The sequence below is a fragment of the Vitis riparia genome, chromosome 7 (assembly GCF_004353265.1).
Source record: "Vitis riparia cultivar Riparia Gloire de Montpellier isolate 1030 chromosome 7, EGFV_Vit.rip_1.0, whole genome shotgun sequence".
Taxonomy (NCBI): Eukaryota; Viridiplantae; Streptophyta; class Magnoliopsida; order Vitales; family Vitaceae; genus Vitis; species Vitis riparia.
Genome location: NC_048437.1, coordinates 23,731,984 through 23,876,162, shown reverse-complemented (window position 1 = coordinate 23,876,162; position 144,179 = coordinate 23,731,984). Strand labels below are relative to the sequence as shown.

The 144,179-nt window shown below is 33.9% G+C and overlaps 6 protein-coding genes, 1 long non-coding RNA gene and 1 pseudogene across 17 annotated transcripts; 7 read left to right on the top strand and 1 right to left on the bottom strand.

Moving 5' to 3' along the window:
* The first annotated feature begins 683 nt into the window (after positions 1-683).
* On the top strand, positions 684-1,781 carry LOC117918940. The gene is made up of 2 exons (XR_004651974.1): positions 684-1,432; positions 1,717-1,781. It is a non-coding gene; the product is annotated as an uncharacterized LOC117918940 (long non-coding RNA).
* A 20,752-nt stretch (positions 1,782-22,533) lies between these two features.
* On the top strand, positions 22,534-30,288 carry LOC117917522 (annotated as a pseudogene).
* Positions 30,289-32,394: 2,106 nt separating this feature from the next.
* Positions 32,395-52,235, top strand: LOC117918822 (serine/threonine-protein kinase 38-like). Of its 3 annotated transcripts, none has more exons than XM_034835735.1 (14): positions 32,395-32,546; positions 33,090-33,458; positions 37,853-38,027; positions 41,236-41,319; positions 41,402-41,643; positions 41,761-41,971; positions 42,249-42,328; positions 42,691-42,775; positions 44,280-44,411; positions 44,506-44,619; positions 44,722-44,769; positions 45,785-45,869; positions 46,826-46,882; positions 51,586-52,235. In XM_034835735.1, exons 2-14 carry the CDS (start codon positions 33,235-33,237, stop codon positions 51,699-51,701), a joined length of 1,653 nt encoding a protein of 550 aa, XP_034691626.1. In that variant the 5' UTR covers positions 32,395-32,546; positions 33,090-33,234; the 3' UTR covers positions 51,702-52,235. The 3 variants fall into 3 exon arrangements, with proteins under 3 accessions (XP_034691626.1, XP_034691628.1, XP_034691627.1); XM_034835737.1 differs by having other exon boundaries at positions 46,826-46,918; positions 51,586-51,667; XM_034835736.1 differs by lacking the exon at positions 32,395-32,546 and adding an exon at positions 32,605-32,704.
* A 2,165-nt stretch (positions 52,236-54,400) lies between these two features.
* Positions 54,401-56,322, top strand: LOC117917943 (protein SCARECROW-like). The gene has a single exon (XM_034834424.1). The coding sequence runs from the start codon at positions 54,746-54,748 to the stop codon at positions 56,207-56,209; it is 1,464 nt and encodes a 487-aa protein (XP_034690315.1). The 5' UTR covers positions 54,401-54,745; the 3' UTR covers positions 56,210-56,322.
* Positions 56,323-68,592: 12,270 nt separating this feature from the next.
* On the top strand, positions 68,593-77,312 carry LOC117918781 (casein kinase 1-like protein 11). Of its 3 annotated transcripts, none has more exons than XM_034835673.1 (14): positions 68,593-69,271; positions 69,396-69,436; positions 69,842-69,911; positions 70,575-70,723; positions 70,801-70,896; positions 73,183-73,253; positions 73,911-73,972; positions 74,078-74,141; positions 74,276-74,360; positions 74,527-74,653; positions 74,790-74,863; positions 74,945-75,005; positions 75,313-75,443; positions 76,797-77,312. In XM_034835673.1, the coding sequence occupies exons 1-14, from the start codon at positions 69,196-69,198 to the stop codon at positions 77,061-77,063; spliced, it is 1,374 nt and encodes a 457-aa protein (XP_034691564.1). In that variant the 5' UTR covers positions 68,593-69,195; the 3' UTR covers positions 77,064-77,312. The 3 variants fall into 3 exon arrangements, with proteins under 3 accessions (XP_034691564.1, XP_034691563.1, XP_034691565.1); XM_034835672.1 differs by having other exon boundaries at positions 68,597-69,271; positions 74,942-75,005; XM_034835674.1 differs by having other exon boundaries at positions 69,180-69,271; positions 69,396-69,473; positions 74,942-75,005.
* Positions 77,313-78,288: 976 nt separating this feature from the next.
* On the bottom strand, positions 78,289-82,539 carry LOC117917496 (vacuolar protein sorting-associated protein 2 homolog 3). The gene is made up of 11 exons (XM_034833795.1): positions 82,360-82,539; positions 82,117-82,161; positions 80,956-80,990; positions 80,825-80,875; positions 80,567-80,671; positions 80,373-80,444; positions 80,039-80,110; positions 79,834-79,914; positions 79,449-79,484; positions 79,296-79,351; positions 78,289-78,582 (listed from the first exon to the last, which is right to left on the bottom strand). Exons 1-11 carry the CDS (start codon positions 82,391-82,393, stop codon positions 78,531-78,533), a joined length of 639 nt encoding a protein of 212 aa, XP_034689686.1. The 5' UTR covers positions 82,394-82,539; the 3' UTR covers positions 78,289-78,530.
* Positions 82,540-94,625: 12,086 nt separating this feature from the next.
* On the top strand, positions 94,626-113,931 carry LOC117918368 (serine/threonine protein phosphatase 2A regulatory subunit B''beta-like). Of its 3 annotated transcripts, none has more exons than XM_034834961.1 (13): positions 94,626-95,270; positions 104,462-104,704; positions 104,849-104,954; positions 105,071-105,221; positions 105,899-106,004; positions 106,089-106,179; positions 109,477-109,618; positions 110,337-110,484; positions 110,616-110,725; positions 111,632-111,788; positions 111,875-112,000; positions 112,107-112,257; positions 113,195-113,931. In XM_034834961.1, exons 1-12 carry the CDS (start codon positions 95,121-95,123, stop codon positions 112,245-112,247), a joined length of 1,671 nt encoding a protein of 556 aa, XP_034690852.1. In that variant the 5' UTR covers positions 94,626-95,120; the 3' UTR covers positions 112,248-112,257; positions 113,195-113,931. The 3 variants fall into 3 exon arrangements, with proteins under 3 accessions (XP_034690852.1, XP_034690851.1, XP_034690853.1); XM_034834960.1 differs by having other exon boundaries at positions 105,068-105,221; XM_034834962.1 differs by having other exon boundaries at positions 94,627-95,270; positions 105,122-105,221.
* Positions 113,932-120,489: 6,558 nt separating this feature from the next.
* On the top strand, positions 120,490-139,809 carry LOC117919019 (GTPase-activating protein GYP7). 5 transcript variants are annotated; one of them, XM_034836032.1, is made up of 13 exons: positions 120,490-120,620; positions 120,756-120,818; positions 121,095-121,256; positions 121,919-122,014; positions 123,456-123,559; positions 128,389-128,648; positions 129,293-129,415; positions 129,495-129,583; positions 131,995-132,100; positions 138,742-138,839; positions 139,008-139,262; positions 139,344-139,427; positions 139,532-139,809. In XM_034836032.1, the coding sequence occupies exons 3-13, from the start codon at positions 121,131-121,133 to the stop codon at positions 139,544-139,546; spliced, it is 1,356 nt and encodes a 451-aa protein (XP_034691923.1). In that variant the 5' UTR covers positions 120,490-120,620; positions 120,756-120,818; positions 121,095-121,130; the 3' UTR covers positions 139,547-139,809. The 5 variants fall into 5 exon arrangements, with proteins under 5 accessions (XP_034691923.1, XP_034691925.1, XP_034691926.1 ...); XM_034836034.1 differs by having other exon boundaries at positions 120,491-120,620; positions 121,156-121,256; XM_034836035.1 differs by lacking the exon at positions 120,756-120,818 and having other exon boundaries at positions 120,491-120,620; positions 121,156-121,256.
* The last annotated feature ends 4,370 nt before the right edge of the window (positions 139,810-144,179 follow it).

Here is a 144,179-nt window from a genome sequence, read left to right as displayed (position 1 = left end):
GGATATGGCATAAAGGGGGAAGAGGAATTGAACTCCAGTCTAGGGCAGGTAGGGTATGTGAATGTTCTACCATGGCCTGCCCCGGATACAATGTTATTTTAATATACTGCCTTAGATCTGCTGAGAACTACAAAAATACCTTTTTTTTTATAGGTAAAAAGTCTACATTAAACCTATGAAAATACCATTATAATATATATATACACACACACACATATACATATACCCATACGTGCACGCACACACATTATGAAACAGCCCTAACCCTCATTTCTTCATTTTCAAAAGCAACCCATTTCACACTTTCTCATTTTCCTAGCAGCCATGATGTTCATTTCCTTTTCCAGCCACTTCCATGTTCAACTCTTTCCAGTTGTTGTCTTCATTCCTTTCAACCACTACTCTTAGTTCTCACAAATTTGGCTTTTTGGTCTCTTCCATCTTACGCTTTATTATATATATATTTTTCATTTATTATGTTTTCTAAAGCTGTTAATTAAAAACCATTTTTTTTATTTGAATTTTTTTGTTTTAAGGTTGTATTTCTTTTATATATATATATATATTTGATAGGTAAGGTTGTATTTCTTATATTAGTTTGATTGGAATTTTTTTTTTGGATTACTTTTGTAAAAAAAAAATGATATTCAAGTTTGAGGTGCTTTTATTTGTGGGATCAGAATTTTTTGGTGGTTTTGGTTTACCAGGTTTAGCTTTTTACTTAAAAGTGAGATCTTTTTACATTTTAGATTTTTCTAAATAACCTAGTCATTTCTTTCATATTTTTCTTGATTTTTGATTTATTTTTCTTTCCAAACCAATAGGGTTGCATGTTCTCCCAAATAACTTGTTGCAGAAATTGTTTTCAACCTCAGTTTTGCCCTGCCTTGATCACAATTGTAGCCCTGGCACCACCCAAGTTTGTGCTAGGGTTTTATTGTTTTTCGTCAGGGGTGAGGGGGGCATGCCCTGTCTTGAACCCACCCCACAGACCTTCCTAGTTACCTCTAATTTGGGGAATATATGGCAATGGTGAGTAGTCCTAATAGAGTCATTAGTTATTAAATGCATTGACCACCGGTATCATGCTCTTTATCATAGCTTGATAGATAGCTAAATAAAGTTATCTTGTGCACAAATGTACAAGCCCAAAATACAACTAATTTATTCTAATATGGGTTTCAACTTAACAATTATCTTTGATGAAGTGCATACGATGAACTAGCCTCTCATTATCATCTCCTCTGCGGAACGATACTGTCATAAGCCTCTTGGCAGCTAGGAGTATAAAAGGAAATAAGCACATGGGTTGTAATCCATGATCACTGATAATTTTTAATTTTGTTCCCATTTTCATGCAGGGTTTTACAAATGCAGTTAAAAGGCCAGTTCAGATTCGTGAATTTTTGCTATAACTGGGATCAGAATTATTGTAAGCACTAAAATGGTGCCTTTTCTTTTCTTTTGTTTGTCACATATAAGATGTAGATCTGTGCTCTTTTGCTTAACCCCCAATTCCAAAGACATATAAGTTATCTCATGGGACGCTGCTTGACGACAATCTATGCGTTTGTTTTTTTTTTTTTTTTTTGGTTTTAAAAGAGAGGACAGCAATGATACGCCTTTTAATCCCTTTTGAGTAGTTGAATTTTCTGGATCTTTTCATTCTTTACCATACAAGAGTACAACATTTTTCCTTTTTTTCTGGTGTGTCAGGAAGACAAGATGCGGCAGGAACACTACGTAAACTGAGTTCTACATTTGGCTTATATTATATTGAATCTGCGTCAGTGTGTCTTTACCTTTTTCTGTTTTCATAATACCTGCTGCATATATTCTTCAGCCAGTGTAAATGCCGCTACCATCTGGTGGGTGGGTGGAGGTGAAGCCGATGGTGATTTCGATACCCGCTAAGACCCAAAACTGCCCATTTCGCCAACTTCCTCTCTAGGCCCATGCCAAAGCCTTTTGACTTTCTTAAGGGCTGGGAGATTGTGGCGGTTTTTTTGTTTTGTTTTGTTTTTTTTTTAATACACCTGAATTTGTTTTAAATTTGAATAGAGCAAAATGTGTGTTTAGGATAGTTGGTCTCTTAATTAGTGTCTCAAATATTAAGGTTTTTATTTTATTTGGTTGAGTGTTAAATTTTATATATTTTCATCGAGTAAAAGTATATATATATATATATATAAAATAGTAATTTAACACATTTCCAAATATTTCAAAATATCAAAATTTATTTGTGACACTAAGAACTCGGGGACCAAGAGCACCACGGTCATTTCATGTGTCAAACTTGGGAATCCAAAGCATGAATGATTTTAACTAACAAATCCAACATGTAGTTAGTTGATAATTAGAGCATAATTTAAAGGTTCTAAATTTTTAATAAAAACTAATTAAAAAGTATCTCAAGGATAATTTCAATGATTATACCACACATTTTAAAAAAGTTTTAGAAATAATAACCGAGGTTAGTCTTTAAGTAAGATTTAGAAATTATAACTAAAGTTAGTTTTAAGTCGTCGATCCTAAATAATCAATTTTAAAATTGTTTCTAATAGAAACATACTTCATATTCTAATCCCTCTCATCAATATTGCTTATACTTGAAAAGTGGAATATTAAAGAATGGTGAGATGGACGGTTCAATAAAGTAAAATCGTTTAAAAATGAGGGTTAAATATAGTATAAAGAAATATTACATTTTTATAAAAATGAATTAGTAATTGAACTTATTTAATTTAATAATTAAGTTCATTTTCTTCAAAAAAGAAAAAAAGAAAAAAATTAGATACTTTCAACTTAAAGATAAAATAACATAATACACATTGCATAATTAATTTATATTTAAAAGAATTTCATACACATATTTTATCTTAATTCATTAATAATAGCATTATACTCAAACAGTGGGACTTGCACTCAGTGGCTAGTCTTATTTTGTTCTTTTTACAGATGGATAAAATAATTTTCAATTAATGATATGCTTCCAATCAATGATATACCAAAGACTAATAACATCCTTGCGGGTTAAGTTTACACTACATTACTACCTTGTCAAGGCTAATGATATCACTTATTGAACCGAGGTCACTAATAACCAGAGTTCAAAATCATTATAATAAATTAAAAAGTTAAAATTTACTTGTATAACGATTGAACAAATCGTATGATATTCTCAATTTGTTATATAAGTTAAGAAAAAAATTAGAACATTTTTCAGAAAAAAAAAAAAAAAATTACTTGATCCACTTTAGGGATTTCAAACATTTTTTATACTTTAAAAAAATGAAAAAAAGATTAAAAAAAGGAGAAATTATAAAATAACTTATTGCTTTATTAACCAATGCGTTGAAGAAATCACTCAAATTCCATATGGACTTATTAAACATCTAGCCTAAACATAAATAAAAATAATAATGAGTATTAGCTAATTATCTAAAAGTAGAATGTTCCTAATTTTTTTGTAGAACTCCATTAGGTTCCAAACTCTCTTTGCAACTTTCAAAAATCTTTTTTCACCATAGCTTGTAGCCTTCTACACTAAATTTGCTATGCACCAAACTAATCCATTGACGAAGTTAACGACTTAGCTAGTTGTATTTTAAACCATCTTTAATCAATTTTTGTAATTAATTCAACATGTCATAAACTTAATTACCTTTGAAATTCATTAGAATTATCTATCTAATTCAATTTCAACCTTATTATTGACAATAAAATAATTAATTTTACATAACCACTGATATAAAGCTCAAATATTAAATCTATTTTAGAAGCTCTATTATCTCTCTTAAAGCAAAAAGGTGTCCCTATGAAAGAGTCACTAATATTTATTTGATACCTAGATTTTTTTCCCCATATATCTCATATTTAAAGAAAGAGAAAAGAACCCGAAAAAGAAATAACATGTGAGGGCCTTATCTTTGGATTTAAGAATGAAGGAAATACCATTTTTTTTTCTTTTCTAACTCTTCAAATTAAAGTTATTTACCAAAATGCCCTTATGCACAAAAGTGAACCTAGAGTCAATTTGACTCTCATAACCCGTGCTAACAAGGTATATGAGCTTAAAGCGGGGGCCACTGGGACCCATAGGAATACTGGCTCCCTCATAATCCAATTATGAAGTTGATTCAACATCCTACTATAGAGAATCAACTGAACTCCAATATCCTATGTAAATAACAACGAGACACTAAGTGCTCGGGTCCATGACATGCTATCCATTATGTTTAGTCTCCCTTTAAACTGGTGTCCATAGTCTAACAAGGTGAAGGCTATCAGCCTTTCAAGACTACCTCTACCATCCTTAAGTTATAGATCCTCCTCTAGTGTGTTTAATTGACATATCTTAGCTCTCAAAGAGCTTATATCCAGTTCCACTTAAGGAACTATTATGGCCATAGTTTCCATGAACACATATCCTTAGGATCACTCAAGGGGACACATTGTCTCAATCCTAAGAGATATCATGGTGCCTCTATTGAGAATACCTATTGCTACCAACTTCCATCAATAATTTCCCAATCCAAAGGGAATATATGATTAGCTTGTAATCTCACCCATAGGTTGAAGCCACTGCTAACTTCAACACAAGATCAATATTCTCTCAAGGTTGAGAGACAACACAATGAAGCAACTTGGTGAAGTTATGACTGCTTGATAGCCTTAAGTCATAACTCACCATAGGTCTTATCCAATGTGCAACCATACACACTAGTGCACTCATAATGGGAAACCTATCCTAATAGCTAAGACCAACCATCCCTACAATTAGGAGGTGGTGCACTACAACCTCTAATAGGTTGCTTAGACCCATGAACTAACTGTGAACAAGTCATCTATTTATAAGGAACCCATGACTTGGATTTTTTGTGCAATTTCTAATGCACCCAAGTCACGTACAATGCAAAAGATGAATGCTTACAAGGTATAATTCATGGAAAAATGATAGATAAAAGTGAGCTAAAACTTTATTAAATAAGTAATAAAAACCAAGAGTTTATTACATCATGTTATGCTTTTAAAAGCTCAATCCTAACAATCTCCCACTAGCCCTGAAAACATCATGCCTCTAAAACATATTAGGTACACATCTGACACCCATGCTATCCTTATGACCATAAAAGACTCTTCCTATAAATGTCTTGGTGAAAGGATCCACTAGGTTATTTGCAAAAGGTATCTTCTTTACCAGTACATCACCCTCCTGGACTATCTTATGAATCAGGTGATACTTTCTCTCAATGTGTTTAACTTTTTGGTGGTTTCTTGGTTCTTTAGACTATGCCACAGGCCCACTGTTATCACAAAATAATATCAAGGGTTGCACGGCCAAGGGTACGACCCTATGTTCCAAGAGGAACTTCCTATGCCAAATGGCTTCCTTTGCTACTTTAGAAGCTACAACATACTCGACTTCCATAGTGGAGTTAGTAATGCAAGATTGCTTCACACTTTTCCAACTAACAACCACACCACCAAAAGTAAAAGCAAAACTGGAGATAGATCGATGAGAATCCTTATAAGATTGGAAGTTTGAATCTGTGTACCCTTTAGGTACTAACTCGACACTTTGGAATACAAGCATATAATCCCTCGTTCTCCTAAGATACTTGAGTATTTGCTTGATAGTTGTCTAGTGCGTTGGACTTGGATTAGACTGATATCTACCCACCATACCCATTGTAAAGCAAATATCTGGCCTAGTACATAGCATCACATACATAAGGCTACCCATTATAGAGGCATAGGTACCAATTGCATGAGCTTTTTCTCCTCAAGTATTTTAGGACATTGATCCTGAGAAAGAGGAATTCCATGCCTGAAAGGTAACAAACATTTCTTCGAATCCTACATCACATACTTGACCAAAAGCTTATCTATGTAGGCAGCTTGAGATAACACTAGTTTTCTATTCTTGTGGTCTCTAAGGACCTTAATCCAAAGAATGTATTGTGCTTCTCCCAAATCCTTCATCTGAAATTGAGTAGAAAACCAGATCTTGACTAATGACAATAACCTTACATCATTACCAATTACTAGAATGTCATCAACATACAAGATCATAAAGACCGCCATGCTTTCCTGCACATTCTTGTACACATAAGGTTCATCCTCATTTTGATCAAAGTAAAAAGCTTTGATTGCCTGATCGAAACGTTTATTCCATGAGCAAGATGCTTGCTTTAATCCATAAATGGATTTATGTATTCTTGCATACCATATGCTCTTGAACCTTTGCTACAAAACCATCTGGTTTGCATCATAAAGATGCTCTCATCAAGATTCCCATTTAAGAATGCAGTCTTGACATCCATTTATTGTATCTCATAATCAAGATGTGTTGTAATGGATAGGAGTATTTTGATGGACTTGAGCATGGCTATCGGCGAGAAAGGTCTCCCCATAATTGACAATAGGTTTCTGACTATAACCCTTCTCAAAAAACCTAGCCTTAAAAGTCTCAACATTTCCATCTACGCCCCTCTTCCTTTTGTAGACCCACTTATACCCTGTGGGTTTTATCCCTTTAGGTGCTTCTACAAGCTTCCAAACATGGTTAGAATGCATAGATTCTAACTCTACTTCCATAGCCTTTTGCCAAAAATGTGCATCCACATTGCTCATTGCCTCATTATAATCTGTAGGATCGATCTCATGTACTATTGGGATGGCCTCAAAAGATTCTCCCAAATACATGAATATATCTAGTTATAGAATAACCCTTTCACTATGACGAGGTACTGGTGTACTAGAAATAAGAATGGTTGGTACTGGATCCATAGTATTATATGTTGTTATGAGAGTCTTATCTAGATCTCTCAAATTGACCTTACTCCTAACACTATTACTCATCATCTAGTCATTTTCTAGAAATCTGGGATTTATACTCACAAATACCTTCTGGTCGACCTGACTATAAAAGTAATAACCCATAGTTCCTTTTGGATACCCAACAAACTGACAAACTTCTAACCTTAGTTCAAGCTTATCTACGTTTGGTTTTAACACGTGTGCTGGACACCCCCATATGTGAACATGGTGTAAACCAGGTTTATGACTCGTCCACATCTCCATAATAGTCAAAGGTACCGATTTAGATGAAGCTAGATTAAGAAGATATCCTGCATTTTCTAGGGCATATCCCCAAAAGGATGTGGGAAGTGTTGAAAAACTCATCATAGATCTCATCATGTCTAATAGAGTTCGATTTCTTCTTTCTGCCACTTCATTTTGCTGTGGAGTACTAGGAGCAATCAACTGGGATATAATCCTATGCTTCTTAAGGAAAGAATCAAACTCATTAGACATGTACTCTCCACCTCGATTAGATCAAAGTGCCTTGAGATGTTTACCTAACTGGTTCTTTGATTTGCCTTAAATTCTTTGAATTTATCCAAGGCATCAAATTTTCTATGCATAAGGTAAACATAACCATACCTAGAGTAATCATCTGTGAAGATGATGAAATACTCATACCCTCCACATGCTTGGACATTAAAAAGTCCACACATATTAGTATGTACTAACTCCAAACATTCTTTGGCTCTAACCCCTTTAGTAGTAAAGGGCCTCTTGGTCATTTTACCTTTTGTATAGGATTCGTAGACTAGAAGATCTTCTAGAACTAACGAGTGCAGTGTTCCAAACTTGACTAGTCTTTGGATCCTATTTAGATTAATATGATCTAAGCATAGGTGCCATAGATAAGTCTGATTAGTGCTAAGTACTTTGTTCTTAAGTGAGATATGATTATTCTCAACAACATATAATAATGATATAAGAGTAATACAAAATAGATTGTCAACTAATATCCTTGAGCCAATAAATAAATCATTCTTTTTAATAATTTTTTTATTGAAATAAATTGAATAATCTAATTTATTTAAACTAGAAATTGAAATTCAATTCTTTCTAGATTTAGGTACATAAATCCAATCCTTGAGTTCTAGATATTTATTATTCTCTAATATCAGGGTAACATCTCCCACTTATTGCACAACTATCCTCGTAGTAAATGCTAGAGTCAGGTACGTCTCTCCTTCATTCAACCTTTTATTTAGTTGAAACCGCTATAATGAATTACAAATTTGGTTAGTGGCTTCGGAATCTATCCACTAGGAATTGGTGGAATCCACCACTAAACAAGATTCAACTAAAAGTGAATGGGACATTCCTTCATTTTTCTTCAGGAAATTAGGGCATTCTTTCTTCCAATGGCCCTTCTTGCCATAAATGAAACACTTGCCCTTACCTTTGCTATTTCCTTTTCCTGATTGGATTTCTTAAAAGAATTCTTCTTCTTATTATTACGAGAAGAACTTGAAGGCTCTTTTATTTCCATGTGAACACCATTAGGATCCTTGAGAATCCCCTCAACCATCTAAAGTTCCTTTATCAGTTTTGGAAAGCTCATCATTAACTTATTCATATTGTAATTGAGCTTAAATTGCTTGAAGGAGTTCGATAAGGTCTCTAGAATCATATCAACCTTGGTTTCCCCATCGATTTTAGCTCCAAGGATCTCCATCTTGTTAAAGAGTGTAATCATATGAATCATATGATCTCTAATGGGAGTTCCTTCTATCATCTTGGTGCTCATGATGGTCCTTAGAGTAGCTTGCCTAGATGGCCTGCCCTTATCATTAAACATCTCTTACAGATTCAAGAAAATCTCATAAGTAGTGGCAATGCCCATGTGTTGTTGTTGCAACACATTATTGAGAGACCCAAGTATGATATAATGAGTTTTCTCATATGCCCTTTGCCACTGGCAATGAGCATCTTTCTCTTCTTACGTGGAAAGCTCATTGGGAATGGGTGGAGCAACCTCTTGAGTTACCCATTTTAGCTATTCTGTTGTGAGCACTATATCTAGATTTATTTTCCAATCAACATAATCAGGTCAAGTTAACTTATTATCAGTGAGAATAAGGGTGATTATATTATAAGACGTGATTCCTGTAATAAACAAAATATTTCTAGGCATTAATAAAGGAACTAAGCACTAAAGGCAAATATGGTAATTAATTTTACAAAAGTAGTCCTCTTAAACTACATATATCCATGCAAGGTATCCTAGTATCATAAGAATCAAGCCTACTTTAGGCAGGTCATGACTCTTATTACTAGGTAAAGACCCTCTCTAATTAATCAACTTGCCTTAAACCTCCAAAGGTTATTCTAAGGCATTGATTTACATACCTTTACGTTCAGTCCTTAGCACATGCAAGTGGAACCACTTTAGGTGATTCTACCACTTCATGTCTAAGTTAAGTATATAACCAAGACCCTTGACATCAATGTCACTAAGTGAAGAGTTCCATCTTTAGGATCGGCCACTCCCACTACAATGTATAGTCTTGTCCTTTTAGGATAGTCCATATCCCTTGATTCCTTAAGTGATCCCATCTTTAAGATGGTGATAGGCTCAAAATCAAGATGGGCTTGATCTTAGAGGCTATGGGCTTGCCTATGTCCCGCTCCCACTTAATATTTTGGAAGATAGCCTTTAAGATAATTTTGGTAACCATCTTAAAATAAATTATCCATCATGAGAATTTCCAAAACTTTTATTATTACTTGAATTGGGTCTCCTACGCCAAATAGGGATATCTTTCATATTTCTTATCCTCGAACTTTCTTTTACAAACTAAACAGTTTCCTCATTCTCTCAAGGGTGGGGGGGACAGCCTGGAGAACCACTTAACCCAAATAAAGGAAAGTCCTAAAAAGAATTTGAAACTGCAAATGACAACAACCAATTCATTAAATAAATAATAATGAAAAAAGATCTCATGAAAATTTATTATTTTAAGAAAATCCAAAATTACCATTTTGAAAAAATTACAAAATATTTTCAATTATTTCCTTGACACATGCAATATATAAAATATAAGCATAAAATGAAAAAAAAAATATCGAATCCCATGGCCTTAGGGATCCTATTGCTTATTTGGTAACCTAAATATTTGGATTTTAAGGTTCCAAAAATACCAAAGGTACCTACAACTTAAGATAGGGTTAGTGAAAAAAAAAAGCCCAATGGGCCCCAAAAATTGAGCCCAAATAACCAAAAACAATTTGGTCTGTACTCCATCCTATAATTTCTTGCCCTTAATATAGTTTTGCTTCGATCTACCATATCTCCATCGTTTCAACTTCAAATTACAATCCGTTTGAAGCATTGGATTTATGACTTTTTTTGCTTCAAAATCATATGTAGTTTCTCCAAAAAGCTCTAGGGAGATAGCCCTGATTTTGAGTTAAAGTCAGCATTATTGTGCTGCCATGCTCTTTGCATAGCCTTGCTTCAATCAGCTATAACTCCCTTGTTTTAACTTCGAATTGTGATCTATATGAAGCCTTGGATTCCTAACTTCCTAAGCTTAAAAAAAAAATGTGGTTTTCCCTAAAAAGCTCATGAGAATGTACCCTGATTTTAAGTTCAAGATGACAAAACTAGGCTGCTAAAGATCTCAAATCAATAATTTCCAAGAATCTTTCTTTTCCCTTGAATCACCATAGGAACTTATGGAAGAAACTTCAAGAAGTCTTCTTTTCTCTTTTTCCTGTAAGGGAATGTGTGCAAACACTTTGTGATGCTTCGGATTGCATCCATACTCTTTATAGGTTACAAAGACTAATAAAAAAAATGGATTTTTACAACAAAATCCTATACTACAAAGATTTTGAGTTTACATATCATTCTAAGATAAAAACAGGATTTTTACAAAAGAAAAAAAAATCCTATGCCTCTTATGAGGTTTAAAACCCATCTAGAAAAAGTAAAACCAATCCAAGTAATTATTACATCCCCAATAAAAAGCAATCATAATTATAACCATCATATTATTACAAAATCATAATAAAGAACGCACATTAATTATCCTTAGGGCCATGGGATAAACAAAAACCTTGCAAAAATAAGTTAGTTAGCACACCCTAGAGTGGTTCTAGCATGATTACTAACCTATGGCTTTAATACCGATTGATGGGAAAAACCCGGATCTCTCCGTTTCCCAAGCCCGAATCAGGTTAGGGCACATGCATAACTATCCTAGGTCTTTTCTAAATCCTATTCATAGTGGAAAAATACAAATTTTAAATATTAAAGGGATTCACAAAGTGCTAACAAAAACCATACCTTAGATTCAGATGTTCCCGAATCAAATCCACATGGTAAAGATAAAGAACAAAATCACAATAGTCTTGTAAACCCAAGGTTTTCCGCCCAATGACTCGAACCTTGATCTTGACACACTTCCGGTGGGGATGGAAGAGAGGGTGGAGGCAAAGACTCTCTCTTTCTCTGTGGAGATGGAAGAAAACTCTCTAGAAAAACTATGGGAACTCTAACCCCTAAGGGGGTATTTATAAGGCTTCTTATTGGGCTTAAGTGACTTAAGCCCACTAAAGGCTTGGGTCACTTAATCTAGCCCAAAATGGTTCTTAATTAATTAATTAACCCAACAGGGCATATTAATTAATCAATTAGACCAATCTAGAGACCTTACTCACCCTTGTGCAAGATTGCATAATTACCAAAATACTCTTATGCACAAAAGTGAACCTAAAGTCAATTCGACCCTCATATCTCGTGCCAACAAGGTATATGAGCTTAGAGCGGGGATCACTAAGACCCATAGGAATATTGGCTCTCTTAAAATCCAATTATGAAGTTGATTTAATATCCCACTATATAGAATCAATTGAGCTCTAGTATCCTATGTAAATAACGACGAGACACCAAGTTCTCAGGTCCATGACATGCTATTCATTGTGTTCAGTCTCCTTATGAACTAGTATCCATAGTCTAACAAGGTGAAAGCTATCAGCCTTTCAAGACTACCTCTACCATCCTTGAGTTACAAATCCTCATATTGTGTGTTCAATTGACATATCTTAGCTCTCAAAGGGCTTATGTCAAGTTCCACTTAAGGAACTACTATGATCATAGTTTCCATGAACACATCTTCTTAGGATCACTCAATGGGACACATTGTCTCAATCCCAAGAGATATCATGGTGCCTTTATTAGGAATACCTATTGCTACCAATTTCCATCAATAGTGACCCAATTCAAAGGGAATATATGATCAGCTTACAATCTCACCCATAGGTCAAAGCCACTGCTAACTTCAGCACAAGCTCAATATTCTCTCAAGGATGAGAGATAACACAATGAAGCAAATTAGTGAAGTTATGACTACTTGATAGCCTTAAGTCATAACTCACCATAAGTCCTATCCAATGTGCAACCATACGCACTAGTGCACTCACCATGGGAAACCCATCCCAATAGCCAAGACCAGCCATCCCTCCAATTAGGAGCTAATGTATTATTGCCTTTAATAGGTTGCCGAGACCCATGAACCGATTGTGAACAAGTCATCTATTTGAAAGAAACTCATGACTTGGATTCTCTGTGCAACTCTTAATGCACCTAAGTCACGTACAATGCAAAAGATGTAGGCCAGAATGTTTATAAGATATAATGCATGGAAAAATGATAGATAAAAGTGAGTTGAAACTTTATTAAATAAATAATAAAAACCAATAGTTTATTACATCATGTCATGTTTTTTAAGGGCTCTATCCTAAAAATCCACATCCCTGAGCTATTCATAGCATTGAGAGCCTTGAGCACAGGACATCGTGTTGTTCATATAGTCAACAACTTGAGTTGTTCACAACATTTACAGCCTTAAGCTCACGACCCGAAGTCCTTCATCTCAACCACAACCCACAGTTGTCCATAACATCTAGAGCCTTGATCTCATGACCCAGAATTGTTCATATCATCCATAACCTTGAGCTGTTCATAGCATCTAGATCCCTATGCTCATGGTACCTCATGTCGTTCATATCATCCATAGCCCTGAGATGTTCCTAGCATATTGAGCCTTAAGCTCACAACCCATAGTCATTCATGTCATCCACAACCTTGAGTTGTTCATGGCATCTAGAGCCCGCAACTCATGACCTGGAGTCATTCACGTCATTTACAATCTTGAGCTTTTCATAGCATATAGAGTCCTGAGCATACGACCTCGAGTCCTTCGTATCATCCACAACCCTCAACTATTCATAGCATTTAGAGCCTTGAGCTCAAGACCCAAAATTATTCTTATAATCCACAACCCTGAGCTATTCATGATATCTAAAGCCTTGAGCTCATAACTCAGAATCATTCATATCATCATAGTAGTCGTGAGCTGTTCATAACATCTAGATCCCTGAGCTCACAGGACCCCAAGTTGCTCATATCATCCATAATCGTGATTTTTTCATAGCATCTACAATTCTCAGCTCATGACTTGGAGTTGTTCATATCATCCACATCCATGAGCTGTTCATAGCATATAGAGCCTTGAGAACATGTCCCTAAGTCTTTCATATCCTCCACAACCCTAGTTGTTCATAGCATTTAGAGCCCTTAGCTCACAACCCTGAGTTATTCATGTAATCCTTAGCCCTGAGCTAATCATAGCTTCTAGAGCCTTGAGCTCATAACCCAAAATCATTCATATCATCCACAAATTTGAGCTGTTCATAGCATCTAGCTTCCTCAGCTCATGGGACACTAAATCATTCATATCAACCATAACCTTGAGTTGCAAATAACATCTAAGGTCATGAGCTCACGATCCAAAGTCATTCATGTCATCCACAACCCTAAGCTGTTTGTAGAATCTAGAGCCTTCAGTACATGACCCTGAGTCGTTCATATCATCCATATTCCTAGCTATTCATTGCATTTAGATCCTTGATCTCATGGCTTAGATTCATTCATGTTATTTATAACCCTAAGTTGTTCCTAGAATCTAGAGCCTTCAGCACACGACCCCGAGTCGTTCATATCATCTATATTCCTAGCTATTCATTACATTTAGAGCCTTAAGCTCACGACTCGGAGTCATTCATGTTATCCATAATCCTGAGTTGTTCATAGTATCTAAAGCCTTGAGCTCATGACCTAAAATCGTTCATATCATCCATAACCCTCAATTGTTCATAGCATCTAAAGTTGTGAGCTCATGACCCAAAGTCATTCATGTCATCCACAACCTTGAGTTGTTCATAGCATATAGGGCCCTTAGCTCATGACCTGTAGTCATTCATGTCATCCACAACCCTGAGCTATTTAGAGCATTTAGAGCCCTAAGCACACGACCCCAAGTTGTTCATATCATCAACAACCTGAGCTGTTCATTGCATTTATAGCCTTAAACTCACAACCCGGAGTCTTTCATCTCATCTACAACTTTGAGTTGTTCATAACATTTAGAGCCTTGAGCTTAGGACCTAAAATCATTTATATAATCCATAACCCTTAGTTGTTCACTGCATCTTGAGCACTGAGCTCATGACCTGTAGTCGTTCACATTATCGAGAACCCTTATAGCATCTAGAGTTGTCAACTCACAACCCCCAACCATTCATGTCATCAAACAACCTTGAAATGTTCATGGCATATACAGCCTGAGCATACAACCTTGAGTCGTTCATATCATCTACATCCTTGAGTTGTTCATAGAATTTAGAGCCATGAGCTCATGACTAAGAGTTGTTCATCTCATTTACAACCATGAGTTGTTCATAACATCTAGAGCCTTGAGCTCCGGACCTAGAATCGTTCATATTAACCACAACCCTAAGTTGTTCATAACATCTAGATTCTTGAGCACACAACCCCAAGTAATTCATAACTTCTACTATCCTAGCTAGTCATAGCATTTAAAGCCCTGAGTTGACGATTTAGAGTCATTCATGTTATCCATAACCCTAAGTTCATAGTATCTAGAGCCTTAAGCTCACGACCAAGAATCCTTCATATCATCTATAACTTTGTGTTGTTCATAACATCTAGAGCCTTAAGCTCATGGGACCTTGAGTCGTTCATATCAACCATAAACTAGAGCTGCTCATAGCATCAAGAGTCGTGAGTTGTTCATATCATTTAGAGCTCTGAGATCACGGGACCCCGAGTAATTCATATCATCTTCAGTCCTCACCTGTTCACAACATCTAGAGCCCTAAGGTCATGACCCAAAGTCGTTCATGTCATCCACAAGCTTGAGATGCTCATAGAATGTAGAGCCCTTAGCTTATAACCTGTAGTCATTCATGTCATCCATAGCCATGTGCTATTCATAACATTTAGAGCCTTAAGCACATGACCCCAAGTTGTTCATATCATCAACAACCTGATCTGTTCATTGCATTTACAACTTTGAGCTCACAAAACAAAGTCATTCATTCCATCCACAACCCTGAGCTGTTCATAGCATCTAAAGCCTTGAGCTCACAGGACCATGAGCCATTCATATCACCCACTACTCTCAACTGTTCATAGCTTCAAGAGCCTCAACCTCATGATCCGAAGTCGTTCATGTCACACGCAACCTTAAACTGTTCATAACATCTAGAGCCTTGAGCACACGACCTCGAGTCATTCATATCATCCATAACCCTAACTATTCATAGCTTTTAGAGCCCTTAGCTCACAAGCTGGAGTCACTTATGTAATCCACAACCTTGAGTTGTTCATAGCATCTAGAGCCTTGAGCTCATGACCTAAAATCATTCATATCAATCATAGCCTTAAGTTTTTCATATCATTTAGAGCCCTAAGCTCACGGGACCACGAGTCATTCATATCATCCATAGTCCTCGGTTGTTCATAACATCTAGAGCCCTAAGTTCAGGACTGGAAGTTGTTCATGTCATTCATAGATCTAAGTTGTTATTAACATCTATAGCCTTGAGCACATGACCTTGATTCAATTACATCATCCACAACCGTAGTTGTTTATAGCATTTAGAGCCTTGAGCTCACAACTCAAAGTCATTGATGTTATCCATAACCATGAGCTATTTATAACATTTAGAACCTTGAGCTCACTACCTAGAATCGTTCATATCATCCAAAGCCCTGAGTTGTTCATAGCACATAGAGCCCTGAACTAATGGGTCCACGAGTCATTCATATTAACCACAACCTTGAGCTGCTTATAGCATATAGAGCCATGAGCTCAAGACCTAGAGTAGTTCATGTCATCCACAACCCTGAGTTGTTCATAGCATCTAGAGCCTTGGGCTTATAGGACCCCAAGTCATTCATGTCATCTATAACCCTAAACTATTTATAACATCTAGAGCCCGGCGAGTACAAAGAAAATGGTAGAATCCGGGCTAGTAACGGGAAAAGGTAGAATCTGTCCTAGTATCGAAACATTGTCCCGGCGAGTACCCAAAAAAGGGTCCAATTAGAGTGAGTACCGGGAAAATGGTAGAATCCGGGCCAGTACTCGGAAATGGTAGAATCCATCCGAGTATCCAAAAACTGTCCCGGCGACTATCCAAAAAGGGTCCAATTAGTGTGAGTACCGAACAATAGTGGAATCGGGGCGAGTACCGGGAAAAGGTAGAATCCGTCCGAGTATTAAAAAACTGTCCCTACGAGTACCCAAAAAGGGTCCAATCAGTGTGAGTACAGAGAAAATGGTAGAATCCGGGCCAGTACCGGGAAAAGGTAGAATCCGTCCGAGTATCGAAAAACTGTCCCGACGAGTACCCAAAAAGGGTCCAATCAGTGTGAGAACCGGGAAAATGGTAGAATCCGGGCCAATACCGGGAAAAGGTGGAATCCGTCCGAGTCTCGAAAAACTGTCCCGGCGAGTACCCAAAAAGGGTCCAATCAGTGTGAGAACCGGGAAAATGGTAGAATCCGGGCCAATACCGGGAAAAGGTGGAATCCGTCCGAGTCTCGAAAAACTGTCCCGGCGAGTACCCAAAAAGGGTCCAATCAGTGTGAGAACAGGGAAAATGGTAGAATCCGGGCCAGTACCGGGAAAAGGTGGAATCCGTCCGAGTATCGAAAAACTGTCCCAACGAGTACCCAAAAAGGGTCCAATCAGTGTGAGTACAGAGAAAATGGTAGAATCCGGGCCAGTACCGGGAAAAGGTAGAATCCGTCCGAGTATCGAAAAACTGTCCCGGCGAGTACCCAAAAAGGGTCCAATCAGTGTGAGTACAGAGAAAATGGTACAATCCGGGCCAGTACCGGGAAAAGGTAGAATCCGTCCGAGTATCGAAAAACTGTCCCGGCGAGTACCCAAAAAGGGTCCAATCAGTGTGAGAACCGGGAAAATGGTAGAATCCGGGCCAATACCGGGAAAAGGAGGAATCCGTCCGAGTCTCGAAAAACTGTCCCGGCGAGTACCCAAAAAGGGTCCAATCAGTGTGAGAACCGGGAAAATGGTAGAATCAAATCATTAAAATCAAAATTAAAGCATTTAAATCAAAATTAAAACATTGAAATCAAAATTAAAACAAGTAAAAAGTAAAACAAAAAGCTATGGACTAGTTAGTCTTTAGAAAGACTAAGTCCATCAAAAAATTTGATCCTGATTTAGCTTGCCCGGATCCCATATGAAGTTTGCATCTCTCACTTGAGGCTTGCTGAGTATGATGGCAACAAAACCAATTCCCTTTTTGCCATACAAAGCTTGGAGAAAAAACGGATGCATGTGTTTCTTCATTTCTTCCTTGATGACTATCCTCTGTGGTTCTCCTTGTACATTAACATCATAGCCATATTTCTCTATCCTTTTCCCCTTTCTCTTTCCTTTGATTTCCTCCCTCTTTTCTTTCTCTATTTCACTTTCTACCTCATGCTCTAGCTTGCATGTGGGTAGATCAACCTCTTTACCACTCCTCAGAGTGATCATTTCTTTGACTTCCCTCTTTTGTGAAGATTCTCCCTCCTTAGCCTCCATTTCATGGATACTCATGGAATTTTGATAAGGTTGAGAAGGAGAGTTTTCTTTCTCTTGCACTGTGTTGAGGTTGGCAAACCTTGAGATTGAATCTTGGAGATTATCTATCTTCTGAGATAGATAATTTTGCATTTCATCCATCTTTTTCTCTACACAGTCATTTCTTTGACTGAGCTGAGCATTGATGGATTTGTTAGCTTCAACAAAGTCTTCCATGACCTTGTTAAGATTCATCATAGCTTGTTCAAGGTTTGAGGCTTGCTGTGGTACTTGAGCAGGTTGCTGGTACTGAGGTGGCTGTGGTTTCCAAGAGAATGTTGGATGGTCCCTCCAATTGGAATTATAGGTGTTGCAATCACCAAACATTTCCCTCTCGGCTGGAATGGTAGGACACTCATCCACCAAGTGCTCATAAGATAGACAAATGGCACAAGGCATAGCTTGCAATGGTGTCTGAGAGATGGCTTGCACTTCTTGCATGTTCTTCATTTCTAGCTCATCCAATCTCCTTTCCATAGCTGCAATCTCTGCCTTCATGTCTGTGCCATCATTCAAAATATACATCTCACCCTTAGCTTTAGGTTGAGACATCATTCTTCCCATATCTCTAACATTTGGTTCATCCCATCTTCTTGAAAATTCAGCCACATAACTCATGAAGTTCATGGCTTCCTCTGCTATCTCGTATTCAATATGGCATGCATAACTAGCAATTTGTGAATTAAAAACAGAGAACACAAAAGAAAACAAAAGAAAAACAATTCAAAGAAAAAACTAAGGTAAACTAAAAACTAAATAAAAAGTATACTAAAATATGAACAAAGAGAGAAACAAAAACAAATAAAAAGAGTTAGTAAAAGGAAAAGAAAAGTCACCAAACTTGTGATGAAGATCACAAGTGTTCTCAAAAGATCATATCACTGCAAAGTGGCACCATCCCCGGCAACGGCGCCATTTGATTCATGCCTAATTGGTGTCTCAGCTGATTCGTGTCCAGCTGGTGCTCCTTGATTGAGGGATAATCAACAAAATTTATAACCTATTACACCATATACTAGGGTAGCAAAGACAAAGCTACTATAGCATAGTGGCTCTAGGATCGTTCACTGGGATGGGTTTTCACTTCACAAATGATATCAATTCAAAGCTCAATTGGTGCATTTTCATTTCAAGGTTAGCTTTAAAGGAAAACATAAAGACGCTTGAATGAAAAAGGAAAGGTTTTAAGCTAACCAAAAGTAGTAACTGATTTTACTTAGAAAGCAAAGTGTTTCTTGGAGTTTCAGATCACTAGGCTCAGATTCCTCATACAAAAAGGAAAGTTCCGGTCACTTGTTTCTTTCCTCGCATTGGAGAATTAACATATAGTTTCTTCTCCAACGGTGTTGTACAGATGCTTCCCATTAATAGGTTCAACACTAAATCCTCTCACTGATGCAACTTGCAATGGCTCTACCTCTCACTAGCCTTGCCATTCAAGGTGATCTTTAACCTTGGATTTCCCTCACAAGCTCGCAAGAGATAACTAATGGATGTCTCCTTAGAGTCCAAAAGCTTACCAAGTGTTGGCTATTCTAGAAAATCTACCTTCAAGTCACCTACCAGAGGCTCGCAAGGGGTAAACTAGTGCATCTCCATGGTTAGAGATCACTTGCCTTACCAAGTGTTGGCCCAGGTGATCCAAGGTGTTTTAAGCTAACTAAAAACATAAAAACCATCAACGGGTCACACTTCTCTTCATTACAACTAAAACAACAAACTTCCAATTTATGCATGAGGAACTTACCCGGCTACCTTAGCTCCAAGAGACAAAGAGCCTAGCCTCTCATCCTCTGAGAAAACATCTCAGAGAATGTTTGGCTAGCAAGAAAATGAAAATGAAAGAGAAAAAAGAATATAAGGAAAAACAGAGCAAGTGCTCTGTATTTTACTTCCTTCCCAAAACTGTACAAAGGATTCAACACTCTAACACCCTCAGAACAGGCTCCTCGGGTTCACTTTATACCACAATTACATTACAGCTATTACATGATATTTTGCCAAATTCCTAACTTAAAAGCTAAGGAATCTATCACTGGTGGTTTACAAGGAGAATTTGGGCATTTAGGCAACAAAAATCTAATGAAAAATATCTCCTGTGTCGGTTACAAATATCGGAAGCCTCAGGACCACTTCGCAGGTGAAAGGTGAGGTCTGCGAAATTTCGCAGGTGCACAAGAAGAGCTGCGAAATTTCTTCATAGCAACAGCTGCTTCAACACCTTTGCAAAGTGGACTTCCATCTTGGGTGTTTGGCTTCCATCGCGGCGTGAAGCTTCAGGGGAACTCCATAGCACTGTGCAAAAAGGCTGCGAAATCACTTCGCAACAAAATGGTGATTCCGCAGCACTTTTCTGAAGCCTTCCTTCAGCTTGGAGCAGTTATCTTCAAAGGCTGTAACTTCCTCATTTCAGCTCCAAATTGCACACGGTTTGAAGCATTGGATTGTTGACTTCCTAAGCTTTCAAATGACATATTGTATGCATAATTTGGACATCAGGAAGTGCTCCAAAAGTGGCTGCAGTGACTGTCATCAAGAATGCTCCATGGCTGATTTCTCTTTGCTTTCCCTTGCATTCCAGACTTGTTATGGCAAAGTGCTTCAAAGCTTTGATTCTTCATTCCTCTAAGCTTCCCATTGCTTGCCAAGGATTCCATATAACTCTCCTCAATCTCATAATGCTTTGGTGATCAAAATACTAACAAAAACACCAAAACTTACACATTTTGATTAGAATTGATTGAAAGGGGCCTTAACATGCTAATTGGGTTAAAAGGCACTAACTACTACTCAAAAGTGTTTAAAAGGATTAATTATAAGCTATCAAATAGCACTTTTTGAGTAGTAATCAAGTTGGCATCCACTTTGAGGTATATGATTGTCTTTTATAATATTATTATCATATTATAAGTTTTTCACTTTGAGGTATGTGATTGTATTTTATAATATTATTATTATATTATAAGTTTTTTTCCAAAGTTCACTAACGTGAATTGTTGTTGCATGGTGGTGATGAAATTCCATGTGTAAATAGTATTAAAGCATGTAATGTTGGGATTGTTTTATTATTATTATTATTTTAGTTATTTATCTTTAAAAAAAATTCCATCTTCGAATAATTTCAAAATTTTCAATTTATATAATTTAATAATTTCAAATTTTTAAATAATTTTCAATTCTAATTTCTTTCAAAATTTAATTTCCAAAGTCTCAATTTTCATGATTTGTTTTTTATAAATTAACTTTCATAGTTTCTACTTCCCAAATAATTTTCAAAATTATGTTTTCTTTTGAATTTAATCCATTAAAAATCCCAATTCTTAAATTAAAATTTTCGAAATTCTAATTCCCAAATAATTTGCTAATCTCTATCAAATTTAATTTCCAAGGTTCCAATTCTTAAATTTAATTCCACAGACTCCAATTTTCAAATAAATTTTGAAAATCCAATTTTCTCTCTAACGGTTTTAATTCCCTTCGGGTTTCAAATAATCTTCTATTTCTCTTAATTTCGCATAAGCATGAATACAATTTTCATAATTCCAGAATAATGGAATTTGTGAGACTAATTAGTGTAAGATAGATCGGGCTTTGATGGGGGCCCCACATACATGATTTTATGATTGATTGATTTATTTATTGATTTGTTTGTCACGCGCGATTGATTTATCCTGCTCTATGACATGCTCGAAATTATTCCTTAATTGTGCACTAACCTCACTTCTTGATAGCGCTTCATGGATCACTGCCCAGGTACGCATCTACATCCGCTCTGGTCATTTTCGGTATGCATGTTTAGATTCTCACGTGTGCATGATCACTCTGAGTATTCATTGGTTTCCTCATCAATTGTCATGATTGCTTCATTTTATTAGTAGAGACCCGACTTTAGGGACTTATTCCCGATAAGTAACTTGACCCCCGAACCCGATCCGGTTTTTCGCAGACCGCCTTTCCCAAAATAAGGAGTTATACTTAGGGTTTTTCTTTCTTATTTTGTTTACCCTTTTAAAAATAAAACAAAAATAAGTGGCGACTCCGAGTCATTTTTTCCTAATCAATAAAATCAAATTTTCAAATAAAAATTGAGCTCGCCATCGAGTGGAAAACGCATGAGCCGAAATGCGGAGTCCATAAAGACCTATATCAATGAAAATTATAGTTTAAAGTTCTTTTTTAATAACTTTATTTATTTATTTTATTATTATTTTTCTTCCTAACATTTTTTTTTGTTTTCCTTTTTATTTTATAATTTTTTTCAACTTTATATTCCATTTTTCTTTACATTTCAAATGTTTCTTAAAATATTCTAAAGATTTTAACTTAAAATAAAAGTATAATATAAACATGACCTATTTTAGCTTAATTTTTTATATTATGAAAAATAAAGAAAATAATTTTAAAAAAAACAATCATAATTATTTGTTCTTAATGAACTTTTTTTTTAAGTAAATAAGAACTTACGCCAATTTGAAAACGGTTTTGAAAACAAATTTCACCTTCCTTTTTTTTGTTTGTTATAAAAAAACAAAAATTTTAGACAATTAAAAAAAGGAAAGAAATTTCCCTGGTGGTAGGCTGGTAGCTGTGATGATGATTTGAACACGTCATCAGCTCTAAATTCTCATATAGTTCTGACGTGGTCTAATAGAGACGACACGTGTACACCCTAAACGTACTGACTTAAAGGCGGGGTGGTTACCATCACCGACGACAACTTTTGACGTCGTCTAGCCGGGAGTTGGTGCAGTGACAAAAATGGCGATCCAGAGCAGCAGCAGCAGCAACAGCATCAAAGTCAATGGTCTGCAGTTCGCTTACGAAGGCCAACCACCTCTCTTCTTAGACTTCAACCTCCAAATATCTCCTGGTTCTCGATGCCTTCTCGTCGGCGCCAACGGATCCGGTACATTTCTCACCCGTTTCTTTCCCCAGAAATCAGTTTCTAGGAAATTTGAAAACTTAAATTTGTCCCAGAAATGCAGATGAGACCCAATGCGTGAATTCCTCTACTTTTGCACACAAAAAAAAAAAAAAAAATGTTGGGTTTCATGTTTGAATTTGCCTGGTGATCTGTGCTGAGGCTATACAAGAATTCAACTTCAAGACGACGTCGTTTTAGCTTCCCTTCAATTGTTGCTCGTATCTTGCAGGGAAAACCACTTTGCTGAGGATTTTGGCAGGGAAGCACATGGTTGGCGGGAGAGATGTGGTGCAGGTGTTGAATTGTTCGGCTTTTCACGACACCCATCTGGTTTGTAGTGGCGATTTATCCTATTTGGGGGATCTTGGAGTAAAAATATTGGCTCTGCTGTGAGTTCTTTATCCCTGCTCATAATATAATCTAGCAATGGTTTTACTTCTGTTGATTTTTTGGGGGAAAAATATAATTAACTTGCAAGAAATCAAAGCTAATTAGGCAATTCCCCTTCCAACAATGTAGATATAACTTCAAAATTTTCAGAGTTTGATTTGCTCTGTTTATTTAGTGTTATTGGTTATGGCAATGGCAATGGCAATTTATAGTTTTATTGCTTTGATTTGTGGATATTCTTTCATGATTTATGATACTTCCATATCAAGTTAATGTTTATTTTCTTTGATGTGTAAACACAGAAGAGAATATATTAATTAGAAAAAGGAAGCCTAGAGGGGAACCTAAGGCATACATGAAGTATACAACAGGTGCCAAAAGGCTAAAAAGAGCAAAACAAGAGAGAACAAAAACCTCATCCGTCCTCACCTAGAACCCAACCAATCAAAAAAGTTTATTAAAGATAAAAGGTCAGCATCTGTATACAACTTTGTCCAAGACCATAAACTACACACAAAAGAATACTTCAACCTATGTACTGAAAACTCTTCATTGTCAAACGCTATCCTATCTCTTTTTTTCCACACTACCCAAAAAAGACATAAAGAAGTTAGCTTCAAAGCTTTTTTGCTCTTCTTGCCCCCAAGGACCCAAAATAACCAAGGAAAGTCTCCCTTACCGAGCAAAGGAGAACCCAAGTCACCCCAAAGAGAGCGAATAATAACTCCCACAAAACTCTAGTCTTTGTGCAGTGGATTAAGATGTGATTAGTAGACTCCTCTTCGGCTAGACAAAAGAAACATCTATTAGCAAGGGTCCAACCCCTCTTTTGAGTTGATCCAAAGTTAAAACTTTCCCCCACGAGGCTTCCCAAGCAAAAAAATCCACTGTGGGAGGAACATAAGGATTCCAATTATTTTTCTTTAAAACCAAACTGTACTTCCCGGCTTTCCAGCACTGTAAAGAGACTTAATTGTGAAAAACCCACTTTTTGTCTTTTTCCAAATCACCCTATCCTCCACTTCTGCACTAACTCTCTTTCCTTGGATTGTCATGAGCAACCGCTCCACCAAGACTACCTCCCAATCATTGAAGCCCTAGAAAAACGAGGACTCCATCTCCCCCCCTCAACCAAAGGGCCCCAAACCTCCGCCACCACTCCTCTTTTGAAACCGCCAAAGCAAACAAAGAGGGGAAAGAGCTGCACAAAGCCTCATCTCCACACCAAGAGTCCAACCAAAATCTGATTCTTCTTCCATTACCCACGGAAAAGACAATGTAGTTGCTCAACCGAGAACCTTCCTTTCTAATCTCCTTCCACAACCCCACACCAAATCCCTCTCTACCTTCCTGGGTATACCACAATGTAGTTGCTCAAGTTAATGTTTATTGAGATTGGGACGAACTAAATTTAGCCTTTAAAATATATTGGCAATCAATTCATTGTTTTAGGAGTTTATGCTGCAAGGCAAAGGTAAAAGTCTTTATTTGGTTTATGCTTAGGTTTGTAAGACATGACTGGCAGAAGCCTGAGAGCAGTCTTGTAAATTGTAGACATTCACTCTTTTCTTATGTTGATTTTAAACTCTGTTTAGGGAGAAAGAAAACGAACCTCATACATGGTTTGGACTTCTGGTGATTCCTTTTGTTTTTACCATCTTGTTAAGATTTCTCTTAAAAGACTTTATTGGATTTCATGGAGAGTGGTGTATCATCATCAGCATTTACTTCTTGTTCAGCTCCATGTTATAATGAGGAAAGAGATGAATAATAGTAGTGACCAAATATATTATACTGCATAGTCCTGTTTATTTTATGGTCAGCCTCATGCTAATTAGATTTATTGCACTTAAACATTATGGCTGCTTTTGGCCACATAGATGGGATTTCTTTAACATCCCAACCATATGGATCTTGAGTTTACTATGAGCTTGTGGACTTGGAGCTTATGCATTCTGGGTCTGGTTCCTATTTTTTTTTTTTTTTTTTGTATTTAGGGCAACTGAATTGTAGATTTTTAATTGCAGCCTTCAATTCTGTTCCAAGTCTCCAGTTCCTTGTAATCATACACAACCTAAATGAATTAGTTACCCTACTTCCATGATATTATTTTTTTGATAAGCAATGAAATATGTGTATATACAAAAAGGAAAGATGTACACCAGAGTACATTGGCCATATACAACGGCCACAAAGTGGCAAATTCATAAGAAAGAGAAACAAAAAACCACTCCCTATCTCTCTCAATATGATCCCAACCAATCTACAAAATCAATCAAAGGCATTGGGCCTTCCTTTATGTACATCCCAACCCAAGCTAATAGATAACTTAGGAACAACAATTTTAACTTATTCTCATAATGCTCCTTATTTTCAAATGTCCTATGGTTTTTCTCCTTCCACAAAGTCCAAAAAATGCATAGAGGACGTTCGCCAAACCTTCTTCCATTTTCTCCCTACAAAAGAGCCCTGTCAGCTTAAAATAGTTTCTAGGATTGTGGAAGGAAGCAACCTAACTACAAAAAAAAAAAGGGAGAACAACAATTGCCTTAGAACCCTTGACATAGTGCAATGAAGAAGAATGTGATTGATAGATTCCCTTTTGATTTTACATAGATTGCATCTATTCACCAACAACCATCCTTGTCTTTGAAGCTAATATAATGTTAAAGACTTTTCCCCAATTGGCTTCCTAAGCAAAAAAGCTTGCTTTAGTTAGGACCTATGAATTTCAAATGATTGCCAAAGGAAGGGGTTGACCTCCCTGGCTCCAAGAGAGAGTAAGGATTTCATTAGAAAAAGCAACATTCTTTGACTCCTTCCAAATCATTTGATCGAAATCTTCCCTTTTCACTGGCTTATGTTGAAACCTTGAGAGAAATTTCTCAACAACTCCCTACTTCCACTCATTTAAGTGCCTAGAGAGATACAGATTCCAATAAACCCCTGCCCCTATCTCATCCCATATATTCACCACCCAAGAGTCTTTTAGAGAAGCTAAAGCGTACACGGAAGGAAAGGGCACACTCAAGGGTTTCTCCCTACATCATTTGTATTTGTAAAATTTCACCCTTTTATCATTTCCCACTTCAAAAGCAACCCTACTACTTAAGAGTTCCCACCCCTTCCTGCTTGCTTTCCATACTCCGACCTTGTACCCATCTCTTACTTTGTTGGACTCCTAACCCCATCGTCCTTCCCATACTTCCCCTCTATGACATGTTTCCAAAAAAATTCTTCAAAAGCGAATCTCCTACTCCACTTTCCAAGAATAGCCTGATTAAAAGATGAAAGACTTCTAATCTCTAGCCCCCCTTACTCCTATCCATGCACACAATATCCCATCTTAGAAGATATGGCTTTTTCTCCAAAATCCCACCTCCTCAAAGAAAATCTCGTTGCAACTTCTCTAGTCTTAAACTTACCATTCTAGGAATAGAAAATAAGGACATGTAGTACATAGGCAAATTGGACATGTAGTAAATAAGTGAATCTCTAGTTCCATGGTATTCTTTTCACAGAATATTGGTAGAACTACATAGAGATTCTTATAAAGCATTTTTGTTGAGCATGCGTCTAATATATGATAATTTAGAAATTATCTAAATGTTGATAACAAGGACCTTGGTATGGGCTTGGGCATCAATGGCCTCATGGATTCAAGATGTGATGCAAATGCAGGAAAAAAGCCTTGAATGTATATGCACCAATCATGTTGTTTTTTGTTTTTTTTTTTTGATAGAAAACGACAAAGGGATATATTGATAAAAAAAGAAGTACAAGAGAAGGATGAGGAATCCTCCCACCAAAGAAAAACTAAACTACAAGGAAACAAATACAAGAAAATACAAAGTAAAAACAAGCAAACTCTCTAGGTTAGACCAATCATGTTGTTGCTTGTTCAAAACATTTCCATGTTTAGGTGTTTGAAAGAGAAAAGACGGCTAAACTAGGAGTTTTCTTGTCACTTAAGTTGGATAAGCCTTGGGTAGTGATGACAACAATGATGGTGTTGATTTTGCCGTTTGTCTAAAATGAAAATAATTCAACATCTGATTCCATCATAAATTTTCTTAGACGTTTTGCCAATTCTATGAGATAAAAGTTCATTAAAAAGATAGAATATTGGATAAAAGTTCTTTTAAAAGATAGGATATTGGAATAGAAAAGGAATGTCCACATAACAAAAGTTCAAAAACCATTTGACGATTAGAATTGGTAAGGTCCGTAAAGAGCATTTGCCCTTATTTTGCAAAATGTCCAAGACAGCATAACCTAGTCTTCTGCTTCTCTCTCTCTCACACACACACACATCATGGATTTCTGCAATTGCAGAATCCATGTCATGTAATAAACTGACAACCTCTTACTTATAGTGTCATCCACAAATTAAAATTGATAGCTAGCTGTTGCATCAAAATATTTGTCTGCTTATCTTCTGGTAAACTGATTTGTTTACTCCTCTATATATATACACACAGATTTTACATACATGCATACATATATGTTCATGTACATGTAAGTATAATATGCTGATTTGATGAATGTAACAATCTAATTAGAGTTTTTCTAGATATGTACCTCTTTAATGTTTTCTCGCCAGCATTTCAAACATGCACTCGATGTACTCATTTCAATTTGAACCATCTTTGGGAACATTCAGGGAGAGGTTCCACTCCAGGGAGACTTCTCTGCCGAACATATGATATTTGGAGGTGGGCAATAAGCTATAAACTATAACTTTATCCTTTTTCATGGTTCTATATATTGCAACATCATTTGTATTCATATCCAAAATTGATAGAAAAGGTTAAAAAAGAAGGAAAAGGATTAAGCATTAAGTATTTCTCAATTAGTAGAAGTGCCTGCAATTCTTCCAGGGAGCTAATTTTTGGTTAGCAACTTGGACCCTTTTTCTGCCTGAAGTTTTATATCTGACCATGATAAATATGGAGTGCATCTCAAATTTGAACTGTAAATTTAATCCTGAAAGCTTCAGCCTTGGTCGTGGTGCATATTTGCTCATAGATGGAGTTCATGCGCTTTACTGTATGGAGGCAATTTGTGATTGCAACTCATAACCCGGTGCTGCCTGAAGTTTTTAATCTCACTGACAATACATGTGGAGTGAATATTAAAATTTTGATTTTATAAATAACTATTCAAGCTTCAAATTGATCATGTTGCATGCATGCATATCTCATCTGCAACAATCTTGCCTTCCCTTGTTGAAACTTGTTGAAATCCAAAAGAAAGTCGAGCATGGAATATGCCTAACTTTTTGTCATTTTTGGTGGCAGTTGAAGGGATCAATCCTGTTAGAAGAGACAAGTTGGTTGACCTGCTTGATATTGATCTGCAATGGAGAATGCATAAGGTATCTGATGGACAGCGGCGTCGAGTCCAAATATGCATGGGTCTTCTTCATCCGTTCCAGGTAATTTCCCTTCATGGAAGATCTGATGGTTGTATGCTTGAGTTAGGGTCAGATTGGACTCTAAAATGGGTTGGATGATGAAAATGCAGGAAGATCTGATGTTAATCAATTACATATAGCTTCATAAAATCGTGTTATGATATTTTATGAATTGTTCAAAATTGCAAATGTAGTTTTATATCCCTTATGTGTTTTGCTAATTTTAATTGACATAAAAAAGTTTGGTATTTAACATTGCACTACTTAAAAAGACATTTCTGTAAGTTTCACAAACAAAGTGAAGGCTTGTCGTGTAATATGTGGAACTTATACTTGATTCACATTTAAGATGATTCCAAAATTGTGAAGTATTGGACTCATGTCAAAAGATCTACTACCTGAATTCTACTATTTATTTCTCCTTATTTCCTATTAGTTTATTAAGTATAACATCCATAACTCTCTCATAAGAGTAATAGGGTGTAATGGGATAAACCAACTTATTGATTATTAAGGTGAATAAATGAAACATAGCGTGCAAGTTTTGTTTTTCAACCAGAAAACTTGACATTCTTTACAAATCTGCTCAAGAACCAAGTCATGAACCTGATATGGCATCAGTTAGATCGATTCTTTGGTAATAGCATATTTACAGATCTGCTCAAGAACTGAGCCATGAACCCAGTATGGCATTAGTTAGATTGATTCTTTGGTAATAGCATATCATGCAATCCATACTATTTGTGTTTGGCCGCAACTGTGTACACATTTAAATCTGTGTTATGTACTGTATGGGCATGCCACTTTGAATCTGAGATCTGTTTATAATAAACATATTGGTGAAATATTTTACAATTAATTTTGTCTCTAACTGGAATGGACATTATCCTTGAGAAAATTGCAGGTTCTTTTACTAGATGAAGTTACAGTTGATCTTGATGTTGTGGCAAGGATGGATTTACTTGAATTCTTCAAGGAAGAATGTGATCAGGTGTCCATTTTTTCATCTTCTGTAGCATACCCTAAACCTTGGTTCTTAGTCTTAAAGCACATCATTATTGACTGAAAATTTCCTCAACCTCTCTTTTTCATTGAAAATGACCATAATTGATTTTTCTTTCCAATGTTGATATGTTAATTACAGCGAGGAGCTACAATTGTGTATGCAACCCATATTTTTGATGGGTTGGAGACATGGGCAACAGATCTGGCATATGTCCAAGAAGGCGATTTAAGGAAGATTGAGAAGTTATCTGAGCTTGACGAGTTGAAGACCTCCGCCAACCTTCTTTCAGTGGTGGAGTCTTGGCTCCGTTCTGAAACCAAGTGTGAGAAAAAGAAACCCATAAATCCTCCTGCTCAAATCCAAAGAACACCCTCTCCTTTTGATTCTTCACCTTTTAGATCATCCAGACACATGGCCTACTACCGTTGATTTCTCAATTTGAGTTCTTGCGTACCCCCTAAATCTCAAAACTCAAAATCCATCATAAAAAACAATAAAAATAACTATTAATGTTTGTTTTACACGTTTGAATGGTATAGTTATTATTCTTTTAAGTAGCTTCTTAGAGAAATGTTGGGCTATTATTTGTTGCCTGTGGTTTTTTTGGTACTAGTTGAACTCCATTTGTCTGCACTTTGCTGAAACAGGCCCCATAGACCTGGTTCAGTGATGGCATAGGCAAATTATGAAGATAATATTAACCCCATCTTTTTTTTAGCTACATTGCTTTCTTCTGGGCATGTGACCAGGCCAGATAGGCAGCCAGGGCCTCCATCACAATAAGCCTTTTTCTCCCCTTCAGTTGCTGTTGGAACACACTCTCCAATAGGGGTGGCAATGGGGGTGTTTTTCTTGGGTACTGTCGCGTCTTGCGGGACGAGTTTGAGATTTTTTTTTAAAACCTGACACGGGTTTGGGTATGATTTTGTCCTATTCTGTTCCATCTCGATTATATATGAAATTGTTTTAATTAATTTGTTTTTCTTTTCCAACTTTTTTAGTGTATATAAAATTTTACTTGTTCATAAAAATAAATTCTAAATATTTATAATATTTATTTACAACTTATATTTGTTTTTAATAGAATTTAAATTTTTTGAAGTACCGTCCCATTTAAGTTTTATGAATGAGGTTAGGATAGAGGAGACCTGTCCTAAATCCTTCCGTTGCTGTTCCTATTATTAAAGCAATATTAGTTAACCTCTATGGCTATATTGTTATAGTCACAATCTTGGACTCCCACTTCATTTAAGACTTGCTTTCCCTTTGTAATCTATCCAAGCCTCTCAATCTCATTAATCCCATTTGAACGAACCCTGTTCTTCAAGTAGCCCAGTGAATGTCTAAATAGAGCAGGGAAACTAACTATTTGATTATGGTTTTTGAGTAGACAAACAGCTGCAATTGATGCACATCACACAAGCAGTTTTCAGACTTGGGACCTTTATTTTTGTTTGTTGGATGATTCAAAACTAGATAGTTGTGAAGCAGAAGGACACCAGGAGAAATGTTAGCCAAATCCCACATGCAAGGTATGGGACTAACCGCAAGCAAACCAACTAAAAAAATAGTGTGATATACTGATATCAAGAAAATAAAGGCACTTACTTTTCCACACTCAACCATTTTCTGAAGTCAAATCTGATGGCAATGGCTCTCCTGCCGGCCAGCCCTTCCCTAACACAACCACCTCCACTCAACTGAACCCCAGCTTACACAATTGTCCTTTTCATGATGATTTCCCAAAGGCGTTTTTAATGACAGCGAGACGCCTCCTATTATAAAAATGGTTTTTGAAGAAAAATCAAACATTTGAAATTTTTTTTAAAAGTTAAAAAAATCACTCAAAATATTTCATAAAAAAATATTTGATAGGAGCTTGTCCAAGAAAATTAAAAGCGCTTCGAAGTGTTTTTTATAAAAATAAACAATTCTAAAAATATGTAATGGGAAATCACTTGTATGTAATTCTTCCAAAAATCATTATTTAAGAATATTTCAAACTAGAAAAGTTATAATTGAAATTATTTTTAAACGGGTTTTAAATATCTTGTAAAAATTAAAATTTAGTTAGAGAAAATGAAAAAAAAAAAAAAAAGAGTGCTTAAACTATTCTTGTGCGTTGGTGCGTCTACAACCCAAAAATGGACCAGGGGTGGTCCCATAATGCCCATGTTGTAAGGAAGCCCCAAAAGTCCAATTCAACTCTAGTAGCCTGTACTGGCCTCTTACTGCTTTCATACTCAATTTCCCATGGGTGTTTTGGCTGATTGGTTAGGCCTAGGTTGGTCATTCCAACTCAACAATGGTATATGTATGTAACGTACAATTATCATTTCAAAAATTCATTTAAAACATCTTTATATCATACTGAATTTGAAATAAATTTTCTAAATTTGTGATTCCTCTGTGGTGCGCATGACGCACAGGGGGCAACTTAGCATATCAACGGCCACTTTTCCATACCAGCGCGGAATGTTCTGACATTATTTTTTCACCAGATCCAATGCACCCCTGTGGCATAAAAATAATTGATATTAATTATTATTTATTTTTATCATTAAAATAATTTATATTAAAAAAGAAATAATTATAAAATTTTGGATTGATTTATCAGAAGTCAAAATATATTATTTTTGTAGTTATTTAGATAATTTTATTAAAAGAAATTATTTTTAATTAAAAAGTAAATTTAAAAAAAAATATTATTTATGTTATAATTTATAAATATTATACTATATTTAAAAAAAGTTAATTTAGAAAAAAAAAAAAGAGAGGTAGAAAGCGGAAAACGTTTATGAAATCGAACGTACACGTTAGAAAACAAATGAGAGAATCATGCGGACAACGAGGAAAGCAGGTCTCCGTCTCGATATTTTCTGGGCATCCAAACACCGATAATGCCGGACTGAATCCTCTTTCTCTCTCTAGGGTTCACGGATCGTCTTATTCTCTTTCTCTCTCCGACACTACCACGCGGTAATCCGATTTCTTAGCCTTCATTTTCTAACTTTTTTTTTTAACCCAAAGCTTGCTTGCCGACTCTCATTTTCTCTTTCTTTTTTCACTTTCCTGATGTTGACTCTCATTTCTGTACCGGTCTTAGATTCTTGATTTATGTGGAATTCGTAATTCAGGTTTTTATTTGTATTCATGTTTTATTTTAATTGTTTGTTAGTGTTTGATTGTGTTCCTTGTAATGTAGTGCGTGTTCTGTGGATTTTAGCGATTTTCTTGTTGCTGATTTTGTTTTCTTGGAAAATTTGGGAGAGAGATGTGATATTGGAAGAGGTTGGACAAGGTTTAACTCAGTGAATTGTTATATTGTTTTCGTTTACCGTTTTCCTTTTCCTCCAGTTTCTCCTGAAACAAACGAGATATTAATTTTGATTTTTGCGTACCTTAGGAAATATAATTTCTGGCAATGTGGGGTCTGGCAGTATGTCCTTGAATAGTAAATTATTGTTTTTCTTCCTTTTTCTTTCTTCTCCCTCTCTCTTTTTAATTCTGTGGTATATCCAGGTTGGATGCAGGCTTTGTGAATTTGAAAATTTCCGTTGCCCAAGGTCGAATATTTTTGCAAGTTTGGCTTGCAATTGAGAGGTTGTTGTGTCTTTGAGGAATGGTTGTTAGATGTTCTGAAATCAGCTGAGGTGGAGCGGAAGGAATGGATTCTGCAAGGAGTTGGTTTCAGAAGTTTCAACCGCGGGAGCGAGTGAGGCCTTCAGCTAGGAAGAAGGAAGGCACAGGTGCTGAAAAAGAAGAGACAAATCCTACAGCAGGAGATGAAACACCTTCAAATGTCACAAAGCAGAAAGTTGCAGCTGCAAAGCAGTATATTGAGAACCATTACAAGGAGCAAATGAAGAGTCTTCAGGAGAGGAGGGAACGGTATGACAATACTCTTAAAGATAAATTTGAAATTTTAGGCACATAATATCTGTCCCTGAGTTAGCTTACACTTCTATAGAATACACGAACTGCAGGGGATTGGTCATTTTGACAATTAGTAAGTTCTGTTTCTTGTCCAATAACCAATCATTACCTCTTATGTTTACACTATGCCAATTGATCCTATAATTATGCGTACTGCCAATGCTCTTATATGAATCTAGTCAATCCACTTAATGCCAGTATGCCCTATCATTCTTTATCTATAATTTGATGAAGTGAAGCCCTGTTGTAACTCATCACCAGTTGAAGTTGAATCAGTTTTCTTCTTAATATCAACTTCTACTGCTTTGGAGATAAAGTTAATAATTACTTTTTGCATGACAAGGTATTGTAGAAAATCTGGGAGAAGATCCAGATAAGTTAAATTCCTACTATCCACATATATAAGTTTTGGTAATTGCCTTCCATAAGCATATCATGTGCATCATTTCTGTATTTATTAATGAAAACCTTATGAAAGAAACAGCATATTTTTCCTTTTGATCTCTAAAGTGTAGCTTTTTGGATGACAAATCCTGGTGGCTATCATACCTTTTCAGTTTCTTTTTAATGAGATCAATGATGGTATTTTTTCTGAAAAGAAATGTGGCAGATTGTTGTTGACAGTATTACTGATATTATGATAATAAATACAATCTATCTTGTTAGAGCTTAGGAAGTTCTATAACATGTCTAACATTTTTTGATTGGTAAAGAAAAGGCCACCCCTGTAAGATGTTGGATCTATCTTAGTATGGATAGTGAAAATAATGCAAATACACTTAGGACCCTTTCAGACTTGTTAACAGTTGCCCTGTTGGCATTTTTGGGATTTTTTTATGTGAGACTGATACTTCTCAATGGGCAGCTCTAATTGACTCGTCTACTTATGAAATCCAAATAGAAAAAGAAAACCATAAGATTGTATTTGATTCAAAATCATACTCTTTAAGGAGGCACACCCTTTTTCATGATCTAAAATAGTACCATAATATGTAAAACATTTATTCAAGAAACTGGCGTATCAATCATTCAAGGATAAGCAAATTCCTTAATATACCTAAGTCCAATTATGTCAGCATGGTTCTTTCTTTCTTTCTTTATTTATTTTTATTATTTATTTTTATTTATTTATTTTAAATTTTGATGCTGTCATTGATGTATTATTAAATTTTTTGTTTTGTCTGTGGAAACAATAATTAGAACAAAATACTGTGTACCATCAAAGGAATGGCTCTTCAGGTTCTCAACTGGGGAAGATGTCTCCTTTCATTAGCACAAGGTCCCAACTTTTTTAAGAAGCAATAATGATTTTAACCAAATCAGTATCTGTTGTCCTATTTGCATGCCTATAATCATATTTTTTGTTTAGATATCAAAATTCCATCACTTAATGGTTATATTTTCTCAAAATGTTGCCTCTGAAAATATATTTTCTCAAAATATTATATTACCTTGTGTCCCATGGATTTATGACAGATGAACATGCTCCGTTAGTTTCCTCATTCATGTCCATTTATTTGCAATACACCTAGAAATCCCCTTGACTCACTTATCTTTTACTAGTGATTTGGTAGATTGAACTCAATAAACTTGTTCTGGTCTTTGTTCACAGGTTAGGGAATCAAAATGGGACTAGTGTGAAAGGCATGTTTAGTTGAATCGATAAAAATAGAAATTGAACTTTGAAAATGTAGAACTGATGATGGGAAATAGGTTTTGAAATATTTATCAACTAAAGAACTTCCAAGAGATTTAGAAGCAAATAAATATGTTGAATTTATCACTTATAAATCCTTTTAGTGGAGAACATAAAACATAGCATGAAAAAGAAGATATTGATTTACTCTTTTTTTTTTTTTTTCTTCCAGTCAGCATTAAATTTCACTTTCCCTTACTACTTCACTCCCCCCCACTCTCACCCACCCCAAAAATTGGAAAAAAAAGAAAAGGAAGAAAAGGCTTTGTGATACAAAGGCGTGTTATATCCTAAGCTATGGGACCCAGAAGAGGAGTCTGTTACAGTTTTAGTGCAGTCATCACAATTACTAATCAAGATGGGGGTCATGTTGACCAGTCCCATTGATTGGAATCCAAATAAATAACAGTTTTAAGGATGCACCAAGTTTCTAAAATGTTATATAATTTTTTTTCATAGAAAGTCATCCATATACATTTTTTTTTTTGGATAAGTAAAGGATAAAAATTGTATTAAAAAAGCCGCCAAAACAGCGGCTTAAAGATTACAAAGAAGAAAACACCCCCCACTTCCCCATAACCATTAATGGTGATGCAACTCAATTTATAAGATCTTACAAATGGTTTTTTGATCATATTATTGCACTTTAGGTATTAAGATGGATTAATATATGCACTTAATACCATTTTGCACCATATTTGCTTGTCTGATTTTTTTATTTACACTTTCTCTAGGACAATTAAATCCACTAATCCAAGTTTAGATTCTAATTTTTGTGTCAAATACAATTGTATTTGAAATCAAAATAATTTCTAGCTTTTTAAATGGAAAAGGCTCTTTGCAATGTTAAAAATTTTAAATGGATTTTGAGGCTAATACTTTTAAAATATGAAAAGAAGTGAACTTAAAATTTGTATTCTTGTCTCCCTCCCACCTTTTCTCCTTTGTCTACATAGTTAACTCAATTTTAGTGATCATTTTACACCTTTCTATTGAGTGGATACCCACTAGCCCTGCTTTGTAGGATAAGGAAAACCACAGGTACTTGATTCATTCATTTTTTAAATTTATTTTTATTTTTATTTTTATTTTTAGAGATACTTGATTTGTTCATGAGGAACTCGTATGAAATTAATTTCAGTTCTTGAACTTGGGACCTCCCATTCCTGAGTAGGAGCACCTCTCATTTGAGCTGCCTCTGGGAGGCTCATTCTGCACTTTTTTATGTTCTTTAATATGATAAATGAAAAATAAATGTCAAAGCATGGTTGTACAAGCCTATACAGACATGTGGTGCATGTTTTCTAATATACTGGCTTCTGCCCCTATAGGGGCTTATGCACTCCACTTGCAAATCCAATGCTGAATCTCATAATCTTCACATGTCGATATTATTTAGTCCAAGATTTTAATTTGAACACTAGCTTCAGTGGTTTTTCAAAATACTCCAGTACTATATGGAATAACACACTGTTAGGCAGTCCAAAATCATTTGACTAAGACATAATGTGAGTTTTTCTTTTTTTTCCCTTCTTTAACATGATTTCTCAAATCCTCCTCAAGCATGTAAGAAGTATGCTTAAAATGATTTTGTTGCTCTAAATTAGGGTTCTTAGTGTTTGATAGCCTAAAACCATTTTAGAAATTTAGAAGTGGTTAGTATTATTTCCAAGCGGCTTTTCTAAGTTACCTTTTCAATTCTTTTTCCATTTTTTTTTCTGTTTCTTCTTTTCCTAATGAATCATTATCTAGTGACAATAGGAAATTCAATCTCTATCTGTTCCTTGTGTCAATTGTTTGTTTTTTCCAATAGTAGGTAGGAGTTTGGGTGAGAACATGCTTTCTGTAGGAAATTGTACATGTAATGTTGGAGTGACTTCAATTCATTATCCTTGTTATCTCTCGTTTAGTATTTGATTGAAGTTTTCATCTTATTTTATGGTAGAAGACTTTTCTCTTGACATCTGAGTCTTTAATGCTCCCTAAAAGAATGATCGAATCTATTTTCTTCCTGGTATTTTAAATTTTGCTAAAAAAATTTCCTGTTGTGCTAATCATTCTATTTCTTCTTGTGATTGAATTTCAATCATGAAGATGCTTCCTTTCTATTTGTATTGCCATTTACCAAATAAGGTGTACTTTTATTGTTTGTGATGTAGTGCACCTCTTGATTTGAGATGTAATTGGTCTATTTTGGAAAAATGAAGATTAATGGGTTGAAGATGTCCTACAAAAAACTTTTAACATTTTGAAACTGGCAATACTCTTTTCCCTGTTTTACTTCATCTTTTAGTGGGTGTGAGGTTAAATTAGTAATAGTTTCAATGTAGTTCTGTCATTATTTTTTTTCACAACTTACTTTTTTGGAGTTGAACTAGGAACCTCTGGATCCACACCATAACCCCCTGCTACCTAAGCATCAGGTGGCCTCAATATAGTTCCAGCATAAGCTTGGAACCGATGGTTTCTTGATGATTCCACTAGTTACCTGGTGATAACATCCATTTGTAGACTATTTATTTCTTGCATAAGTACCTCTAAAAGATCACTTCCATCTAATGTCAGGTCAAGTTATGTCAAGGATATTTGTTTCCTGAAAGTCAAATTTATAGGATTCTATAGAGATAAGATAGGCCATTTGACTTGTAAGCAGGCGAAATATACTGGAAAAGAAGTTGGCTGATGCTGACGTCTCCGAGGAAGATCAGAATAACCTGCTAAAACACTTGGAGAAGAAGGAAACTGAATACATGCGCCTTCAAAGGCATAAGATGGGTGCTGATGATTTTGAATTATTGACAATGATCGGGAAGGGAGCATTTGGAGAGGTATACATTTATGTGAAATTATACTGGTCGCGTTTTCCAAATTTCTTAATTCTTAATTCTTTTCCATTTGGTTTCAAGCTTCATAATCATGCTTCTAGCTGTCAATTTTTTTGACTGAAGAAGTGTAGCGTCTAAAATTTCTGACTGAAAACATCATTCTTTATCCACTGGATCATTCACTGAGATTAAAAAGGGGGAAAATTACTTTAAAATAGTAATTTGCCCTCAGTATAGGAGCATCTATAATATGTACAGTATGACATCAAATGTTTCAAGTTGTAGCCACTATGGGTATATATGCCTCTGCCTGTGTAACATGTCCTTACACTATGAATCTTTCCATGTAGATGTCCTATACGTACCCATACTTAATAGAATGAATATTTATCATTGCTAGTTCTTTCAGTTTATGAGTCTTCGTTTACTGCACCCATTGAACAAAAATTTAGTACTTCTAATTTGAATGCGATTGGCTGGTATGGCCTCGAGTTATGTCAGGCTCTATGATAAAGAAAACGCATGAGTCAGTGACATGGAGTATTTTTCCTGTATTAGGAAAGTGAGATTAGGTTGGGCAGATATAAAAGGAATTGGTTCAACATTATTTTGCTAGTAGGGTTGGTAAGTTGATATATCATCAAGGAATACTTCACCTAAACCGCTTTATGTCAATATGCAATAGTGAATGTATGGACCAAATGAAATTTTAATGCATAATAATGAAGAACATGTTGTAACAATAAGTTACACACAGAGGGAAAGCATAAGACATATAGCTCCTTCCATATCAGAAAATGATTTTGACATGGTCACTTCACTTTTTACTTGCATTAGATTAGGCAAATATGTTTTCTGTGATGAAGCAGAAAAACCTTTGTGGTAATGATCATGACATACTAGGGAAAAAAAAAATGAGTACTCAGGGACTTCTAGTATAAGAAACTCATACAAATAAAAAGTATAGTTCAAACAAAACACTATGCTAGTTGAAAAATCTAATCTTACATGATTTAGTGCTTATTAATGGAAAGATGAATAGTTCTAACCATCATGAGCATGGTGTGCAGGTTGAATAAATCCAGAAGTTGGGCTCACTGAGCTGAAATCATCAAGCTTATAGGTCTCTGATGTCTGTTTACGAAAAGCAGTCTTTACGTAGCTGATAATATAAAAAGATTAATAAAATAATGTTACAGAATGAGAGATGTAATCTAATGAAATCCATGAGGATGCAACCCATCTCTTGTATCTGAGATATTTTCACTAACAAAAATTGTTCCTTGAAATTTCCAGGTGGCTAGAAAGTGAAATGTAGATTTTTTAAAATTGTAGTTAATATGTATAGATTTCTTTGATGTTCATGCTATCTATTTGAATTTGTGTGTTGTGCCTATGTTACATGAGTTTGGATATGGACATGGGTGCGGCTGTCCATCTAGGTGTCTATCCTCAACATCTCAAATTTTAGGATATGGGGATCTAAATGGTACTTGGGGTTGTGGTGTAATGATAATAAAAAAATTAAAAGCTGATTAGAACAGGAAACAAGATTTTTTTTTTCTAAAATATCTTTCTTTTTCCTCTTTGATTCTTACTTTTTTTAAAAATAAAAATAAAATAGTCATGTCAAAAGCAAAATAGGTGTGTTCGACAAGGATATCACATACACACCTTTGTCATGTTGTGTCAACATGGGTATGTTGAGCGGAATTGAAGGGACCAAGTATTGCAAACTTGTGCATCTCTTTCTCTCTCTCAACATTTTTATTGATACCAACCAGAAATATCTTGGTTGGGAAACCACTTATTGAATATTGAACTAGATCTCCATAGGAGAAGAGAAACAAAGAAGGTTGCCACGACAACTTGGGTGTGTGTGCGTTTAGGGGTATGGAGGGAAAAAGGTTTTTTATACATTTATGCAATAGTATGAAAGAAATTTATTACAATAACATACTTCTGTTATAAAGATTCTCAAATATAGCTATGAGAGGCAAACATAGTTGGTGTTCTTGTGGTGTTAGGGAAGGGTTTGGGGTAGGGTTGTGGAAAGCAATAAGGAGAGGTGGGAAGACTTTAAAAGTAGAATCTTTTACGTTGTGAAGGATGGAAGGAGAGAAATTCTGGAAGGGTCTATGTTTTGGTGAATCATCTCTAAGTGTCTTCTTTCCTTTGCTATTTGCAATAGCTACCTCAAAGGGTGCTTGGGTTACAGATCTGTGGGAAGAGTTTGGTGAGGGACAGCATTGGAGATCCTGTTTCTTAATATAGTTTCTTCAATGGGAGCTGAAAAATGTTGATGCATTTCTAATAAGGCTTCAAGAGAGATGAGTGAAGAAGGATGGGAAGGATGTACTGTTTCAGTTGGAGTTGAAGAATGGAAATTCTCAGTCAAAGCCACTTTATTCTTATTTGAAGTTCGAAAGACTGGACACTTTTCTTGTGAAAGTAGTTCGAAACTCATGTATACCAATGGAGTGCAATCCTTGCTCGTCAAGGAGCCCGGGGGAAGATTTTGACTTTGGACTAGTTAAAAAAAAAAGAAAAAAAAAAAGAAAAGAAAAAGAGGATGGGAATTGGAAAATGTAGAGTGGGTGTCGCCTTCTTTAGTAAGATAGACTTGATTAAATTGGCATGGGACTTTTGTAGGGAAGAAACGTAGGAAGGCCTAGAGAGCTGCTCCTTTATGCGTATTCTCAACCATTTGAAAGGAGAGGTGTCCTAAATTGCTTGATAATTTTGAACAATTGGATCCGGCTCTCAAAATATCCTTATGATATTTTCTTTTATTTAGTCTAGAAAGTTCATAAATGGAGCTTCGATGTCTTTGTTATATCTTGTTGATTGGTTGGGTACTAGTTAATAGGACAGAGTTGTCTTTTGTTTCTCTTCTATTTCTTTGCCTTTTGGCACCCTTTGTATCTGACTGTGTACTTGGCATGCCCCTTTTGGTAGATGTTGATAATATTTTTTGCTTGTTTATTATCAAAACACTTGCACGCACACATACACATATATAGTAGTGGTTTTTGTAAGTGTCCGAAGTTGTAATTTATTTCAACAAAACTCGAAAAAGGTTAAATTTTGAATGTTTAGGAACAGGTATGGATCTTTTTCTGTCATTCAGCTCTATCTTGAATTTGATCCTGTGCTGTATCCTTGCCTATCATTTGCTCATTATTAGTATATTGTTTTATTTGTGGTGCAGGTAAGAGTCTGTAGAGAGAAGACAACGGGTAATGTGTATGCAATGAAAAAGCTTAAGAAGTCAGAGATGCTTCGACGAGGCCAGGTATTACATCTTTCTGGTCTGCCAGATGTTTGGTGATTTTGCCCAATATGTTTGTTGCCAGTTGACACTTAAATGATTTTAGGTGGAGCATGTTAAAGCTGAAAGGAATCTGCTTGCAGAGGTGGACAGCAATTGCATTGTTAAACTTTACTGTTCTTTCCAAGATGATGAGTTTCTTTATCTTATTATGGAGTACCTACCTGGAGGAGATATGATGACTTTACTCATGAGAAAGGATACCTTGACTGAAGATGAGGCTAGATTTTATGTTGGAGAAACAGTTTTGGCTATTGAATCTATTCACAAACATAATTACATTCATAGGTTTGTAGGGGACCTTTATTCTTTTTGGCTATATGTCACTTGGCATGATTCTAGAGGTCGTTTCTTATTGATACACCAAAATGATTAATTTTTTCTATCCCAAATTGCATGTTGCAGAGATATTAAACCCGATAACTTGCTACTTGATAAATATGGTCACTTGAGACTATCAGATTTTGGACTATGTAAGCCATTGGACTGCAGTACTCTTGAGGAGGATTTTACAATTGTTAACAGTCCTAATGGGGGTCATCAGGGTGATCCTGCAGCACCGAAGCGCACCCAACAAGAGCAACAACAACATTGGCAGAAGAACAGGAGGATGCTTGTAAGCCTTATATAATTTTTGATAGTTTTCTTTTATTCTTTACTATGTGATGCCAACTAAGAAAATATCATCTTCTGTAAGGCATGTTTTCCCTTGGCTGGCATTTTGAAGGATTTCTTGTTGTGGACTGTGCTGACTGTACATTAGGTCATTCATTGAATGGAGCAATAAACCCTGCATCATTTGTCTCAGAAAAATTTAGAAAAAAGAGGACCTTTTTCCTCTCAATGCCTGGGGACTTTATTTGTTTCTGTAATGTTCATATTCGAACTTGCAGGCTTATTCTACTGTTGGGACACCAGACTATATCGCTCCAGAAGTTTTATTGAAGAAAGGTTATGGGATGGAATGTGATTGGTAAGTGGTTTACACAATGGGAACTGATTAGTCATTTGGATATCCCATGGAATTTGAAATTGTTCCGATGTTTTTCCTTTACATAGCATTTGAAATGATTTCATTTTGTTTCTAATAGGATTTGAAATGTATTTAATTACTTACACGTGGGTCATTTTCAGGTTTCTATAAAATAATTTTTTTTAATGTTTTACCATCTTTTATTACAATTGCACCATATCTTAGATTGATTCATTAGACGAAGACAGACTTGTTCACTTTGAGATCCTTGGAACTAAAACAGAGTGATTTAAATTATTATGGAAAGTCAGAACACTCCTTAATTTTTTCCAGACCAAATTATGATTCTTTTATTTCCACAGGTGGTCACTTGGTGCTATCATGTATGAAATGCTTGTGGGGTATCCACCTTTTTATTCTGATGATCCCATGTCAACATGTAGGAAGGTAAACTTGGGAATACAACTCATTCAGATTTTAGTAATTTCTCTGTATTATAAGTTCCAAGTTCTTGGGTTGTGAATTATCATTTTACCCTACTCTGTAATTATTGCAATAATCAGTTCCTTTGACTTTTCCCTTCAATTCGTGCATGTTCTTATTTAGTTTGGAAATTTCTGTGAAGCTCTTATGATTCATCATTTCCATCATATGTTTTGATCTTGTGTTAATTTTGAATTGGTTGCCAGGTTTTCCATTTTATTCTTGAACTTCCTTATAATGTCAATAGTTGAGGGGTGGATGTAGCCAAGTGGATTCTGGATCCATGTTCTGGGTTCAATTTGCATTGTTCACCTGTAACTACACTCAAAGAACTGTTGTTGATTGTTGTGATTATCACAGTTTGGAAAGGAATGTGAGAGTAAAATAGAGAAGCTAAATTTTCAGCCAAACCTTTTTTATATGTTTTGCATTGGGAAGTGCCTTAGTTTGTATGCAATACTGTTGCCATGTTTCTACGAGCATTCTTTGTGTAGTCTGTAGAGGGCCTTCAACAAACTGGACAAGCTTGTTTCATGGCCAGTTATTTGTGGCTTAATATGATGTTTGTAAGGCATGGCCATGCATCAAGATGAAGTTTGTTCAATATAATGGCCATATCCTACCTAAGACCCTTGAAGCTTGGCTCAAGTGGCAGGGGGCTGGGGTGGGGATATTGAAGCTTTGTGTTCAATTCTGTTTGACAGAGGAAAAAAAATGAGAAAAAAATCCATATCCTAGCTAAAGTGATTGCATAAAAAGACCCTAGTTAGGGTGGGTTCAGCTGGTTGGATATCAACTATGTTCTTTAGTTTTCATTGTGTAATTATATGTGTTGTTAAATAGATTCCTCAATTTTGAATCTGTTCATGTTTCATTTTTGTTGAGCTTGACTTTGGTTTTTAATGTCCCTTTCACACAAGGACTGAATTGAGGTGGCTGAGGTTGGTCTCTAATTTGTAATGAGTTTGAGTTCATTGCAATACTAATAAGCCTGAATGAGTTTGACAAAACTCGCCTCATAAACAACTCAATTACATTTTAAACAGTTAATCCTGTATTTTCTATGGGTTTGGCTTCAAGGTATGTTGATTGTTATTTGAGACTTTTGGAGCATCATTGTGGGGTTTGACCTAATGGGATAGGTTGAAAGCAGCTACCTTATTTAGGTACTGAAATTAGCTGAGTTCTTAATCCTATTTGTCTTCTTTTAAGAATCTGTTTGAGCCATAATTTATTTCTAATGTTAGTCCAGCTGAAGCTTGGTGCATTTATGTGAATGCCTTTACATATCTTCTTGTTCTGAGCTCTATTTTATGTTTGTTCCTGGTAAATGGCACTGTTGCACTCTTTATAAACCAGGTAGTTTATGCCACACATGCATCCTTATATTTTTCTGCAATCTTCTCATCCCAAAAGATGGGTTTCATTCTCAAATAAGAGTGTCAGCTCTGCTTCTGGTTTTCTGCAGATTGTAAATTGGAGAACTCATTTAAAGTTTCCTGAAGAAGCAAGTCTATCTTCCGAAGCAAAAGATCTTATCAGTAAACTTTTGTGTAATGTAAGCCAGAGGCTGGGATCTAAAGGCGCAGATGAAATAAAGGTGTTGTATGGTGTGTCCTAGTCTAAATTATTGGATTTCATTAAAAGTAGGTTGCAAATAAAAGGGATTATGTGGTTGCTTCTTCCATTTTCAGGTACACCCATGGTTTGAAGGTACTGAATGGGATAGACTATATCTTATGGAAGCTGCATTTATTCCCGAGGTCAGAGATGAATTAGATACTCAGAATTTTGAAAAGTTTGAAGAGGTATTGATATGCTCTATTCTTTTGCTGATCTGGTGCCACAACTTGTTTGGAGTTTTTTCATGTTGCTTATCTACTTTTTGAGCCTATTTTATGGGTTTGCAGTCTGAGAGCCTAGGTCAATCATCATCAAAAAGTGGTCCTTGGAGAAAGGTAAGCTTAATAATTGCAACTGCAGAGTTTTCATTTTATGAGTTTCCTGTGCTGCTTTAGCTGTCATGGCCTTTTACACGTAGTGTCAGAATATCTATTTCATTTAATTTTATGTAGCTGCAATTTTCTCTTTGCAAAGCATAATCATTTGGTTCATTTATTTACTGCTGCCAAATTGGCAAAATAGGAGCTTCATTCAAAAGTACAATGAGGAACTTGTCACATGTTTTCCCTTCTTTTTCTCATCTTTTTTCTATCTTGCCAAACTGATTGGTAACTTGACTATTAAAGGCTTTTAAAAGTAAAGGAATCTCTTCAGTGTTTTAGACTTGGAAGTGTGGTTTAAACTTCAAACCACAGGTTCTCTTGAAATAGAAGTCCGCAGGAGGTTAAGACCAGAGCATTAAATTCTGATACAAAGATGTAAGCTGCAGCTGCAAAAGTGGATTTAATTTAGTGAAACTAAATTGACTTTGGAACCACTCTCGTTTGACTTGAACTCTGTGGAATCTCACACGAAACCATTGAGAATTACTTTGATGAAATTTAAGAAGTTCAAGAATCAAGGTTTTCTCCAAAGTTGTGTACATCAGATACATGTGTCCAAAGATCAAAAGAGTATGATAAATTTTCATTCTCACATGTTTTGACATGAAGTAGAACAATCAAGTTTGAAGCTTTGTTTCATTGTAAGAACAACTATTTCATGCTCTTTGGAGTTTTCTGTTATTTGATTTCAATTATGTGGAATGATGAACATCTAGTTTACCGGAAATTGACTTGTTCATATTCTTGAACAAGTACACTTGTGTATGCTAGGCTGCTTCTCATGTGCATCTTTTGTTGTTGATTTATGAAGGATCATTTATTTTCTTAGCTATTTATTAATTTGGTAATATACCGTTTTCTACCTTGAATATGTTAAGAGTCTAAACTTCCATCTGATGCTATTTTTTGTTACTGTTTTTTTCTTCTTTTTCCACATTTTCTCATTTCAGTTCTCTTTATTATGTAGATGCTTTCATCGAAGGACATGAACTTTGTGGGTTATACGTATAAGAACTTTGAAATCATCAATGATTATCAAGTTCCTGGAATGGGTATATATTTGTGCCTTATTTATTTCATCTTTCTGTTAGATAGACTTGGTATAGGTGTGAGTTGTGGGTGTCTGTAAGCATTGTTTGTGCTTTACTGCTTTATCTTAGGATGTGGCAGTTCTGACCTGCCATAAACTCATTATTTCAGGTGACACAAAAGATCAAATGAAGGAAAAAAAAAAAAGAAGGGAAAATGAACAAACAAAGCAATAATAAATTGGAAGCATGACAATAGATATTTCTACTGTGATATTGTTTCAACTAAACTTAAAGCTATGCAAGACTGAGTTTTGACCATTTTAAGTGGCTTTACAATGTTGGGTGTTTTTCCCTAAATATGATATTTGTGTAATCTAGCAAGAAAATTTTCCCATAAAAAAAGTACTCAGAATTCAAGTGTTTCTCTATACCCCATAACCTTCTGGTACTCTTATCCATACCCATGGCATAGCATGCTGGGCAATGGCATGGTTGTCATTATGAAGGGTCTGAGTACCATAAATATCTGTCTCTGAATAGTAATTTCATATTAGAGTGGGATGTCTGATAGCCATAGAATTGGGTTAGACATGAATGCATGTTCCCTGACACCCTACTTCTATTAAGTACTGTAAATGTTATAACCAAAATATTGCCTAGGTGATAGTGTTAGGTTATTCTCAAGTGGTAAACTAACTTAAACCGGAGTAAAACCAAACTTTTGTGCTTTTGAAAATAAACCTAACAGTGTCAGGCTTAAGTGAAGGGTTTTGACTGAATTTTCTTTTTCCTCATAGGCTTAAAATGGTTAAACGGTTAAAATGACTTAAAAGTAATAAAAAAATTTGAAAAAAATAGATGATTTTCAGTGGTTATTTTTTATAGGTTCCTGTCTGGTTTCTGCAAATAGGTTAAGTAATTAATTTGCATTTCTTTGGTCTTGTTATGCTAATTTTAGAACCATTCTTCCTTTGCAGCTGAATTGAAGAAAAAAACCAACAAACCGAAGAGAGCATCCATCAAGTCACTTTTTGGTAGGTATATGCACAAATATTGTGAAGTCTTGCCATGTAAGTAAAACAATAGGAAAATATGCGAAACAAAAATTTATTAAAATTAACAATTGTGGGATACAATCTCAATGTTAATATTCTTTACAAAAGAATATTTTCTCTCTGGTTCTTTCACTTTGATTACAATCCGAAAGCAGACAACAAACATGTTTTCTTGATTTTGAAAGTCAATCAAGGGCCTAAAGCGGGCTTATTCTTGAATGACTTTTTGGAAAGACAAAGAACACGTGTGTAGTACTTTTGAGATTTCTTGGACTTGTGGGGAGATTTTGTAAAACCTTTTATTTTCTTTATGAAACCTCTTTTCCCATGTGGAGTCATTTTTCTGATTGATCCAAAGTCCCCTTAATTGAAGGAAGTCACCGTTATTTATAGGTGAAATTAAGGAATTAAATTTGGAATCCCTAAGATTTAGTTGCTTAATTCAAGGAGTTTGGTTCCTTGATTTTGATAACTTGTCTCATTCATTAAGAAAATTTGCCAACAAGAGAATATTTATTTTTAATTCTCTTTTGACTTCAATTGGAATATTTGTTTCCTTTAGAAATTTGTGAACAAGAGATTATTTATTTATTTAATTATCTTTTGACTGCACTTGGAAGATTTGATTTTATTTGCAAGATTAAATTTTATAGCCTTCCAAATTTCGCTCTATGTCACATTTTGAATATATGTCATGTGTCAAATGTGTGGAGTCCATCACTTGTGGAGCCTAAATTTTGTTGAACTAGAGAGTCACAATTTTGATAATTAATTTAGTAGTAATTTAATCCACTAAAATTTTGATATCTACAAATGTCCCCACTTCAAGGCGCAACGGTTACATGGCTTGCCATGTGAACAAGGTGGGTCTTGAAGTTAGCCTTCATTCTTCTTTAATTTGATGGTTTTTTTTTTGGCGTATACGTAGTTTAAGCTCATGCAAGCTAGGAGCATTATGTAGTTTAAGCTTATGATTTTAGAAGCATCACTTGTTTGGATTTTGAATTAAGGGCGATAAATGCATGTTCTTGGAATAAAGTTAACTAAGGGTTCGAGATGACTTATTCTCAACCAAATTTCTGAAAATCTTTCTTAAGTATTTTGAAGAACAAAAGGTCTTTTGAATTCATTTGAGTCTTGAAGGTGGATGAATGATACTTTTGTATTGTGTTTGATATTCTTCCATAGGCTTATTGAAGAATGTGGCAAGTTTAGACTTGATTTTAATCTAAGGATGGTATTTACGTGTTTTTGGAGCAAAGTTTAATCAATGATCAATAATGACTTGATCTTAAGTAAACTCATCAATAATGTTCTCAAGTGTTTTGAAGAACCTGACTTTGTCTTCTTTCGCTTTGAAGGTGGATGAATGATATTTTTGTATCGTATTTGATATTATTCCACAAGCTTGTTGAATAATGTTTTTGATCTTGACTTTTAAAACTTCATTTTTTTGGATTTAGCTTCTAAGTTGCATTTTCCTTTTGAGAATACCTCATGCTAAAGAAAAACACTTACATTTAGGGAAGTTGGAGATTGTAATTTAGAATCTCCAAATTTGACTTATTTAATGCAAAGGATATGTTCCTCGATTTAAAAAGTTTATTAAGAAAGATTTTTTTCCTTTTTACCTTTGGCATAAGTTTCATTTTTTTTTTTTTTTTGTTACTACAGTTTAAGCTCTTGTAGGCTAGGAGCAATATGCAATCTAGGCTCATACTTTAAGGAGCATCACTATTCTTCAACTAATTGTTGTATTGGACAATTGGAGTGTATCCATAGGCTTTACCTTGTTTGTTGTTTGAATATTTGCACTAAAACCTTGTTCAAATGAACCAGACTCAACTTATGAGTAGTTTTTCTCCAATCTTACTTACTTGAAGGAGAAACCATTTTTTTTTTTTCTGTTTTTAAAGCATAATAGAATGTCGAGGTTTGAATACAATTGTAGTAAAATTTAATGTCACACTCTTTTCATCTTCATCAATGATGTTATTGCCCCTAGTAGTATCATCTTTGAGTTTTTCAATAAACATGTTTTCACTTGCATTTGTTTTTATGACAAGCATTATGTCATATGCTCGTATAACCAACTCTTTGAAGGTGTCGGGTTGTATCCCTTAAAGGATGTATAGAAGACCTCAATGCACATCTTGTATACACATCTCCACAACTGACACCTCGGATAATCCATCCTTGCAGTCAAGGCTTAAAGAACACCAACGATTGATGTAGCCAACAATCGACTTGTCTTTCCATTGCTTGGTATTGGTAAGCTCCATCATGCTTATAGTTTATTGGGTGCTATAGAAGCAGTTGATGAATCCGCGCTCCATTTGGTCCTTACTATCAATGCACTTAGGTGCAAGGTCGATATACCAATCAAAGGCATTTCCTCGAAGGGATCGAACAAATTGTTTGACCAAGAGGTCAACCTCTGTACCTGTATTGTTGCAAGTTTCGATGAAATGGGCAACGTGTTGCTTCTGATTTTCCTTTCCATCGAATGATTGAAACTTTAGAGGTTGATAACCCATAGGTATATGTAGGTTATCAATCCTGTTGGTGTAACGCTTAGAGTACATGAGTGTACTTTGTGAGGGTTCGCCATACTACACTCTGATGATGTTAGTTATCATGTCCTAAAGTTGTTGGACAGATAGTGACGCCACCAAGGTAGATTCTGCGGTTTGCATTGACTTAGACGCATGCAGTGCATCACCTAAAGATGCAATCTTTAGAGAGTAAGTCCTTGGCTTGACTCAACCATATTATCCTTGTGCCTTAGCCTTGCTCATGAGGGATGCTATTTGCAGATGTTTCTCCTCAATGGTCTTGGTGAGTTTGGCGATGACATGAGTCATCTCAACTAATTGTTCTTCTATAGATGTAGTGTCTGTTGTTATTACCAACATAGTCACCTCGAAGAAACAAGTAAAAGAGTCGGATTGGTTGGAGGAGTTGTCCTCTTTTGACATTCTAGTTGGTTATCCAAGGTATGAGTCGGTGTTAGAGTTGGCATCGATGATAGAGGAGAGGACTTATGCCCGGTCCTTTATTGTGGAAGAGCGTTTTTCCCTATCAAGAAGACTTTGACCCTTTACCCTTAAAAAGACCAATGTGATGACTAGTTGGTAATTATCGTGTGTCCCCCACTATTTTCAGCAAATGAGTGTGCTTGCTTTCTAACTTTGTTGAAGGTGTAGTAGTCAATTTCGCTTTGCTATGAATTGTAGGGCCCGTAGAGGTACTATATGTTGCTTGAGAAATGACAATCTTGTCATCACCCTTGTATCAATGCACAACTTGAGTCTTTTTAGATATCATCATGTTAATGGTGATCAATTTCTTAGTGAAAAAAAGAGAGGCAAAGATGTCCCACCGGGTGGGCCAAAAATTTGTACGCACAAATTTCGTGAAGTCCTATAACATGAGCAAAACAATAGAAAAATATGTGAAACAAAAATTTATTAAAATTAATAGTTGTGGGATATAATCTCAGTGTTAATATTCTTTACAAAAGAGTATTTCCTTCTGGTTCTTTCACTTTGCTCATGATCTAAAAATAGACAACAAAAGTGTTTTCTTGATTTTGAAAGTCAATCAAGGGCCTAAAGTAGCTTATTCTCGAATGACTTTGTGGAAAGGCGAAGAACATGTGTGTAGTACTTTTTGGATTTATAGGAAAATTTTGTGAAGCTTTTTTTTCTTCTTTATTAAACCTCTTTTCCCTTTTGGAGTCCTTTTGCCGATTGATTCGAAACCCCCTTTATTGAAGGAAGTCACCATTATTTATAGGTGAAATTAGGGAATTAAATTTGGAATCCCTAAGATTTAGTTGTTTAATTTAAGGAATTTGGTTCCTTAATTTTGGTAACTTGTCTCCTTCATTAAGGAAATTTACCAAGAAGAGAATATTTATTTTTAATTATCTTTTGACTTCAATTAAAACATTTATTTTCTTTGGAAATTTGTCAATGAGAGCATATTTATTTTTTTAATTCTCTTTGATTGCAATTGAAAGATTTGATTTTATTTGTAAGACTAAATTTTGTGGCTTTCCAAATTTCATCATGTGTCACCTTTTGAATATGTCACGTGTCAAATGTGTGACCCATCACTTGTCAAGCCCAATTTTGTTGAACTAGAGAGTCACAGTTTTGATAATCAACTTAGTGGTAATTTAATTGACTAAAATTTTGATGTCTATGATAGGCTTAGACACTTCTCAATTATTTTCTTGAACGAGTTTGGATGAGTTTGTCTTCTGTAAATTCAGATCTTTGGAGGGGAAGATTAGTAGAGTACATCATCTCTGATGCTTCTAATGTGTGCTTCACCATGTGTTTTCGCTGTTTTTTTTCCATGTATATGTCGAGTTGCATCTCATTTTAGGACACTTACTCTACATGAAAAATTGTCCCAAACCTGTAGGCTTTGTTAGTTGTTTACCCTAATTTATTGCTAACTCAAAACTAGTGTGCTGTTGCCAAATTTTTCCAGATGTATTCATTGTAATTGGCCTTTTGTTGCCTAGATGGTTCATGGAAACAAGAAACTTAGAATCCTAGGACATCATGTTTTTCCTTAGCTAACAAAACAGAGAAGAATTACTTCACTTGTTTTAGATATGGTATAATAATTTTAATCTTTCTCTTCTATTTGTGTTCACTTTGTTACAGAGGAAGAATCGGATGGATCTGATACAGTTGCTGATAATCAACCTGTTCAAGGGAGCTTTTTGAACCTCTTGCCTCCCCAACTAGAAGTGTCTCGAGATCAGAAAGAATCATCATAAACCCAACTAATTTCTCCATATCGTCAGAAGTTCAAGGACCTCCAGCCCACAAGATGAAGCGCATTTGGACTTTTAAGAGTGGATTTTGTTCTCAGTTGCCCCTTCTGCAGTTTGCTTTGTTAGTGGCTATTTTTTGGCTGGAACTTGAGGTATGGTCGAAAACTTGAGGTCTGAGGCCTGAAGAAAGTTGCTGGCTTTCAAAGGTACTAATCAACATATAGTCCGCTTGGATATCTGTAAGTTTTTCTTCTTTTTTTCTTTTTCAAAAAAAAAAAATGAAAAAAGAAAAGAAAAGAAAAAAAAGAAAAAACCCTGAAAAAATGAGTAAATACTAATTCATTTAATATTGATTTGTAACTTATTAATCGCTTTCTCTCAATTGTCATGTGTAATTGTGTTTTTTAACCTGATTAATGACAGCAAAACAATATGCTCAGAACCAGATGCTTGATATTCAGTTGTCTATTTTCCCATGATGCTACAGTTAGTAAAAGTAGAAATCTAGCACACAGGACATGATTCCAAAGTCTTCTATTCCCATGGTTTTTCAAACTATTATCCCCTGCATATAAACTGTCTAGATATGCTTTAAATTAAAACTACCATTTCTGTTTCTTTTCCAAGTTTGTGTATGTAAAACCCTTTGGAACAGTAGCACATATGACATTTGCTCTATTCTGGTTTGAGTTTATTTGGCCATTTCAAACCACCTTCTTTTCATATTTTTTTCTAGCCTAACACATCAAATCACACGATTATAAATGATCATTTTTGGCCTACACATCTTTGCCATTAATCAGGAAGACATGGTAATCACTAGGAAGCTCAAACAGAGAACAGAAATGCAGGGGTCTCTGGAATATTTATTTGTAAGATATTTTTAGGTTTGCATTTGTTTGATTGGATGTTGTTGTGGTTGTTTAGTTTAGTTTAGTTTAGTTTAGTTTAGTTACGGCTTCTCCCAGTTGTGGCTTTCATTGTCTCATATTTCCATCAATGAAGAGTATTTCTTAGTATAAAATATAGAAGAGCTATCCTATAAGCTGTGAGGATGAAGTTACATAGAGAAAAAATGTCTGGTTTGGATAGTGTAAGTTATAGGTGGGTGTGTAACATTTGATGCAACTTTTTTGGTTTAAAAATTAGGCAGGCCAAAAATTAGTTGACTGGTAGTTGTACCCCTTTTGCCAACTTTGACTGCTGGACCTCCATCTTACAAGTTCAATCTTTTCTATGGTTTGCTTCCACGTGTACAAAACCGGCTGCCTTCGCCTTATTTGGAGTTTTGGACACGCTCCCCTAACTCTTCGTAATTTTAACGGGCCCCACTATTATGAAAATTGAAAAGTATAATCAATAATAAAAAATGTTGTGCGTACGCTTTAGGTGCTTCCTTTTATTTATTTATTTATTTTTTTCATCATATTTGTTAGTATTTAAAACATTTTTTTTATTTCTTATTTTTATTTATTTATACCTTAATAGGATTGTCTACATTTTATTATTTACTTTTAAAGATCGAAATTAGGGATGTTAGTAGAACTGGTTTAGGATGGATTGTCTTTATCCTATTTTCATCTTATTTATATAAAATAATTCTTATCTTCGTTGTCATAAAAAAATTAAATTTGATAAAGGGATATGAGAATTTCTTATAATTGGTTCCATCCTTTAATTTTCTTTAAAAATTATATATATATATATATATATATATATATATATATGTATGTGTGAGACAATGGAAAAATAATAATTTTAAATTAAATTATTTTTTAAAATTAATTGGTATAGGATTGGGTAAGACAAGACAATACTTGGTCCTCTTCATATTGAAAAAATAAAGAAGAACATTTCAAGTCCATCTTCAATTTATTTATCTTAACTTTTGTTTTATTAAAAACACAATAAGCACCCAAAAAGACTCGTTCTATTATCATTTCTATTCCAACTCACATTTTTTGTAAGCATTGAATTAGTAATTAGTATTAATAAGACAAAACAAGTACCAGAAAACACTCATTCCACCGTTATCCTTTTTATAAGTATTGAATCAGTAGTTGGTCATTGGTCGTTTCCAATTTTAACACAATTGCTTCTCATGTATATAATTTGATTCCAAACACTTGATTAAAAAAGTGAAAGTGAAGGCTTTTTATTTTTCTCAAGCCTCCTAATTTCTAAAATAATTCAAATATCAAATATAAAACGTAAATATATTTATTATAATACCTCATGGAATATGTGGTGCATGTCTCTCTCGATATATATTATTATACTTCTCACGGTTTCTTACCTTTTCTTACCTTTCTCACCCATGTATTTTATTGATTAACCAGACATTTTGGCCGGGTAAAGTGAAGCATGATGTTGTACCTTAGTCTAAACAAATATAGTTAAGCACATCAATCTGAGTTTGAAGACCCTTTAACAACTAAAAATACATCCAATAATTTTCATTCAGAGATCATCTGGTGCATCAGTGCATGCATCTTTCTAAATATTATAATAAGAGGATTTGGTAGTCTTTCTTATTTATTTTTCTGATTTACGTAATTTTTAAAGGTCTGTTTGGGAGTCATTCTGGGAAAAGCAACTATAGTATTTTTTTTGTATTAAAAATATTTAAATTAAGGAAATGGGCAATCATTTACCGTTAGTTTGTGATATTTAAAATGGAGGGTGGTTGTCCTCTCCACATCTTTCCAATTCCACTCCCATTTTATAATTCTCAAAGCTTCAATCACTTGCATATTTCTAATCTCAAAAATCCGAGTTAACAATGAGAAAAATCACTACCAGACTGACGTGTTTTCTTTGGCCCTTTGCCTCTCATCTTTTTATACACGTCCTGGCTATGCCGGCTATCCTCCTCCATTAAACAATTCTCTAATTTTCTGCTTTTCAGTCACCATTTCTTTGCCCCATCAACCCCTTCTCCACCCTTTAAAAATGTTGTCCAACTCTTCATAACAACCTCTCTCTCTCTCTCTCTCTCTCTCTCTCTCTGCCTTTCTGGGAACTTAACTTCGGCTATTGGGTTGACTATGAAGGGGGGATTTGAAGTTGTTCATGGGGCTCTTGATTTGATCCAGCCCCATGAACAATGGGAGTATAATATCATTGGGCTTCAGGGTGCAAGTTCCAGCAATTTTCCCAAGCCAATGGTGGTCGAAAACCGATCTAACTTGGAGAAGAACGAGCTGTCGGAGTGGGTGGAACATGTCACCAAGCAGCTTATAGAGGACCTGCCGGAGACTGTTGGTGAGGGCTTGAAGACCGAAGAGGTGACAATCGTGGGAGGGAGCTTTGCCCCGGTGCTTCAATGGGGGAATGAGGCAGCTGGAAGTCAAAGTAATAACTTGAGTACTGGAGATATCAATGGAGGATTGAGTAGGCTGGATGAACATGGCTTGGGCCTGATAGCGCTTCTTCTGGAGTGTGCGGTGGCGATATCGGTTGATAATTTAGGGGAAGCGCATAGGATGCTGCTTGAGTTGACTCAAATGGCTTCTCCTTATGGAGCATCATGTGCCGAGAGGGTTGTGTCCTATTTCGCCAAGGCCATGGCTAGCAGAGTCATTAATTCATGGTTAGGGCTTTGCTCGCCTCTGATCAGCCATAAGGCTGTCCATTCTTCACTTCAAATCTTCAACAACATCTCCCCTTTCATCAAGTTTGCACACTTCACCTCCAACCAATCCATTCTCGAGGCCTTCCATCGTCGGGACATGGTTCATATCATCGACCTCGACATCATGCAAGGCCTTCAATGGCCGGCCCTCTTCCACATCCTGGCCACCCGCATCGAGGGTCCTCCGCACATTAGAATGACCGGCATGGGCTCTTCCATCGAGCTCCTCACCCAGACAGGAAAGCAGCTCTCCAACTTCGCCAGGCGGCTTGGACTCTCATTCGAGTTCCACCCCGTCGCAAAGAAATTTGGAGAGATCAACGATATTACATCTCTGCAAATCCGGCGCGGAGAAACCCTAGCTGTGCACTGGCTGCAGCACTCCTTATACGATGCGACAGGACCCGATTGGAAGACGATAAGGCTACTGGAAGAGCTGGCTCCCAGAGTGATCACACTGGTTGAACAAGAAATATCCCATGGTGGGTCATTTTTAGACCGTTTTGTTGGTTCTCTTCACTACTACTCGACCATTTTCGATTCACTGGGGGCTTCATTTCCAAGCGACGATCCTGGTAGGCATCGGGTGGAGCATTGCCTTCTTTATCGGGAGATAAACAACATAATGGCAATAGGGGGGCCAGCGAGGAGCGGAGAGGACAAGTTTAGGCAATGGAGAAGTGAAATGGCAGCAAGGAATTGCTTTGTACAAGTGCCGATGAGCGGAAACGCCATGGCTCAAGCACAGCTGATACTGAACATGTTCCCTCCGGCACATGGTTATAGCCTTGTACAGGGAGAAGGGACACTGAGGCTTGGATGGAAGGATACTGGCTTGTACAGTGCTTCTGCTTGGACTTCACAGGCTTATAGATAGCTCCTAGATTGGTTTATGTACCATTTTGTTTTTTTTTTTTTTGTCTTTTTGGTGAGGTACTGCATGTATGTAGAGTTCAAATACCTATATATGTTACAGTCCAACTTCGAGTAGGTTTTGCTTCTTCATGCCCCCACTCTCTGCCCCAAAAACATTGGAACTTTCCTAACTCCAAAAGACAGTTCATAACCAAAGTCCATGACTCTCTATGCCCATGTCCTTTATCAATCTGAACCCCAAATGTTTGTCCACCTTAGTAATTGGTTGTGCAGATCATATGGGTAATTAGGAAACCTATGCGTTGGGATCGATTTAATTTTTTGTGGGTCGTGGTAATTCATGTGTTACTCAAAAGAAGAATGAAAAAAAAGGAAGATAGAACAAAGAAAATTGATCATGCTGCACTTCGATCATATTATTCTTCTAGTTTAGCGATGATTGGATAGGGTATTTGTTCATTACTTTTATCATATGGAAAATGTTAGGAGTTAACCTATAAGCAACTTGCTTCTTTTGTCCTATTAAGAGATTTTAAATCCCCATATGAATGGGTCTTTGATATGAATTAAAAAGCCATCAAAGGAAACCCTTTCTGGTATAATGATATATTTAGATTCCAATTGGATGCAAGGTACATAAAATCTAAATCCATTAATAAACTATGGCAGTTTGAAATGGTAAGCTTAGGAGCATATATAGGTTATGGAGTTTGAGAATATATACCAGAATGGGAATTTAGGATCTTGGTAAATTTTAAATTATACGCCTCTAAATTAATCACAAGGTGTAAGGGCGCAAAAATAAACCGATACATGTGTCTAGGAAGTCATGGGTCAGGTTAAGCTAGGATGGTTTAAGACAAATGCCCAATGCATAAATAAAAAGACACTCCTTGTATATAGAATGACACCTAAGCAGTGATAGATGTATTCAATACGATGGGATGGACATTAAATTTGATTGGATATCATTCTCATAATTATAATATGCTTAAACCTTATCCCCAAGTCAAAGAACCCTATAGTCATTTGCTGATGAGGCATATATGAGGTATAGGCAAGCCTAGCTAGGCCATTCAACCACAAGCATGGCCAATGCGCTCAATCAACCTAACCATAAATCCCTATAAAATCCACAACAATTAAACACTAAAGGTATGTTCTTCTACACATGTTTCAGTTGATTTATATGTTCTCTTCTTCTTTGTAGAAAACCTAATAGCTAACTCGTTAGTTGGGGGTAGGTCAACTAAAGAAGTCACCCCGTTGTAACCAATCCCTATCATTTTGTAGGAAAAACATGTGACCACACAGAGCTCATCACTTGAAAAGATTGAAGAAAATGATACAACAAATTTCCATCATTTATGGGAAGCTAACAAAAAACCTAAAACCACAATCATGGTGTACTCTTGCACAAGCAGGGGGCAAGTGAAAGAAGAACTACCATCCTCTATAGAGCTTTAGGAATAAATAATGAACTAGCTAAAAGAAATGAAATGTTGGCATAGAAGAACACAAGGCTTAAAAGTAGTCAAGACGATGCTAGTCAACAACGTCCCACACTATAGCCATGGAAAAGAAGTTGCATGTAAAAGAATGAAAAGAGAAAAAAAGAAAAAAGAATGGGAAAAAGATTTTGCGGATTCCAAGGACTAAGCACACCAAGTGACAAGCAATCCTAAGATCCCTCAGCTTGAAGGGAAACTTTTGTGAGCACCAAAGTTCAATAAGAGGAGGTGCCACAATGGATGTTGAGTAGGACTTCTGAAACAACAACCCTACATCCTATGTGCAAAATCATTTCAACACTATTCATAGAAGAAATGCTCTAAGAGGAATCCCTAAAAAGTTCACAGTTCTCAAATTCAACATGTTTAACAATATCAATGATTCACTCAAACACTTCAGTGCAAATTCCACATATGATGATACTAGCACATGATAACAATTGTCTATTGTGCAAAGTCTTCCCTTCAAGCCTGTATGGACCAACCTTCCTATGGTTCACCAACTCCTACCCTCCTTTATTACTTGCTTTGAAAGCTTGGATGGGATATGTTGGGAATCCCTAGATCATTCCATTCCTAGTCGTAAATCGCTCAAGGTGTATGCTACTAGTCCTAGGGCTCTCTAGATATAATGGAAAATCATGACAACAAAACCATAAATAATATATATTTAGAGAGCAAATATCATACTTGAGATAATGATATTCCTATATTAGATCATGTCAATGAAAAGATATGTCAAAAGCGGGCTAATTGTTGCAGATCTCACAAATGTTACGATCTTTCGCTGTAATGACTTTTCTTTGAATCGTAACACTAGGAATTATAGAATTAGGGTGGAATCCTCTCTAGGGTTGGTTGTTAGCTATAATGTTTCTCTCTTTGGAGTGAATAGAAAGACTAAAAAAATTGAAGTCCTAACCCTTAGGTTTATATAGGTTTGCAATAAACTTAAGTGGCTTGTCAATTTCATGGTTTGTTTGGAACCTCGAATTACCTTGTTCTCTGGCCCTAAATCATGTAGAGTGCATACATGCAATCTATTTTGAGCTTCTCTAGATCTAAGAACAACAAAAAGAAATAACCAAAATAGATACTAAATATAGAGATTAGAAAAACCATACTTGCAATTTTGATGTTCCTAGATCAAATCCGGATAATATGTCAAATCTGCGATAGTTGTTATATATAGCTTATTTATTTAACAATCTTCTACTCAATCTCTTTCTTGATGGATCCAAACACAAGAGAATAATGAGCTCCTCTTCCTTTCTTTAGGGTGGCTAGGGTTTCTTTTAATATCTATTTAGAAGACAATGAACAAACACTTAAAAACCTTGAACCTTAAACCTTAAACCCCTAAGGGGGTTTATATAGGGTTCTCTATGAGATTAAGTGACTTGAGCCTAAACTAGACTTGGTTTGCCTAATCTAATCCACTTAGGTTTTAATTAATTAATTAGCCTTAACGAGCTCTAATTAATTAATTAGCCCAAACCACCAATCCAAAAAGACCATTCATAAGATATAATGCAACATGACATTTTTACTAAAACACTCTTATGCACACTTATGAATTACAAACCTAAAATAAAATGTGATACCATGAACTACAAACTTGAACAAAGACCATTGAGACCCATAGGAAAATATTGGCTTCCTTAAGAATCCATTTTTACCAAAGAGAGTCAACTACACTCTAGTATCCTATGAAATTATAACAAGACAAAACCTAGAGTCATGACTTACTATTCATTGCATACAGACTCCTTGTGAACTGATGTCTGTAATATAACATAATAGTGTTATCAACCAATTAATATTACTTTTACAATCCTTGAATTGTAGATCCTCATATTATATGATCAACTGACATACTCTAACACACAAAGAACATATGTCAAATTTTACTTAAAGAATTATTATGACCATAGATTTCATGATCACATGTCCTCTACATTATCCAAAGGAATATGTTGTCTTAATCCCAAGAGATATTATGATGTCTTTATAAAGAATACTTGTTTTCACTAATCTTCATCAATAGCGACTCAATTCATAAGGAATATATGACCACTTTAGGGTCTCCCCTATAGGTCAAAGTCTCCTATTGATTTTAGTATAAGCTTAATGTCATCTCAAGGTTGAGAATTAATGCAATATAGTAGTTTAGTGAATCATGAAAACCTAATAGTTTTACATCACGATTCACCATTACCCCTATCCAATATGTAACTAAACACACTAGTACACTCACTACAGAAAACTTATCATGACAGTCAAGATAAGTCATCCTCTAATTAGAAAGTAATGCACTATAATCTTTATTAGATTACTCAAATCCTATAATTGATTGTGAACCACTTCTTATCTTGCAAGAAACTCATGATTTGTTTCTTTTATGCAACTCCTAATGCATCTAAGTTATGTACAATACAAGTGATTTGAGTTTGAATGTTCAAATCCATATCAATGCAAAAACCAAATAGCAAATGGAAAGTCATGTCTAACTCTGTTGCATCATGTCTTGTTTTTTAGGGTTTTATCATAACATTTCTATCCTAAAAAAGATTTTCATCCGAATTATAAAATTATAAAACCAATTAAAAACTTATGGATTAATGTTTTGATGATTAATAAAAATATGCAATATTAACTTAGTGTGCCTATCATCTTACATAAAGTATCCTAGTGATAAACTTAATAAACATTTTCTTCATTCTTCTTGAATTCCTTTTTTACTCCATGTATCTTCTTTGTGAAGGTTCGAAGAAGATATTCTTACTTATCACACTTGAATATGATCATTAGATCCAAATCTTGTTTTTTAATTATCATCAAAACATGAGATTAATCAAACCTTAGTCTAACAAATTGGAATCCAAATACGTCTCCAATGGTACATAAGTAACATGATTTAGATAAAAACAAGGCTCAAATCATCCAACTTAGCTTGAATTGATGTCATGACTCTAGCTATGAAACTAATGTTTATTTTGAGTTAAATGTAGGATAAAGGAATACAAAGAAAGCAAATGAATGAAAACTCATTAACCAAGGTAGAAAAATGGATCAAACACTCATAAAAGATGGACTTGAGGTATGTGGAAAATGAGAAGAAACAAAGCAAGGGCATGAAATCAAGGCATAATCATAAAAGGTGAGCAATGAAGCCTATAGAAAGGATGGAGAGACTAAACAACCATATTGGAGGAAACTTAAAGCCAAAGCCAAGGAATGAAGGAAATGGACATGGCAAGATCAAGAGAACAATAGGATTGAATTTAGAAGCTCAATTTGAAGTTTGAGATGATGTTTGAACTCAAATAAGTAAGAAAAACAATAGCGAGAAATTCAATTCAAATTCTCTTTAACAATTTTGAACTAAGCAAGACAATGATGGAAGCACTAGAAATTTAGTTTGAAATTGATCAATTTTGAACTGAAACAAACCAAAATGGGATACCTAAAAGCCTTGTTCAAAATCCATGTATAATTTTGAAACTAGGCACTCTCATTTTGAATGGCCATTTTCAATTTTGAATAAAACCTTTAGATTTTGAATAGAACTTCTCTAGGCCATTCCCATTTGATTTTTGGAACTTCTCCATCACCAACCTAGTTTGGAAATGACTCTAATTTGCTCAAAATTTGTTATTTTTATGATTATTTGAGATAATATTGCTTATTTTTTAATATTATTGGTGGCTATGCCATGTGTCTTAGGATTATTTTTACCATCTAAACTTAACAATTGTAGGTTATAGATTTTTTTTCTTTGAATAGAGTACCTAGAAGACTTTGAAGACTTCCTGGGTTTGTTCTTTATGTTTTCTACTTGAAAATTATTTTTAGTTAATTTTGATTCAACATGTCTTTTTGCTATTCTTCTATGGATTCGTGAGTAACAACACCTTCATAAGAGGCTAAAAGCCTTCTTAAGGTGTGAAATGTGAAAGCTTAGGGTTAGAGTAGAACAAGAACAATAAGGAATAGAAATTACAATCGATTTGATTAGTGGTTTAGGCAAAAATTAATCAAATTGAAATGTTCCATGTGTTTAGATTAGGGAATAGTATATATAGTAGTATTTTACTGGATACTAGTAATTCTTGGAACCCCTTGATCACTAGTTATCGTTTTTTTTATTTATTGTTATCCATCCGAAGACAAATCTATAGGAGTATAAATGGATTGAAAAGCTAAACTTAAACCCTAATAAGATTTCATTCATTATATGGTAATTAGGAATCAAAACTAAAAAGAACAAAATTAGGTTTTCAATGCAACTCTAGTTCTCAAGTTGATTTCAAACGAGAAAGGATTCTTAAACCCTAAGATCACCATAAATAATAGTCTTTGTTTGCTCCAATCCGTATTCTCAAAGTTGGATGGTGGAGTTGTCATATTTTATCAATTAATCAGAAACCAATATTCTAGTAAATTATTTTTTCTTGAAATAATTTTAATTCATTGAAAACCAACTTGTACATCATTTTCACCTTAAGATCTTGGTAAACCAATCATCTTAGACTAGCATTGTGGAATTCCATTATGCTAATCTCTCAAGATGACACAAGGAGTACTATAAGCCATAGGAATCCTTTCTTTGATGTTTTTTTTTTCTTGGTCAAGGTCATAACTAGCAATTAGGTTGTTATATTTTAGTACAACTGAGAAAAGCAATCAAGGTGTAAGCAAAGCCTCACCTTCACATGATTCAAGGGGATATAGCCTTCCATAGAATGTATGAGCTACAATTGACCCATATAAAAAAGAATTATAACCTTCACACTGGGGGAATTTCAAATTGGTGAACTAAAATGCCACATCCGACAACTGACAAGAGCCGAGAGGTGAAGACAAGAAGCAAAGAGCTGGAGAAATGGGGAGAACATAAGGAAAAAGAAAATGATGGGGGGATTGCCTTATGTAGGCATATGTAAGCCACCTTTGGGAATTTCAATCATATCTCTTTTCCCACCCACCAAATCACCCATAACTAAGGTGTGATTAAGATCTTACAAATAAATCAACGAATTCATAATCATTGTCTAATGGTATATTAATTAGATGTGGGCAAGCTTGAGTAATTCAACCATCCACATGGCCAATGCATCCAACTCTCTGTAAGTTCCACAGCAATTCAACCCCATGACTGATTTGACTGTGGGAAGAGGGTCAGCCAAACTGGCCACCCCACTCTAATCAATCCCTATTCGGTTGAAAGAAAAATGTGTCAACACGCAGAGCCCACCACTTCCCATGACTTAAGGAGGGGAAGTTAAATAAGGTGTTCTCTGCAGTGTCTAGAAGACTAGAATTCAACAAGTCCAACAACCGCCACCTAATCTAAAGGCAACCATCCAACAATGCTTAAACGTTAAGAGTGAGCAACAGTGAAAATGGAGAATACAAAATCTAGGATCTAGAAAATGATACATTCTTGGAAATTCATCTTAAGAAAATTGCCTTTTAAGGAAAATTTAAATCTCCCAAGATTATTGGGGACTTTTTGCCCTCCCTAAATTATAAAAGATTAAAACGACTAATCCCTTTAGGAATAAAGGATTTGATTCATTTAGGTTATGTTTTGTTCCCCACAAATTTGAAAAATATATATATATACGAGTGAAAAAACAAAAAGAGAAAAAAATTTAAAATATATTTAAAGTTAATAAATACTTTTGATATATTACTTCTAATTTTTTTCATTAATTTAACTTTTTTATATAAAGATTAAATAACTTTAATATATGGAAATTTTTTAATAATTTAAATTATATTTAATTTTCTTTTTTATTTTTCATAGTAAAATCAAACATAAAAAAATCATTTTCCTTAACATTGTTTTAGTCTTTTCAAATCCCTTCTCTAATGTCTAATTTCTCAAATTTTCAAATGTATTTGGAAACTCACATTTTTCTCCTTTTCTTTTCTTTTTCCCTGTTTCATTTTTTTTTGTTTTTTGATGTAGGCTCAATTTTTTGAACCCATCATTTCCTATTCAAGAAAATTCATCCTAAAGTTCTCGTATATACATTTTTTTCAAGCATTTTCTTTTAGTATCTTAAACTCACGCATTTATGGTATTCCAACACCTCTCATTATATTACTTAATTAACATGTTCTTAATTTATATTTTTATTTTTAAATCTAGTTGAACAAGCATAAACTTAGGTGGCATTTATTCTCTTTTTCTCTCTTAAATCTAAATAATTTTTAATGATGTTAAATATTAAGTCATTTATTTTTTTATTGGTTTTATTTAAATTTTAAAATAAGTTGTTTTAAAAATTAAGTTGTAAAATTATTTATTTATTAATTTATTACTATTTTTAAGATAACTTTGTCTTAATGAATAAAGTAAAAAAAAAATTACTTTTATCTTATATCTTAAGGCAACTTGCTTGAAGGCTTAAATAAATAAATAAATAAATAAAATGAAAACTGCTGATGAACATGATATCAAGAAAATGATTTTGAATTAGAGAAATCTGATATAGTTCCATTAATATTAATGCAAGAGAAAAAGACAAAAAATTTCTTCTTAAAAGAATATTAAAATGAATATATTCATTTGAAAATTAGATGGATTTTTTAAAGCATCACCGACAAAATGCAATGACTTTGAAAAAAGTTGCCAAAAAGTTAATTACTTTAATCATCTTTGACAATTTAGCTTAATGTTATATAAAACTTAAATATTTCATAAAATTCAAAGTAGAACCTGCTTTTAAAGCGAACACGCTAGTTTCAAATAAGTACAAATCTTTTTATCTTTTCATTTTTCTCTTTTATCAAATTGTATTCAAAACATAGCATTGAATATTAAAACAAAAATGTCTCGCACAAAAACATGTTTTTTTGGTATCGAAAATGTATCATCAATCAAATTATGTTATATGTACGTTTGTAGGTTACATTGTTTATACTCTAGTCTCATTTGTTTATACAAATTTTGTCTCATTTATTTGTATCATTGTTCAATAGTTTAGATCTTATCATATATATTCAACGGTCCAAATATTTTATTTGATTGGTATCATTACGGTACCTTGCCTTTTCCTAAAACAAAATCTTCATATAATAAAAGATGATAATTTTTTATTCTTGGGCTATAAATAAATGTATCGCACAAAAGATATTTGTAAACATCCCTTTATTCCAAAATTATTAGTAAAAAAATTAAAAATTAAAACAAAATTAAAGAAGAAAAACTCACTGCATTTTTTGTTTTTACACAAGTTTCAAGTCCATTGTTACCTACCCATTTTTCATATGAACTTTCTTATGAAGTACTCCTCAAAACCTTGAAAGGTTTCTTAAGCAAGAGGAAAATGTTCCCTGAATGAATGACAGTTAAACCAATTGGTTGCAGAGTTTATAAAAATCTTAGCATACTAAACTATGGTTTTTCATTTTTTTTTCCTTTTCTTTTTTTGGAAATTATCAGGTTAAAAGCTTATATCATGGAACTGGCCAAGGTGATATATAGTCATAAAATTCTTTGAATGTGTAATCCAAAAAAAAAAAAAAAAAAGAGGAAGAAGAAAAAGATGACACAAAATACATCCAATAATTTTAGATCTTTGATATTTTGCATGAATTTGATCATGCATCCTCCTTTGGCCATGGACAAGGCTGGTTTTAGATGACTACGGTAAAGTGCTTTCGGTCTATATATGGGCTTTTTTAGCAGCACTTTTATGAAAAGTACTTTTAAGACTTTGTTGGTATTTTTATATAAATAAGATAATTGCATTTAATAATGTTTTATATTATATAATAAAATAATAATTAGTGAAATATGTATTTATTAGTATTATTCCAAGAGATTGTTTGGGAAGTGCTTATAGTGTTTTTGTTAATAGCTTTTTCATTATAAACATTTTTAAGGAAAATCATTAGTGTAAACAAACTAAAAATGTTTTGATAATGTATTATAAAAAAAATTTAAAAAAAAGGTGGTAATGCTCGAAAATTACTTCAAGTGATTCTTTAAATTTTTAAAAATAATTTTCAAAAACTTGCTAAACACCTAATTTTTATAAAGAAATGCTTTTAAGTATTAAGAAACAATTCTAACCTCTCTTAAAATTGTCTCTATACAGGTTCTAAGAATGTGTTTGAGATTATTTTTATTTGAAATACTTTTAATTGAAGTATTTTCTCTAAGCTTATGTTTAATTCTCGGAAAATTTGAGAGAAAATACGAGGGAAAGAACATGGAGAGGAAAAGTAAAATGAAAGAAAATAAAAAATATGTTTAAACTCAATAAATTATTCTCACATGTTTTTTAAAACTGATTTTACTTATTTCCCTCTTATATAAAGATTAAATAATGTAAAAATATATAAATTTATAACAAATATTAATTATATAAAATTTTCTTTTGTATTTTTCATTGTAAAATCAAACACAAAAAAATTATTTTTCTTAACAATTTTTTTTCTCAGTATTTTCTTAAAACCAAACATAACTTTAAAGGTTTTAAGAGAATAGCATATAAAATATTTCTTAAAAAACATTATAATTGATTTTTTAGTTTTTTAAAATTGATTTCTAAATTTTATTAAACTTTTGAATTATTTTTAACACCACTTTTTAATATTAAAATATTTTCTAAAAGTACTTTAGAATAAACTATAAGAATAGCTTTAAGTTAATTTAAAAAAAAAATGGCAAGGACTTAACTATTATAAGAAAAGTATTGCAAAACATTAAAAACTAAAAAGTGCTTTTAATCCCCATAAACTATTTCTAAACAACCCAAAACTCAATCATTTAATAACAATGAGACACGTGCATGCAGCTGTGAACTTTTTTTTTTCTTTCTAATTTTAAATTGTACTCCTTTTTGTTAAAGTATACCTCAAAAGGGTGCAATAAAATTTGTAAAAGAAAAATTTAGGGTTTCAAAAAAGTTGGATACTTTAATCATTTTTAATCATGCAATGCCCCAAAACTTGATAAATTCAAAGTTAGAACATGCTTTCAAACTTAGCTTTAACTTTAATAAGGCCAAATCTACAAGGAAAAGTATATAATTACCCAAAGTGAAAAAGCATAAATCAAGTCATTGGTAAAAGTTTTATGGAATAAACTTTTCACAAAAGTGGAAGATAAAATTATAGTATTAAATCTATTTTTTACTCTCTTTTTTTAAAAAAAAAATATTAATGATGAAGACAAATTATCATTCAAACTTGTCTACATCAATGTGAGATTTATAAGATTTTTAATTACAATTTATGTATTATATTGTAAATAATAAGAAGAATAAGATTATTATTCCTACTAAGAATATATTATTTACAAATAATTTAATTCAGAGAAATAGATGTTTCCCTTATTAGTGCATATTAAAAAATATCTTTGAATATATATATATTTTGTAAGTAGAAATATTATATAATAAAAAATCGAAAGAAAACTAAAAACACAAGATTTACTGTTTTTTCCCGAAATTTAAGGTTTTTACATTAATCAAATAGCTTCCCAATCAAAGTGATTCAAATCTTTTAGACTTAGATTTAAAGTTCAATAATCCATTATGATCTTTGAAGTGTTCTTCCAAAACACTTAACCAATATCCTCTCACTAGAAATATAATGAGTGTTTCTTAAGAATATTACACCATATGGAAATAAATAGTAACTAAAGAATAAGGTGCACCGAGAAAGGTTTTTAAGCTTTTGAGCTTTTGAGTTAATGCGCTCAAAAAGGATTTAAAACTCTCTTTCCAATGATAAGATTGATGTTTAATAGTTAAAAAAAATGCATCATTGAGGTAGAAGAGCTTTGAATACATGACCCTTATATAAACTAGTCGTTAGACATAAGTTATCAATTAATTAGTCAATTAAAGGATTAATTAGAAAACTAACCATTAGATATAATAGGTGATTGTTTGAAGCAAACGTCTCAAATATGATTTATCAATACCTTAATTGATTAGCCAATTGTTTTACCAATGATGTATCCGATAGTTACTATTAGTTGCTTTCTGGTCATCCAATGGGTATTTGATCGATTAGTCAAATGAGTTATACACCAAAATCCAAAGGATTGGCTAGTTGATATTTTTTTTATATGAGTTTGAAAACTTCTTTATCTAATATCCGAAAAAAAAAAATAGTCACAATTATGCCACATCATCAATTTTAAAATTTTTGGAACATTAGCTTTAATAAGTAGGATGAAGACTTATTTTAAAAAATTGTAACACCAAGGGCTTTTAATGCACCTTGACCTAACATTACTTTAAAGCCCACAAAGAAAATAAATTTGCTTAAGAATCTTCTCGTATAATGCTCTATCCTTAAATTTTGAAATTTTAAGCCTTCAATCTTATACCCAATAAAAGAAAAATTAAAATATAAGATTAAATCATTGTCATCCTCTTCATCATCATCATCATCATGATTTGTTTTGTTATCGTCAAAATTTATTTCACAAAACTTTGAGTAAACAATTACGTATAAGAAAATTTGTCAAATATATCGATTATTAATTTATAAACTATTCTATATTATTTTATTTTATAAGAAAAAGGAGAAAGAAATTGCTTGAATCTTAAAAAAGAAATATAATATATTGTTGGAAAAAGAAAAAGGAAGAAGACCAACTGTATGATGGAATGAGTCTAATGTTAGAAGTTGGAACAAATCCAGAGAGAAGTTGAATGGGATTTGGAAGAAAAATGGAAATAGAAGTAAAATTAGGAAATAAGGGCATGCACGTTATCTCGATTACAGCTCAACGTGTTAGGTTTCCCATAATCATCAGTTGTTTTTTTTTAATATTAAAAACTAATCATAAATAAACCAACTCAATCTATTTTCTAACACCAAAAACAAAATCAGAATCCCACACAACAAAGATAATTAAATTAATAAATAAATAAAAATCCCCCTACCTGCTTTTCCCAATCCCTCCCATATTCTTTCCCATCTACACTACTTTCCCAAAACATTTTCCCCATTTTCTCACACCACAAACACTTCTTCTCTTTCTCTTTCTCTTTCTGATCCCAGCCTGGAATGTCCCCTGATTTATTTTTTTTGATTGGTTTTCAGTTCTGGGTTTCATTGCTTTGAATTGTTTTCATTCACATTGCATTCGTTTTGATAATCCATTCGTGGTTTTCTGATTAGGGTTTGGGTTGTTGCATGTGGTTGAGGATTTGGTGGATGCCGGATGTGGGTTTGTTGGGATTCATGATTGGGTTTTGTGCGTGAGGTTTTAGGGTTGATTGGTTTGTTTTCGACATTTGATGCTTTGATTTTGATGATTAATGCATTTTTCTCTGGGTCATCCATTGGGGTGTTAATTTGGTGAATCTGATTGATTTTGGTGATTTTTTTGGTGGTTTGGAGTTCTTCACAAATAAATGGTAAATTGGGGACGAATTTGAGTTTTGAGTAGATTGAGATTGAGGCTGAATTGAGGTGTTGTGAAGTGGGGTTTACAATGGAGCATGTAATCGGTGGGAAGTTCAAGATGGGAAGGAAAATTGGGAGTGGGTCTTTTGGGGAGCTATACATAGGTGCGCTCTTGATTGTTTTGATTGCACTATTTTGCCTTTTTGCAGTGATTTTGATTTCAGCATTGTGTTCCTGTGATTTTGTTTCTCAAAAAAGTTTATGTTTTGTGGTGTTTGATCTATATAGGTGTTAATGTACAAAGTGGGGAGGAAGTGGCCATCAAGGTGGTATGTGTTATCTCCTTCCATGGACAAAATTTGCTATGTATGTTTAATGGGTTTTAAGGGTAATCTACTGAATATTCTGTTGCCATTTGATGTAAGATTTATTGGGGCATTGTCTGGTTAGGAACTTGCAATTACAATATTGGAGTCCCTGACTATGTTCAAGAACCCTGAGGGGAAGTCTTAAACTTGCATCAATATTTGTTTCCTCTGCTATGTGATGCATCTATATTGTTTCTTTACTCCCCCCTCGCCCCATAATGTTGCATCAATTCCATGTTGGTAATTAATTTTGCAACAGTTGCATCTATGGCTCATGATTAAAGCCCAATGGAACCATCAGGAACTTTATTTCTTTTGTGCTTTGTATTCTAGTTCTTTTAATTTGCTTGTTTTTCCAAATCTCAGGAACCTACCAAAACTAAGCACCCTCAACTTCAATATGAATCAAAGTTGTACATGCTTCTCCAAGGAGGAAGTAAGTTTCTTCTCCTCCTTCTTGTTCGAAGAAGTGATTTTATACCTTACAGTGAAAAGTAATTACTCAATTGAAGGATGGACCCTATGTGGAAAAAATTATACCTCTTCCAAGTCCTTGTTTGGGCAGGACCAACATGGGTAGTGACATTTTTAATTTTAATATTGACCTTTCTGAATTTATAATACTTTTTTTGTCTGTAATGGGAAACAAAAAAGAGGTTGGCCATTTTATGGGCAGTAACATGCATCTTTGACATAGTGTAAACCAATGTTGGTTAAACTTAACTCTAGGACTATATAGCTCCTAGAAGAGAATAAAGTGAAAAGTAATTCGAACTTAAAAAGAACTACTTTGTTTTGCTACCTATAAGAAGGCACTATTTAAAAAAAAAAAAAAAAAAAATTGAAGGTAATTCAAACTTCAATATGAATCAAAGTTCCCTACATCTGGTCCTCAAAACTTCTCACTTGATAGAACTTGAGAATCGAATTCCTCCTATTTGGTGAACAATATAGTCTTTGTTTGGTGAACTGTAGCTTCATGCTAAGATGTGGGTATTGCTATTTCCTTATTTATACATTCAAAGCAAAATATTCCTAGCGTAAAGAAGAACATAATTCTTTCTCGGACTGAGTGAGTCTGATTTTTCTGTTTATAAAGCGGGAATTCCCCACCTCAAGTGGTTTGGAGTTGAGGGCGAGTACAATGTCATGGTCATTGACCTTCTTGGACCGAGCTTGGAAGACCTGTTCAACTATTGCAATAGGAAGTTCACATTGAAGACAGTATTGATGCTTGCAGATCAATTAGTAAGTACACGCTTACTCTATTTAAATGTGTCATGATTCACCAAAATAATTTTTCCTTTCTGTGTTATCTTTTTTAGATTAACAGAGTTGAATACATGCATTCGAGAGGTTTTCTTCACCGTGATATAAAGCCCGACAACTTTTTAATGGGCCTAGGGCGCAGGGCAAATCAGGTATTTGTTCCCATGTTCTTCCAGTAACTTAATATGTGCGAAGTAGTGGAATGTGCCCATTAGTAGCAACTAATGGCACTTTTAAATCTGTGTAGCTTTTTCCTTTTTCTTTTTTCTGTTTTTTATCCTGAACAACACATAATTCTTCAAATCAGGAATCATAGGTACTATAAGTTTTAGATATTCTTACAGAGATATAACCACCAATGAAGAAAAAAAAGCAAAGCCTAAAACCTGTGCTGCTTTTCATTTAATTTCTGAACTTTGTCATTGTATGTGTAAATGATTAAGTGATACAGAAAACATAATGATGCCTAACCCAGAAAGAGTAGCTTTTTTTAATAGACAACAACACTATATCCTGCAAGAACAGCTTCTTGATATTATTTATGGTTTTGGGATGTGGAGTTGGGTGGAGATCCTTGATAGGTTTGTTTGATGGTAACAAATTTCATCCATCAATCATCAAGAAGCTGGTCTTAAGAGAATTTAACTCATGCTTTAGCATGGTTGTAAGCATGTCTTGCTTTGTATTCACTGTTGGTGACTGTAACAAACTGTTCCTGAATTTTTTGCTACATCCTTCAAGTTCTGGAGCAGTTTTCAAAAGAGGGGTAAATCTAGGTTATACCATTGTGTGTGGCCAAACCAGACAGATTTTTATGACTGGAAGGGTAATATTTCATACCCAAAATGGCCAGCCTAAATTCAAGAAAATGAACAGAATTGGACCATTTTGGGCTGCCTGAACCATTTGATCAAACCATCTAGTTTTGACAATATTGAAAGAATCAGCATAGTGAATGATAGTAATTTTTGAATTTGATCCTAATTGTTGAATCATGGCAATAGGATCCAGCCCATTATTCTATATTCCATCTAATGAACTGAAACATAATCAAGCTTTAAGATTTCTTGTCCTATTCAACTTCTATTTATCCAAGATTTTTTAAATAAAAATAGGTGGAGATCATTTTTTTCCCTTTTTTTTTTCTGAGCAAAATCTTAGAAAAAGTACTTTAAAAAATGAGTGGTTTTGCATTGAAATACCCCCTAATACAATTATATTAATTATTAATGTTATCCCATTAAAAATTGAATTCATTGTCATGACTTTTGAGAGAAATATGTGCTATTTAAGAATTACCTTTATGGTGGAAGCGTGGACATCAGAAGTATAAGGGCAATATGTACAGAATGGATGCTGCTGCATTTTTTTGGAACCTTTGATTTTTCCCTTAAAGTTACTCTATAAATTTGGGGTCAGATTAAAAAAATGAGTCATTATATAGCAGTATGCTTATAGGATTAGCATGATTTTGGATTAAATTTATTTTTGACTAATGATATGCAAACGGGATTGCTTAGGATGAGTGCTATGCTTTCCTATTTCAATTCAAGAATAAGATGACCAGCATGGCCCCTGCCTTTTTCTGCTCCTGTTGAAAGGGCAAGTGCATGCATCACTACCATGTGTGCATGGTCCTATGGATGTGTGTGATTGTGGTGAGGTTGGGGTTTGGTTGGTATGGTGATAGGGGAACTCTTATAATTTGGGCCATCTTTGAGCCATCATAGTGCATATTAAGTATGCAATTTGGACCCCTTCCATTTAAATAGCTTTAACTGGATGGATGATGTTTGTGATCTGGTACTATGTTGTGGTGAATCTTCATACTTGCAGCATATGGACTATCTGGAATTACGTGATCATCCCATATTTGATAATACAAATGTGCACATTTTGCTTCTTTTTTTATGTGTCATTTGAAATTCAGAAGTGGCTGAAAAGGCTTACATCTCTCTTTCTTAAACTACAGAGGAAATGAATACTAGTTTTGTGGGTGTGGATCCGTATTTTCTCAGTTAAAGTGACGAGGATCTCTGTTGCAAATGAGAATAGAAAAATAAAGGGATTTTTTCTTCTTTTTTTTTTAGGAATTTAATCATAAGCAGGATATTTAAGTCGGGGAGAATTTATTTAAGATGGTAGAGGTAGATGAAGGATGAGGTGATTAATAAGACAGTTTTCTGTTTACTTGTTACATTGTGTGACACATTGCTTCATCTTGCACATTTGGCTAAGTTATTCCTGGCTCCATATTGGCAGTTAACCTTAGAATTTTCATATGATACAAATTATGTTCTCAACTAAGAAATTCAGTATTGTACTTATCAAAAAAAAAACTAAGAAATTCAGTATTGTAGTTCGGCATTCTGGAACATTATGATTTCGCTTTTCAATATTTATCATTGCTATTTCTTGATGGAATTTTGTAATTACAGGTGTATGCCATTGATTTTGGCCTTGCTAAAAAGTATAGGGATCTACAGACACATAAACACATTCCTTACAGGTAATTAGCAGTTCCATATATGTTGTTCATCTTTATAGTTTTTCTCTTCAGCCGCTAACCTTTTGGAAACATTTTCATCTTGCTAGTTTTGTGGTTCTTGTACCTCTACTTTTTTGTGCAAAAGTCACTGTTGGCCTTTGCTTGCCTCTAGACACGTGTATAACCATGGATATTGTTAATATTTGTTTTTCTACTTTTGTCATTCTTTTGTGTCCAGTTTTCTAGATTTGTGGTTTTTGATGTTGATAATGGATGAAGGTTGCATTTTTAAAGTGGTGTATGGTGTGAAAATAAGTTGAATGCCCTTGGTTTGTAAGCAATGTAGTAGTGCGGTTCATTCTTCAGAGAGATCTATGGAGTTCTTGGTAGATGAAGGAAGGATTGTTCTTAGTGGAGAGTGTCTAAGGGTCGATTTTTCTTTTAGAAATGTATTTTGATTCTAACTTATGACTAGTGTGGATCCATAAAAGTTAGAAAAAATTCAAAGAGATTTTAGAATAGTATTTTGACTCAAAACTTATGACTATTTGGCCTGATACAATTGAACTAAGGTCTCAGGTGGCTCATAATCAATATAATTCTTGTGATTCTTGATAACCACATAGCTTCATTCTGGAAACATCACTATGAGGAACACTAATTGAGTTTTTGCTGCAGGGAAAATAAGAACCTCACAGGCACAGCTCGCTATGCAAGTGTTAACACCCATCTAGGAGTTGGTGAGTAATGATCCAAGTTGTCATATGCTACATCTGATTATGTTTTACAGATTCAGATTCTTTACATATTATGTTCCATCTAATTATGATTAATGTAACTGGTAGAGCAAAGCAGAAGGGATGATCTGGAATCTCTAGGCTACGTGCTTATGTATTTCCTAAGAGGAAGGTTTGAATATAGTATAGTGCCACTCTAGTTTGATTTGTTCTTTTGGGCAATTTCTACCAGATTGATATTTATTGCAGCATTATTCCTTTTTCTTTGCATTTTCTGATCCATGCCATATGCTTTCTTTGCATCAGCCTTCCCTGGCAGGGGCTGAAAGCTGGCACCAAAAAGCAGAAATATGATAAGATCAGTGAAAAGAAGATGTTAACTCCCATAGAGGTGTCATTTCCTACCACTTGTATCCTGTTTTCAAATTTATATAGTCTGTAGCTCTGCCAAGATATTAGGTTGAATTGCTAGGTCCTAAATTTGTTGGCCTGACCTTGAGGTTGCAGAATGCGTTCAGCAGAATGTGAGCTTACATAAGATGCAAATATGTTAACAGGTACTTTGCAAATCATATCCGTCAGAGTTCACATCATACTTTCACTATTGCCGATCATTGCGATTTGAAGACAAGCCAGATTATTCATATCTGAAGAGGCTCTTCCGGGACTTATTCATTCGAGAAGGTAAACTGTTACAACCATAATGACTTTTTGACCATTGAGATCTATGTTTAGATGTGTGTTTAATTCTAATTCTCATCATTGTTTGTCATGCCCCTTTTAAAAGTAGCATCTGAATCTTGGCTTACTATTGCTGCAGGTTATCAATTTGACTATGTATTTGACTGGACTATATTGAAGTACCCTCAGATTGGTGCCAGCTCTAGAGGACGGGTCAGTGCTTGTAAACTTTTTCAGTGTGCATTTCTATCCTTCCAAGACTGTCATCTAATTTCTCGTCTCTTTTTTCAGCATTCCACTGGCAAAGCAGGTTTAAATGCTGGACCATCAGTTGAAAGACTGGATAGGACCTCAGGTGTGCTAAATCTTATTGTTGACACTTACCCTTCGATTTTGAAAGAGTACTAGAAAATATTCTTTTTCTGGATCTTTAATTGCTTGGTCTGATTGTCACTGCCCTGATTTAGTTTTTGAGTGCTAGGCAAGACTTTTACATTTGTGAGGAGAAGGCCCTTTATTAGTTATTTTGATATGACAATTTTTAAGAGTGATAAGTCTCTGATGGAATTTATTTATTACAATGCAGTCTCTACTTCATTTTCCATGAAACGCAAAATGATCGATGCCTGTGATTCAATTTTTTTGTTTTTTTTCCTTCATAGGGCAAGAGATTCGGGATAGATTCTCTGGTGCAGTTGAAACATTCCCCCGAAGAAATGCTTTTGGTTCTGGTTTGCACAGTGACCATTCCAAAAACCGGACTTCAGATGGTGTACCCTCATCCAAGGATGTGGTAATTATTCTTGTTTTCAAATCAACTTTTTCATGCTTGCTTTTTTGCATCTTATTTCTTCTTGGTCCATGTATTCGAAAATCTGGCTCCTAGGTAATATGAGTAGTCACATATTATTTTTTTTTCGTGTACATGCACACACCCGCTCACACATGCATGCATAGGCCTTTAACCAGCAAGCCTAGCTTTTTTTTGCCTGCCTTCTCACAGCTGCCCATTTAATTTCTTCATGCACTTGGGATTTGAAGCTAATTTAAATATTTGTGTCCAATTCTTTGATCCTAAATTATGTTTTAGGGTTTAGTTGATAATTTTAAGCTAGGTTTAATGTTTAATTAATTATGATTTGCATATTAGTAATTCTCAATTTTGAGTTATTTAAAAAAAATATATGTTGAAATGAAAGCAACGGTTAGATTTGTCCTTTTTCCTTGAATAAAATTTTCAAACCCGCTTCATATTTTTTCAGAACAAAAGTTCTCTATAGAAAACAAAGTATAATGTTGTAATAAAAGAAATGATTAGACCGGTCTTTTTTTTATTAAATAAAATTTTCACACTTCATATGTTTTTTTAGATCGAAAGCTCTCAATAAAAAACAAAGTACAACAAATAAAGAGCTTTGGTTTTAATAAAAGAAAATTATTCAAACTTATTGTTTATTTATATTTTCTCTCTTGTTTTTTAAATTTTTTTATATAATATATATTTTAAAATGTTTAATGAAATTTTTTATTTACTTCTATTATTATGAATTGAATGAAAATGAATGAATAATAACATAAAATTTCATCGGAGTACAATGATAAGTTTATAAAATATAAGTATTGTCGGTTAATATTTAATTTTTTTATATTTATTATTAATAACTTTTTTTTTTAATATATTTGTTATCATGAAAGTTGTCTTTAACATCATGTTTGGTTCCAAGAAAATACTAAAAAGGGGAAAAAAATATAAGGAAATTTTTTTTATTATCTTTTGTTTTACTATTAAAATATGAAATATATATATATATATTTTCAAATTATTTAATCTTTATAAGAAAGAGTTAAAATAAATTAAATGAATTTGCAGTAAGATATAAAAATAATTTATTGACTGTAAATTTATTTTTTTACTTTTCTTCACTTTTTCTTTCTTATTATTTTTTCTATCTATTTTCTTTCCTTCATAATTTCATTCAAATTTCCTAGGAACATTATCTTTTATTATATTGACTCTCCTTGTTTATACTTTTAACTGTATAATCAGTTGATTTCTTCTTAGAAATTTGTACGAGTCATAGCAGAGATGATCATCAAATTATATACATGACATTCTTGCTAAAAAGTTTTCCATTTGACTTTTCAGCAACCAGATTCAGAAAGAGGCCGCACTTCCCGAAATGGAAGCACTTCAAAAAGAGCTCTCATCTCAAGCAGCAGGCCAAGCTCCTCTGGAGAACCCAGTGAAGGACGGTCAAGCCGACTAGTGTCGAGCAGCAGCCGCATGTCCTCCTCCCATAGAATCCAACCAGGGTTTGAGTCCAAATCATCGTCATTTACACGCACTGCAGCAACAAAAGGCACACGAGATGACCCTCTGAGGAGCTTTGAGCTGCTCTCAATCAGGAAGTGAAAGAGGAGAATTGGTTGCCTTAAAAAAAAATATTGCTGGGGTTTAATGATATCTCTCTTGTTGTATATGGGAAACCACTTTTATGATCATGATTATTGAAGGTCACACCTTGCAGTTTCTTTCTTCATCTACATATTTTGTGCCCTGTGTAGCTTATACTTGAACACACGTCTATGAAAGATATGATTATCTGCAATTGTGAGCGGATTTTATTCTCTGACCAATAAGCGTTTGTGTTGTTGGCCTTCACATTTTTTAATCATCTGTTTTATCACTCTTCCCATGTGGTTATTGCACAAAAATTATGTGAAAGGTGAAACAAAGGGGAGGTCCTTACACTTTGGCCTTTGTACATGGACTATTCTTATTGCCAAGGAACCCCTCCCCACTTGCCCTAGGATCAATTCCATCGCCTCTATCAACATATTTGCTGTCCATTATATTGGCCAATAATAATAATCACATTTAAGCGGAGCGGTCGGGCATCAAGGGACAATCTGGCTGACTTGGTATATGGATATATTCACCATGTTTTTTTAGCTGTCTCAGTGTCTGTCTTTCCATCTGTTTAGGAATATTTTCAAACATAATTCTCCAATATTTTTTCAAAATAATACATATTTGAATATTTGAAATATTTTTTTAAAAAATAGTTATCTATAATATTTTATATTAAAATCATTCTTTGTATTTAGAAAACAATTAAACAACAGACACCTTATTTTCAAAATAGTTCCCAAAAACTGTTTAAAACAGCTCCAAACAGGCACTTTCTTCTCCCCCCCACATTTTGTTCTTCCCTTTCTTCCTGTTTAAATCATGCCTTTCCTCAATTCTTCCATGCAGAAGAGAAACAGCCAAATAGGTAACATTAACAAACAAAAGAATGGTAATAATATAATAAAATAAAACAGAAACAGTTTTGATGAATGCCTATTATCACCTTGCAGTCGTAGTTGGAAAATGTGGCTGTTTGTCATGGTTACCTACCATCCAAAGGATGGTATAGTTTTTTATTACAAAAGCATAATGGTTGTTTTGGCAATTTGGCATGAAATCCATGATGTAGAAGTCACCACAAACACATTGAGGTAGCACTTTAAGAGTTCGATTTGGTAGTGATTTTAACAAGTGCTTCTAACTTTTTTAACACTTGAAAATTTTTATCTTTCTAACATTAGAAGGGGGTAAAAACGTTTTCTAAAATCACTGTCAAACAAGCTGTAAGAAGAAAGCAAATTAAATCATCCCAAGCAAGAAGCAAATTTATGTCCATCACACAGTTCACAGTAATGCCATAAAGCATTGTCTAGGGTTATAGGAAACCAACTAAGAGCATCGAGCAATAGGCTCTTGGCGGTGCACAAATGGGAAAATATTTACAGTATACAATCTTGCTGAATTCGAATTGTAGGAAGACCTCTAATTATTGACTCAAGACAAAAAATTTAGCTTCCAGCCCTCATCTCATTGATTTCTAAGGGCTGCCAACCTCTTCTCCAGTTCACTAATGCCCGAACTGCAAGGAAAAAGGGACCCTCTGAGTTTAAATGATATTTAGAGTAAAGCCAACAACAGAAGGATACATGTAAGATTGCTTTTGAAATGAAAGTGCATAGAGGCAGATCTTCATACAAGAGAACTGGAACAATCAGGGAATGACACAGGCGAAAACAATTATTTGGAAAGGGGTACGAGAAAAAACACAAATCATCACCTAGCAACTGCAGTAGTTATTTTTGCGTCCAGAGCACCTTGTGAACACTTTATAATCAAATTTTGTGGCATACCACTCAACTAAGCAAGGCCTTAATCTAGATCCATAGCTAACTTTTTGTACCATAAGATTCAGAACATTTGAGTAATGTTTACAACAGAAAACTGCTACAATGGGAAGAATAAGCTCCCTAGCAATTATAATATTATAAACTAATGAATGACCTCTACCACTTTGGTATTTTTAAAGGAACCAACTTTGCTCCATTCTTTATTACTAACAACCTCCAGTATTTACTAATCAATAACAGTTTCAACATATTATTAGCAAAATCTTATGCAAATTAGCAAAATCTTCATGCACTTTATCATTACTGACTTGCATTCATGAATATCATGTGGAAGGGGCAAGTCTTGCACAATTACAACGTGAAGCAAGAAAAAGTGCAAGGGAAAGCAGCATAGGACATGAGTGGAAGGATGAGGGGCAACATATGGGTCAATGTAGTAATATACCTGCCAACGTCTTCAGTCTTCTTCCTGGCAATCTTTCCTTTTGGAGCTGCTGACAACTGCCAAGGGTTCCAGTGCAACACAATTCAGCTTAAATACTAAAATATGACATCAACCAAAAATACGGTATAGAGAACTATTCCAAACAATACCAACCTGCGAGGCAACATCAACACCAATTTCATCCAGCACCTGACACAAAAGAAAGACAAACAAAATATATATAAAAAAGGTTATATATTGGCAAAGTAAAATAAAACTTCAATAAAGCAAAGAAATAATAAAGTAATGTCTTTAAATATGCTTTGCTCAATCAACACTGCAATTCTAACAGGAAAGAAAAAAGCCTTCAGTTCCTTGTTTTATATACAACAAGTTAAGATCCTAATTTTCCCACCAGAAATGTATGCTCCTTAGGAGCATCTAATGGAACTCAGATCCATCACACAACTACTCTGAGCTTATTGTCGAAGTAACTGTTCCAGGAGTAATGTTGCCAAGAAAAAAAAAAAAGGAGGGAAAATCAATTTAAAGAGTTTACCTGGTTAGTCAGATCTTCAGTTTCTTCTTCAGCCTCATCATTATCCAAGGCATCATCTATGGCATCTGACATCATTTCAGTCTGCAAGTATGAATCATAGACAATTAGTTCCACACTTATGCAATCGCCACTCAAGAACCAAATAAAAAGCATATATGAACAACTTTTGATGTAAAATACTTCGAAAGAGAATGGACAATCTTACAGTCATATCCATTTGCGCTGATTGCCTCTGAAATTCTTGTATCACCTTAGCCTGCTTAGCAGGGGCCATTTGCTGCAAACAGAACATACCAATTACCAAAGGGTTTGGGATAAAGGGAAAAAGAATATGAAAATTTTGAAAAAAAATTACAAGAAGGTCTTAAATGCAATCAAGAGAATTATAAGTCAAAAAATTTTATGCATTGCCTCATCATGCCAATGCTTTCAAGTTCAAGCTTGTAAAAGAGCTCAATCATGCAGAGGAAAAATTCAATTTATGTTTAGTATATGAAAAAATAAATATTAACAAATTTACCCAAATGTAAAAGTCCAACCTTATTCATGGCAGCCATTGCCTTGCTAGCACCTTTCATGCCAACAGAAACAGAAGTATTGGCGTGCATTGCCTGCAAACAGGATAAACAGTGCTAAGAACACACTCCACATGTGTACTGGACTAAGTCAAACCAAAATGAATCACATAAGAAAATAAGGCAGAGGAAGGGAGAAAGAAGTTTTGAGAATGCACCTGTGTGTGAGTCGCAATACCTCTCATTTGAGCTCGACTACCTTGTAGATTAGCTATTTGTTGTCGAAGCCTAACTAGCTGGCGAGCTAGAATTTTAGTTGCTGCCTGCAAAATGCACAGACAAGGAAATAAAAAAGATAATAAATCTGAAAGACTTAAGGAATATAGCTAAGGCATTATTCATAGCAGTTGGATGCCGGATGAATTGAGTCTCTCAGCACTAACAATAATCAAGGCAAATTAAAATTTATAACCAACCTCATTTCCTGTCTTAGCAGTTCTCTTTATCTCAGCAACAAGCTTCTTTTCCTGTCATTATGATGAATTTATATTAGATCCAACCCCAAAAACTTAGAAACAGGACAATCATTTGGAAGCTCTCAACATACTTCTAATTGCAGTGATCCAATTTCCTTCTCTATACCTGATGGATGGTAAAAGAAATTATTAGTTTGAATAAAGAAAATGTCCCAATCTCAAAATCTAGTAAGAAACAAGAGAGAGAAATCTAGTGCAGAACGTTGATGAGTGACTAGTTTGGTTCTTCCCCTAAAAAACCTCACTTCTTTAATGCTAATGGGTCTAGAAAAAAACAAAATTGAAATGGGATCAGTGGCAAAAGAATAACATTAGCAATAACACCAATGCACAAAGACCCCAGCCTATGCCTATTCCACCCAAAAACATATAAAATTTTAAAACAATAAGATGACTCTTCACCAAAAAATTAACATAGATGACCCTCTTTTTAGAATAAGCTAATGTGCTATGTTTCAATTCGATTAAGATAAATTCATGGGGCCCAGATCACGAAAAAGAAAAAATTCTTATCAATAGATGCTCGCTGATATTACAGACTAAACCATTATATCAGGACACTTTCCCGACCTCAGGAATTTCTACAAGGTATCCAAAATAATCTACTTGGGTATAGATAATTGGTCACCCTACAAAAGTGAACCTGTCTGTCCCAATGTGCTAACTCTGGAATGGTCAATCAGTTTAACAGACTCTGGACAAATAAACCCACAACCATTCATAGGAGAAATTCACAAACCCCTAACTACCAAGCAAACTCCCTATGGTTTTGTTTTATTTATGGACAGTTTTTAGGGGAGAAAATCATTCATAACTTCATGGGATCGATATGTTCTAAAGTGAGGGACTATTTCTCCAGTCCAAAATTTCTCTATAAACCTAAAAATTTAACATTTTCCTCAGGAAGGATTTAACTCGTCAGAATGCAAAATCCCATAAGCAACCAGGCAAGTCACCAACATTGGTAAATGTGGTTATAAATCCAACATTTTTACAAATGAAATTGTTTCAAACAACCCAATTAGATTCTAAAATTAAATTCATAAAATCGTACAATTCCCTCCCATGGAACTCCATAACTTACAACATTTCCTCTCAGAATCAAACTACAAATACAAATTTCCAAAAGCCCTAAATGACAGAAAAATACAAATAATAATAATGATGCTTCTGATGATGATGATAACAATAAAAATTGAGAACTAAATTCAGCAAAGAAACATGAATATTACCTCTCGTAGCATTGTTCATTTCTCGCTTACTCTCTCGAAGAGCCTCTGAAATCAAATTAAACATCCAAAAGAAAAAAAAAAATGATGATTCGATTTTAAACATATCAAAACATACGTAAAAATACAGATTCAAAGAATGAAATTTCCATTAATATAATCAATCATGGGATAACAATCGGAACTGTGGCTTCACATAGTACAAACAAAAAGCGGTGAACAAAGAGGATTAGGGTTTGAAACCACCTTTAGCCGTGGGTTTTTTGGAGAAGATATTCATAGCTCTGAGTCACGAAATGATGATTTGTTTTCGAGGTTTTGAATGATATTCCAGAGATTGGAAAGTGGAGCGAAGGTACCCGGAGATTCTGGGGTCTTTTCTTGTTTCAAGTTTCTTAGTCTTCCGACTTTTCTAGCTGCCTTCCTCTATGGTCTATAGTTTCTGAATATATCATTTTCAGTCTTTCCAAAGCTTATTTTTCTAATTGGCAATCAATCTTATTAATGGTATTGATATTAAAAGAAAAAAAAAATGTACTTAATTTGGATTGCGATTTTTTTTTAATTGTGTCAAAATAATTTTATATCATCCATTTAATTAATAAAAATTAAGAGTGTATCCAACAAAGATTTTATCACGAAGCAGACCAAGCCTATAAAAAGTGTTAATATATATATATATATCGACAAAATTTTGAAAACGTTTTTTAAAAATATGAAAAAATAATTATATCATCTGAGAATCACTTATAATGGTTTTGGAAAAAAATACTTGATAGGTGATTCTCATAAAAACACTATAGAAAACATTTCAAGTAAAAATATTGTCTAACGCATTTTTAATCATATAAGCTCTTATGGGATTTTTAGGCTCAATATGCATATCGTGCTCCTTAACACCCTCACTCGCAGCTCCACCCTCCCTCACGTGTGGCCTCATACCCGCATGTGGAAAGACAGACAAAACATGTAGCCCCATACCCACATGTAGAGAGACAGACAAAATTTGGATTCATATCCAATAGAAATAGACAAAATTTGTATTTATATTCAACAGTGACAAATAGAATTTCGATTCATATTCAATAAACAAATGGGGGAAATGCAAATTACGGAAATGAGGTCAAAACTTAAACTTCCCGTGTCAAACCAAACTTTGATATCATGTTGAATTACCCTCAAATTTTTAAAAATGTTTCCTAAGAGTGCGTTTGATAGTGTTTTTACCCAAAATGTTTTTACTGGAAGTGTTGTCTTTGGAAACGTTTTTTAAAAGAATTATCCATCAAGTGTTCTCCAAAAACACTATTAGTAATTTTTCAAATTTTTAAAGCCGTTTCCTAAAATTTATTAAACACCTGATTTTAAATAATAAATTTATTTATTAAACATTTATATTTAAAGTATTGTAAAAGTATGAGATAATTATAAAAATATTTACTAAATAAAATGAGTTGTGAATGTAAAGTCATGATTGTGAAACACATTTTCACTAAACATGGATAGATGAGGCAAAAGAGATTTGAGATTAAGAATAAATTAATTATGTTAATTTGATACTTAAAGTTGTTTTTTACTCTAAATTGTGATATTAAGTTATTTTATCAAATATAAATCATATTAAGTCATTAAGTTGATTTATCAAAAATACTCATAATTTTTTTTATTCCATTTTATATTTTTTAAAAATAAAAAATAAATAAATTATATCCACTTCCCTTGAATTTGTATTCTACTAGGCTCCTTTCTTTTATTTTGTCATAATCAACCATGTCAATATTTGTTTTAATCAATTGTATGGTAAAGACACCTTTTCATTTTATTTTACTATTAAAAAAAAGCTAAATTTAAAAAATATGGATTTTTTGTTAATCAAATACAAAACATGAATTAAAAAAAAAACATCGATTTTATTCTTTCTCGCACTTTCTTCGATTAGTGACTCAAGGAAGACACCAAAGCTAGGCTTGGGCCACACTAAGGGAGCATCAAGGCATGACCTTGGACATGGTCATGGCACATGAACGAGCATGGTAGCACTCACACATGGGTTCCACGACGTGTGTGGCATGCAACCCATAACTGCAATGACATAAGATGTGGTGCAACCTTTCCCTCTCTTGGCACTAGCACAAGAATGCTCAACCTTATGCATTGAGGTGGCTCATGAAGCCATGAGTGCAATGTCATGGCATGTTGCTGCACTAAGGATGACATGATGATGTTGTAGCAGCATAATTGATTTAGACGCATGGTTGGTGCTTAGCATAGGGGCGTAATGCCCCGTGCACAAGAATGACAAGCTATAGGTGCAATGTGGCTCATTGCTACCAAGAAGGACTTAGACACGACATGAAGGTGTTGTTATAGCAACTAGATCGAGGCAAACACGATGATGCATGACAGACATGGGCAAAACAAGGGAGGGCATTGCAAGAGGTTGGCCCATGACATGGACAATAGACCAAGGACGAAAATATTGATTTTTACAGATATATTGATAACTCGATTTTATGGATATTGGGATATATCAATGGATATTTTGATGCAAAATATCAATTAAATTGAAATTGATAAAAAATCATCGAAATATTGAGAAAAATTCTAACCTACCATCCATAAATGGTTGATAAGTAAACACACCTTACCAATCATAAATATCATCAAAATTCCAACTTATTTACCATCTCTAATAGAAATAATATCATGTAAATCAAAGTACCAAGGACTTATCCATTTTCACTCCTCAAAACAATATTTTTAAACAAGTCTTAAATGTAATTAAGTCAACCCCCGAATATAGTACTCAAAATTAATCCTCTCACAGACCTAGCTCAATTCATCTCAAGCAATAAAAACTACTCTCTTATAAGTTAAGAACACATCAATCTTTAATATTTTATTTTTTTCAAATGACTTATTATAGGAATGCAATGTTAAAGGTATCTCCCATTGATGACACCCAACCTTAAGGCATAGGGCACCAAGCTTGTAAGACTAGTTCACCAACCACTAACTCCTCAAAATAGGATCTAATACCTTAGCACCTATAATTAAGTTCATATTACACCTATCCACCCATGTAGTAAGCATAGTTCACCAACCACTAACTCCTCAAACTCCTCAAAATAGGATCTAATACCTTAGAACCTACAATTAACTTCATACTCCACCTATCCACCCATATAGTAAGCATTAAGGTCGATGACTCCCAACCAAAATGGCTTAGGGCGCCAGGCTTCAAAGACCTACCATTTGCGTCTTGCTAAAGTTTCAAGGTAAGCATAGCTTAACCATTTTTATTTATCAATCTTTTTTTATTATTATTTTTTAAGTTAGACACATTGGTCGTTTTCTAAAATGTCTTAACTCAATTCAAAAGTAATCCATGTTACCAAAATAATTGAGTCCAAGTGTCAAGATTAGGTTATTTTTTTCATTTTATATCCAAGGAATAGAATGCATAGTGTGTGTTAAGCTCAAATAGAAATGACCCTTAGAACAATGAAAACTTCAAAGTCATATCAACTTCAATTCGCAGAACAAGATTTCTAAGATCAAGTAAATAAACTAGTATTCAAAATTAACTTCTTTCAAGTTAAGTATGCTCATTCATCAATCACAAATGTTATAATATTCTCAAAAAAAAAAATGTCAAACAAGTCACAAATGTGATTTATGAACTAAAAAAAAAACAAAAATCCTAAAAAAAAAACTAATAAAGCTATCAACATATCTCATTCTTTTCCTTTCTAACTCTTCCCCAACCTAACTTGTACATTATCCTCAATGTGCAATGAAAAATATATAAAGAGAAGAATGGAAGATACCTTCATTACTCATGAATTTAAGCTTCAAGAGCTTAAAACAAAAATAGAATTAAACATGAGCACCGTATGATATAAATGATACAAGGGAAGGAAATATGAAAAAAAAAAATTACTAAAAACAAAGCTATGCCATTAACACAATGTGCGGGGTGTGAAATCAACGTACAAATGAGGACACCATAAAAAGAATCATTAGGAGAATAACCAAGTGAGGATGACCATGTGGCCTCATAAGTAGAACATATTATGGGAGAGATGAAAGTGTAGAGGAATTTATTGGAGACAAGTGACAAATTCATTGAGAACAAGGTTGTTAGTTTGAAGGTAGATGTCAAACCCTTGATAGACGACTTTAAAACCACCATACAGTCTTTTGAAGAAGACATAGAAATCCTTAAAAATGTGATGTTGCAAGGATCTCCCTCTGGTTCTGAAGCCCTTTCTAAGATTCATGTCTTTGAACTTAAGGGTTTTAATGACAATCTAAATGCAAAAGAGTTAGAAAACTTCGTATGGGATATGGAACAATATTTTAAGGTTGTTTATCTTTAATGTAAAAATGGTCTCCATTACCAATACGTATCTTATTGGTGATGCTAAACTTTGGTGGCGCATGAGGATGAAGGATGATGCAAAGTATAGAAGGCCTTAGATCACCAATTGGGAGCATCAAAGAAGGAACTAAAGAATCGATTCCTCCCATCAACACGACACGGGTAACCACATAATCTTCTGAAGAGATTGAGGCACACTGGGTCCATGAGGGATTATGTTAAGGAATTTAGTTCCTTGATGCTTATCATTAAGAACATGTCAAAGGAGGATAATTTATTCAATTTCAATTCTAGGTTGTAGGGATGAGCCCAAATTGAACTTCAAAGGTACGAGATTTGTGATTTTCTTGTTGTAATGGCTACAACAGATTAATTGATGGACTCCAAGATGGTCAATGCCATCTCCACTACACAGAAGCCTAAGTCAGAGAAAGCCAAGAAATCTAAGGCTGAGGCAAAAACTTGCAGGATGTCAAGATGGAAGAAAATGAAAAAGAAGTCCTCTACAATATCGAAACAACTAGAGAAAACCACCAAATTCATGTAGTAGATGATCATAATAGCCAAATGTTTCTTTTGTAATGGTTTCAACCATGCCAAAGATTGCCCAAAGGTATCAACTCTCAACTCTTGTGATGAAATATTATAATGCAGAGTCTGAATTAGATGGTTGTTCAAGAGTCAAATCCTTTACAATTTTTAAACGTGATCCAAAATAAAGCCTTTGTCTAAAAAAGACTTATGCATGCCTAAGCCTTAGTGAATTGTGTTCGTGTGAAGATAATTATGGATAGTAAGGTAACCCACAACTTTGTGGCGATAAGAGAAGCGACAAAGCCTAGTTTGAAACTTGTGAAACCAAAGTTTGATTAATCTTGGTTTTAATGATAACAAAATAAGGTTTGAAACTTATTATTATATTTCAAGTGTGATTAGGTAATAAGATTTCCAAAGTAACAATCACAAAAACAAAATCAAGTCAAAGGAAAATTAATAAGAAGAAGACATAAAAAAAAAATGTTTTTCAAGACCTAAACTTCGTAGGGTCTTTTTGTAAGGTTATTGATGCACTAGGTTTTTCATGCATTACATTCTATATTTATGCACCAAAATCATCCAAGAGTTATTTTATTTTAAATCTTTTAAAATTGGATGATTTCATATTTTTAATTAAAACATTGTATTAAATACTTTCCAAACTTGTTTAAAAGATTTTAATTTGAAAAGATGGTTTTTAAGCTAAAAATGACTCAATCGGTTGACTTGCTTGAGGAATTGATCAACCTGTTTAGCTCAATCGGTCGAGAAATGCAAAAAACCTTTTCTTTTTTCCGGAATACTTGTTCAACCAATTGAGGGGTAGTCAAGGTCCAACAGTCACTTGTTAGACATTAAATGCTAACGCCTAATGAACCGATCGAACTAGAGCTCGACCGAACAAACCCCCAACGGTTAGTTTGGTCTTTTTCCTTTATAAAAAAACTGAAATCTTCATTATTTCAAGAGCTTAATGTTCTTAAACATTTCTTGAATATATTTGAGCCTTGTGAGAGTGTTTTATAGTGCACCATTATTCTAAAACTTGCATAACATTAATGCACTTTTCAATCCTAATTTTTCTTGTACATTTGAGCTTAAAGTTTTGTACTATAATTTTGTGAAATTATTTTGTATATTTATTTGTAAATCTTTGAAACAAAGAATCCAAGTGTGAGATATCACTTAAGGATTATCAAGTGTGGGGTATCACTTGAAGGGTTATTAAAAAATGAGGTATCTTTGGAAGATCGTAAAGGATGCTTGGAGTCAAAAGTCCAAGAAGGTGGATTTGAACCATAATCCAGTTGTTTTCCTTAAAAATTTGGTTTGGAAGCCTTGAATCAATGGAACCTCAAGCTTGGGATTGAAACTTGAAGAAAGTGGACATAGGTCGGGTTGCGTCGAACCACTATAAAAATCTTGTGTTTACATTTTCTCTTCCTTACTCTTTTACTTTATATGCAATTGTCTTTATATTGTTTTATTATATATTTTCATACAATTGCCTCTTATATTTATATAATTTAAATTTGCAAAAAGAGACCATCACCCTATTCACCCCTCCTTTAGGATGATTTCCTTAAGTTATATTAACCCAATTTTTTTTAACAAAATTGGAAAAAAAAAAAAAAAAACACTAGTAGAATCAAGACAGTTAATTGGTAAAACCCAAAAGATAAATGACATTGCTAAGGAAATCCTTTTTCAAGTAGAAGAGTGGAAGAACACATGCAACATACTTTGCATGCCTGTGGATGACTTCAAATTGATCCTTGAGATAAACTTCCTCTTGAAGGTCAAGAAGACCATACTCCCACACATTGACGGATTGATTGTCCTGGAGGAACGTCAACCTTGCTTCAGACATGCTTTAAAGGGTAAGACTGTTGGGAAAGACTAGTCTTAAATGTTATCTATCAATCAAATAGAGAAAGGTCTGAAGTGTGAACAAGAAACATACATTGTAACATTAATTGAGACTAAGAAAGAACAATCAGTGGAAGTCGCTGATATAGTAGTGATAATTTTGGAAGAGTTCAACAACATGATGTTTGCAAAATTGCCTATGGAATTGCCTTTTAGGCAACCCACAAATCACATGATTGAATTGTTGCCTAGCACTAAGCCTCCTACGCAAGTCCTATATCGGATGTCCCTTACTAAACTATTGGAACTAAGGAAATAGTTGAAAAAGTTGATAGATGCAAGCTTGATCCAACCTTTTAGGTCCCCTATGGTGTACTTATGTTGTTCTAAAAGAAGTAGGATGACCCTTTACGCATATGTGGAGACTATTGCGTCCTAAATAAAATCACAATCATGAACAAATATATGATTCTCTTGGCAATGAAATTGTTTGATAGATTGTTCAAGGCAACTTACTTTTCCAAACTTGATTTGAGATCGGGATATTATTTTTTCTCTTCTTTATGCCTCTATTCTTAACATCATGGGAAGTCTTTTCACAGAGGTATAAGTGTTACTAATGTAAACTATGTAAAATGGTAAACATTTGCAACTTATCAACAATGATGAAAATATCATTTTTTACGGATTTATAAGTAACTCGATTTTATGGATATATTAAGAAATATTGATGAATATTTTGACACAAAATATTGATAAGATGAAAATTGATTACAACTCATGAAAATGTTAGGAAAAACTTTAAAAAGTGATATAAGAAGTAATAATAGATATTTTGTAGTTTTTTTGTTGAAAAAAATAATATATGTATGATATAGTTTGTAATATTCAATAATAATATTGTGTGTGTCGAAAAAAAGTATAAATTTTGTAAGTATACATTCATTATTAAGTTATATTAAATATTATTAGACAATAATATTGTGATATTTGATTATAGTATGTCTAATTTTAAAATATAATTAATATTAAATTATGATACATTTAACTCATTTGTAGTCAGTGATATAAAATAAATGATAACATGCATATATATATATATATATATATATATATATATATATATATATATATATATATATATATATATATATATATATATATATATATATATATAATTTTTTTAAATATTTATGTTTTATACTTAATTAGTATATAAATGATATAAAAAAATTTGTTAAAAAAATTATCACGATAATTTTTTATATTTTTGGTGATCAATTAAATGAAATTTTAAAATAACATAATTAGAATTAATTTGTTTATTAAAATATTCTTTATTTTGTTTTTATGATGAGTTTTAATATATATTTATTTTGGTGCATTTATGTCATTAAAGGCAAGCTTGCCTAGTGATTGCCCAAGGTTTTGTTTGAAACTTTTGTATCAAGTTTGAGTCCCCAAGACGACAATAAGCCAATTTTTGAGGGTTTGACCACACTTTGACCGAGCCCTTTTCGTTGAAAATTTGGTAAAAAAAACCGATAAATCACCAAAATTTCCAATAAATAATCGAAAAATTAATAGTTCAATATTTTTCCACCATGTGTCACTTTAGAGACGACTGACACTTAAAATTTTTATGATATTTCACAATTTTTTTTCATCTTTACTTGTTAGGAATGAGATTATCATGTGCAACAACTTCCTTAACAAGCATAATCATCTTATTAACATGCTCAATTATAAAATCTAATAGTTTCATTTTAGCTCCATTATATTTCTATAAGTTATTGAACATGTGATTCAAAAGAAATTCCATAAGCTACAAAAATAATATCAAACATGGCTTTAGTAGTTTTATATTCTTCAAAACCAAACCTCCATCAGAGTGACTTAGTAAAAATCAAGAACTAATATTGAAAAATACAAAAGGCCATATATACATGAAATCACATGTAATGCATAGTAGTTTTGTGTGTATTTGTGTGTGATACACCATAATATGTGAGGTTTATAATAAATCTACCCATTACATTAAAAGAACGTTTTTTTTTTTTTTTTACCATAATGTCCAACAAAAAAAAAAAAATACAAACTTACAATAAAATACTTGTGATTTGAAATAAAAGAAAAGTCGGTCAATTTATGACTTTCATGATGACATGTCAATTTTTTTTAGATGAATTGTCTCTTATGGAGCCAAAGTGGATATTTGTACTATCAACGTAGAAAAGAAACTAACGTCTCTTCGGGATGATTTTGAGTCAATTAGTGTTTCCATACTTCATTGTATTCTTTTTCCTAATCTTAGTAATATATTTAATAATTGAAGGTCAAAAGACTCAAAAAGGTTCTCTTGTTAAAATCAGAGTAGAGAAAGATTAATCTATGTTTGGTGCAACATAACAAAAGATAAAGAAAGATTTTGCTTTTGTAACAAAGCTTAGTTCTTAACAATATCAAAAGTTATTAGATCTAGTTCAGGTAACACTTAGAGGGGGTGAATAGGTGTTTGAACCTTTTAACCCAAAAATTAATATATTCAATTATTTAACTATATATTTTTTTAATTAAGGAAAACCCAAAAATAATCAACACAAAAAGATAAGATTTTTATGTAGAAATCACTCACACAACGTGCAGATATAAAAACCATAAGGTAAGAGGCCTTTAATCACAAATCTATTATTTGAAACTATAGTACACAATTTTACCTACTGGAAGTTATCTCTAAGCCTTACTCATCAACACTTACACTGTACTTCACATCTGCAATGTAACACCACACATGCTCCTAGTGGATCTTACCTCAACATGTGAGAGGATGTGGATCTCATTCTCAACCCAAAGAATGTGAAGACAACCATCTTGAGTTTAGAGCTTGTAGAAGACTAATAAGGTTATTTCAATATTCTCATCAAGAGCTCAAATCCATTTTTAGCATGGTATTTATAGATATAAATACCCAGTTGATTCAAATTAAGATTTCCAAAACAAATCCAATTATAATTGTAAAATAAATCCAATTATGTAAAATTGGAATTTTGCCACTAGTGCTTTAACAGCCTTAAAAGTTTTTAAAACATTTTTGTTCAATTTAAAAGACCTTTAGTCCACTACAAGTCTTATATAAATCCTAGAAGCCTTTCCCAAACCTTTTTATACTTGTGTCACTTCGATTGATCATACAACAACCTTAAGTCTTTAATGGAAAGAAAGACATACAACTCAACTTAAATTACATAGTTTAATGTACTAACAAATACAACCCAACTTCCACCAAGCGATAATGCACAAACATGTCCAAGATTTATCGTTAGTACTATTATCAACTTATATGAGGTATAATTTTGTCCAATATAAGAGAAATTTACACTTCGAAAGGCCCACATAGATATTGCATATCATTTTAATGTGATCCACATATGCAAAATTTGACAACCACTACCAATCAACATTCCTTTGATCAAGTTTAGAAGATGATAAGACAAACTATTTAGACATGGGTAATAATTTTAATGCATTTATTTTATCGATCTTATCAAGTAGTTACTTTAATTGTTGTGTCACTAATGATGACACATCTAATCATGACTTTCAATTGTAAACTATTTGCTTCATCTAATCCTATGATTTATTCTTCTTCCATTCTTATAATGATGATTATGTGATTATTGCAAGTTATATGGGTTTTGTGATTCATTTTAATTTGTCTATTTTCAATGTGATGTTTATTCTAAAACTTTCAATGAATTTAATTTTTGTTGATCATTCCTATGATCGAGGTCTTGATATTATTTTTTCTTCCTTTGGTTGTATGGTGTAAGATAATTAAATAAGGGAGCAAATTAGGACAAGTTATAAGATTGGAAAGACTCTTCATTTTAGACACCTTATACATTTCCTATTATATTGGTAGAAAATTATATGCTCCTATTCTTAAAGAGTCATTGTTCATTATTTCTTTTAAACAATCTTCACGTTTTCCTCTTTGACATAAAAGATTGTCATATCTATGATAGTCGACTTAAGTATTTGAGTTCTACTAGAAAATTGGGTCAAATTTCGTATTGGTAGACAATTTATTTTCTTTATCTTATTTTTATTTGAAAATGTAGTAATGAAATATTAAAATATACTTATAATAAGTCTATTAAAATGAATTAGTTTGTACAATAAAAAATATATTCACTTATAATAATTCATAATTACTTTAATAAATCTACTAAAATGAATCAGTTTGTAATATAAAAATATATTCACTTATAATAATTCATTGTTTTATTAATAACAAAATATAAAACACAATACTTTGTTCATATAAGTATATATTCCTTTTATATCATGCATCACATAAAGTATTTTGTGTAATTTTATTTATTTTAACTTTTGAGAAAATAATTTTCATTTTTCTTAGGAAAAAATGAAAACATTAAATTGATGTTTTCATCTTCTTTTTCTTAATTTTTGAAAAATGAAAATGAAAAAAATTACTAAAGGTACAACTTAGTAGGATTTGAGTAGTCTTTTTTGCAACTTTGGTTGGATTTTGGGTAAAAAAAAGTTAACTCAAATTAAATTTAGGTTGGGCTTGGTTAAGGATGCCAACCAACTTGAACTCGATGTAAAGAAATGAAGAGTTTAATATTCTTAATTAGAAATATATATATATAAGTAGCTTATTTTATCATGTTTATTTAAGTTTAACATTCAAAGGGTTTACGAAGGGAGAAAATCAACCACATTAAAATTACCTTATGATGAGGTTCGTTTGATATAAAAAAACTATTCAATAACAATCGGATAGGTGGAAAATGTTAGGATGAACTAGAATAGTAGCTGAATTCTAAAGAAAAATTACTATTGATGGTCCAACATCGTATACATTTATAGTGATAAATTTCATATTATATCATTTATAGTGATATTTAAACTTTAATTAACGTAAAGAATTTAATTACATTTAAATAGTTTATCTTATATAAAATAGATAAATTATCTTCTTATATTAAAATCAAACCCTTCTTGTAGCATATAGGGTTAATTCTTACACAAATTAAAATGTAAACTTCTTGCAAGCTTTTTTTTTTTGAACTACTAACAAATTTTTATATATATTTTTGTTTATTCCTATGTGTGATTGAACACAACCCGATCCATAATTTTGACCTTATTAATTCGTGTAACTCATCTAACTTGAGCTTAACTCATATTTTTCTTTAACTTGAGCCAAACCCGATTTTAATTAGATCTTAAAAAAAAGGCTTGAATTGAGTTTGAGCCAACTCCGGTTATAAATTGGGATAGATTGGACTTCGAGCACATATGATTTATTGTTGAGTTAAATATGGATTAACTTTCAACCTGAATTAATATGTTCGAATTGTACTATTAAGACATACCGTTCATGCAAGTTAAATAGAAAATAATATAAACAAATAAATATAAATAATTTTAAAAAATCAATTATTATATATGGTCATGCAAGTTTAGCAAAAATAATTGTGTAAACCAAAGAGACGTAAATAATTTAAAAAAATCAATTATCATCTAATACCAAAAAATAAAAGCTTTTAATCTTCCCCCCCGCCTTGTTTAAACCGTCCGGTTGACCGAGAAAAAGTTGTCAAACAAAATAAAAATAAAAATGGAGCCCTAGAAGTCACGTGACATCCACCCACCGTATAAAAATACGTCTACTTCTACAGAGCCTTTTGCCCTGGGCAGTTTCAGTGCTTTCTGAGCAAGGGTTTCATCTAATTCGCTGCTTGTTCCCTTTTAAGGGTTTCTTTACCATCCGGTTCGTACAATTCCACCCCGAATCTTCTCTGCACTTCGCTCTCGTTCTCCGATTCTCCACTCTACAGTTTCCCTTGGTTCCTTCGCGATCTCTACCGCGGCATCGCTCAGGCGCCGTTGAAGTTGGACTTTAGTGGTTACAGATCAGGCGGAACATTCGAGGCGGAAACGAAGGACGTGATTTTGAGAGTTGGAGTTTTGTGGGTCCCGTCTGTTGAGAAGTCAGGGTTTTGTCGGCTTGAATTGGAGCTGAAGCAGGAGAGAATGGGGAGGAGAGTGGAGTGTTGTTGTTTTGTGTGATTTGGGTGTGGTGGTGTTTTTGGTGGCGGGAGGAGCGGGGTGGTTAGATTAATGTGAAGAATTGGAGATCTAGGGTTTACAGGCCTGGGCGTTGATTTGTGTATTGGGTCTTGCGATGGATGACAGAGAGATGGTGGATGCTGCGACTTTAGACCCTGAATTGTTACAACTCCAAGAGGTGTCGTCGTTTGCGGTGAAAGCGAGTCCACAACTGGCTGACGAGTTGTTTGCTCAGTGGCTTTCGCTTCCGGACACTGGACGACTGGTATGTGTTTTTTTTTTCTTCCTTTCTCTTCTTCTCTTCTGTACTGCTTCGTAATACACTCTTGTGGTTGAAGAAAAAATTGTTGAAAGAAAAAAAAACGAGACAAAACTTAGATAATTATCTGAATTATGGCCAGTAGTTCCACTAGATTCGGTGTTGTAGAATTTCAGTTTTGTCCATTTAACTAGTCCCGCAGTGCCAGTAGAAAGTTTAAGGAAATTCGGTAAATATTTTATCTGGAAGATTTCCTTTCCACGTTGTCTTGAATTTGTTGGCGGTTTGGTTTCCACTTTGGCTTGAATTGGCTGGTTTTACAGTTGGGTTGGGATGTGTTTTATTGTGACAGGACAATCTATTGTATATCATTTCTATAAGCGGTTGTTGAGGTTGCACAAATTATAACTGATGTGATTTTCTAACAAGTATGTGATATATGATATAGATTGTAGTGGCACTGAAAATGGAAAAGTGGAAGGGAAAATTGCTTTGTAGTTCTGAGGAAGGGACAGTTCTGTTGTGAAGGTAGGATGTTGCTATCAAATGGTAAAGACAGATGTGGAATAGTACAAATAAAGAAGCCATGTGATAATTGACTGGGTAACATTTAATTTCCTTTTGTTTTGTGCTTCTTATATGAACATTGGGGTTATCATGGTGAAAATATACGTTTGCATAAATATAATGAAAGCATCCTGCTGGATAACATAATAATGGAATTGAACATGTTCCTGCTTTTCATCTCACCACGGATTTAATATTAGTTGCTTAACGCCTTGTCTAGATGTGAGCAAGTTGTAGATACATTCCTAATGTTGCAAATAATGTTGTTACTTCCTCCCAATTTACAGTGGAAAGGCAGAGTTGAGCATTAAAGACTGTTTTTGCTTTGACCCTTTTCCGATTCTTTATGGCAAAGGATTTTCACTAGAGTGGGTTTATTGTGGATAGCATCTTGAAATGCTGGTTCTCTGTTTGTTTACTTGGGTGCACCTCCTTGTTGTTGGGCACCAATAACAAAAATTGAATCTTATATTTATTTATTTTCCTATATGAAAGATTCTATAGTTGTTATTGCCTATATAGGAGTTTCAAAAGAGGAGGTGGAATCAAAATGTTCACTTGCATTGCTTTCACTTGTGTGGATGGAAAGAAATGGTTGAATATTCATTTTTAGGAAAACCCCAAATGAGAGGAAGAGGCTTTGGATAAGACGATAAGTGGGTTCTTACCTTTCCATTGGTCTTTGAATCCTAAAGATTTGAAGGAGTGCTTCTTAAATTGTTCGTAAGAGTTGCAGTCACGACTTGTGAGTTTGGAAGATGTCATTTGTCTACCATTTCCTAATGGACACCTACACCTACACCTACACCTACACCTACACCTACACCTACACCTACAAATGGGTGAATTGAATTTGATTGTTGCTCCTCAAAAGACAAATTGATCCATGTGGTATATTTAGATACCATTCTCCAAAGTAGTGTTTTGTTTCTTTGATGCCAGTAGCGTATGGTAGTGTCGTTAAAGTGGGAGCTTCTCGCCTTCTTGAACGAATTAGAGAAAGCAATAATTAGAGTTAAGATATGTTGAAAGGGACTTCTTATTTGTGATAAGTTGGCTTTTTCTTTCCATATTCCATGTTGTTGGAGGATCAAACATCTTAGAAGAGAGTAAGGTTTTTAAAGGCAATTGAGTTGTCTTGTCATTCCTTTTTTTATTTTTTTTCTTTGTTAATAAATTCAATACATTAATTATTTAAAAAACGTGCTATGCTAAGAATGGTGAGTAATAATAAATAATGTGCTATGCTAGGTATGATGAGTTATATATTAAATATTTGCATTTTATCATGGAGCTGTTGTTGGGTTTTTCTTTCTTGAGTTAGCACGGTGCACTCTTTAGTAAGAGGAAATTTCTTGAGTTGGCATTGTTCATTTGTGGGGAAGAAGCAAAAGAAAGCATGGATGATCTCTCCTTTGTATTTATTTTGCAAAGTTTTTAAAGGCGAAAGCATAAGGTGAGGTGTTTTTATGCCTTTGAGGCAAGGCGTAAACCTCAAAGTGTTAAGGCGTAAGCCTTTTGAGATTATCATTTTTATAATCATTAAATGTTAAAATATAATTTAAAAATGTGTAAAATATTTAAAAGATAATTGAATTATATGAATTTTTGGAATAAATATTAAATCAATTACATAACCTTTCTTTAGAACATAAAAGAATAAAATTTCAATTATATAATGAAGTTCAAATTCTACAAGTTCGTATTCTAAATAATTTAAAAATTAAATCAATTGTCTAATTTTTTTTCTATTTGAAAAAAAATAATAACTAAAGAAATTTACAAATCAAAATAAAATCAATTATCTGATTTTTTTTTTCCTATTTGAAAAATTCAATCATTTAAATTTTTTAGGATTTTCTATAAAATTAATTATAGAAAAAGAAATTCAATTTTATCTAGTTTGCTATTTTCCTATATAGAAAAAAAGGGAAAAAAAGAGGTCGGCCTCATAAAACAAGGAGATCGATACGCCTTTTGAAAAAAAGAAAAAAGAAAAAGATAAGGAAAAAAACTAATAGGTGTGAAATAAAACATTATTTAAGATTGAAAAAGAAAAGAAAAGGGGAAAATAAAAAATAAAAAATAAGATATAAAATCGATTTGGGAGAATAAAAGAAATTAGAATGAGAGAGAAGAAAATAAAGGAGAATGAAGAGAGAGAAGAAGGAAGAGCTGAGGACCATACTTGGAGATCTTGTTGGAGTAACGGGAAGATGTTGAAGGTACCTACACCGGAGTGAGTTGCTGCCGACAATCCATCAACAGTGAGTTAAGAGTTAGGGTTCTTTGTGTTTTCTCCTTTAGTTGCACTTTCTACAGGCTCTTTTGGTTAAATGACAACCCTTTTTTGTTTTTTTTTTTCTTTCTAGTCGCAACAACAAAAAGACAAGGCTTATGCCTTAAGCACTAACACATTGAACATGCACCCGAAGCGCGCCTTAGATACACTCTAACTCTAGAGGTGTACGCCCTTTGGGAGTCTAGCACTTTTGTGAATGCTTCAAGGCATTTTAGAAAAGCTTAGCCTTAAGGTGCACCTTGAAGCGTGCCTTACCAACGCCTTTGAATACATTGCTGTTTTGGACATTATGGAAGGAGAAAAATAAGAGGCCGTTTGAAAATATAGAACAATTGAGTCAAGTTATCAAATCTTCTTTTATGTGTATCTTTTTGGATCAGGTCAGAGTGTATATAGATGACTATTCCTTAACCATGATAGGCTTTGTAGATCGGTTGGGTTCTTAATAAGGGGAGGGAGGTTGTTTTTTACCTTATTGTCTTCCTTTTTGCTTTTCAGTTGGTGCTTATTGTATGCATCATGTGAACTTTGATGGACAGTTTTAAAAGGTGCACCTAAGGTGCAAAAGTCTCCTATAGCTTAGGTGTAAGGCGCAACACTAGGTGCATGCTCGGGTGAAGTGAAAACTAACCTAGCATGCATTTCGATTTTATAAAAAATGATCTAAAATCTAATTCAATCAATAAAAAGTTTAAGATTCCAAACATTTAAAAGAAGCATTAAACAAAAAAGTAATGAAATTATATAGATTTCAATTTGCTATTAAAAATTTCAACAATAAAAGCGTTTAAAAAGGAAAAGTATAGTAGAGGAGGTGCGCCTCTTCAATAAGGCACATGTCTTGGCTAACAAGATGCTATAACTAGGGAGTGGTTATGCCTTAGGCATAGGCTCGCTTTAAGTGTGCCTTTTAAAACTATGCTTTGGTGCATTTTTTGTATTTTGCAAAAGTTTTTGGTATATTTTCCCATTTTGCCTAAAAAAAAAAAAGAGAAAAGAAAACCTAGGTAGTGTTGCTTGTGCAAGAGCTATGAATACATAGACAACCAAAGGTTGATCCATTCTAGTAAAGCTCATATCTTATGGCATCTTGTATTCTCCTTGTTAGCCTCTATTGGATGCTTTTGAGGCTGGTTTGAGAGATCTTATTGTAGTTGCATAGGAGTTTTATTAGGAAGAAGTGCAAGAATGTTTGAACGATGTTTCTAATGTGCTTATTTTAGATTGTTTGGCAAGAGCAAAATTGTAGAATATTTGAAGATTTGGTATACTTGGATCAATCACTTGAAGAGTCTATTTTGTTCTCTTTTTTAGTCAAGAAACTCATTGCATGATGGTGTTTTGCCCTTATTAATTTCATCGATCTTTTGAACTCTTTCTAGTTTTCTTTTCTTATCTTTTGACTCACTTTGTGTACTTGTGTTCTTGGGTGATGCCCCCCTTTTTGTTATGGGCTTTTTTGAATATATTCTCATTTTCTTATATATATAAAAAATGCACTTGTTCACTTAGTTTGAAAAGTGAAGACTTAGACATTAAGTGGATGATTTGATAACCTTTCATCATCACCTAAATAAACATCATCTAGAAGATAATGGTCCTTTTCTAAATTGTTGCTAATTAGTATTTTCCCTTGGTGACTATCAACCATACAAAAGCATTTCCTAATTGGGTGCATTATAAAACGAAAAGATCATTGAATATATGGTAGTTAGACACATGCTATATTCACGGTTGTGATGATTGATGAAGCCAAATATAGAGGTTGTTTGTATAAAATATTGGCACGATTAGATGATCTTAAACTGTTGGTTTTATATAACTCACACTTTTCTCTGGTACTCTTCCACCTTTCAAAGGAACAAATTTATTGTTTTTAATTGATATCTTGGCTAAGGGATGGGGATTGTAGCCATGTGATTTTTCCTTTCTAGTTCTCTTTCCTTTTTCATGTTTTAGCACTTGCTATCTTTCCATTTGTTTGGGTTTGGTAGTCGATCATTAATCTATTTCCCTTGCATATAAAAAAGGGTTGGGTGTTTAGACATAAGTATAAGAGGCTCATAGAGTAGAGGCTTATCATAATTGCCTCATGATCAAACTAGTGGTTGAATTAAAAAGGAAGCATGTATACTATCATCTTGCACTATACATGGAATACCCAACCAAATATTCTCCGAGTGAAGAGACTTTTTTTTTTATTTTTTATTTTTATTATTATTTATTATTTATTATTTTTTAAACTAATGTTGGAATTTGTTTCATATTTAATGGAATTTTCTTAATAGAAAAATTAGTCCTTTAAAATCATAACTAGGGCTTCAAATTTTAATTGAAGCAGAAAGCCAACCTAAATAAGGCCTAAGAATCATAGGAAAGTAAGGCCTTTGGCTCATCTTTTTCAAGATCAACCTTTAGTTCCTTTATTGCCGTATTGATTGACTTGATATTAGCTTGCAAAGGGATGCTTGAGTTTATAGCTTTTGTTTTGATATGCTACCTCTCTTGATTCATGTTTTGCATTGTTATAGTTCTTTTGAAAGATAAATCATCTTTCTTGTACTTTTGTTTTCATTTTCTATAAAAAGAATTGTAGAGGTTTTCCTAAGGAGAACAATGCTATATGGCACAAGGTCATTCTAAGTATTTTTTTTTTATAGTTGAACAAAATAAATAAATTAAATGTGCTAATTGAATATGTGCCAGAGCACCTAGATCTTATATAAAGGAAGGTTCATTCTAAGTATTTATGGGCCACATTTTAATGTTGAGATATCAACACTATTGTCAGTTAGTTACATTTTTGTTTTCTATTGTTCTTGGAAGCTATTGCTCAGATCTTTCTAATCTCTCTTGTTTCACTCCCTTTTCTGTGGGTAATGGTATAAGAATTTGTTTTTGGGAAGACATTTGGTGTGGTGATCTACCCTTTCATCTTCAATACCCAAATCTTGTTAGGGTGGTAAGGACAAGAGATTCTTCTATCTATTCTATTTTGTATCTTTTCCCTTTCCCTGTGTTGGAATTTTATTGTGCCTTTTGCTTTGACTGACTTAATTTGGAAATCTAAGGCATCTCCTAAAGTAAAGGCTTTTGTGTGGCTTGTGGCTAGTAAGAGGCTCAATACCAATAATATGCTTCAAAAGTGGAGTCCTTCAAAGTTCTTTATTGGGAGTGGTGTGTCATATATCAATTGATTGCACAATAGCTTTGGGTTTGTGGCATGAATTGTTCATCCTTACTTGATTAACTAGGTCACGCCCTTTATGGTGACATAGATGATGATCATTTCTTTCACAAGCTTTTAGTGCTTTGAAGACAAGTTTTTATGGAGTATTAGTAGCCTTAATTTTATTTGGATGATATGACAAGAAAAAATGCAAGGATTTTTAGGATGTTTTGAGGGCAACATATGCAATTTGTGACTTGTTTAACTCTTTTTCCTCTCTTTGGGCCTTTGTCATTGAAGCCTTCACAACCACTTTCTTGAGCCTTATATTACTAAATTGGCGTCTTGTACACAAGTCGAAGAGGTTAGCTAAGAAGACCTCAAGTATGGTCATTACTAGTTGAAGTGTTCATCAAGTTAAACATTTATGGATGTTCTTTGGGTACCTTGGGGCAACTTGGAATTTATGGGGTGATTAGAGATTGTTAGGGTGCATGATATAAGCTTATTCTAAACCTGTAGGTAAGGTTTTTGCTATTGAGGCTAGGATTTTGGTTTTGCTATAAGGTCTTGTTCAGGCTAAAGCTTTGGGCTTGTCCATTCTTGTTGTGAAGGGAGATTTTGTTATTGTCATTTCTTTGGTGGCTAAGAATGAAAGATGTTTATGGAGGTTTGACAAGTTGCTACACCAAATATTTGATATTGTTATACAGTTTGATGCTTCATTTGTTGGGTTCCTTGGTTAACCAATCAAGTGGCGGGCTTTTTTGCTAACATAGGAGCAAAGCATTTGATGTCTTTTCTTAGATGTTTTTTTTTTTTTTTTTTTTTTTTTTTTTTGTGTTTTTAGAATGTAATTAGTGTTTTTTTTCTTTTTTTGGCGCATAGAGTTTTGTAACCTTTTTTCGTTGATCAACTTGTATGGCCTTTTGTTAAGGAGGTTTTTCTCTTATTTTGATAAGATTTGTATATTATGGAAGGGTGTCTTGTCTTTCGATTTATTTAATTGATAAAAAGATCTAGTGTGTTTATGATAAAAGAAATTTATGGAAGTAGACTTTTTTTTCCCATTAATTTCTTTACATGGAAAAAAGTTTAGTTTTAGACTCATGTTATAGATTTTAAGATACCATGAAGGGAAGAGATTTATCTTGTTATTAGGTGACCTTTGCATTTGGTCAAGCAAAGTATGAAATCATATGTTGGTTATAGTAACAATGTAAAACTAAGAACATAGGAGGATATTTAGAAATATGAACAGTAACCTTTTTAGACAAGAAAAAAAAGGCAAAAGTAAACAAGCTTAATATATGATTAGTGGAAAATCATATATTATAATTGATCAAGTTTTTATATCATGGGGAGTATTTCTCATCCTTCTTATGTTTTTATTCACTTTAATTAATATATCCTTTGTTTTTGATAAAAAAAAAATTATTAGTGGAAAATTTTATAGGCTTATATATCATTACACTAGAAAATGCTCTTATGGGACCTAAGAGTGGATTCTTCCATGGACCAAAATTTGTTTATAATGACACTTTGCTTTTAGAAAACACTACAAGAAACACTCCACTTCTACAAAACACCAGGAGAAACACTTCATTTCTATAAAACACAATTACAAGAACTTTGTAGCTAAAATATTTATATGTATAGTGATAGCTTTGAAGTATTGAAGTTACTGCATTTATATGAACTATGATTTTTGAGTGTTGGAGCTCAAAGGTTTTCATGGTCATTAGAATCCTTGTTTCATGAGAGGTTGCTAGGATTGGATGTATGGGATGGTGGTGGTCTTCAAACTTATAACATTGGAATGGATAGGTTTGATTTGCCTATCAGGAAAAAAAAAAGTGGATGGAATTGATTCCTTTTGGTGGGAAGGCGTCTAGAAAGGGGCTTATCTGTTAAATCTTTTTTTGGAGCACTCTCCTTTGGTACCATGTTTTCATTCCCATTCATCTTGGTGTAGTGCTGTGGTGTGAAACTAAGAAACATTTTTTTTGCTTAGGAAGTAGCAATCATGTATTCCTGCATTGCAAGTTCATTGGATTTTTAGAGGCATTTAGCATCCTCTATTTTGGCATTTCATGAATGCTACTTCTTACATTGAAGGGTCATGCCTTGACTTCTTCATATAAAGGATGCAAATATAAAGAAGGGGTGGTTTAATGCTTTCCATAGTTGTCTTAATGAGATTAAAGGCACATCTAAGGTGCAAAAATCTCCTATAGTTTAAGTGTAAGGTGCAATATAAGGCAAGTGCTTGAGTGAAGTGAAATGTGATATAGAACGCATATCAATTTTATAAAATATGACCCAAATTTTAATCCAATCAATAAAAAATTATGATTTCAAACATTTAAAAGAAACATTCAACAAAAAGTAATGAAATTATATAAATTTCAATAATAAAAGTGTTTTAAAAAGAAAAAGTAAAGTGGACAAGGCATGCTTCTCCAACAAGGCACATGCCTTGGCAAACAAGGTGTTAAAGCACACCTTTTAAAACTATGATTTAGAGTACCTGGAGACCTTGTTTTCTGAGTTTATGTAGCCCTTTGTAGCCTGTGTGGGGATAAAGCCACTGGGCCATGGTGTCTCCACAACCTTTTGACAATTTTGTTGGGACTTTGCAAAATATGAGGTGATGGGATTGTTTAGGGAGTTCTACAAGCAAGACCCTCTTAAAAGAAGCTTAAATGCAACTTTTCTAGTGTTAGTCCCTAAGAAAGGGGGAGTAGAGACTAGAGGATTTGAAAGACTTCAAACCAATAAGTTTGGTGGTGAGGTTATGCAAACTTTTTGCTTATCTGCATGCTTTGTGGAGGATAGAAAAATTTTGCATGCAACTCTTATAGCAAATGAAACAGAGACTCAAAGCTGGGAGAGTTTTAATATGAAGCACAAACTACTTCTTTTTGTTAATGTATCATATTATTATGTTCTTATTGCTAAAAGTTTTTAATAAAATTTTGTTACTTTTAGATAATTAGATGAAATATTTATTATTCTTGTGTCACTTTAATATGTACCCTATGTTTTATTCTATTTCAATATCTTTCTTTGTTCTTCTCCTTATTTTACTCCTTTATAGGCAATACGTGGAATCTGTGTTTTCTGAAAATGTTCCTTATTGCTCTGACATAATTGCAGGTGAAATCTTTAATTAATGATGCAAAAGCTGGTGCTTCCTTCAATGCTTCTGTGAACTGTTCCAGTGCAAATTCTGCTGCAAATAATCCATTGCCTTCCCTGTTTCCTGCTGGCAGTGCTCCTCCCATTTCACCAAGAAGCGCGTCCTCTTCTCCACGTGTTTCAAAGCAGAGAACCAGCCCTTCTTCACTAGGCTCTCCACTAAAATTGGTCACTGAACCAGTTCGAGAACCCATACCTCAGGTTTGATTCACTTCTAAAGTCTTTTGTGTCACCTACAGGAATAAGGGCTTTTACTTCCTGGATTTGAATATGCTGGTTTCCATTATTTGCTCAGGGCTAAAGAAACCAATTCTTTCGATATTGTATGTTTTTATTTGTGTGCAGTTTTACTTTCAAAATGGTCGTCCACCTCCAAAAGAGCTAAAAGAACAATGTCTTTCTAGAGTCAATCACATTTTTGATGACCATTTGGATGGATTGCAAATAAATGGTGAGATGCATGTCTGATTTATGATACTCATTAATATTTTTGTAGATATGTTCTTCTAGCTCCATGCCAAAACCTAACCTGACCTAACCTAACCCACCATTACACTGGAAAAGAAGAAAAATCTTCTTCTCTTGGATGGAATAAGTGTTTTTTCTTTGGTGATGCAGAATTTAAATCGGTCACAAAGGACATATGCAGACTACCATCATTTTTCTCCTCGGCTCTTTTCAGAAAGATTGATACCGATTGCATTGGAATAGTGACAAAGTAGGCAATTTTACATGTATCTTTATTTTTCCTCTGTTATGATTACTTTTACAGTTTATTTGCTCCCACATCATCTCTTTGTTAATTGATTTCTATGAGAGAAAATAGCTCTTTTAGACCTTTTTTTCTTGCTACTTCAGTTGTTTGGCAAGTATATTCTTCTTCCCCCCTCCCTCCCCTTTTAAGTGAGTTACTATTATTTCTTTTTCTGCCAATTATACTGCATTGGCAATCAGAATCACAATAGAATTCTTTTTCTGCTTTTTGGTAAGTTAGTTATGGTTATTGGCTTGTATAACCCATGTGTATCCCTCTTCTCTCTCCTTTTTTTTTTTTTTCCTTTTCTTCTCTAAAATGTTCACTGGAAAAAAAATTTCATCTTTGGAGTTCTGTTTGACTTGCATGTTGCAATGTCATTTGGTCTTTGTGAGATCTCTCCTCCATCACACCACACCTCTAGAGAATTGGTTGCATTTTGCAATTGAGTTTGTCAAGGTGTCAGGTATTGTGGTTCTCTTTTTGACCTAAAATGGTAATCTGTGCTATGGAGGGAATAATATGTTAGTGGATTGATATTCTGACTTAATCAATCATTCCTCCTTAGATGATGTGTGATTGTACTCTTTTAATCGCATTTACTTATATCATATGTGCTAAGTTTGCTCTTATGTTTGTAGGGATGCATTCATCAAATATTGGGTTGATGGCAATATGCTCACTGCAGATGCTGCAACACAAATATTTAGAATTCTAAAGCAACCAGATTGCAAATACCTTACTCAGGTTTGTTGTCAGGCTGCAAAAGCTGTTGGCTGATTACTTGACTCTGTTTTCCATTCCATGCTTACATGTGGAACCTGGGTACAGGCCGACTTTAAACCTGTTCTGCAAGATCTTTTGGCTACCCATCCTGGTTTGGAATTCTTACAAAGCACACCTGAATTTCAGGAAAGATATGGTATGTACTGGATTAGTTGACTAGTTCATTATGATTTTTTCTTCTAAATGGATGCAATTTTATCTGCATACTTCCTTGTCTGTCACCCCATTCTGTTTTTTTTGTACCTTTACGGGTGTTTTATTGCCATGGTTCACATACTGTGACGTGTAAAAGGCTTCATCAGGGGTTGAGTTGGAGTTTATATTGTTCTATTCTGCCCAGCCAAATTTATATGGAAATCTAAAGTCCCATTTAAGGTTAAGGTTTTTGTTTGGTTAGTGGCACACAAAAAGGTAAATACCAACAATATGCTATAGTTGAGAAGACCTTTCAAATCCCTTAGGCTTGATTGGTGTGTTTTATGTAAGCAGAGTGGAGAATCTATTGAGAATCTCGTTCTGCATTGTTTGATAGCTCTAAGGCTTGGGCATTGTCTATTTAGACAAGTTGGGATTGATTGGGTTCCGCCTAGGAGTATATGCGATATGGAGCTCTAGTAAAGGCATCATCCTTTGGCAAATAGCTAATCACACATTGCTTTGGATTGTGTGGTGAGAGAGAAATGGTAGAATTTGTTAGGATAATTGGAGGACGATAGAGGGGTTGTGAGATTTACTTCACTTCTATTCCTCTTTAGGGCCTCATGCATTGATGCTTTTAAAGGCATTCTTCTCAGTGTTATCCAACTCAATTGGCTTTCGATGTGTAAATCAAAAGGGTTTGGAGATCCTTGAGAGAAAAGACATTTGTAGTTTAAACCTTTTGTGTAGACTCCTTTTATAGTAGAGGTCAATCATATTATGATCAAGTTTTTTTGTAATTGTGGGGAGGATTCCTTATCCTTCTCATGTTTTCATTAATATAAATATATATATATATATCTCGTTTATTAACAAAAAAAAATAAAATTGTTGTATTGTAATAGAAAGATTTACGTTGTGTTTGTTTCTATAAAATTCCCTTATGTAAAGTATTATTATTATTATTTGATAAGAAATAATGATTTCATTGCATTGAAATATAATATACAAAGAAGGATGAGAAGTTCTTCCAAAAAGTGCACAATGCTCTATATGAAGTCTGATAAAAAGATAGATAAATGTATACTAGTTCAAAAAGTTATATCTAGCTACAATTCAGGGAGGTATAAATCTCCTATAAAAGAAACCATATGTCTAGCTCCACATGTAGCTTATGCATCTGCTGCTTGATTGCTTAAGCAAGGAGCCCAAGAGATGGAACATCCTAACTTATAAGAAATGTCAATAATTTGGCTCAAGCATCCATCAAACTTCCATGGTCCTCTCTCTTTCTTATTCGTCCATGGTTTGACAATAGTAGAATCATCTTCTACTAGAAAATTGGAAAGACCGGAAGCATTTGCCAGTAACAACCCTTCCAAAAGGGCGAGAATTTCTTCCCCAATGGCTAAACCCTGACTTGTAGGTTTAGAGAATGCTCTTAATACTTTGCCATAGTGATCTCTAAGCAACCCTTCAATCACTAATTTCCTCGAGTTGCCCAAAGAGCATTCATCAAAATTTAGCTTTAACAAAACCCACTGGAGGTGACGCCCATTCACAAAGTGTCTCCTTAGTCAATCTAGTGGTTGTACAAACTATGTTCCAATCTAGCATAATGAGGTTCAAAAGGATACTTGCAAAAACTTCACTAGTAGAAGCCCATAGTGAAGGAGAGAAGTTAAACAAGTTCCAAGCTGCTTCTAGAGTCCTCAACCTATCCTAAAATCTCCTTGCATTCCTTTCCCACCAAATTGTCCAAATCACAGTGAGACAGCTAAAAAATCTTGCCTCAAGGAAGTCCCCCAAAACCTCTAAATGATATTATCAAAATCTCTTCCACTCTTCTGAGTAGAACTCAATCAATCCCCAAAAGTCAATAATCTACTTCATAATGTTAATGACGTAGGGCTATGTAAAAAAACCTGATTTATAGGGTCCCCACTCGCCCTACACATGACACACCAGTTTGGGCTAAGCACATTGTATGGTTTTCTCTGTTGGAGCACGTCATTAGTGAAGTTCATATGGTTCTTATGCCCTACACATGACACACCAGTTTGGGCTAAGCACATTGTATGGTTTTCTCTGTTGGAGCATGTCATTAGTAAAGTTCATATGGTTCTTACCATGTCCATTCTTTCTAGATGGAGTGTGAGAAATGGAGCACAAATAGTATGAAGTGCGTGCTCTCTCTCTCTCTCTCTGTGATGTTTTTTTTTTTTTTTTTGATCAGAGAGGTGGCCTATCCTACCTATCATGTATAGTATGGTAGAAGTTGGGTTTGGCTTGTCCAAGACCTCAATCTATCTGTACCCTGGTAGAGGCTGATTGAGGTGTTTCAACCCCTTAATCCAACATTAACTCGAGCTATCACAATACTAGCCTGATCACTCCCAAGGTCATGGTTGGGGCTGGTAGAGATGGGTCAGAATTTTTTGTTTTCATAACACATCCATTTTCTTGATAACACCATCAATCCACTTGGAGCCTTATGCATTGTGACTCCTTGGTAGCATGTATAATTTGAAAAAGCTTTTTGAGCTACTTTCTAGTCAAGACATTTCTTTTTATGAAAATGTTTGAAAAGAAGAAAAAATTATATTGAAGTTAGAGAATCATATTATTTTTGCAACCTTTTGAGTTGCGAATCTGAGTAAGCCTGAACAGAAAAGAGTACTTTCCTCCTACTTCTAGAATGTTAGAAAGCTGGAAAGACCTTTAAAGTTGATAGTGATGTATGGTTCACGGGACCAGTAATAATCTATAAGGAAAAAGGCTCGTGATTAACAAATGCGGCACAACTAACAGGTTCATATGATGCATCCTAGAAGTGTAGTCTGTGCTGTTTCTTTAATTTGTTAGATATTGGATTCTGTTTATTGCTCTCTGTGCTATATGCGTTTGATTCTTTTAAACAAAACCATTTTGACAATGTGTGTGTGTGTGTGTGCTTTCTTCTTTTTGTTTTCTTTTTTTGATATGATCTCTTCATTATTTATGCTTGAGGTGTTCTTTTCTATTATATCTTGGATATGATTTGGTCATTAATTATGGTTGACACGCTCTTTATTGTTATTTCTTGGATATGATTTTATCATTATTTAGGTTGACTGAGACATACTATGCTGTAGGTTGGACTTTGGACAGAGAGTTTCAGTTTTATTTTGGATATTTCCAACATAGTATGATTATTGTTGTTATTACTATTATAATTATTTTCTGTAAACAACTAGATATTTAACATTCTGCTACTGATATGCTTTCAAAATAAATTTGTGTGGTAATGGTCCAGCTGAAACTGTCATATACAGAATATTTTACTACATCAATAGATCAGGAAATGGTCGTCTTACTCTCAGGGAGCTGAAACGTGGAAATTTAATTGCTGCAATGCAACATGCAGATGAGGAAGAGGATATTAACAAAGTTCTGAGGTTGGTATACTGGTGGTACTTTATGCATTGTTTACATTAGAACAGTAATCAGGAACTGTGACTTAAATTGTTGAAAGCAGGAAAATTTGATGTATATGAGCTCTGTACCCAAAAAAAGAAAGAAAGAGAGAAAAAATTGTGGTGCATAGAGGTTTCACTGACTAAGAAAGATTTTCTTTGATAGTGTTTCTTTTGGAACATGTAATCTCAAACTTTTAGTTTATTGGAGCTCTAAGCTCATAAACCTGATTTGCAAGGTGGCTGATTATAGTTAATTTGTTAACTCGCTCAATCTGAAAACCTTAAAAAAAGAAATATAACTTCTTCTCCTTTGTTAAAGCAGTTTTGGCTTTGCTAGAAGGTGGGCCAATTTTTTGACTGACTTTAAAAAACAAACTGTATTATGTTTTGGCAAATTTTTCTTTATTTAGGCTAACGTAACACATTCTTGACACAATTCATATCATGTATTCTTAAAAGAGTATCTTAGTCGTACTACAAGATGCTCCCATTTAGATAGGTGTTCATTTGTATTCATTTATAACAAAGGGGTGAAATGTTTTTTTATTATGTATTCTTCCCTTATAGTTTTAGAGATATTGGTTGAGATTTGCTCTCAACAACAGAGAGACACATGCGTATATTTGTTTTATTATTAGATTAACTAGTTATTTATGATGATGAATTGCTAGGCCCCATGTCTTCACTTCAACTGCAGGTACTTTTCTTATGAACACTTCTATGTTATATACTGCAAGTTCTGGGAGCTGGACACAGATCATGATTTCTTGATTGACAAAGAGAATCTCATCAGATATGGTAATCATGCTCTTACCTACAGGATCGTTGATAGAATATTTTCACAGGTTTGCTTTTATCTTGTAATATTTCCAAAAGATTCAGATTAAATTAATAACTGCTTTAAAGTAGAAGCAACATGCTATGTAAAATGACTTTTTCCACCTTTTGGTTTTTTGTGCTTCAATTATCTTCTCAGGTTCCAAGAAAGTTTACTAGCAAGATTGAGGGGAAGATGGGTTATGAAGATTTTGTTTACTTCATGCTGTCAGAGGAGGATAAGTCATCAGAGCCTGGTCTTGAATATTGGTATACCTTGCTTTTTTTTTTTTTCCTTTTTTTTTAATCACTTTTTATTTTTCTACTCAGCTGTTGATTTAATTTTAGAAGAGCTCTTTAGTCATTGCATATTTTACAATAAGGGAAGTCTTCCTATACCTCAACTTCTTGGCTTATTTATGGGGGCTTAAGGGTACTGAAGGCTGTGGCAACCTTCAGGTCATGGTTTTAGGCTTTTAGCTTAGAACTATCAATCTATATTTTTAAGTGCATATTTGTGGAAAAAAATGGAAAAGAAACATCTAGCTTGTGGTGAATAACCATTAAATTTTGTGGTCTTGTTTCATGTGGAAGGATTGATTCAAGTAATGCTCACATTTCTTGGAAAATATGTTCTAAATTAGAAAATGTGAAGAAAATGATTATATTTGATGAAATGGTAGATCTGTTGGACTATTATAAAAAATGTTGCATTGGCATAGACCTATAATGTTTAGAACATGACCTTACTCTAGTATGGCTCATGTCATGCATTCTTTTGGACTGTGTCTTGCTGAGATACTGATTAGGGGCTTATCCTGTTTGTGGACACCTGGTCTCTGCTTCTGTACAAATACTGGGAAGACAAATTTCCATGATCTGTCGAATAAGAAAGAAAAGGGATCCCCATTTTTGTGTGCAAAAAGAAACTCTATGGACAGTTCCTCATTTAGTTAGTTTAGGAGGAATGAGCCAGAAAATTAAGGTGAACCTGGGTATGAGCATGTGCCTTAGCATCCCATTCTTTCTTTCAAGTCTCAATGAATAGGGTTTGAAGTATTCTCCTAGAGTTTGTATATGGGATTAGGCTTGAGGCAGTAGCTTAATTTGATGCTCTAAATTTATTTGTTATGTAATCAATGTGCATCACTCACTTTGTGAATTTTTATTTTCCAGGTTCAAGTGCATAGATTTGGATGGAAATGGAGTGCTTACACTGAATGAAATGCAGTTCTTTTACGAGGAGCAGTTGCATCGAATGGAATGCATGGCCCAAGAGCCTGTACTATTTGAGGATATCTTATGTCAGATAGTTGACATGATTGCACCAGAGGTCACGGCTTTTTTCGTACCCAGATCATCTCCCGTGTTCTAGTAGTTAGCAATAACTCATTTTCAGGGCATGATTTTTGCTTGCAGAGGGAAGAATATATCACCCTACGTGACTTGAAGGGATGCAAACTTTCTGGAAATGTTTTCAATATTCTTTTCAATCTTAATAAGTTCATGGCTTTTGAAACTCGTGATCCATTTCTAATACGCCAGGTAAATTCAACATTTTTATAGGTGCTCCTAGTAATCAATCATTGCCAGGTTGTATTTTATTCCTTTAGCATTATAGTATTCCCATTGGCATTTATTTGGCAAGCAGGAACGAGAGGATCCAACTTTGACAGAGTGGGACCGCTTTGCACATAGAGAATACATTAGGCTTTCAATGGAAGAAGATGGTGAAGATGTCTCAAATGGAAGTGCAGAAGTTTGGGATGAATCACTTGAAGCTCCATTTTGAGTTTGATGAGGTGAGTTTACTATATGGGGGGGCCTCAGGGAGAGTAAGCATACCAGAGTTCCTTTCAAGAACAAAGTTTTCTGTTTTATTTGAATAATTGAATTGGATAAGCCAAGACTTGGGAATGTTGTTGTTCCTGTTAATTTAGGGGTTATTAAAATATAAAACTTCAATGCATGTTTGTGTATATTTCCTATTTTTTGTTTTTGAAATAGAAAGTTTTATAAAAATATAGGAATTCATATAGAAAAAGTAGGTAGTTACCTTATGTACTTGAAAACACTTTTAAAATTTAAGTAAAGAATTTTCACTTCCTCAAATTTTAAAAATTTTGAAAGAGTTTTTAAGAGCACAAGGTAAATTTCTATTTTTTTTTGTATAAGAATTTTTATATTTTCTATAGGAATTTCTATATATATATAAAAAAAAGAACTGTAACAAAACCCCACCTTAGTAATTTGTTTTTTCCTTTAGGGATTGTGAAACAAAATTGGAAGCTCAACATGTGCAAATATCTATGTTTGTGTGACATATCAGAAGAAGAAAGTTTCACACCTAAGCTTCAGAACTGAGTGGTAAATGTCAAAATTGGGCACTTGGTACATGTTTGTCAATGGGCTTGTTACCAAAGAAGCCCCACTCAAGAGATTGATCATGCAACAAAGCAAACCAATCATGATTTGTTGATCTTATATGACATGATTTAAAAGACATGTTAAATCTACCTAATTTAATTCATCACTTCCTGATATTACTGTAGTTCAATTGGAGGTTGAGTCTCAAAAGGTCTCAGTCTTCTACCTGTGAGCCATTTAAACCAGATACAATCTGTTTATACAAGTTTTTGAGTATTCAAAGACTCAATGATATATAACTTATTTTATGCAATATGTAGATTGTCTTGCAGAAAACTGAAGCGGTTTGAGCCTCTTTTTCTGTGTTCACAGTTGCCTACACGAACGCTGCTAATGCTTCTTGAGCTTGGGCATCGAATGAAGAAACAACAGTTACCTGGAAATACTCCTTGAATGAAAACTCAGCATGGTCTGCATACATCATCCGAACTTGGTCATGTAATCCTCAAGTATGCTTTCATCTGGAAGGTAATATAATTGCATTTTTGCAATTAATGCAAAGCTGCACTCTGGATTGCTACAGTGAAATCTGTCTACAAAGAGAATGCCAGTTGCTTCATTGCAAAGGGTGGCTGAGTTGCTGACTGGTGATTATTCACCATCCAGAACAATAGTCAAGACTATTGTTATTCAAATTTTTTTTAGGAATCAGCTTCATGTCCGTTGCTTTCTTTCCTCCTAGCAGCGGCGAATGGTGGAATGTGGCTGGCATGGCATGTTTGTCTTCCCTGCTATGATGGTAGGTATATTTTAGTCCTTTTTTCCTTTGTTTTTGCTTGTCCTTTCACCCCCTCCCCCCCTTCTGCATGTGGTATCTGGATTGTGTTTATATGTTGTTTTATTGGATTTATGATGGAAAAGAAATTGGGGGGAAATTCTTTGGGTTGGTTGCAAGAAGACGAGAAAGAGACAACAAAAGAAAAATGTTACTGCAATTTGTTGTAGAAAAATATGTGGCTGCTGAATTCCAAAATTTCTATGTAAGTCATGATAACATCCATGAGTTGTGTTCATAAAAGTGCTTCCTTATAATATACTTACGAATTTGACAAGAAGGCAGCCTAAGAACCCTTTAGGGGGAAAAAAAATTGCCTGTGACCTTTCAGTTGTAAGGACCCAGTATCAATCACTTTAGATATAGCTTTTCTGTTAAAAGTGAACCACCATAAATCTTTTGATTTTTTTAATACTTAATATTATTTATTCTTTAATTTAATTTAGAAATAAGTCCAGAAAAACAAACACCACTAAGTGTTGTGGTATGATGGGATGAAGATGTGCTAACCTAGAATAGTGTTTCATTTGGAAATGCAAGCAGATGTAACTTGTAAGAGGCATTTCCATTTCATATCAAAAGGAGTGGAACCCAACCCTGTTTGTGAAGTTTGGTGTTTTTGTCAAAAATTATATTTTCTCTTTATTTGCTTAATACATTACCTAAGAATTTTTTTTTTTTTGAATTTTCATATTCAAACGCTAGTCTATTTTGTATGAAATTACTTCTAGTAGAAGTGCTATAGGCTAAAAACATTCTTATCATAATCAAATTCCATACAAGCTCTTCGGAGTGAATTCTTTGCAGAAAGTTGAGGTAACTAGTTTACAATCACTGCAATTGTTCCAATTATCAACTTAATATAACAATTGTATTGTCTGTAAAACAATAATCGTATTTTGAATACTGTTGGGATGTCATTTGTTTTGAGTATATTTGGCTTTGTGCCAGTCATGAGCATCACGGAGTGGTCTCCCCAGGATTCGAACTTGGGTCCAATCTTTAAGGCTTAGGACGTTACCCTCCTGGTACCATCAAGTTCGAATCCTGGGGAGGCCACTCTGTGATGCTCATGACTGGCACAGAGCCAAATATACTCAAAACAAATGACGTCCCAACAAATACCATTGTTTTGTGTACTTGTCTTGAAAAGTAGGTTCAATAATTCTGCCGTTTGGGTGAGAAAAAAGAGAGTAGTTGGTTGGTAAATAATGTTGAGAAATGAAAGAGTTAGAGAGTATTTGAAGATTATTTTAAAACATTTGGGAATAAAAGGAAATTCATGTTGTAATAGTTAGGAAGGATGATTTGAAGTTATAGTATGCTTAATCTGCAAGGTGAGCATTTGGAGTGAAAAATTGGCATTTCTTCAAGTAGGATAAATTAATTTCAGTCTTACCCATTATTTTCTCTTGTCCATCTTTTCCGACCTGAGGCTCAATGGGGTTGGTATGGGCAAGGTTAATGAGGTAGGATTGAGTTTGGATGAGTAAAATATCAATCCAATGATATTATTACTGACATGGGGCAGAGGTACGAACAACCCGTCTAAACCCGAAATTCTATTATTTTATATATTCTCCGATTGAACATCCCATTGCTTTGAATTGAAGTATTTATTCTTCTTCTAATTAATAGTTTTTAATTATTTACTTAAAATTAATATTATCATTAACAAACAAAGCAAGAAACCATCGTTTGATGGGTTATATGTTAACAAAAAATGTCTTAAAAAACAATTAATATAAAAGTCTAGAAAATATTACTTTTTAAATTCTAGTTTTGATCATGTACAAAGTTATTTCAAGATTAATAATTTTTACAATACCAATATTATTTTTATAAAATCATGGCTTCCACTTGGTCTTCAATTTCAACTTCTAGTTAAAAGTAAAAACAAAAAGCCATTGTTTTTAAAACCGGATTAGTTAGTTATTGAATTATAAAAATTATCGTTTCATGGTTTTTTGGTTGAAACAATGGTGAAATCGGTGAAGTAATAAATGTATAATTTATATATTATTAAAATTTAAATTAATTATAAAAAATAAAAATAATAATTTATATATTATTTGAAGTGTTTTTAATTAAAATGTCTTCTCTAGAAGCATTGCAAGGGACTTTTAACTTTTTAAAAACGTTTTTAAAATTTTATCAAGTGCCTTATTTTTCTCCATAAATGTTTTCCTATGCTAAAAGTTTTTTCTAAAAGTATTGCAAAAGGGATTTTGAGAATGTGTTTGGAAGTATTTTTATTTAAAGCGTTTTTAGTTAAAATATTTTCTCAAAAAGCTTTTGTTTGAAGAATCATCTATTAAATGCTTCTCTATGAAACACTATTAAGGATTTTTCAACTTTTTAGAAGTACTTTCTAAATTTTATTAAATGCTTAATTTTGTTCCAAAAACACTTTTTATGCTAGAAGTGTTTTTTAAAAGCACTTCCAAATAGACTCTAATAAGTATCAATTTGGTTGCTAAAATCAACTTGAAGAAAAAAAAAAAATCAAGCACCATTTGTGGTTATAGAAAACTAATTCACGATGACCACCATAGAGGGCACCACTCTTGACTAGTTTACAAACAAGCACCACTAAGGTCTTGTTTGATAACTATTTTCGAAAATAGTTCTAAAAACAATTTTTTAGAATAGTTTTTTTAAAATCGTTTATGATATTTTGTAGAACAAAAATTTATTTGATAACCTAAAATATTTTTAACTTGTTTTAATTTTTTTATATATCTTATTCTTTATTTTTAATCATTTCACATGTTTGTATGATTGCGTTTTAGAACAACCTTAAAAAAAATCAATGAAAACAATTAAAAAATAATTTATGAAAACACCCTATTTTCTATTTTTAAGAACAAAAAATGAAAAATAATTTTTTAGTTGTGAAATGTGTTTTCTAATATTTTTTTATTTAGAGGATATAAAACGCGTTGTAAAACAAGGACTAAAGTTCTAGATTTTTTTTTTTCAAATTAAAATGTGATAGTGAAAACTAGTGTTATTCTTTTAGACAACAAAATATATTGGCACATGGGTGCATAATCATATTAATGAAATTGGTTGATGTTGTATTAAAAAAGACCGCATTTTATCTTAGGCATCAAAGTGAAATACAAATTATAAATTAAATAAAAGTTATATTTAGTCATAATTTTATCTTATGAAGTACTCATATGCTTCACATGATCCTTATATTGTTTTGGAGCCAATCCTTTGGTCATAGGATCTGCAACCATTAATGCAATATTCACCTATTCGATGAACACTTCATCTCTTTTAATTTTTTTCTTTAGCAATAAAGTACTTTATGTTGATGTGTTTGCTTTTAGTTTCCACTTTTATTATTTTTAGATAAAAAAAAAAATTATAGGCAAATGATCACAATAAATCCTTATGGGTCTTTATAGAATCAACACTCTCGAGGCCTTCAATAAAATTCTTTAACCATAATGCCTATCTAGTAGTTTCATAGCATGCAAAACTTTACTTTTATAGTAGATGAAGCAATAATAGTTTCAAGATATCAAACCTCTAGTGAAGTGGAAAACATTTCATGAAGTTGAATTTCTTGTGCCTACACATCCAACAAAATTTTAGTTTGAATAACTAACAACTTCTAGACGATCAGTATGTTTATAGGTATGCATTGGAACCATAACAAATAATTCTATTAAGGCTCATAAATTCTATAGATAAAAAAAATATATTGAAGGTATGTTTAATTTATTAGAAAATAAGTCTATTTCATTGTGACCCTTCTTTTCTTTCTTTCTTTCTTTTTTTTTTTTTTTTAATTATTATCAAGGAAGTTTAAACTTTTTAATATTTTTTCTATGAAAGAGAAGCAACAAATTATGAACAAATCAAGCCATAAAACTTGATAGGAAACAAAGAAATGTCACATACTGAGGCAAAGATCTGGCTGAAACTTGATAGGAAACAAAGAAACATCACACACTTAGGCAAAGAACTAGTTGAGCAATTGATGCATTATCTCACTTTACAAATCTAGTAACTGAGGTGTTGTTTGGAGGCATTTTTTATTTTATGTTTTTAAAAATAGAAAATGGTAGTAACTCTTATATAAAATGTATGAACTTTTTCCGGACTTCTCTTAGAAAGATAATGGTTCATATTTAAGGATATAAGGTAAGTTCATATATATATATATATATATATATATATATATATATATATAAGAGTTACTAAATTTTATATAAAAATTACTACTAATTTTTATTTTTAAAAATAGAAATCAAGAAGGATATCCAAATGATCACAAGGTTAGATTTTTTTTTTTTTAATTTCCTTTTTTGGGAGCACATCTTCTTGTTGTCTTGCCACCTCAGCACTTTGTGTTTTGTTGTTAAGGTAAAAGTTGTTAGGTTTTATGTGCCAAGTAATCCAAGGTAATCTCCGGGTTGAATAAGGTGATAGTCAATTTTTATAAATTTTACAATTATGAGTGGAAAGGCAAATATAAGTAATAATATAGCTATTTTTATAATAGTTCAATGTAACCCAATTTATATCCATTTTCCTTAAACTTCAAATCTATTGAGAGTTTCATTGCTTTTTATGCTTGGATTGTAGTTCCAAATACCCTCACAACAAGACTTTTAAAGACAAAGTCTCTAAAATTTCATAATTGGATTATGGTTTCAATGAATCCTTTTAAGAGATCCCAATACTCCTAAACTCCCCAAGTGAATCCCACACTTGGCAAACCTCTCAAGGATTACACATTAAGGGAAAAAAAAAAAAAAAAATCATATTTTAGAGTTTTGGGTTGAATGGATACAAATAAAATAGTATTGAGAGGTGTATTAAAGTGAAATGCAAATTTAAGAATAAAGTTTGCTTAAAAGCTTTGTTTTAAGGTTGAAATAGATTTGGAATTTTCATCTTTTTAATATATGAAGCTTAAAGTCTTCAAAGAGAAATTAGAGATCTAAACTAGTTGTTAGTCACCAATGGACTTGACCGGTCAAACTGGCTACTAGCCATGGTGGAATTAATGCACTAATAGGTGAGTGTTAGATCCAAAAGCTCATTCGATTAAACAACAATTTGACTAGTCCTCGACTAATCAAGGTTCTACCTCAACTAGTTGGAATATGCTTTTTCCAAATTGTCGCATTTTTGGCCAATCGGTTACTAATTTAACCACTTTGGTCAACCGTTGATCAAATATATAAAACATATAAAAAATTGATGCATAAATTACCCTTAACGACCCTAATTGGATCAATATGAAAACTTAAGATTGAAAAACCCTTTTTAATGACAAAAAATCATGTTAGATATGAGTTTTTATTATTAAAATAGTCAATATCATTTTTCATAAAAATAATTAAAATTGCATAAAGGAGTTATAAAAAAAAAACAACCTTTAAAGAGTTTATCCTTTTTGGTTCAAAAAGGTTTAGTTTTTAAAGATCAATGACTAGACATATTCATCTATTTGGTTTTAAGAAACCCAAAATTTAAAAATATAAAGTTGATTTAGAACCTATGGATGAAATAAGATGTTTTAATAAAATATGACATATCCTAGTATATCAACAACCTTATAAAAAAAATTCTAAAATACTGAATTTAGAATACCATCCATCTAAAGTATTATTCTGGTTCTTGATTTCCTCAACTTGATATAATTTTTTGATTGCGTATTTGAAAATCTTCTCACTTAACATATTGAAATATAAAATATTATATTCAAACTTTGTTTTATTATTATCAAAATTGAGATTAACTAAACATTGATACGAAAATCTCCCATTTTTTTAATGATAACAAAACCAAGGTTACTAAAATATGCTCCCTCAATATGTACTCTTTATTATATAAGAAAATAGTCAAGTTTAAGAACATTAAGGAACATATCGAGGGCACTCAAAAATACAATAATTAATATAAATAACACAAAGAACAATTAACAATTGACAAGATAATGATACTAGACAAGATGCATAAAGATATAACCAATTAAGTATACAAGTATATAGCACTAATATTGAAGATTGTTAAAACAAAATTATCTTTTTAGTACTAGTAGTCTATATAACTTTTTCTTCTTTTTATCACTAATAAAAAAAAAAAATCATAGACAAGGGGACTAATTGATTAATAAAAGAAATTGATGTTATAAAATTAAATAAGAACAATTTTTTTTACCCTCTTACACCTATATAATCCTTTCATGATGAGTAGTATAAGCCTTAGATTGGGTAAAAGTTATAACTTCTATGTAAAATCTTATGTTCTTTTAAGTAAGAATTTTTTATTTAAGTAACAATTTTTTTTTTATAATTAAAAGTCATTATTTTTTTAAGGCAAACTTCAAACTCATATTTTTGCCATGTTTGGTTTTGAAAAGGTATTAAAGAAAGAAAAAAAAAAAAAACTAAAAAAAGTTGTTTTTTTTGTTTGATTTTATTATGAAAAATATCAAAGAAAATAGAATATAATTAAAATTAATTAAAAATTTATCTATTTTAAAATAATTTAATTTTAAATATTAAAAAAAAATAAGTAAAATAAGTATAAAGAAACATATAAAAATAATTTATTAAATTTAAATTTATTTTAAATTCTTTTATTTTTTCTTTTCTTTCACTTTCCCTCCTTATTTTCTTCCCCTTCCATTTTCTCTCGAGTTTTTCGGACCGCCTAACCAAACATGGCCATTATATTGGAGTGATTATCAGTTTATATTGATATTTTCTTTTCACATATTTTCCAAAATGCAAATAAAAACTTTAATGTAAGTTCATTGGTTACTTTCAAATTTTAAATTAAAGCACCTCACAAAATAACGACAGTTGGACTCTGCAGATGCTGAGAAAAAGAGAGAGAAAGCAGGAGAAAATCCCAACCCTTATTTGGAGTTTTCTATTGGATGATCGGCTGTTTACCCTTTGAATGTCCTCAATTCAGATACTTCAAAGGGTAAGAAGAGGATATAATTGCTAATAACACACAACCGTTGAAGCCATAACAGTCTTTTTCCTCAATTTTCAAGGCCTCCCTCCCTCTCTTTGTCTCATTCCAACAAAACCCTAATCATATTTGCCCTTGTTTCAGTGTCTACTCCGTCATACATTGATACAGAATCTGGGTTTTCTGTTTTCTTTGGCTCCAAAAAGGGTATAATAATGGTTGCTTGTAGATACAGTGCAACTTTGTTTTTTCTGTTTTGGGTTTTCTTGAATTGGGGTTTTTGTATCAAATGCTTATGGTTTTTGTAAGTAGTTTGGAGAATGTTGATTTAACATTATTGAAAATTTTAACTTGGATAGGGAATTGAATTTCTTGGGCTATGATAGGCACATAGTTGGTTCAGGAATATGACATCTTTGTTGAATTGGGAATGGGAATTTGCAGATTGAATAAACATTGAGATACGTTGTTTATTTCTTCTAGATATTTTGTTGAAAGTGGCAGTGGGAGATTAATTGGATGGTTTGCTGTGAGGGATTGACAGGGATCCTCATGAAGAATTCGGCAAATGGAGAGGTGGACTCATTTTATGCAATTAGACCTGAATGCCAAAGTGATGTTCCGAAAATCCGATTTAAGCCGAGGGTAAGCATATCTGCATTTTTTTTTTTAATTGTTTGGGTCACGTTTATTTCATCTGTCATCTATACTATCACAGAAAGCCAAGTTCTTCTTGCCTCCTTTGGTGTCTTCTGGAATGGCTGTAGTTTCTTTTTTGTATCTGAGAAATTGATGTCCTAAAAATAATGCCAAAACACATTGCACCTTACAGGAACTTGGAAGAAGGATTAAGGGCATATTGATAATTTATTTAAAGTTGATGGAATCAATTACAATAGACCTTTTTCATGTCTTTCTCTCCCTGTCATATACCATCTCAAATTTTCAATACTATTCCACATCTCTTGTAGTCTTGAATTCAGAATTGTGCCAAAGGATGGTTTACAGCATTGCATATGCTCTGTCAGAGATGAGTGTGTTCACACTGAAAATCTGTGCTAAAAAATGTGGCAATAGCACCTCTTGAAGGCCTTGTTGTCCTAAACTGGAAATTATGTCTTTTGTTATCATTGGCTTATTGAGTGCATGCTGTAACTTCCCAAGATATCATCTTGCCACAATTTTGAATTAAAGAGTTGGGTTTGCATGGTTGTGTTTATAGTCCTCTTTTGCCATTTCACTATGACATGCTTATATGGGACTTGTTCTCTAAAAGCATTTTGCACCCTCTTTTTCTATTTTCACAGGCAGGGAAAACACTTAGTGCAAGAAGATGGCATGCTGCTTTCTCTCAAGATGGTCATTTAGATATAGAAAAAGTGCTTAGACGGATCCAACGAGGGGTAAACACTTTTAATTCATAATGTTGTTGTAGTGCTCCAACAAGGGTAAACACTTCTAATTCACAATGTTCTCGTAGTGCTCCATGTACAAACCTGCAAACTTGAGATACAATCTTTAGGACAAGTTGTTGATGAGTTTCTCTTTCTCTTATTTAATATTACAACTTATGTGACTCATTTGTATCTCTCATAATCTATTTTCACATAAATTATAGAGACTTTCTTTAAAATTTGAATATCAGTGTGATTAAAGGAAAAAAATAAAAGGCATTCCCAATTATACATCATTTGGACGTAAGCTTGTCAAAATGTTACTACTATTATGATATTTGAAGCTTCTTTCTGAACTTATGGAACAGAATTACTGTTGGACTTATTTAACTGGTAATAACTATGAAAGAGTTGCTGAATCATGAAGATTATTGCAAAAAATGTAATTCACTCTAGTTGGACATGTATCATCTAATTGGCCTCTAGTGGATAACCAATTTCTTTTGATTCTGAATTCAGTGAAAAAAAATCGCGTGCCTTGTACGTTAGGGCGATACAGGACTTCTAATTTATTTGATTTCCACATTAGTAATTGTATTCTGACTATATCCATTAAATGGCTATTTTTACATAGTCATCATTTTACTCACCGATTAAAGTACCCTTTCTATTGAAGAAAACGATAGAGATTTTAATAAATCATTATGATTAGTGTTCTATAGCTGGTTCCATGTCTTTGATTTTTTTCTTCTAGAACTTGAACTTGTGTTTATTGGAGCATTGATGTTTATCTTCTTGAATCTTGGGTATAAGGGAAGAAGAAACATAGAAGTGTTCCGGAAAATAGACCAAGGAAACGAAAGGTATCTGCATCAACCTTTATCCTTTATCTCAAAATTTGTAAAAGTATCCAACAAACCAGCAGTTTTTAAGAACATCTGCATGGAATTTGAGGTCCATGTCATTAATTTACAAACCACAGATAAACCATAAAAAATCCTAATGCAGCTGATGGAGTCAATATCTGAGGCATTATCTCTTAATTTTGTAGCAGTTTAAAGGTCCATGTAGTTTTCTTGTAATTCACAAAGCATTGAAAAACTTCTGACATTCTTGTAATTGCTAAGGTTAGTGAATGAGTTAGCGGATTCTGATATTGAAGGGAGAGCTTGATGGATCCTGATGGATAAACATTCTTTTGAAATTTGGATCTATACATCTTTTTTCTTTCCTCCTAACATCTTAAATCCTGTCCTGTTTGGGGATTACCCTTTTCTGTTTTAACTTCTTATTGTACTCATATTGCCATACTCATAAGCTAATATCTGATGGTAACTGTTGATTTTGCCATTTGCAGTATGCTTGTGGACTATATGTTTGATGCTTTTTCATGTATCAGATCGATATATTTTTACATAAAACATTCAATTAAATTTGGTGCTCATTCCAGGGTGTTCATCCATCAATCAAAGGGGTAGTTTGGGAGTTCTTGTTGGGTTGTTTTGATCCCAACAGCACCTTTGATGAACGAAATGAGCTCAGGCAACAGAGGAGGTAATATTTTCGTGCAAATTATGACTGTAAATATTGGACATAGCTCAAGTTCAGCACTGTTGGGAATCATTTTATTATGTCAGGTTATTATTTTTCCTCTTAGGTTTCAGCTTGAAAAGTATATGCTCATATAAGTTTCCAACTGCAATTTGGGCTTGACAATTGAACTACTGGATGATCAAGCAGTCCTGCTCTTGGGGGGGTATGATGGCATTAAAAAATATTAAGAGAAATATATTTTGGGGTGTAAACTATGTTTACTTGATGGGTTTGTGGTACTAATTGCTTTGGGTAATTATCAAAATGATATGCATTAGATTTCCTTTTATTTTTTGTCACAGACCATCTGGTTTGTTATTGCTTTATTTTTGTCACAGACCAGCTAGTTGGACCCTGTGAACTGGTTACCTTAAATTGTGGCCTCCAGTTTGAGTTTGAAATCATGGTTGCTAAGGTTGTTAAATAATGACAAAACCACAAAAGGGAGAACACAAAAAACAACACTCCATCTCTCAACATGATCTCAACTAGTCTACAAAATCAATCAAAGGCATTGAGCTTTCTTTAATGTATATCACATCCCAAACTAACAAGTTACTTAAGAACAAAAATTGCAAATCAGACTGCTCCTCATTTTTAAAAGCTCTTCCGGATTTTTGTCTAAAAAATACCTTCTTCCATTTTCTTCCTACAAGCAAGCTGTGCTAGCTTAATAGAATTTCTTTGACTGTAGAAGGGAGCACCTAAGCTTCACCAAATAAGGAGAGCAATAACTGCCATAAAATCATTAATTTGGCATAGTGAAGAAGAATGTGATTGATTGAGTCCCCTTTATTTGTATAAAAATCACATCTATTCTCTAATGACCACTGTCTTCTTTGAAGCTGATCTAATGTCAAAACTTCTCCCTAACAGGCTTCCTAAGAAAAAAAGCTTGCTTTAGTCAACACCTATGAATTCCAAAAAATGCCTGATGGGAAGGGTATTGTCCTTCCCGTCTCTAATACAAGGTAGAAACACGGATTCTAATGATCCCCCACTATCTCATCCCATAAATCTACCACTTGAGCATCTTTGGACAAATCAAGAGTATACGAGAAGGAAAAGGACACACCTAAGGCTCCTTCCCATACCACCTATCCTTCCAAAACTTTCACCTTGTTCCATTACCCACTTCAAAAGCAACCCTACTATTAACGAGGTCCCACACCTTCCTGATGGCTTTCCATCCTTCAACTTGGTACCCATCCACCTCAATATATTTAGTGTGCTCATGAAACATAGGATTACTAGCAATGTATGTAGTGACTTATTGTAGCAACACATAAATATTGGCTTCTTAGTTTCAACATCTAGTTTTTTCATAAGGTTTTGTATCCACATGAGCTTACAAGTAGCACGAGCCATATCACTGTACTCTGACCACAATATTTTGCTTCTTACTTCTCCAAGTTACCTGATTACCTCTCACGATAGTGTCATAACCACTAGTAGATTGCTTGTTGCATCGAAACTGACCTAATCAATATATGAATAAGTGACAATGTCAAGTTCAATGTTCATCTTACATAAAATAGCCATCCTAATTATTCCTTTCAAATTTCTAAGAATAGGGCAAAGTGCATAAACTGCATCTCAATGCACTTGTTTAGGACTCCATATGCTGATTAACAACACCTAAATCAAATGAAATATCAAGAAGAATTGTAGTCAAATATATAAGTTTTCCAACAGAACTTTTATGTGTTCTTGTATTAACAAAATCCACACTATTTACTTTGTCTAACTATGCATTAGGATCCATACATACATTTATGGGTTTCGGTCCTAACCTACCGGTCTCCATTAATCTTGCACATATTTTCTTTGAGACAAAACCAATCTTTTCTTGCTGCAAGCAACCTCAATGCCCAGGAAATATCTAAGCTATTGTAATTTCACCTATTCAATCCTACATATATAACTATCATATACAAATGTATCATCAACATAAACAATTAAAGCCACCATACCTAACCGTATACTCTTTACAAAGAGTGAGTGATCTTAGTAAACTTTAAAGAACAACAATGAGAGATTAGTACTCCACTAAGCTTATCAAACCATGCCTAAGGGGATTGTTTCAACCCATATATAACTTTTTTCAACCTACAGACCTTTCTTGACTACCCCTAAGCAACAAATGCTGGTTGCTCCATATCGATTTCTTCCTACAAGTCACTGTATACAAACGTATTTTTGACATCAAGTTGGTATAAAGGCTAGTCAAAATGAACAATCAAGGAAACTAACAAGTGCGCTGAGTTGACTCTAGTCATAGGTGAAAAAAATCTCACAATAATTAACACTATATGTTTGTGTATATCCTTTGGCAACCAGTCTTGCTTTCAACCTCTCAATAATACCTTCTGGGTGGTATTTGAAAACAAAAACCCACCTGCAACCAATAATTTCTTTTTTTCTCTGGTAAAGTAGTTAAATTCCATGTGTCATGGTTATACAAAGCATTCATCTCCTCTTCCATAGTAGCTTTCCGACCAGGATGATAGAAAGCTTCCTGGTAATTCTTGGAAATAACAATAATTGACAAAAATAAAGCAAAGGATTGAAAAATGCACAAAATCAAGGCATTTATAAATAGGATACTGACTAGTGGTTCTCTTATTTTTCTGAACAGCAATAGGGAGATCAATATTAGATGAAATCAAAGGATCAATAATAGGAGATAAACCTTTGTCAGAAGTTGACCATTGAATGACAGGTTGTTCAACTAGAGGAGCAATCTCAGTCCTGGTCACTTTCATGCTCATGTAGACCTACAAAAGTTTCTGAGACCAGTGAACTTTGGAAACTGATGATGTAACCAGTTCAGACATAGGAATAATAAGAAGAGGAAGATTATTAGCTCAAGACGAGTTATTCATCAAGAATCAACCCTTCAGAAGAAAAAAAGGGGTAAACTAAAAAGATATTACGTCTACACAAGTATCCACCTGTAGTTAGATAAAGCATTTGTAACCTTTTTAGTTCTGGAATACCCAAGGATGGCACTTTGTGGCCCGAGGAGAATTTATCTGAACCTAAAGCCATATAATGCACAAAGCAAACACATCTGAGCCATGGATGAAGAGAAAACAATGAAAGGTTTGAATATAAAACAGAAAATGAGGATTGATTACCAAGTACACTGGATAGGAAATTATTAATGAGAAAACAAACAGTAAAAATAACATCGCTTCAACACTTTTATGGAATTTGCATATGAAAAAAGGAAGTGAAGAAACGACTTCCAAAAGGTGTTTTTTTCTCTTCGCCTCTCCATCTTGTTGGGGAGCGTAAGAGCTGGATGTCTAATGAATAATCTTTTTTTTTTTTATAGGTGTCTAATGAATAATCTTATTATTCTTACAAAATTAGTGATAGAAGAATATAAGAATTCCAAAGCATTATCTGAACAAAAATGTTTTAATGGACACATTAAACTGAATTTTTGTTGTATGAAAAAAGGACTAAAATATAGAAGCAATTTCTGATTTATCTTTTTAACAAATGTAACAAAGTAACTCTAGAATAATCATTAATAAAACTTAAGAAATACTTAAATACTAAAATGCTAGGAAGTAGGAACACGATATGAACCCTAAATGTCTGAATGAAATTAGATGAAAAGGACTAGAATTCGCAGGCTTGGCATTCTAACTTGGACTTTGATATATCTGGAAATTCCATAAACTGAAGAATATGAAGTGGAGGGTGACCCAATTGAGAATGCCACTACATTGAAGAAACTAAGGGTGTAAAAAGGTGTGATTTGATCAGTTTTTGAAGGAAAATTAATTGAACCAACATGGTCAGTTTATGCTTGAATCAATTGAACCGGCCTTTTAGTAATGGATAAATCTAACCAAACTAAGCTTGTTTAAGGTTGGTTTGGTTCGGTTTAGATGATAGGTTGGATGGAATTTAATTTAGGTTTGTCCAATTGGTTTTTAAAGTCAACTTGAGTTTGAAATTTAAAATACATTTAAATTTCTATGCCAAAATATAATGAATGCATTTAAAAATTTAGTTGATCATAGCTTGATATCATTGAATTACTTTAATAAAGTTAACACAGTGTACGTAGTAATAAATATAAAAAAAATCCATCCAACATCGAACAATTAAAAATCACAAGAGATATAAGTCATAGAATATCGTCTTGGTTTAATTTTTATCAGTTATGAACAGGACAGACGGTTCCTTCTCCCAATACTTGGGATTTAGAATCGTTAGCAAGAATAACAAATGAATTTATGGACAAATTAGGAATGTTTGAAAAAATTGAAGACTTACCAGTCATTTGGGAAGAGGCTATTGAATCTATAATTCAAGTGGAAGAATGGGAGGTAGAAGAAAATAAAACAGTGGTAGTATATGAATGACCCAAAATAGCAGTCTCTGTGGAACTAGATGACTGACTCACTGATTGAAGACATTGGTTGAGAAGAAGATTATACTCTTCTTGTGTAAGCATGATGGGAATGCTAGCATTACTAGGTGAGAAAACCATAGGAATAGGAGAAGAGTAAGTGTTATTAACTAGAAAAGAATAAACTGAATTTGTAAATTTTATATACTGCACTTCAATAATAACCCCAGTACTCAGATTACAGTATACCCTCACAAATAATTATCAACAGAGGTCATGTAAGTGGCTTGCCATGCTATCCTCTATGTTCTTGTGTTGATTTATTTGTCTTTGACCTTCATAATTTTGCAGTGAAAACTGAAAACCATATGTATAGGCATAAATTGAATTTCGATTGAATTTATATTGATCTTTTTAGGCAGCAGTATGGTGCACTGAAGGCTGAGTGTCAAAAGATGGCGCCTGTTATTGGCAGTGGAAAGTTTATTACAACACCGATTGTCACTGTAGATGGTCGACCAGTACAAGATCTTTCCACCAATGACAATTCACAGGATGATATCAGAGCCACATCAACACCCTCTCCTCTCGATTCACCTTTAGATGATGGGGGGCATGTAGATGATGCTGTGCCAGACAAGAAAGTGATTCAGTGGAAGCTCATGTTGCACCAAATTGGTATGCAAATTGTGCAAAACTTAGTTTAAAATAGAGTTTTGAAGTTAATTTTGCTTCGGTTTGCTGCATTGTTTTTACTCCTTTATTTGCTTCTTGCCCCTGCCACAGTGACTCTCAATGCGATTTCATGCAGCTCCGTTCTAGCTTATTAAACATCTTCGTGCTAATAACTTGTACTTACTTAGACACACCAATGCAACTAGGATATTGACCATTGTGTTAGGCCCAACATGGATATCTCATCGCCAATGAGTTACACCTGGGTTGGAAGTGCCAAACAAAACATTTAACCCTGTAGAATATGCCAAACTGAGAGTAAACTTGTTACATAGGGATATACCGTCTCTTTTTCTGCCTATCAGAAAAAGAAAAAGAAAAGGCTTCTGTATTTCCATTCAAATTGTACTGGGCTTATCTTGTGATTGTTGGTATATTTTATTGGTCTCCTATAAATCATGACATACCAAACTCAATAAAGCCCTTAATCCTAACTTCTTTGAGTTGCCTATATCAGTTCTTTTTCTCCATTCAGCTTTGTCTACAGATATGTTCTCCATTGTATCCTTGAAATTAAGCCCTTTTTTCTATTAAATTCTTTCAATGTCCAATAATCCTTAACATGACCTATGAAATTTGGCCTGTAGGTTTAGATGTTGTTCGCACAGATCGAACACTTATGTTTTATGAGAATGAAGCCAATCAGGCGAAGCTCTGGGATGTTCTTGCAGTCTATGCCTGGATGGACAATGATATTGGTTACTGCCAAGGTAATTTACTGTAAATTTCCGAATTTTTGACTGAAAAAATTAAAGATTTAACATTGGTAGCTTAATCTTTCTTGAGCAGGAATGAATGATATTTGCTCTCCTATGGTAATTCTCATTGAAAATGAAGCGGATGCATTTTGGTGCTTTGAGCGAGCAATGCGTAGATTGGTATGCATCTATTTTTTCTCCTTGAAGGTGACGTTCACAAATGTGATTGAGTATTCCTTGTTCATCAAAATATTCTGACAAGGTACTGTTCCATAATTTGGACATACCAGTATTATTGCATACCTGGTAGCCAAACTTTCGAGTGATATAAAAAAGGATCAACTGTCTAGCTGATTCTATTCTTTGTGATTCAGAACTCTAGTTGAAGGTCCTTCTTTAAAAACTGTCTTCAACTTTTAACTGGAGTCCTATTCTCCAATCCCGTTCTTCTGCTTCAAGAATAATGGAAGAACTATTTGAACACATTTTTTATGTTGACTTAAATCATTATTAAATGAAGAGACCATTTGTTTTCTTCCAAAGATTCATTTTCCTTGGATTTTTCCATTTCTTCTACTTTTTCTATGTTTTGTTGCTTGGTGAATAATCCCCCTGCATAGTTGAGAAACATAAATCTTCTACCATGTAATCATGAATCTAATTTCAGATCTTATTGTTGGCATCTAGCCTCTCAATGACATGAAGCAAACTTTGGTTTAACTCCTGCTAGTGATGAGACTATGATAAAGGGTTCCTATGTCTTGAGAGTGAGTGTAGTTGAAATTAGGGTTCTGTGATGGATAATGGAAAGACAAGAAAAGTACAATGGAAACAAATGACTAAGATAAATTAGAGGTAGCTACAGTAGGTAGCAATTTTATGAAAAAGTTCATTGAGTTGGTTTGCTCATGTGCTGTGAAAATCAATGACCGTACCTGTAAGAAAGTCAATATTCATCAAGGAATTACAAGGAGATGCCAAAATGGACATGTTTAGTTGGAAAAAAAGATGTAATAGTGTAATACAAGTTGACACCTGATATGGCAGTAGGTAGTGTGGAATACTGAAAAGGCAGATGCATGTAACCGACCCTGAATAACTGGAATTAAGGCTTAGTTGAGTGTTGAGTTGAGTTGGATTCTTGCTTGTGATCGGTAGTTAATAAAAGATCATTACATTGTTTTTAACTGATATTGATATTTGTTACTATTTAACAAGTGACGTTAGAAGTTAAAACTAATTACAAAGTGCAAGCTTGCTTTTTCATATTCTGCGTGAAAATGAAATACTTAAAGAAATGTTTTTTCCCCTGCTGTCTGGAATACTAGCATCATTTTTCCTAGCCTCCCTTAGGTATTATTATCTTTCACATTTTCCTTTCTTTTTTCTTCTCCTTATGTATGTTTTTAGGTGTGGGATTTTGTGCCCACCAGTGTGGAAGGGGTTCTAGGTGGTTGCTTAACAGTTTATCAACTGCAATTAATAGAGGAGGGTTACATATGAAGTAGCCCCTTCAAAGGATATGGAACAAATTTGAATCATTGAATACGTTAACACTGGAGACCTTGAGCTATGCTCATGCTAAACCCTCTTTTCTCCCATGTATTTATTCATCATATCATTCTTTTTATCAAAAGTATGTCCCCAAGTTTGGACCTGTGGAAAACTAGATTTTTTTTTAACTATGGAGTCATTTAACTAGACTTAGCAAGTTTGGCATTTTTGAGAGAGAAACAAATGTGTCTAGAACTTCTGTTTTAAATAGTTACTTTATAGGAACTCCTGATTTAAATAGATTTGTTGCCGGTACTTCTCGTTATTTTTGCTAATTTTGAATTTCTACAGATATCCTAGTTTTGACACTTTTAAGCAAAAAATCTGGCATCTCTTGTTTCTAGTATTTCAGAGTTGTTATGCCTATCAAATATAAATTATTTGTGCTGAATTGGGTTCCTTAAACCTGATAAGATGGTTCTTTAATGCACTGACTGTTCATTTTCTTATGCAATGATGCTTTTAAGAAGTATCCAGATTTATTTCTCTTGAATCATGAAAATGCATGCACAATTTGTTAATTTGTTTCATTTTTTCAAATCTTTTCTTTTAAATCAAAATGGTTAAACAGTTGCCTTAGATAGAGTGGGAATCACACATACACGCACGCACGCACGAACATGCACTGACACCAACTGCAGCTGGAATTAAGTTTTAAACAGAATTGGAGAATTCCACCTTCTCTTTAAATTATCAGGTGCCTAAAAATTTCTTTTCACAAGTCAAACACATACACACACGCACATGTATATGGATTGTCACTGTGTGTGGTATTTGTTTCAATCTTAATTATGACAGATCTTGATTCTACTTGATAATTAGGATTCATCATTGTGCAATTGTTTTATATTCGCCTATAATAAAATTGGAAGTGACTTTATTTGCTGTTGCTTTTTGTCTCAGAATTATACCTCAATTTAGGCTTGTATGGCATTTCACATTATTTAATCTTTTTAATGTTTCAGGCTACTTGAGTTTAAAACTCATATCCCTCTTCTTCCCTTTTTTACTTTTTTTTTTTTTTTGTGCCAAAAAAGAGAGAAAATTTCAGGGTTAGTACCAATTCTATAGGTGTGCAATCTCAGCTGGGTACACTTTCAGAAATAATTAAAGCGGTTGATCCTCAGCTCCATCAACACCTTGGTATGCTGACCATTCCTTTAAAATTTATTTATTTATTTAGCTTTTTTGTCAGGTTAGTTGTATTCACACTTAGTTTTAATCCTCGCCATAATGCTTGTTTTACTGAGAAGTCCACTTCCAAATTTTATTGTTCTAGGAAAACAAAGACATTGGGTATATTTTATCTTTATTAGAGTTCTGGTCATATCCTTGAGATGAATGACAGTTTTGCTGCTATTTTCAAGTTGTTCTTTTTGGTCTTCTTCTTCTTCAAATCTCCTTTTGTATATCTTGGAAGTATTACTTGTCCTATGCTTGTATTTAAAAATTATAAATCTGTTTGCTTCTGATCCAAAAAAGAAATTATATTCATTAGAGATAATTTTGATTGTTTAATTTATTTTTACTCATCAATTTTCAATACCATTTAAGATTAAAACCTTTTAACATTACTATCGTTGTGGAAGGAAAAAACTCAACATTCCACTATATTTCATAATGAAAAAACTCAAGATTCCACTATATTTCATAATGATTACATTCCCCTCTATATATAGATGATAATACTCATCTATTTTAGGGATATTTACAACTTACCTAAAAAAATCAAAACTACCTAAAACAGAAAGCTATAAAAACCGAAACTCATATCTACGAATTTGGTAACAGACTACCAAATCCCCTAAAATCATGGGATAAGAAAAGATGATCTGTTAGCTGTAGATTTCCTCAATCTTAGCCCCTAACATTGCTGACAGATCATCAAATTAAATCTTCCTATAATTCTACACTCCCCCTCAAGCTGGGCGGTAAATATTTATTAACCCCAGCTTGGAACTCAGATCATCAAACACCTTTCTCGGTAGAGCCTTAGTAAGAATGTCAGCTGTTTGAAGGCATGTAGGCACGTACAACATCTTGATTATTCCTTCCTCTATCTTCTCCTTTATGAAATGTCGATCAATTTCCACATGTTTTGTTCTATCATGATGTACTAGATTTTTTTGCAATGCTGATTGCTGACTGATTATCACAGAACATTTTCATAGGTTCTTTATCTGAAATCTTTAATTCCTTTAGCACCCTTCTTAACCATATTCCCTCACAAATGTCGTGTGCCATTGCCCGGAATTCAACTTCTGCACTGCTCCTTGACACCACTAATTGCTTCTTACTTCTCCATGTGACTAGATTACCCCACACATATGTGCAGTATCCTGAAGTTGATCTTCGGTCTTGTACTGATCCTGCCCAATCCGCATCACTGAACACTTCAATATCTCTTCTTTGGTTCTTCTCAAAAAATAATCCTTTACCTGGTGTTAGTTTCAGGTATCTCAAGATTCTATACATAGCCTCCATGTGTTCTTCATTTGGATTATTCATGAATTGACTTACCATGCTGACAGAAAAACCAATATCTGGTCGTGTGTGAGATAGGTATATTAGTTTACCCACTAATCTTTGGTATCTCCCTTTATCCACGGGTGCACAATTTTCCTTAGCTCCTAGTTTGGTTGTTGGATCCATAGGAGTATCTGCTGGCTTACACCCAAGCATTCCAGTCTCTTTTAAGAGATCCAGGACATATTTTCTTTGTGAGACAGAGATTCCCTTTCTTGACCTTGCAATCTCCATACCTAGGAAGTATTTGAGATTCCCAAGGTCCTTGATCTCAAATTTTGCAGCTAGAAAACTTTTGATGGTGCAGATTTCCTCTTCATAATCTCCCATTAGAATTATGTCATCACAATGAGGACAACAAGCTTTCCTGCAAGAGAGTGTTTACCAAATAGAATATGGTCCGTCTAACATTGGGAGTAGCCATGTTTCTTAACTACCTTTGTGAATCTTTCAAACCAGGCTCTTGGAGATTGCTTGAGCCCATATAGAGATCTCCTAAGTTTACAAACTTTGTTGCGTGTAGTTTGTGTCTCAAATCCTGGAGGAATTTCCATGTAAACTTCTTCAGCTAGGTCCCCATTTAGGAATGCATTCTTGACATCTAGTTGGTGGAGAGGCCAGTCAAGGTTTGCAGCCAAAGATAGTAGAACCCGAACTGTGTTTAACTTGGCTACAGGGGCAAATGTCTCCTCATAGTTGATTCCGTATGATTGAGTGAATCCCTTTGCAATCAGTCGTGCCTTGAATCGATTAACACTCCCATCTTCATTATATTTGACTATGAAGATCCATTTGCAGCCTACTGGGCATTTTCTGGTTGGTAATTCTGAGATTTCCTAGGTTCCATTTTTTTCAAGTGCATGAATTTCTTCATACACTGCTGATTTCCACTCAGGTGAGCCAAGAGCTTCTTGTATATTATTAGGAACCTGGATGTTGTCGAGGTTGGCAACAAATGTTTTGAACTTCGGTGACAGTCCTTCATATGACACAAATGTGTATATAGGGTGTTTTGTGCATGATCTTACACCTTTTCTCACAGCAATAGGAAAGTCACTATCATCATTAGTTTCGGGATTATAGTTGCCTGATGGATCTTCACTTGATTTAGAACTTGGGTTAGACTCTTGGGTTTGCTCAAGAGATGCTTGTTGTTCCATCTCCTTTTGGTTCTTTCTCCTTCTTGAGTAGGTAATCAACTCATCATTCTTTGTTGATTGAATAGTGTCCAGATTTTGAGGAGGTGGATTAGTAGGCGGATTGTTGGTTTGATCTTGAGAAGGAGATTCTAGGAAGTGAGGAGACTCAAGGAAGAGATTTTGAGGAGGAATGGATTCATGATTTAGTGATGGGCAGGGTTGGTCAGAATTAGGAGAGAAATGAGATGATTCTTCAATATCCCAAAGCTGGTATTCCTGGATAAAATTAGTCTCCCCTTGAATATCAGATTTGGAGAAATAAGGTTGTTGCTCAAAGAAGGTGACATCCATGGAGTGATAGAACCGTTTAGTGGCCTGTGAGTAACACTTATATCCTTTTTGAGTTGGAGAGTACCCAAGGAAAATACATTTAAGAGCTCTAGGATCAAGTTTGTCCCTGTGTTGTTGATGGACATGGACAAAAGCTGAGCACCCGAAAACTTTGAATGGGATTGTGGAGATGAGACGAGTATTGGGAAAGGATTGAAGAAGAATTTGACCGGGAGTCTGGAAGTCGAGAATATGAGATGGCATCCTATTTATGAGATAGGCGACAGTGAGGATGGCTTCACCCTAGAAAAATTTTGGTACATGGGTAGAGAACATTAGGGAGCGAGCAACATCAAGAAGATGCCAGTTTTTTCTTTCAGTAATACCATTTTGCTGAGGAGTGTTGACACAGGAACTTTGGTGAACTATACCATGACTCAAAAGATAATCATTAAGAATGGAGTTGAAATACTCTTTGGCATTGTCAGTTTTCAAAATTTGGATTTTTGCTTGGAATTGTGTTTGGATCATGGTGTTGAAGGTTTTGAAAATCTGGTTTGCCTCTGATTTTTCTTTCATGAGGAATAACCATGTGAGTCTAGTGTGATCATCAATAAATGAAATGAACCAGGAACATTTTTTATCTTAGAAGGACCCCATACATCACTATGAATCATGGAAAAAGGTTGAGATGCTTTGTAGGATCGGTTAGGATAAGAATTACGAATATGTTTAGAAAATTGACATATCTCACATTGAAACTCATTTGGATTTTTATTATGGAATAATAAAGGAAACAACTTCTTAAGATATAAGAAATTTGGATGACCTAACCTATAGTGCCACAACATAATTGCACTATCATTATTAGACTGACTCATAGACAAAAAAATAGGACTCTTGGACACTGAATAATCAGAATGATGAGTTGATCCTTGAGGAGGATCATTAACCTCTAGAAGATAGAGCCCCGAACATATCTTAGCACTACCAATCGTCTTCCCCGAGTCCAAGACCTGAAATTCACACAGATTTGAGCCAAATTTAGTAACACAGTTGAGATCCCGAGTGAGTTTACTAATGGACAGTAAATTGCAATTTAATTTTGGCACAAGGAGAACTGAATCAAGAGTGATGTTCTTTGAAACTCTAATAGAACCTGTACCAGCCACCTTTGAGAGTGAACCATCGGCTATTCTCATAGTTAAATTTTTATAGCATGGATTGTAAGTGGAAAAAAGCTTCTCATCTCCAGTCATATGATCATATGCTCCTAAGTCTATAATCCATGGACTTAGCTTCTCCTTGTTAACATTTAGAGCACTCAAACAATTACCTTTTTGTGCCAAGGAACCATTACCAACCACAGTGGGGGCAAGTGCAGGCAAGGATTGGCTAAACAATTTCTGTAAGACTTCTATCTGTTCCTTGCTAAAGGGAGTGGGTTTGGGTGATGGTTTTTCATCCATGGAGACGAGGTTGCCCCGTCCTTCTTTGTCATTGGCAAACTGGGGAGGCTTCCAGTTTGCAGGTTTGCCGTGAATCTTCCAGCAGGTGTCCTTGGTGTGACCAGGACATTGACAATGATCACACCATGGTCGCCCTTTCTTTGGTTTGTGATCATTGTTGTTGGATGGATTTCCTCTAACTGCAAGGGCTGAGCTCTCAGGATTTGTCATAGAATCTTGAGAGCCCATCATGATCTTCTTTCGATTTTCCTCTTTCCGAACTTCTGAAAATGCTTCCCGAATATTTAGTAGTGGTTTGGATCCTAAGATTCTTCCTCGTACTTCATTGAGATTCTTATTTAATCCAATCAGAAATTTGTATATTCTTTTCCGTTCAATAATCTGTCTATACCTGATTCCATCACCCGGACAGTTCCAATTGTGCTCCTCGAACAAGTCCAGCTGCTGCCAGTAGCGATTGAGTGTGTTGAAGGACTAAGTCACCGTTAACTCTCCTTGGCGGAAGTCATGGAGAACACTCTCCACCTCGAACAATTCCGACGTATTCTCATTGTTAGAATACATTTCCTTGGTAGCGTCCCAAATCTCCTTTGTTGTTCCATAGAGAAGAAAATTTTCTCCAATGTCATTTGTCATGGAATTAATGAGCCATGACATGACCATATTATTTTCAGCATTCCAGACTTTGAACTTTTCATCTGTCTTGTTCGATTTGGCAACAACTCCATTGAGATAATCGTCTTTTCCCTTTTCGCATATGAACATCATTACGGAATGGGACCATTGGAGATGGTTGTTCCCATTTAGTTTGTGTCCTATAATGGGCATGAGGTTACTATTTGCACTACTGTTGCTGGAAGCCATGGCTTCCTGATTGGTGGTGATTTGGGAAACGATAGCAGTTGAATCACGTTTGCCGTATTTGGTTATATAAGGGAATTAGGGTTCAGAGAATGCTCTGATACCATATCGTTGTGGAAGGAAAAAACTCAACATTCCACTATATTTCATAATGATTACATTCTCCTCTATATATAGATGATAATACTCATCTATTTTAGGGATATTTGCTACTTACCTAAAAAAATCAAAACTACCTAAAACAGAAAGCTATAAAAATGGAAACTCATATCTACGGATTTGGTAACAGACTACCAAATCCCCTAAAATCATGGGATAAGAAAAGATGATCTGTTAGCTGTAGATCTCCTCAATTTTAGCCCCTAACATTGCTGACAGATCATCAAATTAAATCTTCCTATAATTCTACAATTACTATTGACAAAAAATAAACTAACAAATCAACTAGACAAATTTATATGTATAATTGGTGTAAATATGCAACTTCATGTAGTAACCTAAATTTTCTGGTGGGAATGCTATTGCTATGCTATAATTATATTTTCTTAGCTGTGGTAATCTGCACAAATTTTCTGTGAGAATTTGATTGATCATGTACTATTTTCTGTTTTGTGCATGCACAAATATGTGACAATGGTATACCATATAAACAAAGAACTTCCAATATTTGAATGTCATTCATGCATGTTGTCTTTATACAGTTTTTGTTTTTCCTTTACTTTTTGATATGTATGTCTGCTCATTGTATTGTCAAAATTTGCTTGATATCGGTTTTTTCTTCGGCTTCGCGCTATTGTCTTGGTGGTGGGTGTGGAAGTCTTCACAAAACTCATATATTACACTTAGCTGTGTTGTTGGATATCCAAATTGGCCTTATTTTATAGTTTCAAGCATTTCCATGTATTTTTATTTTTAAATATTATTGCAGGTACGTTGGTTACTATTTTTTACATGAGCACTATATTTTCCTCGTTACATTGACAATTTTGGATAACATCTTTGACTTGATATAGTTTGCTTATGGTACTTAAGTTGTTGAGATGGCGAAAGATGAGAAAAGTATGAAAAAGAACCCATGAAAATTCGGTCCTATCCCAACTCCCTAAAATATGCCAAAAGCTATTTCTGCTGTTACAGAGAGAGGCCTGTAATGTAAGATGTATGTATGTGCACTCACACTTAAAAAACAGGGCCTGAGAGAGGCCAATAGATGTATGGTAATGGATGGACAGATGCATATGTGCACACACTTCAAAAAGGCCCTTCTTGATCATTCTCAATTTGTTATATTTCAGAGAGAATCTAGATGCTTGTGACGTAGGACACATGTATCTGTGCAGACTTAAAAACAGGTCCTTAGAGAGGCCAGAGATGCATGGTAATGTAGAGATGATCATATATGTGCATATACTTCAAAATAGGCCCTTCATGGTCATACTTGTTTTGTTCTGTTTGGCAGAGGATCTAGATGGGGGGGAATATCTATTTGCATTTCGGATGCTGATGGTACTTTTCCGTAGGGAGTTCTCTTTTGTGGATGCATTGTACCTATGGGAGGTAAGAAGTAAGAACCAATATAATGTTTGAATCCTTCCCATTCATGGGCTATCTTTTATAAATGACAAGCCACTGTTATTGAAAATTTTTCTTCGAATTTGTCTGGGTTCTATTCTAGTATTTTCTGTTGATTGGCTTATCTTTAGACCAAACAAAATTTGATTTCAGTTGATGTGGGCCATGGAATACAACCCAAACATTTTCTCATCATATGAGGAGTCAAGTGCTTCTGCAGATAAAAGTTCTACACAAAACACAAATGGCAAGATGCTGAAGAAGTGTGGGAAATTTGAGAGAAAAAATGTGAAGACCGGATATAAGAACCAACACAGTTCTCTTGCTGTTTTTCTTGTTGCAAGCGTCCTTGCAACCAAGAACAAGCGATTCTTGAAGGAGGCCAAGGGTCTGGATGACGTTGTAAAGGTCTCTTTCTCTCTGTGTGTGATGGCCTTTTTTTTTTTTCTGTCTACATTGATCTTAAGAATGGTAGAACTACATATCCAGATCTTGGGTGACATTACTGGAAATTTAGATGCAAAAAAAGCATGCAACGAGGCTTTGAAACTTCACAAAAAGTACCTGAGCAAGGTAATAAGCTCCATCTTTTTATCAGTCCTAAACTTCTATCTGGGCATGAAAATAACATTTAAATAGATACCCAAGCTTCTTAACTATTTTGTTTTCCCATGCAGGCAAAGAAATCATAGATGTTGGTGGAGAGCATCGATCTGTTTTAGGTTAACCCAACTGATGGTGGCATTGGGAGCATTTGGCATGTTACTGAGGTTTTGGCTTTAATTTTTAGAACTTTTTCCCACATTTATTACCATTTCTTCTCCAAGGATTTGTTGATTTTAGCTGTAAAAACCTTCTGCATAAGATTTTGTCACGAGTTGTATCTGTAGAGCCTATTGGTATCTTTGAAGAACAAGAAACAATAGAATCAGAACCTTTTTTTTTTTTCACATTATTTGGTCTTTGTAATATACCATTTTTTATTCATTCATTCTTTTTTTTTTTTGGCTGAATGACCTTGCCAAAACAAGGCATCAATTTTTAACGTGCAACTAAAAACAACCTAAAATACATCTAGATGAATTATCTTAAAGTGAAATTAAGAAATTTCCTAAAATGTCACTAAGTGAACTAAGCCAAGGCACCACTTAGTGAGTTAAGTTAAAGTGTAATTAAGTGAGTTGAACCTAAAGTGCCATTAAATGAACTAAGTTAAGGTGTCATCAAATAAGTTAAGCTAAAGTGTAACTAAGTGAGTTGGGTTAAAGTGTAATTAAGTGAGTTGAATCTAAGGTGCCACTAAGTGAACTAGGTTATAGTAAACCAAATGAGTACAATGAACCACCAAGGGATGGCTATAAGGCAACAATAAGTGGAGGAAAACGCATAGAATAATGTTTGCTATTAGGACAAAATGGAGAGTCTATAGTAATTTTTAACAATAAAAAATTGTTTTGATATAAAAATATTAAAAGGCACTATCTAAACCATAGTTTTAAAAGGCTTAAGGCGCAACTAAGGTGTAGGCTTTAGTGAAGTAAGGCGCACCCTAGTTTACATATATAATTTTATATAGTGTGTTTAAAAAGGTGCGTTGTTGCTTCTTCTTTTTCTTCTTTTCTTCCTCTACTCAATGGCTTCTTTCTCTTCTTCTTCTTCTTCTTTTTTCTGCAAGCATGAGTCAAGGAGCCCTAATCTGGGTTGAATTTTTTTTTTTTTTTTCAAATTTTTGTTGGGTCAAAACCCCATTCTGGGTTGGGTCTTTTTTTTTTTTTTTTTGTTCGACCAAAATGCAACATTTTGGGTTGTAGATGTTTTAAAGGGAAAGGGGTCAAAATAACGTCATTGTGGCTTTTTTTTCTTTAAAATAAGCTATAGTTCAAACCACTGCGTTTTGACCTGATTAAAAAAAAAAAAAAAGCCTAGATTAGGGTTCTCTACTCCTCCTCTACAACTTGTTCGAGGTTTGTGTCTAGCCAAAGGTGAGTGCCTTGTGTGTTTAAGTTGCGCCTCTTTCAACAAGTGTTGCTTGGAGTAAGGCGAGGCGTCGAAAGTTCGCATCATGCCGCTTTGCGCTTAGGCGTGCCTGAAACGTGCCTTTCACAATTATGATCTAAACAAACCAAATAAAAAAATAAAAATTAACACCTATGGACCCGCTTTTTTCACGTGAATCCTCACTCAATAGCAAGACTCATTTTTATTGTGAAAATTTTGATTTTTGAAAAATGGAGCCAACACTTATTTTTGTTTATTTTTAAAGGGAAAAAATAAGAAATAAAATCCTAAACTGATTCATTTTTGAAGAAAAACATGTTCGCGAAAAAATTAAGTCTAAGTCTTGAGTCAAGTTACTTACCATGGGGAAACACCCCTCTAAGCCCTAAAAATGTCTCTATTAAACAAGTGGAGGAAATTATGATCATTAACTAGTAGATCATAAATACTAAGAAACCATAAAAGCATAAATACATAAGGCATGGTGATAAAGAATAAGAAACTAATGATGAATATATGAGCTATGTAAATCAGAAAATTACATGATCAAATCCAAATAAAGATCACTAAAGAGCACAACATACTTAGTGTTAGGAATTTGAGGCTAATCCAAACTATGGTAATCACTCTAGAGGGGGGGTGAATAGGGTGATGGTCTCTTTTTGCAAATTTAAACTAAGTGAATGTAAGAGATAATTATATGCAAGTATATATAATAAACAATATAAAAACAATTGCATATAAATTAAAAGAGTAGGGAAGAGAGAATGCAAACACAAGATTTATAGTGGTTCGGCGCAACCCGGCCTACATCCACTCTCCTTTGGCTTCAATCCCAAGCTTGAGGTTCCACTAATTCAAGGCTTCCAAACCAAGCCTTCAAGCAATACAATTGGATTATGGTTACAATCCACCATCTTGGACTTTTGGCTCCAAGCACCCTTTACACTTCTCAAGAGATACCACACTCTTGGAAAACTTCCTCTCAAAGATTTACAATTACAAGATCTCACAAAATCCTAGTACAAAAGCTTTAAGTTCAAATGATATAGGAAACTAGGATTGAATGGTGCACTAATGATATGCAAGTTTTGGAACAATGGTGCACTCAAAACACTTTTTCAAAGGCTCAAATATATTCAAGAAAGGTTTTGGAAGGTTAAGCTTTTGAAACAATGAACATTGGAGCCTTTTTATAGAAGAAAAAAGTCAAACTAGCCGTTTAGGGTTCGATCGGTCGAGCTGGGGGTCGATCGGTTGACTAGCCGTTAGCATTTAATGCTTGGCAGGTGACCGTTGGGCCTCGACCGGACCTTGACCGGACCTCAACAGGACGAGGTTCAACCTTGACCTGTTGAACAACCGTTCTGGAAGAAAGAAAAAAATTTTGCATTTTTGAACGGTCGACCGGTTACTGTTCATACCCCTCAACCGGTTGAGCCATTTTTGGCTCAACACCCAACTTTTTCAACTTAAAACCTTTAAAACAAGTTTGGAAAATATTTGACACAATGTTTTAATTGAAAACATGAAATCATCCAATTTTAAAAAGATTTAAAATGAATTAATTCTTGGATGATTTTGGTGCATAAGTAAAGAATGTAATGCATGAAAAAACCTAGTGCACCAACAACCTTACAAAGAAATCTTATGAAGCTTAGGTCTTGAAAAGCACTTCTCTTTGAGGTGGTCTTCTTCTTCATGATTTCTCTTTGGCTTGATATGTCTTTGTAATTGCCATTTTGGAAATCATCTTGCCTAATCACACTTAAAATATAATCATTAGTTCTAAACAATGTTTTGTTATCATCAAAACCGAGATTAACCAAACCTTGGTTTCACACTTAGCAAAAGAATTAAACAATTAAAGGGAGAAAGGAACGTACCTCAATAATGCTTAAAATAAGGGCAATGAGCTTATATAAGAAAAAAAATATAATTTAGAAATAAAAGAAGAGAACTATCATCAAATCAAGGATCACTCAATATGTACAAGATGTCTGGAACTTAAATCAAAGGTCAAAAGTAGCTAAGCTAGCATAAAAGGGTATTGAAAAAGATGTTAAGGAGTTAAAACAGGACAACATACATGCACTTACAAAATAAATTCATTTCAAAGAGTTAAAGGGTGGTCATGCTATAGGGGAGAGCTTATTTATGATGCTCAAGATGTATACTACACAAATCAAGAATCAAGGAAGGCTAAAAGTATACCAAATAAGATTGATTTCACAAAACATGCAAAAGGTGCAAGACATGACAACATATTAATGTGTAAGAGATTGATTTATTTGACAAGGTTAGAGGTAAGATAAAAATTAAGGCAAAAATTCTCTAACATGTACAAGATGTCTGAAATACATATGAAAAGTCAAAGGGGTCTAACTAAACATCGAAGGGTATAAATTTCAATAAACATTCCATAACTAAAAAACAGGGCAATGTACAAATACTCCAAAGATTAATTTATTCCACAACCATAGAAATGATTTTTCAACAATGCTAAAGCTCCCAAGTTTATTTAAGATGTCTAGATTAAAGTTCAAGCCTAAAACATAATTAACAATGAAAGAATTGTGACTAATTCACAAAAGCATTTTAGTATGCAAAAATAAGGCAACAACCAACACTTGTGTCAAATAATTTAGATTTATAAAAACATTTTAGGACTCAAAAACAGGAAGTCAGTAGCCAACACTTGGCAATCAAAATATGTGGGCTTTGACACTAGCCTAAATTATTTTCCATTGACAATCCAACATTCCAATCCTCTAATGAGCATAGCAAAAGGCTCATAAGGGCTAGGAATAATCTCATTCATTTCAGAGTGCAAGGATGATCAATGTTTCCATAAACAAGAAATATTGAAAATCAAAAGTTTAGAAAAACAAGTGATGTTGGCTAAAGACACCGGCCATTGTTCAACTATAGGGCCCTCATTCCTTTTCAACCCTCAAATGAACATGGAATTAAGTTCATAAGAGGCATGGAATGCCTATACTCAGATTTGGGAAAAGTAGCTAAAATGCACATAAAAGCATTTGTGGAAAGGCATGCTCTCATATGGATTCAAGCTATGTGTGCCAAAACATATAGCAACCATCATTAGTCATGGATTCAAGCTCTTAATGATCATGAAAGGATATTCACAAGGGCTGAAAAATGACTCACAAAAATCAACTTTAAAAAGCTTTGAAAAAACCCAAAAGATTGAGAGCAACTAGTTATGCTTTCAAGTAAAATGGTAAGGCTAAAATCTATGGCTATAGACCTAACCTTTGGCCATAAAAATAGCTATCAAAGAGAGCTTGAAATTCAATTAAAAAA

Excerpts from the sequence above, each read along its gene's own strand:
- LOC117918368 (XM_034834960.1), top strand. The coding sequence starts at position 95,121 with ATGGATGACAGAGAGATGGTGGATGCTGCGACTTTAGACCCTGAATTG. Across the intron at positions 109,619-110,336 it reads GATATTAACAAAGTTCTGAG|GTACTTTTCTTATGAACACT; the intron begins GTTGGTATACTG and ends CTTCAACTGCAG. Across the intron at positions 110,485-110,615 it reads TTGATAGAATATTTTCACAG|GTTCCAAGAAAGTTTACTAG; the intron begins GTTTGCTTTTAT and ends TTATCTTCTCAG.
- LOC117918781 (XM_034835672.1), top strand. The coding sequence starts at position 69,196 with ATGGAGCATGTAATCGGTGGGAAGTTCAAGATGGGAAGGAAAATTGGG. Across the intron at positions 74,654-74,789 it reads GGACTTATTCATTCGAGAAG|GTTATCAATTTGACTATGTA; the intron begins GTAAACTGTTAC and ends CTATTGCTGCAG. Across the intron at positions 75,444-76,796 it reads TACCCTCATCCAAGGATGTG|CAACCAGATTCAGAAAGAGG; the intron begins GTAATTATTCTT and ends TTGACTTTTCAG.
- LOC117919019 (XM_034836032.1), top strand. The coding sequence starts at position 121,131 with ATGGTTTGCTGTGAGGGATTGACAGGGATCCTCATGAAGAATTCGGCA. Across the intron at positions 122,015-123,455 it reads TTAGACGGATCCAACGAGGG|GGTGTTCATCCATCAATCAA; the intron begins GTAAACACTTTT and ends TGCTCATTCCAG. Across the intron at positions 123,560-128,388 it reads GAGCTCAGGCAACAGAGGAG|GCAGCAGTATGGTGCACTGA; the intron begins GTAATATTTTCG and ends TGATCTTTTTAG.
- LOC117918822 (XM_034835735.1), top strand. The coding sequence starts at position 33,235 with ATGGATTCTGCAAGGAGTTGGTTTCAGAAGTTTCAACCGCGGGAGCGA. Across the intron at positions 41,972-42,248 it reads AGAAGAACAGGAGGATGCTT|GCTTATTCTACTGTTGGGAC; the intron begins GTAAGCCTTATA and ends TCGAACTTGCAG. Across the intron at positions 42,776-44,279 it reads CCATGTCAACATGTAGGAAG|ATTGTAAATTGGAGAACTCA; the intron begins GTAAACTTGGGA and ends GGTTTTCTGCAG.
- LOC117917943 (XM_034834424.1), top strand. The coding sequence starts at position 54,746 with ATGAAGGGGGGATTTGAAGTTGTTCATGGGGCTCTTGATTTGATCCAG.
- LOC117917496 (XM_034833795.1), bottom strand. The coding sequence starts at position 82,393 with ATGAATATCTTCTCCAAAAAACCCACGGCTAAAG. Across the intron at positions 80,111-80,372 it reads CAATGGCTGCCATGAATAAG|CAAATGGCCCCTGCTAAGCA; the intron begins GTTGGACTTTTA and ends TTCTGTTTGCAG. Across the intron at positions 78,583-79,295 it reads AAGACTGAAGACGTTGGCAG|TTCGGGCATTAGTGAACTGG; the intron begins GTATATTACTAC and ends TTTTCCTTGCAG.